General features: G+C 38.9%; 1 long non-coding RNA gene across 1 annotated transcript; it reads right to left on the bottom strand.

The window, feature by feature from the left end:
• Positions 1-33092: 33092 nt before the first annotated feature.
• Positions 33093-120276, bottom strand: LOC134470794 (uncharacterized). The gene is made up of 3 exons (XR_010039964.1): positions 120203-120276; positions 119636-119697; positions 33093-33470 (listed from the first exon to the last, which is right to left on the bottom strand). It is a non-coding gene; the product is annotated as an uncharacterized LOC134470794 (long non-coding RNA).
• Between the last annotated feature and the right edge of the window lie 23903 nt (positions 120277-144179).

Here is a 144179-nt window from a genome sequence, read left to right as displayed (position 1 = left end):
ATGGAAAATTATTGTCTTTGGGGATTTGAGAAAGAAAAATAATTGCAGTGGCGATTACTTGTCTGACTGGATATAATAATCAACATGTGCATTGTGTTTAACAACTGAAAATGTGTTCGCACAAATATAATTTCATAAAAATTTTACTACAACCCAAGAGTCAGTGAAATACATTTGATAAGGAAATGGAAGCTCTGAACTGTTAAATTAGCTCCCTAATGCCACCCAGAAATGGTACAGATGACTGACATAAGTCAGTTGGAACTAAAAAATAAACAGACAAAACAGACATTCCTTAGAAACTGTCAGATTATAGAACAACCCCATCCACTCCAGTATTTTCCTGTTGGGTAGAAATGACCTACGAGTGGCCTGTGGGCTGTGCCAAGTCCGAGGTGACAGAGGACACCCTCAGAACAAGACACTCCAAGATAACAACTGCTGACACATCCTCCTCGTAGCCAACCTGTCTTGAATTTGTCTGCAAGCAGTTCTTAAACATATATCATACTTCCCTCCTCAGGTTCCCAGAGCTTTGGAGATACACTTTCAACCAAAAGCCCTTGCACACAAATTAGCCATTTGTTGAATTCTGTATCTCTCCCTCTTCTCACCTCTCTTTACTTCCAGGAGTGTGAGTCTAGACACAGAAGCAAAATTAATCTTGAAAAATACCCAGACAAAATTTTACATTAAAAAATACAATTTTCAATTTGAAGAGAATGATCCAATACACCAGTAATGCTCACAATGCCAAGCTGTTCAAACATCAAATAGCTAGTTTCCTATACAGACTTCAAAGACTTAGAATCACAGATGCTCAAGTTGGGAGGGAATTTAGACTTCCGAGTCCACACTTCTCATTTTCCTAAGGAGGGAGACCCAGTGACAAGAAGTAGCTTTTCATAGATCATGCAAAAAAGTTAATGTTCAAGTCAATTTAAAAACAAAAGTTTTCAAATCCCCACATAAAATTCTCTGCTATGATTTCATACTAAGTACATGACAAGTCACCTCAAGATACATGTGTATCTTCTTTTTCATGTGGACAAAAGTTTTCTCCTTTCTTACCTCTAACATTTCTCCAGCGAAAATAAACTTGTCATAGTAAAACTTTGGAAGGAGTTATACACATATTTCACCAGCTCTCTCCCCAGGATTGTTGGATTATAATATCTGAAGGCCAAGATGCTTTAAAAATGACCCCAACCCTGGAATATTCAAGCTCTAGAGACATAAGGACAGGACCATAGGATACTGGAGGCTGTTTTAGTTACTTTTCTCTCATTGCTGAGATAAAATAGCCAAAACTCAAAATTAAAGAAGCAAAGGTCTGTTTAGCTCGTAGTTTGTGGAGGTTTCAGTTTGTAATCAGTTTGTTCCAAGACAGGGTGGCGTGGCCGAGGGGCAACACTTCAAGGCACCAGAAGAGAGCAAAAGCAGCAAGAACAAAATGGGAAAGCAAGTCTCTTTGCCTTCCTGTACTGTAAGCAGGCTGCCCGCCTAGGGTATGTGTAGCACTCACACCATCTCTGTGCTGTCCTCTTGAACAGGCTCAGGATATTTACGAAGTGAGGACCCTAGTCCCCTGGTGAGTCATTTAGTTAACTTCTAACTTCTGAAATTGACACAATGAACAATGTCCTAGAGGGGTAAGGGGATGTCCTCTACAGTCCCGGATGCAGAACTGCTGTATTACAAACCTTCTGGACTTCTCATGTCGATACAACAATTACAAAAGCACAATAAAAATGGTGAATATTCAAGACATTGATCTGAGCAAAGAGGTGAAGTTTGGAGTATTCTCATTTTACAAGTCTGCCTGAAGTACAGAACTTTACAAGACGCCATTTATTCTTGACGCTATCTCATTTCTCCTAGTATTTGAAAAGCTTCAGAAAGCACAGCATTTATGTATTTCTCTTATAACTCATGAGCACAGGACACAGAGTAGGTGCTCAATGAATTCTTCCTGTGCAAAAACACAAAACAGTATATAGACAGTAACTGTCTTCAGACAGGCAAAACATCTCAGAAAATATGAAGTACCCAAAGTTACTGAAAAACTAAACAAAAGTCTTCCTAGGCTAACAACCAGAATCAGTCTCCCAGAGTACGGAATTAAATCTTCTTGCATTCCGTACAAGGAAATGGAAGTTCACTGAGGTCAGCCTATCCCCTCCCTTTCTTCACTCACCAGAGACAGAGCCAGAATTAAGTCACAGTTCACAGGAGTCACTAACACATCAACAAACCTCAGGGAGTTCCAGTCCTGGGGCACTGTACCAAAGAGCACATACGGGATCATGGTAACCGGTCCAGTTGTCCAGTCACACAGCAGAGACCATCGAGTCCATAGATGACGCACCACGCTACTACCTTCCTGCCTATCTTTAAAAATCTAAGTCCCCAGACTCCATCTTCACCTCATTTTATATAGTTAGTCTGCCCACACCGTTTTTTTCCCTCCTTTTCAAACCTTCTATTGTCTCCAGAACTTCTGTTTGGCCAACTGTAAACTCCACTCCATCCTCAACCCTTTTACAGAACGCTCTCCTCACTATTTGTCTTAACTAAAGCCTAATTGTCCTTTGATTGCTGCTTTGAAGCTGCTCACAGACAGGAGGATTTAGTTCCACGTTTGTCAAGCCATCCTGATTCTCGTCACCACTTACAGTCCAGCACTGCCCCCTACCTCCTGTCAAAGCCACTGTATCCTCAGGTTCACATCATACAGAGGTACTACTCTTGTCCTCTGGTCACTACTGTTATCTATAAACCTCCTGCCCAGTCCCCTCATTCACGGAAGTCTTTAGAGAACCATTTCCAATTTCCTGTTTCCTTCAACTACTGTTGTTATTCTTGTGGATTGTGAATATGGAAGAATCTGTCCCCTTAGATCCTGGCTTTCCTAACCAGAAATAGATACTAAGTCATTAAAAAAAATACAAACTTTAATTTTAGCCCAGGAAAAATGTGAACTCTACTATCTTGCTAGTTGCAAGGTGGTGAGAGCTATGGTAGAGGTAGTAGGAAGTAATAAAATTGAGGGGGTTCATTAATTTTTTGCTGAGAGTTGAGAAAACACACATGCACGTCTGTGGTAACCCTTGGAAGATAAGGACCAGTCACAAGAAGGGCTGGGGGAGAGGACAGAGAGAATGCTATAGCAAACGCAGAAAATGATGCTAACGTAGGAAAGGGAAAACAACCTGATAGGGCTAAGAAATGGAGAGTGCTAGAAAACAGAAAGAAAAGCAGAAGCACAGGGATGGGGCAGTGAGGAAGTGTCCCAAACCAAGAAATAGTAAGGCTTTGAAGAAGAATAAATGTAGAGTGCAATCAACACTCCACACCTTATAGAGACAAAGTGCTCATGAATTTTAAGTGTTGTGGACGGAATGTTTGTGTCCTTCCAGAATTTTCATTAATATCTTAACCTCTGAGATGGTGTTATGAAGTGGAGCTTGAGGAAGCTAATTGGAAAATGAGAGGGGAGCCCTTCTGATGAGGTCAGTGCCCTGTCTTTTGAGACAAGAGATACAAGGTCTTTCCTGCTCCTCGGTGTGAGGACCTGATAAGAACACCCACCAGAATCCCACTGTGCAACCACCCTGATCTCAGACCTACAAACTCCAAACTTTGAGAAATCTTTGGAGCTTTTTGCTTGTTAGTTTTCTTTTGTTTTGTTTGAAATCTTTGTTTTTTAAGCACTTCAAACTGAGTAAGATCGTGATCAAAGAAGAGGTTAATTCCAGCTCAGTTTCTAATTCATGCCACAAGCTGAAATCCAAACTAAAATTGAAAAAAACAGTTCCTACTGCTAATATTAACATTCTAACTTGGGCCACTTCCAAGGCTAAAACTAGAGAACAGCTCCCTGAGGCTCAGATTGATGTCAACAAGCACTGGGCCTTTCTGAAGGCACTCCCCAGTGTCCTTTTGGTTCAGGTTCCCATGAGCCTTTCCCAGGTCGCAGAAGTTCCTTGGGTCTTCGGAAGTCTCCGATCTAGAATAAACTGCAATTCCCTAAGTGTAACAGAAAAACTCTTAAGTGTCTCAAGAAAACCCAAACCTGAATCAACTGGTTTATTTGTGAGAATCTGCTATAGTGACAGATCTATCTGCTCCTCCTCTTAAGATCCATGAGACACTCAGTGACAATGTCATGTCCAAAATTTAGGAATTGAGTGGTTTAAGAAGACTGAGTTTTTCTGCCCTGAAATCACTGGCCTGTGCTAAAAGGGGGATTTGTACGATTCACTGAAATCAAAATCAAAAACTGAACTTGACATAATTTTGCGCTCATCTTTTGTAGCCCACTCCTAAGCTCAAAACACAATGGTTAGGGTTTGTATATAAGAATACAAGCCTATGTGATTGATAATTCTGACTGAATTGAAATTCAGTTCTAACATTTAACACAGTCCTTTTTTTTATTTCACTGAAGCGATCAATTTGACAAATAAAGTAAACATTTTGAACAATATGTGCTATTGGCTGTACTGTTTTACATAGGCAATCTAGTTATCTCATGTAAATATTCTTCAGTGATTGGAGAAAAGAATGGATTATAATTTTATTGAAACTCTTTTTCTAATGTTAGGATTGAAATTTCCTGTGGGTTTTTTTTTCCTTGAAAATATAAGCATCCTAGTCTCATGGCTGCCGATATTGACACTTATTTTCCTACAAAGCAATGTATTACGATGCTTTGCCCTACCCCAGGGTTCTCCCACCTTAACCTAAGATGATCTCATACCTTATTGGGAACAACCTGCAATTACATAGTATGAATACATCTAGTAAAGACTTACCAATGTTTATTTTGCTTCATAAGGCTAAATAATGACCAAATTTTACATAAAAATTACAAACTTCCTACTCAAATGATGTTTCCATTTTCAGTTAATTACATTACTGTGGTCAATATTAGTTTAGAATTTGCTATTACGTGTATTTCTACCAAAGTCAGTAGTACATATTGCTTAGGATGTGGCAATCACAACAGGGTATATATTTGTGGATTTATTTAAGTTAACTTTGTTTCAATAAAATCTATAAAAGAATGTGTACATTTTCTCATTTTTGAACTGCTCAAAATATAACCTCTCTAAAAGAGTTGAAATTATGTGTATCTTGAATTACATCTAATTGCATGTTGGCATTAGATAATAGGAAAGATACAGCACAGATGAATTGAAGCTTCCATGAGGACTTCCATGTCTGCTTATAGACTTCAAGTCTGTTAGACTGATACTTTAGGCAACTTTGATTTGGGGGCCTTTTGGACATTTTATGATGCTTATCTGTGGGTAAATTAAACAGGTTATCACACATAGCGATCTGTGAGAAACTCAGAAGTATCTATCCCATCAGGCCATGGGGCAGTTCTCTGGCTGTCACAATGGGACATGGCTAGCCATGTTCGTCTGCCTGAGGTGCCAACTCATGTCTCCTTCATCTCCAATCCAGATCAGTATAAATGGATGTTTGCAGGGCTTTGAGACAATCCAAATCACTTCAGGCAAAATAATAATTGCTCTATAGCAGCAGCCAGGCTATTTCATGGACATAGTGTGTCAGTAGAAAAGTAAATCAGTTTTTAAAAGAATGTGTAGCATTATAGGAAGCTCAAGTCCCCAGGTCTTATCTGTGCTTTAGTTTGTTTTTCAAAAGCTAGGGGTTCTGATGCTCTATTTTCAGCAGACTGCAAGTTTAATGTGAAGGTGTTGACAAGCAGCTGAAGGTCATCAGTGGACAGTGCTGTGTATCTAAGTGCAAGAAAGTTTGCATTGCACAAGTTCATTGGTGTAAATAATGTTATTGTTTCAGAGGTTTCAGAACAGAAGGCCAACTCTGCTTCCCCATAGTAATTAGGATGCTAATAGTTACCTAAATCTCTTTTTTCCCCTTTGAGTATAAATATAGCATTCACCATTGGAATAAAGTACAAAAGTGAGAACACAGCACAAACAGAGGAAGAGGAGAGATGCAGTTCTCTGAGGCAATATTACGGTAGTGGTCAGCAGCTGTGAGAGTTGAAACTTATAAATAAAATATTATGTTGATGATCTATTTTGTTTCTGAATATATTCCTGAGCTTCAGGTGAACCAAATAGGCCTCGCAGATAGAAGGATATTAAAAAGTCCAAGGAGAGTCTCGTCAACGATTATCAATGGAAGTAGCATAAAAACTCCCTTTCTAAGAAAAGAAACTGAACCAGGGAGAATAGAAATAGAAGAAAGGGTGAAAGGTGAAATTTAATCTCTTAATTGTCCACTCGGTTTCTATTGTCTCTCTGCTCCAATTCCTCCTTACTATTCCCAAAGTCAGTTTCTCAAAACACAAAACTACAGGTATCACCGATGTGTTTTGAAATTTTCAGCAACTCCAGGCTCTCTGTAGAATTCTTTAATCTGAGATTCGAAACCCTCCATGTTGGGCTTCGATCTAATGTGCCAGTCTTATCTTCCGCTCTGCTCCCAGCAGGGTCTTTCCAAACTTCTCCTTCTGCAGCCTGTCAGTTCCTATTCCAATTCTTCCTCCTTCCACTTTGGCTCCACATGGTGAGATTCAAGAAAGCAGAAAATGAATGTGTCTTCCTTACAGCCAATATCTGTCAGCTTTACTGGATGCAAAATGCCTTATTAAAAGATATATCCCATTATCTTATTTAATATTAGCATTAGTTCTATGAGGTGATCCAATTTACATGGGAAAACTTCAGTGCATAGCTAGAGAATGATGGAGATGATGACAGAATATCTTAGCTAGACTATGTTCTGAATCTTCTCAAGAAACTGTACTACATTTATTTTTGTAATCAGCACAATTATTAGTCATAAGAGATCATATATTGGTCAATAAAATGGTATTAAGCCAAAGCTTACCTACATAATGTAATAAAAAGAAAAGAAATGATAGCTGGAGGCTGGGAGAGAAATTTGCCCCAGGGATGGAAATAGAAAGCTGGTCAATGGGTACAAACTTCCAATGAGAAACAATCAGTGCTAGTGTTCTACAGAACGGAGAGTAGGGTGATTGTAGTTCACAGTAACGCTGTTATGCATTTCAAATAGCTAGGAGACTGTTTTTTTCTTAATTTTCCCACCTGAAAAAAATGATAAACTTCTAAAGTGAGAGATATGCTAATTTCTCTGACTTGACCATTATGCTGTGTACACTGGTATCAAAATATCATATCGGTTTCCATAAAAATATACAAGTATCAATTGAATAATTTAAAAATAATAAAACTGCTTAAAGAGAGATGAAAGTTATTACAAGAAATGGAAGGAAATAATGATTTCAAAAAGAAGAACAGGAGAAAAAGATCTCTTCATTGAATCAAGGGTACGGTATGATAAATACTGTACTAGAGGCTAGAAACAACCGTAGAAGGAAAGATAATTTTCTACAACTCAACTAAAGATCTGCTAACCTACATAGCACAAATGGGGCTGATGGGCCAATCCCCTCCACTCATCTGAACCTGGGCAGCTTTTCAGGGATAACTCCCGACCTTTGTTCAAAGGCCTACTACGAGGAGATGGAGATAAGACACTTGCATCCCAGGTCCTCTGGCATCATCTGTAGTAATCTTTCTTCACTCAAAACTTATTGAAATTTCATTCATATGAACTGTATCACATTCATGCAATTATAACAGAGTGAATTATGGGAAAGCACAGGCACAGTAAGTACTGCTGACATGACTCAGCACCCAGTCAATCATGTGGTCAAGCATGCTCTGGAAACCTGATGAGCAGTATTCTAGCTCTGGCACAATATTATAAATTCTTCAAGTGTTGCGCCATTTTCCTCTCTGGCAATGCAAGACCCCGCAGTGTGAGCACACTTGTGCCTATCTGAGCTTTATTCATCTGTGCTGCTTTTTCCTGTTACACATCACATCCAGTTTTTAATTCATCATGCACAAGAACCTAGAAACTCTTCTGGGATCCCATCACCAACAGCAACATCTTGACAAGCCCTCTGTTTGGCAAGATTTTATATTTCACTTCTCTTTTCCATTTTTTGTACCATTGTTCACTCATTACCCTCATGGGTCAGATCATCAGTGCAATTAGGGAGTAAGAAAACTCCCACACTTCACTCAAGTTCATGTTTGTGTGACTTCTCTTTTGCTGCAAAGCCCTGAAGTTTGGTAGGTGCAGCCTCATAAGGCCCTAGAGCAGTACGTGTGTGACAGAGAAGTGGAGGCTAGTGGCGCCTAGTGCGTCCCACCGTGTGTTAGTAAAGGGAGAGGCATGCGGCCTCTGCGCTTTCCCAGCCAGTGAGAGAGGCCACAGGCCTGCGACAAAAGCACCCTTTGCACCCTTCTCAGCTATGTGCCACAATCCTCCTGGGTCCTAGGGCCACTTGCCAACCTGCCCCCCAAGAGATACCTTTTCCTGGGGCTCATTGGAGTGGCTTCTTTAGAGCTCGCTCTTTTCCTCCCTCTACCTTACTTGGTTCCAGTATTATGATAGTTTTGGCCTCAAACTGATCTCTGCATCTAAAATAACGAATGACCTATAGTTGTAGACTTTTCAATGTGAAGCTTGTATCTGCCAGGAAACTCACATCCTTTTTCATGACATGGTTATGAGAATGCAGGGGTGTTGAGAACGGAGAAAGGGGCTATGGAGAGCTGAAAGGACTGTGAAATAGCTCGGATTTTTAAAGCTGGGTTTTGCTTGATGGCAGCAGAGTCCAAATGTCCTATGCTAACAGCAGCTCAGATGTCCTCCCTGGTTTTGTTTTGTTTTTAAATCTCTTTCCTTAGGGACAAATCCTATCACCAGTTCTTAGACTGCCACCTACCAGTTTCCTCACCAATTAGACTTCCCTCAGCAATTATAAGCAAGCAAGCTCCACTTGCAATGGTCAGTGGAAACTTATCGAGACTCACAGATCTGGTGTCCACAGATCGTGTGTCATGACTGAAGGCCATTTGTCAAGTTACTCTCCTCGGTCAGCCAGGGTCCCCAGGAAGCACCTATGCAGGAAAAGTCACTAGGTTTTATTGAGGAAAGCACTCACTACCCTTAATCAGGCAGGCATGTTGTGATGTCAGGTGATTTATAATTGGCTGCAGACATTCAGCCAGTAGGGCACAACAGCTCCAGACCCCTGTTTAGGAGATGTGTTGTGGCCAAAGGGAGAGATGCAAAAATCCAAGAGCAGTGACACCAGTGCTCACACAAGGCCAGAGACAACTGACATCTAAATTCCAAGACTTCAGCTTTACTGGGCGATCCCCTGGAGCTGAACTGGTCAGGGAACCAGGGAACACCTGTGAAGTCCCCATGATCTAAATCCAAGGAGTTTAGCTTTACCAGGGGATCCAGCAGGGCCAAGCATCCAGCAGATGCTCTTATGTGGTTCCAACAACCTAATTCTTAGTCCTTCTACCCTGAGGCCCATCAGGGAGTACACCTAACCCATCCCACCTGACTCTGTTTATGAGACAGGCAAAATCGTCAGAGCCCTAGTCCAAGCCTGCATGGCCCTCTACCAAAAGCCTCACCTTTGCCATGGCACTAATCCCTCTTCAGGAACTGATGCCACTGAGAACTTCCCATCCCATAGGCTTCAGATTTATGTAAAAAGGAAGTCGTAGCCCAGTTTTGGCCTTCAGATATTGACTGAGCTTACATTCTTATGAAGTTTGGAGGTCAGTCTTGTGTGTCTTATAATGGTTGATGAGTAGTTAAGCTGAGGACGGACTGTGTAAATAAAAGCAAAGAAATGAAGTTCAGTACGGCAAGAAATCCAGCAAAATAGTGATGACAGAGGAGGCAAGTGATGGCACAAGGAAAGCATCATGAGCAGCTGAACAAAATCCTGGCCAGGGAGGTCAAGACTGGTTTTGAGGAAAGAACTGGAGTGAGCTGAAAAGAGCAAAGAGGGTTTGAGTAAGAACAGTGACATGAGCGCGATTTCTCTAGGAAACGTTCAATCGTATAAGCCTGGTTTTCTTGGAGACGCGTCTGTCACAGGATCGCCCAGTGAGTATTCTAGAAAGCATGAATCCAAAGAGGTGGTCTTTGGAAAAGGAATTAGCAGTTCAATAAGCCTCAGAAACATTAAACCAGAGCTAGGGATTTAGCTCAGTGGCATAAGTGTCTGTCTGGCAAGCATGAGGTCATGAGTTTGATCCCCGATACTGCAAAAAAGAAACACTAAACCATACAGATGTTTTTGCAACAAATTCATTAGCATATCAAAGGCTCAGAGAAGCCCTATTGGAACAGGAGTAATAACATTAGCCTACATTTACTGAGTACTTACTGTATGCCAGCCATTGTGGTGATATTTTACATGGACTGCCTATATCCCACAGACCCTGCATGATGTGTGTATGACTAGCCCTATTTGACAGCAAAAGAAAGCAAAGTTTGGACAGCAAATAAATCATCCAATGGCATGCCACTAGAAAATGGGAGGAATTAAATTTTAAATCAAGTACTCTTACCCCAGCATAGATGCTCACCTTTTGACCCATAAGATATCCACTTTGTGTCTCACTGTTTTCTGTAACTCTCTTTGACCTAATAAACCTTTTACATAAATTGACTGTATCCATGAGGATCCATGATCTAGCTACTTGTGTTTGGCTATGACTCAGTCCTGGATGAAGAGGCTGTTGTCCTGATTTATTAAATATCCCACAAAATTTGGAAATATTGTTATTTGAGAAAGATCTGATATTTCACTCACAGAGTAACTCATCAGAATCAAACTTATATCTCATTCTCTGCTCTCCAGTTCCTGTCACAAAGTTCCTCTTCCACTGACAAAAACAAAATGCAAAATAATTCTTGGTTGTTGTATTTATTATGATTCTATTTAATCTTTCTGCCAAAAATCTTCTTACATTACCTAAGAAAAACCTATATTATTGTCTTGTCCATTTGTATATATGTATGTTATATTTTGCAATTAAGCCAAATTTATAAAATGCATCTGTAATGCAAAATACCCTTTCTGGCTCAGCAAGAAGCTATTTTTTCGAGATATCATCCATTAAAAGTGCTGACTTCTAGGAAAACTAATAGCAGAGATACATTTGATTTTTCCCTTGCACATTTGAAATCAACAGATACAGAAAGTTTTTCTAGGAGAGGACGGAAGGGTAAAGGCAGGGCAAAAGCAAGGACTGATTTCTTTTAAAACAGCTGTGCCTGTGACCTTGCTTTGCAAGGACTTAGGTTAAAAACTCAGAGGCAGCCACCACAATATGAAGGTATTCAGAGAAGCAAGTAAAGGCCCTGGCTGCCCTGTGGCCCAAGGAGAAATGAGAACTGAAGCAGAACTGAGTTTTCCCCGCCCATCCTGCCTGCTCAGAGCTCCTCTCCCTTTGCCCCTATCCTCTGTGCTCCTGTAGCAAAAACCTTAATTAATGAGGCTTCTGCTATTCCATACATCTCGATCTGTTGGGGTAATTTAAAAAATAAACACCCCAATCAACTACATAATTGATTCCCAACTGATAACAAGTTGCTGAATTTCTGCATTTGCTTAACATCTCATGAAAAAAAAATCTAGTAGTAAATTTCTCTGGAGTTGCCAAAAGACTGATGGAGTTGGGTGAGCCCTCTAAGTTTATTTGCTGGTAACAGCTGTTAGTACCTGCTGAGGTGGGTTGGATTTTTAGAGCCCACGTCTCTAAAAACACACAAAACAACCCCGCACTTTGCTTATTTGTAAACCACCACCATGTAGTTAAGTAGGTGCTCCCCGACTAAATAAAGGTAGGCATCTCGGCTCAGCTCAGAAAGCATGAAATACAGCTTGCTAAGTCACATCCTATTTTTCCTGGGCAAGACACATGGTAATTTTTTGCTTTTGATTACATGATGTCAGTGCATACTCCATCGCTTCCTGTATAAACTGACACTTGACAGGCTTATTTCAATGTATTCCAATCCTTCCTGGCACAGCTATTGTTTCCCAGCATCTAAGCACAATCACAGGAATGGGAGAGAGTTCACTTTGATTGCCAGGCTGGGCAGCTTGGAAGGACCCACTGCTGCTCCCTGTAGCTTTAACCCAACAGCCTCCACTCTGTTGCCTTTTAAAACATCCTCTTCCCTGAGAGCAAGTAACTATGGTGGGACTTCTTAATGGCTTTAAATGGAAATATGTATTCCGCCACCATGGATCCAGAGCGTAATTGATACCTGCTGTCTCAATCAGAACGGATCACATTTCTAAATTTGAGATTTATAAGGAATAAGCTGTAATTAAAAGACTTCACTTCTGCCCAAGGGTGGGCAGGCTATTAAGATATAAGCATCCAAAAGCTATTGGACCATTTACAAATCTCTGCAAGGGTGCATGTGTGTATAGGTACGTGAATAAAGGCATGAAAGGGTAGCACAGAAGCTAAAGCAAAGTGTCTAATAGAACAAGAAAGTTTATTTATTTTTTAGAGAATCCTAAAATGGGTCAGACTCTTCAGTGCCTGTTCCCCAGCAATACTTCTCTTTCTTCCTACCCAATGGCTAGGTCTGGTGTGGCCTAAAATTGCTGGTGGTTTCTCTGGGAATTATGATTGTTTAGGAATCTATGAAGTGGACTTTATGCAGACATCAACAGAATGAAGGTGTGTTCTAGAATACACTACTATGAGAAAGTTATTGTCACTATTCCTTAGTTGTTACCACTCTAAAAGTTGCAGACTTGTTTGTTGTTAATGTCTTTTCAAGTCAAGACTTCCCCAAACCCATTCAAGAGTAAGAGTGTTCATTCCAGTGACCAACTGTCACACCAGAGGGGACGACACAGTCCTCCACATGACATCTGTGCCTAGGTCCTGTCCCAAGAGGAGATATTAATTTGATTGAGTGAATCGCTTCCTGGGGACAGCACGCAGAGAGCTCGAGCCACCTGCAGAAACTCTGCAGGCTCCCTAAGCAAGGAGGAGATGAGTCAAAGCTTAGTTTCTTGGGCTAGACAGATGCAAGCCCTACTCTACAGGCTAGCCTAACCCTGAGCAGCAGCTCTAGTCACTTAATCTCTTAGTAACTTGGTTTCCACATCTATAAATTAGATTGGAAACACAAGAGCACTGTGAGAACTGAATGATGTCATTTAAAATTGTCTGCAGCATGAGACCAAAATACATACTCACCCCTAAGTACTAGGAATCTTGCACCTAGAAACAATTACCTTTGTGAAACAGAGGATGCTTAGCCAGTGTAGGCTCACCTGGGGCAGCGCCTTACCGTGCCTGTTAACGGCTTTCTCCAGGCAGCAGACTATCACCTTCTACCTCTAACCTCCATGTTTCAATTCCACTTCTAGGCATATTCCCAGAAGAACTGAAAGCATCATACCACAGTGATATATGTGCACCTATGTTTATAGCAGCACAATTTGTAATCGCCAGATCTTGGAAACAACCCAAGTGCCCATCAACTGAGGAATGGATAAAAAAGTTGTGGTATTTCTATACAATGGAGTATTATTCAGCTATAAAGAAGGATCACATTGAGATATTTATCAATAAATGGGCACAGCTTGAGACCATACTCATAAGTGAAATAAATCAATCTCGCATGTGTGAATACCGAATAGTTTCCCTAACGTAAGTAATGATTCAAATATATAAAAATATGTGGTAATCATGATTCCCCATTAGGTGGCCTTGAAGCCTTATAAAGTTTTCACTCATTAATTAGAAAGGCTTTATTCTGGGCTTCTTGATATGAAAATATTTGAAGCTAGAGTATATGAAGTTTTACCCAAATATTTCAAGGAAGTGTTCTTTGATACTGTGATTTGAGGAACTATTTTCAAGAAAATAGTGTGTAATCTACTAGCAGGTAATTTCTTACTGTTATGGTTTTTTGTTTTGTTTTATTTTGTTTTGTTTTGTAGTTCTGTATTGCGTGTACCCTTACGCCGCTTTGGTTTGTTTTGTGTTTTTCTCTTTTTCCTCTTAAATAAAAAAAAAAAAAAAAAAAAAAAGAAGAGGCTGCATCACCCTCTGAAATCACAGGTCTTTCATGGCTTGTTGGATTATCTTCCCTTAGCGCTAGTCGTATTAACCTCCTGGAGGCAGATTTACCTTTCATAAAGCTTCATCTTTGGGCCCCTTTCTAGCACCTTATACCCAACTTAAAATTCATTATTTTTTACTCTTTTTCTTAAAGACAGCCTCCCAAATTGAATGACAATCTGTCAAACTGTAAGGATCTGCCACTGGACTCATGATATTAAAAATCTTAATTGTTTTCCAGCTTTAAAAATTGGAAGATTTGAGATGCCCAGAAGTAGGTTCAGAACTTCTTTGCTCTGCATAAAATGATAGCTTCTACTTAGGCCACTTGCCATCGGCAAGCACCATCTACCTCCTATGCTGCATGGCTCTGCTCTGCCCATCCCCCAGACTGTAACAGCTAATTAGGCAAAAGCAAGCAGAGATTCCATAACCCCACATCTTACCAAGAACCATAACTAAGAAGCTCATATTTTTGTCAGAATAAGTGGTAGATAATTTAAGTATAAATATCAGATTTTGTCCCAGACTAAAGCAAACCCTGATAATTATACAGTTGCAAATTATTGTGTTAACAAAAAAGGTCTAAATTATCTTCTTCCAGCATTTAATGAACTCAGCTATCTAATGAATTCCCGAAATGCACTGCTTTTCCTCATTCCACAGTTCCTTACCACAGCAGATTTGTATGGTTGTTGGAAAGAAGAGAGATTCCCATGTCCTCCTTCCAGAAAACAATTTATTTACCAGAAAGAAAAATAGAAGAAAATGAGACTAAGTTGGTTTTGATCATTGGGAATTAGTTGCAAATGCATAATAAAAACAAAAGCAGGATTTGACTTTTAGTATATTTAGGACTTGGATGATGCAATCATCCAAATTTAGAATTTACAAAGTTGCTTTGTTCAGCTCCTTCATCTCAGTTCCCATGTAATGTTTGCTCTTGGGGCAAAAACATGAAGCATCTGGATGGAATCTATTCTGGCTTCAGGAAGACAAAATGCCTATCCTATAGGAAAACTGTCCATCTTTAAATTGAATGCAAATCCAAGCAGCTTGTACCCTAACCAAAGCCTGTTTCTCTATATCCTTATAAACTATATGATTTAAATCATCTGTATGGTGATTCTCCCTCCCCCTCCATTCTTCGTGATCTTTCGGAATAAATGTGGTGCTTGTTAACATGAGGAATTGATAGTTTGTTGCCATATTCTATGGTCTTGACATTTGGAAACATTTGTAATCAATAAAGGCAGACACAGGAAACAAATTTGATAACTATTTTTGAGGAATAAAGATGGAATATTAAAACAAGATTCAAAAGAAGTTCCTCTTCTCCAAATCTAATAAAGCTGTGGTTTGAGATTTGTGATTAACTATCTGGCGTGCCAGCCGACCTCTGCCTGTGATTTTTGGGAGTTTCTCCTTGTCCATGTTTGCTCACATGACACACAATGCTACACCAGGCACCAGAGACAAATTCATTCACTAAAGTCCCCAAATGCCATTCAGCACTTGGAAATCACAGCCAGCAAGCTCTGCACATAACCGTGGCATGCCATCTTCTTTTGCTTTATGGTAGTTAACTTGTATTTGTTTGGGAGTAGAACTGCTCCAATCTTCTTCTGCCATTTATTCATATATCATGATGCATCCTAGCTACAGAGTATGCAGCACTGGACATGTCTGTGTTTAAACTGCTTCTCCATGCCTCTCCCCGCACTGGCATCTCCCTGTCTGATGTCTGACTTCACATCATCTGCAATAAGACTCTCATCTACACTCAGCTCTGCAGATAGAATTTGTTTATTTCAGATGTATGCATGTGGAAAAGTTCTCACTCATCATGAATTACAGAGTCAGTTGGAATATGGTAATCCCCTCAGATAAACTTGGTTTTATTTTTGTTTTTCCAGTAGGTATCTGTAACAGTAATAGTGCCTTATTTGAAGCAGCAATTCCAATAGGGAAAAAAACATAGTAAAGGAAGGAAGACGGTTAGCAGGGTCACTGAGGCTCCAGGAAATCCTTGGCACTTCTGAAGTCACACTTCCCAGGAGGCTCCTTCTGTCTAAACATTTCACAGAATAAAGCTATTAGAACCACAAACATATGATATTATTGCTTAGTTAAAGTAGATTTTTCAGGTTTTTGGAACACACAGGGTACCGTAGTGCAAAAATATTTGAGAAGCAACTTGCAAAACCTATTTGGAAAGAGGAAGAAGATGGGGTTTGCTGTGGGTATGTGGCAATAGGGGCTCTGAGAATCTGATCCAAGAAAAATTACTCTAGAGCAGTCATGGGGAACCTTTTAGAGCTTTTGATGATACCAACAGTCTGTGGTGCTACCTATACCATAAGTGTGCCACTATAACCCTAGAAGACCCAGTTTTATAATATCTATAAATTGAGATTAGGGATTGTCTTGTTTACTTTTCTCTCATGGCTGAGACAAAATACCCAGTGTCAAAATGAATGAAGGAAAGGTATATTTAGCTTACAGTTTGTGGAGGTTTCAGTTCATACTCATCTGGTTCCAAAGCAGGGTTATATGGCTAAGAGGCAGCCATTCGTGCTGGCCACAAGAAAAAGAGTGAAAAGAACAAAAGGGGAGGAGCATAAGGAGAGGAGCAAACCTCTCTCCATCACTTTTGTTGTAGGCAGGCTATCTACCTGGCAGGTGCAGCACTCACACTGCCAATCCCAGTGCCAGACAATGAACCAATCACAAATGCTAGACCCAGTCATCTTTGAAAGACTCACCCTCTGTGACTGTATGAGGCTTTGGGGAAGCATTTAAACACAAATATTCCATCCCTGGTCCTCAAAAGACTTATGAACATTCTTTATGCAAAAGACATTTAGTCCATCTCCAAGAGTTGCCAAAGTCCTAACAGTTTCAACATTGTTGGAAAGACCAAATCCCAAGTCTCCTCAGATATCTGAGGCAGACTCTTAGCTGTAATCCCCCATACAAATGAAAGCAAAGTTAAACACTTTCAACATTCAATGGCACAAGATAAACATTACCATTCTAAAGGGTGCAAACAGGGGAATACAAAGGAACGGGACCAAAGGAAGTCCAAAATTCAGCAGAGAAATCATTAAATCCTATAGTTCCATGTGAAACATTCGAAGCAATCTGTGTAAAATTGTGAGCTCCAAAAGGCTTGAGTGACTCCATCCCCATGGCACTTCTAGTGGTTGAATCTCCCATAGCTTCTCTCTTGGCTGGCTTTGCCCCCTTCTTACAGCTTTCCTTAGATGATTCACGTGCCTGACTTTTCGAGACTTCTGGGTTCTCTGTTGCACCTTTGACTTCACACTCACAGCTTCACACACTGTCCTCTCAGGAGCACACTGCTGAGCTCCCAGGCCTTCTGAATTGGGATGAAAGCCTTTCAACCTCTGAACTCTTGCATTCTGGATGTGCCTAAAACCAATGCCACATGGATAATGCCAATGTCTACTGCTACCTGGAGCAGTAGGCAGGCTTTCCTCTCTTTCTTGGTTTTTGGGGTTCAGTGTCCAGATTTCTGAGCACTCTGAACATCATTGTGAGGAACAGATTCTCTATGCCACTGTCATTCTGAAATCTGGTGTGGCCACCACCATTTTGGAACCTCCTGTGGCCTCCACTGTCATTCAGGAACATGGAACTCTGTGGCTTTCTCCTCAGAGCAGTTTTACATTTTTGCACTTTTGAAAAGTGAAGACCTGCAGCTTCCTGGGATGCTCCCAGGCCACCTTTTCTATTTTCCTGTTCCTTCTCAGCAATCAAAACCTCAGCTCTATCTTTGCAGTCCACAGCTTTACTAGAGCTTCCTTTTTGGCCAAACTCACAATGTTTTATTTTAAATCATTCTGTAGGACTCTTTACCCTTGATTTGCAACCTAAATCTGGCTAAAAGCTCCCAAAAATAGCCATGCCACCACCTCAATATTAGATTGCAAGATCAATTAGTTTGCTGCCCTTAATCTCAGTCTCAGGCAAAGTCTCTGGACATGAGCAAAATGCAGACAAATTTTCTGTCATGCCATAACACACATCATGTGGAGTCCAACAACCAATGCAATCTTTCTTCCTAGCAGAACCCTCCGGAGCCTTGTCTTTACTGGTTTTCTGGTATTCTGAGCTCTGACCAGAATCTCCTATACAGAATAGCCTAAGCTGTTCCAGCTCTGTATTTTCAGGTGACACCTATGAGCTTTTCCAAATTCTTCTCACAAGCCATTTCCAAAGGCTCTTGAACCACATGGTCAGGTACAGTCACAGAAACCCCACTCCTCTGGTACCAAATTCTGTCTTGGTTACTTTTCTGTCATTGTGGGGACAAAATGCCTAATGCCAAAAAGAAGGAAGGAAAGGTTTATTTTTAAATTTTTTTAGAAAAGATTAATTTAGCTTATAGTTTCAGTCTGTACTCAGTTGGTTCCAAAGCAGAGTGGCCTGGCTAAGGGCTAAGCGGCAACCCTTTACTGTACTCCAAGGAATGAGCGAAAAGGGCAAAAGAAGAGGAGCACAAGGGGAGGAGCAAGCCTCTTTCCCTCCCTTTCACTGAAGCCCAGTCCCCCTCCTCTGTGCAGGTGCAGCACTCACACCACCAATCCCAGCACTAGACAATGAACCAGTCACAAACACTAGACTCAGCTGCCTTCAAAAGAGCCACACATGACTGCATGAGGCTTTAGGGGAACATTTAAACACAAACCATAATAGGTATTATGGCACTTCATCTGTAAAGTTTATCAACACAGCACCTAAAGTACTCTGCTTAGCAGGACTAATAAAATTCATGAAGAATAAAAGGAAATTCTAATATATTCTCTCTCTCTCTCTCTCTGTCTCCCCCCCCCATCCCTCAGTCCCTTTGGTTATAATTATCCTACACTTGTTCCACTCTGCCTAGTTCCATATATATATATATATATATATATATATATATATATATATATTTTATATTTATCAGAGCATCTAATTTCAAAATTAAATTATGACAGGCATATGACCCCAATCATCACATGGTATAGGCTAGCCCAAGGATTCAGAAATATCTTTTTGCTGTCAATTTTAAAAAGTAATCCTAGAGGGGATCCTGTAAGATTATCTATGAGTTCAGTGTTCCCCTTGATATCCAGAAAGGCAAAGCACCATATGCCCTAGAATTCTTATGCTTTATGAGAATTACCTAGATCACGGTTTACTATATTTATTTCCTCAGCCTATTTATTTAGGTGATATATAGAAACCAAAGAAAAAAGAAAATCTTCTACATAATTTTATATAGAGTTTTTGAGCCCAGATGTCATCACTAAATTTATAAACAAGTAGGCTTTCCACAACCTTTTTTAATTGTATATCTATTATCTCAGTTGTGGAACTTGAATCAAGCAAGTGGAGTGGATCAAGACAGAACTACGCAAACTACTTGTGAGTAGAAAGCTTTTCTTTCACTTGGTGTGGGTGAAACACTCTGAAACATGTGGCATATCATACCTATTCCCCATCCTTGCCAGTTTCTTTAGGATATAGACCCTTGCAGCGGCCCCCGGTGTAAAGGAAATGCGCATTATTTCCTAGTACCAGAATACAGATGAAGAAAACTACAGAAAACATTGTGAAGGAACTGGAGCATCTCCAAAAAAGAAAATAAAATACAGTGAATTGTCATTTAGCCAGCTTGCAAACAGAAACAGAAACCAAAGCATTTTGCACCATTTGCACTCTTTTATGAGAAAGAGACAAATGATAACTAAACAAGCTGTCATCAGAGAGGTATTCAAAGTCCAGAAAATGCCCAAGTCTCCATAGCAGTTGGGCCCAATCTTCTGAAACAGCTTTTGAGAATTTGCAATGAGTCTGTGTCCTCAGGTCCCTCTAGACCTTAGATCCACTTTAGTGCCTATTTGTTTGTCTTTCAAATCTGGAAGTCCACATACGTAAACATAGCTAGCTATTGCCTTTTAAAATGTTTATGCTGTTCTCTACCTTGGATTATGGTACTAACTAAATATGTAAGTATTGTGTTTTCTCCTCTCCTGTCTATTTTAGGACTGGCTCTAACAGGGAGGAAGGAAAGTGATCAGATCACTCTTTGTGATAATCCACTGTGTTAGGGAGTGGCAGGTTGGCTAACAATGAATAGTTATGAGCTCTATGAGTTGTAAGTAAGAAACAAATGTATTGAAAGCCTATTGAAGTCTAGAAGAAATGATGAAAACCTGAACATAGAAAATTAGCACCAAATAAGATAGACCAAGCAGCAATTGCTTGGAGACAGTCACCACTAGGAAGTGCCCTGCCTTGGTTGGCATCTTCAAGGATGGAGGAGAGCTGATCTCCACTGCCACCTGGCATATACTTCACCTTCAAAGCCCCAGAAGCCAGTGGGCTTGGTCACGTCGAGATGTGCACCCACCTGTCCCCAACAAGTGGACGACAGAAGAGAAAGCCAGTACTTCATGCAGGGAACAGTGCTGGGAGGCAAATCTGGGAATCCTTCTCAATCCTAGAACAAGTGTTCAGTGGAAAAATCACCCCAGGGAAATGGGGGTGTTCTAGAGAAAGGCACAGTCACTAATGAAGCTCTGAATACCCTGGGACTATTAAAAAAAAAAAAACTACTCCCTCCCCTGGGAATTCTCTTCTCTGTATGCAATCCTGGGCTCATCAACTGTCCTTGGGGCCAAAGTAAGACTTGTGGGTGACCCAGCCAGACTCATTTTGCGCTCTTTCCATTCAGTATTTTAGTAGATAACTTATTTTTTAGGGAGCAAGTTGAATTTCCATTCTTATAAATTTTATTTATTTATTTACTTACTTACTTATTAATTTTTGAAACAGTCTTGCTAGGTACATTGGCCTGGAAGGCATGTCAATCCTTCTACCTCAGCCTCTCAAGAGATAGGATTACAGATGTGCACCACCATGCCCAGTAAAATTATATTCCTCACTTAAGATCAAACAAAGTCATTTTCCTGAACATAATATAATATTTTAACCTTATCTGTAACTGTATTTTATCTCATAGTTTTTCTGCTACCCATAACTGGGAACACCAGTCACTTATATTCACTTAAAGGTAGGGATAACCAATGCATGTAGACTTCCAAAGCCTTCTTCTAAATGTGTGCAAGTTTTGTTTCGGCTTTTGATTTTTTTATTATAACCTGGAGTGTCTAGGAAAGGGACTCCAAGATTTGCATAGGGAAGATTTATTGCGAATACTATAAAGAGTAACACCGAGGAGATAGAGGAGCAGACCAGATGGAAAGAAGGGTTAGTCTCAGATCTGGTCACAGGAGACTCCAGCCAATCCTATGAAGACCTCTGCAGCCAAAAGAGCTCTTTGGAATTATCCGCCTAATGCAAAGACCAAGCATTTGTACCCCCATGCTTCCGGTAGACAGATGTGGGCTGGCCGCATGGGAAAGCATCAGCTGGGACAAGCAGCTTTTCTCAAGCATGGCTACTCCTGCACAGGGACTTGGCTAGGGACCATCAGAAGCCACCATTCTTCCCAGCTAGAGAATGATCGATCCTCACTCCTGAAGAGGAACCGAGATAGCCCGGCACAGCATCTGCTGCCCTCTGTTCTTTTGCTCTTACCCCTTACAGTGAGCTCATTGCATCTGAAAATTGCTGTTACCAAACCTGGGTTCATCTATTTTCCTAAAGATACTTGTAAGAAGAAGCTTAATGGAGCAAATTATAGCCTGTAGGTCTGCAGTTGGTTTTAAACTGTAACTAGCACTGCTCTCTCATTCCCTACCCATTCTAATTGTCTCTCATTCTTGATTAGTTCATTTTTCCTTCTCAATAACTTACCAACTGAGGTAACCAAGACTTTGTCCTGGGAAGTTCAGCAGCCCTGGGTAACGTGCACTCCCACCAGGGCTTTTGTTCCAGTTTTGTTCCAGTACCACCAAAATGGAAAACAGTGGGCCAAGACTTGCTCTGGTAAATCTCCTGGAAGCAAAGAAATCTTCCAGGTCTTCACTGTGTATCAGAAGTCTTGCCTTTTGTGGATAATCAGTACCAGCAGCCTCTGCTATGATGGCGATTCTGCCCATTGCCTGCTCGTGTTTTGACACATGGATCTCAGAATGATCATCTGGAAGCCAATGTTCCCACTAAAGTTTGATGGAATATTTATGCTGTCCCCTAGTGGAATTTAAAACTCTATGGAGCCTAGATCTGTAAGAGCAACAAATTCTCTAAGTCATCAATAGATGGGATGGTACCAAGATCACTCCTATTGATAGCATCAGTCCCTACACCAAGTATTCCTCCCCTACAGGATGCAGCACCTTGTAAGAATCATTGACTTAAATCATTGATTTTAATTTCCCATCCATAAGAAAGCTCCTTTTGCCTGCAGTATGCCATTTTTAATCTGGTACCAATCTTGGCCTTCAGAGAAGCATTGTATCGCTCTACTAGCTCATCAGTTTTGATGGTTTATATCCATAACCATGTAGCCACTGCCACTCTACTGAAAGGTGAATCCATTGGTTTCATTCAGTTTTTTTTAATTAAAATGTCTAACCTCTGAACACCACTGTCTGGAACATTAGGAGTTTTTTAAAAAGGCACTCTTGTGTCCAAAGTATCAATCTATTCCTATCTATCTATCTATCTATGGCATTATGAAGATTGCCCAATCTAAAAATTCCTACCAAATGGCTATGTGTGATTAGTCATTTTTAACCTTTTACTGAATGCATGAAGCTCCTGTCCATAACAGTCATACTATACGATAGTCCCTGTAACTACAATTCCCCCTAAATAACCAAGACACAGTTGCTCCTGTTTTTGAATGACCAAGTTCCAAATCCCATTTTTACATCTTCCTAGGACAACTACTTTCCTCTGCCATAGATGAAGTTCAGCCAAAACAATGATTGTGAGGTCCTGGGGTTTACATGAAAAAGTTGATGGACTATTGTCCCTAGGAACAATACTTGTGAGAAACAAGGAAAGACTAATGGGTAAAGGCAGAAGCTAATCTGCAGTCAATTGCAAGAGCGGCCCCTCAAACTAAGAAGTTGCTCTAATTGAGACTAAGGAACCAGATTTCAGCACTACTGTACTGACTTAACGTTGAGCAAAGAGATGTATAAACTTGGAAAAGGCTGATTCCCTCAGTCAAGGGAAGTCAATCAAATGGAATCACTCAACAGCCTTGGTCCGGAGGTGGCTGAGGGCGATGATGGTGGCTTCATGGTGTATCACCGTACCTGTTCATCAATCTCATGGACCGTCACTTTTCTTACCCTGCTTTCAGAGAAATGCATTCACTGCCTGCTCTTTCCCAGAATAAAGTCACAGGCTCTATAGCAAAGTGTGATGATGCTGGGCATTAAAATTAAAACAACCTATGCATTCTACCTGCAACAAGAAAGGATGTACCTTCTATTACTAGTATGGGATCACATGACCAAATCCGGCCCAGAAAGATGGTCAACAGTGTCTTGCCACTGAAGGAAGAAATAAATGCAATGGAAAGAAAGACAAAGAGAAGAAAGAAAAGAAATTCTTCTCTTTCCTGCCATTGCTTATTCTTTTCCATTTCTTCAGACTTCAAGAAGATAGTGAGTAGAAGTGATCAATAGCGTTTTTTTTTTTTTTTTTTTTTTCACCTCAAGGAATTTAGAAATATTACAGATCTTTGGAACATCCAACATCTTCTTTTGTTTCTCCAGCTTTGGTTCCACAAGAGTCAACACAGCTCCCTCATCCTCCTTAAAATTAGCATACCTCCCCGATCTGTCCTCCAAAATTGTTTCACTGTAAAGCCACTCATGCTTTCCAAGGCTTGGCAATATCTAGTTCTTCATGCCCATGTCTTCAATGAACATAAAGAAGTATATAAATACCACAATATGGGAGATCCAGAGTCCTCTATTTGTTGGCCCAGTGCTATTATTTTCAACTCATTCAGTTTCCCTATGGTAAGCACAAATGTTGCCTGCCTCAAAAATTTCAATTACTCTAAAGATTTAGAATCTATTTTATTAAGGCAGAAAATTCTGAAATAAATTGTTAGGCCCAAATGGAAGGGTCAGATTTGGTAATTTATGCAGTAATAATAAGGAGACATGACTTTGTCTTATGTGCAGAAAGATAATTATTCTAATACTATAAAAATTACAATATTATAGTTTTGTGCTTCTAATAGCATGAACATAATAGAAAAATGTTTCCTTCCAATTCTTTTGGAGGCTTGAGCAGAGCACAAAATGTTTCTCACAAGTATCTGTGAAATAATTAGGTCTATAAATTGTCAACCCAAACCACTTCTATTAGTATCAGAAGCAAAGCATTAAAAAGAAAAATCTTTATCAGAATATGTTCCTAACAAGATGCAGCAGCTCATGTTAGTGTAACTCCAACACTCTGGGAGGCTAAGGCAGGAAGGTCACAAGCTCAAGCCTAACTTGGGTAATTTAGCAAATTTCTCTCAAATAAAAGTGGTCTAGGAATGTGGTTCAGTGTGAAGGCCCTGTTTTCAATATCCAGTACCAAGAGAAGAAAAACTTACTCTTAAAAATCAGTACCAGTATAAAACTGAGATGAAATGTCAATAAGTACAGCAGAATGTAGTGAATTTTGTTCCTTTCCTACAGATTTAATAAACAACAACTTGTGCCAGGTATTGGATGCTTCAAAAAAAAAAATGATGAGTGTGACTCATTTGCTCACTTACAAAGGCATATTTGATTATATTGCAAGGCCTTTCTGGTAGACTTCACCATTGCATTAGTTAAAACTTTAAAAAAAGTGAATAATGCTATTGTATATTAGAAAGCTTCCATCCAACTCTTCCTATAATCCCATAAAATAATCATCACTATTTTTCATTAAACTTCACCAAGATCATGGCTGCTGAGTGGTTTACATTCCATTCTTTCCAAGATGTCTTATTTTTGTACAATGCCAGATATTGGAAAGCCAAAATCTATATCTTGTCTGCTGCCCATTTTTGTAAATAAAGTTTTCCTGGAATGCGGTTATGCTTATCTGTTTATATAGTACCTGTGACAGCTTTCAGGCTACAGTAGCGCAGTTGAGTAGTCTTTACCAAAACAGTATTACCTACAAAGCTGAAAATATTTGCCATGTGGCCCTTTACAGGAAAAGATTTTCTGCTTCCTGTACTATAGCATCCCATAGTGAGTCCCAAGGAAACATTTGGCAATGTCTCAAGATATTTTATGTGCCTCAGTTTGGGTGTGCTACTGGTATGCTTGTGGGTGGAGACCAGGATCCTGCTAAGTACCCAACAAAGAACAAAACAGACACTCTGAAACAACAACTAAAATCATCCTACGGAGATCTTTTTTTCCCCACAAGAACAGAAATGACAGCAGAAAAGATCATGATAAATATTGAGAAGCAAATGCACCACTGATAAGTCATAGCAAATTAAGAAATTGAATTCTAAAGCAGCAGTGGGAGAAGGTAACATATACTCAGGTTTTCACCTAAGAATTCCTCAAAGCTCAGGCGATGGAAAAACAAGTTCTTTTGGAAGGAGGGTGAAACTTAATGGCAAAAGTGCAGAGGATTAGTAGACAGTCTGGTAAAATGGTAGAAGGGTCACAATTCCTCCATTACTCCAAGCAAATGGGTAGCTGTCTTTCTATCATCCCACAAAGTCAAATATGTTTCTCTGGAGTAAGACAAAACAGCCCACGCTCAGGATGGAAACCGGGTACTCAAAACAGAGAAGTTAGCGGAACAAATTCGTACTGAAAACTCACCCACAACATACATCATTACTCTGCCCCCAGACATGCTGGCAGGGATGAGAAAAAATATTCCAAACAACAAGGAAGATACATTTTTAATGTGAAAAAGAAAGAAAAAACCATTCTGAGAAACGTGAAATTTCACAGGAGAAATAAAAAATTCAACAGATTGCTTGAAAGGTAAAGTTGGAGAAAACTTCCAGGGCATATAGCAAAGGAAAACAGCATACAAACAATAAACAATGGTACACAATTGAAAGATTCAATTCTGGCGTGGAAAAAAATGGTTTTTAGAGAAAAAATACAGAGGAAGCAATGAAGATACATAAGGAATAAAATAATCCAAGAAAATTGAATGTATAGCAAAATGAAAGATAGACCCACTCAAATATAGACTCACACATTTCAGATAAAGAAGAAAAGATGACCCAAAACAGCTCCAGAAAATGTGACCAGAAAAAACAAGTTACGAATGGGGACCAGAGACAGCTTTCAGAATTTTTTTGACAGCTGGAAGCTAGAAAGTAATGGAACAATGCCTTCAGTATTCTAAGGAAATTTGTTTCCAACCTTGAATTCCGTTGAGAGTCAAACATATCAGTTGTTGAGGTAAAAGTTAATATTTTCACATAGTAAGGTCACAGAAATTTTACTTTCCAATCTCACATTCCCATCTTAGAAAGCATCCTTCCTACAATGCTAGAAGGTAGAAAACCAAGAAACTAGAAGGCAAGGGATCTTAAATCATGGTTTCCCGTGGTTTATGGAGCTTGAGACCAGCAACGCAGTAAGACATGTGATTCAGAAAGTGAGCGTGGTCAGAGGAACAAGTCATGGGCAGAAGTAGAGACCGTTTCCAGGACACGTACCCATGGGAAGAAACAACCAAGTATTTGTTTAGTGCTTGTCTGATGCTGGTCAAATTTTCTGGCTAAGGGGCCAACTTCTCTCCCTTTCCAGAGAAAACATGTGCATGCACCAAAAAGTTCCAGCAACAATCACCTTTGATACACCAGAGGCATCAAAGCAGAAGCAAAGAGGCCCACAGCATAGCCCAGACCTAGGTGCTCCTGCCCATCCTACCCCCACCCCAGCAAGATGGTCAGAGTTTTCACACAATCAGTCATCAGTAAATCAAGAAGAAAGCCATCATGGTGGTGTTCACTTGTAACCCCAGCACTGGGGAGGATGAGGTAGGAGATGAGTTCAAGGGCACTCTGGGCTATGTAGTAAATTCAGTGCTACTCTAAATTTCAGAGTGAGACCCCTTTCTCAAAAAAATATAAGATTAAGAAAGAAGAGAGACTAAAAGAACCTGAAGTGATACAAAAAAGTGACAGTCACAGTAGCTTGTTGTTTGTATTTCCTGTTCTCCTCTTTCCAAGAGTACATTGCTCGGTATTTTTGCCAATAGATATGATCATATGATTTGGCTTGGCCAATAATTTGGTTTGGTTACCTCTAGCATGTAGCAGTTAAACATGAGTATAACTATGATCTATGATCTCATGCTCTGTCTCTGAAATTATAAAAATATATGACAATTTGGTGGCGTCACACCATGACAGTCATCTGGGACTCTAGTTCCAACAAAGCTCTCCTGAGTCATCCAGACCTTCAGGGAATGTTGTGCTAGACAGGCACAACCCTTGTTATGTGAAGCTACTCACATTTAGGTGCCAAACTGCCATGGGAGAGATGCACCATAGTAAAGACATGACCTAAATTCTCAGGAACTTGCTAGTGGGAATTCTGGGATGCCAGTTAGAGCCAGCATAAAGAGCAGCCTTCTTACACAAAAGTGGCCCAGGATGTTAAAGGACATAAATCTTCTGGAAAAAGAAATTGAGAGAATATCTAGTAAGTCTGAATTCTGAACAAGTGTTAAAAGATTAGCAAGCCATTTGAAGTTAAATTCTTTGCTAATATGTGAAAAATTAAACTCATAAAATCAACATGACTCTTAACTATAAGAAAAGGCTTTACAGTAAAATTACAATTTGCACTGCTACAAATGCCACTTGCTTAATCATAAATATGTAAACCCTGCATATTAATTTAAGAAGAGCATGGAAGAAGACTCTCAATAATGCTAGCACCACTTTTGGACTGCCTGACCTCCAGGACCACAAGCTTAATAAATTTCTCTTCTTTATCTTAGAAGGAAGAACGGAAATGAAATGCACAACTCTATTAGAGACATGATAGACTGAGAAGCACATGCGTGGGTGGCTGACATAGGAAAGGATTTTAAAAATTAATTTTCTGAAGTGAAAAGTAAATATAAAATGATTAAAACTGAAAGCTAAAACTATCAATTGAAAGATGTTATTTACAGATGTTAGACTAAATACTATATCAAAATAATCAGCCAGAGGAGTTAAAAGTAGTTGTCTCTGAGGTGGAATAAAGGAAGAATTAAGTAGTTGTGTGTTGTTTTCCATAGCAAATGTTAAAGAACTATTTGACTATGATTTACTTGCAAGTATCATTTGTTTTAAAAATGCATAAAAATCAGCACACTTCCTATTTCTTGTTGTCCTTCCCCGTTTTACTGCTGTTTAGAGACTGATTATGAACATTTCGTGTAATTTTTAGCAATCTACATTAGCATATCATAGTCTCAAACAACTCTCGCTAACTCTCCTAACAATGAGTAATACGGTAGCTATTATTATTTTGGGGTCCCAGAGTTAACAGATGTCCAGCTTAAATTGTAAACCCCACACTCTCCTCTACGACACTTTAGCTGTAATATGTCATGGTTTTCTGGAAAGTGAAAATGGCAGAGTGCCCAGAAATGAAGATTTGAGTCAAAATCTCAGCACCAGGCAAACTTAGCTGGTTTGACTAAGCTTGAATATTATTTCTTCATGATTAATTAAAGATGCTTAAAGAAAAATTAAAGGGCTATTAATTTACAATCAGAGTAGTGGACAAGTGCTTAGCAAATATGGGTGGATAGAGAAGGCAAAGTAAAAGGGATTTCTTCCTGTTACATCACAGCCAGTCTGGATCTATCACAGAAGGACCTTTTAGGGACGTACTGCTCATCAGGCTGCATATAGGGTATTAAGAGTCAAAAATAAACACTCTTAATTACTGGTTCTCTCCTTGCTTCTTTGTGTGTTTGCATTTATTGATACAGCTTTTTTTTTTTTTACTTTAAGGAAGGATATCTGCTTTTACTGTTTTCTCTTTTTACCTAATAAAGTACTTAATAGTGATCAATACATGTTTATAGGATGAATATACAGGCAAATGAATAAATAAACAAAAGTTCAATTTTCAACAGTGCCAGATGAATGAAAAGGACGGTTGGGATCTGCCGATCAGAGGTCCTGCCAACTTCCCACCTCCGGCTCGTTCCCGTGATGTCCCCTACGTTATTTCTTTTCCTTGTGGTTAAATGATTACCTCTGGGAGTGGTGACCCTTGTCAACCTTCTGAATCTTTCATAAGAGTAGACAGAGACAAGATACAGAACTCAACATAAGTCCGTTTAATAAATGCAGTCAATACAGTGGCCCATGCTGACAAATTCTCATAAACAGGCATGGAGGTTAATCAAAACTGTGTGGGGACTCTTCTTTATCCCCTTCTTATCTAGCCTGTCTCACCTCACAAAGAACCTTAAAAGGATAGAGGATCTAAGATTAATTTTGCCACATTGTTTAGACAGGATACAGGGTATGACGCACTCTTCTAAATATGCAACTCCATTTTTGTCTTTTTACTGACTCAATAAATATCTGCTGAGTCAATAAACATCCCTATTACTGTATCTGAATCAATAAATAATTGTTTAGTCAATAAATACTTGCATAGATTTGTTGCCTGAGCAAGTACTTATTGAGTCTTTGATACCCATATGAAATAAATACTATACTATGAGATCGGCAGGACGAGAGCCATGTATATCTTTACTTTACTCTAAAACATATGGTTAATGTTGCACTTTGAATAACGTTTATTAACAATGAAAGGATTCATCAAGAATCTTCTTCTCAACTTACATTTTTTCCTAAGAAAATTTACTTTCTCGTACATAGAAATATGGCACCAAGAAATACAAAGATCCCTAGAGAAAGGTCATCATTTGCAGTTTCTTCTTTTGCCTTTTAAGATTATCCAACATTAAACAACTGGTATGCCTTACATGTAACTTGGCATCCTTGTGCAACCTGACTAACATCTGTTGAACAACTGGCAGAAAGAGAAAAATAACCCGTCCTCTTTTTCTTCAATTACATAAAACCAGTAATCATAGAAAAATATTTTTTCTACTGTAATTAGCATTCATGAAAGCTTCTTGAGTCAGTACCATAACCAGATGCTGCTCTTGCAGATAGGTAGGGATTACAGGAGAGAGTTCGTACGCAGGTATGAATTAAACATTGGGCTAGATGCTGGAAGAGCAAAACTAAAGCAGAAAAGCATTCCCTCCTTTCAGGATCTTCCACTTTAAGGGGAAGTCATGGGAGCTATAACAAATGTAGCGTTAAGCCCAGTATGAAAATAGTGGAGTTTCCAAGAGAAACAAAAGATTGGATGGAGAGGGGATTTCCAATAGCAAAACCAGAAGCCTAGAGTTTAACTGAGAGCTCTTAGTACAACTAGACTGCTCACCTTTCCATTACTTGGACAAAATATTTGACAAATAACATACAGAAGGAAAAGTTTATTTTTGTTTAGAGTTTCAGAGGTTTCACTGCATGGTCTTCTGGCTCCAAGACAGAAATATCACAGGGAATGGGCATGGCAGAGAAATGTTGCTCACCTCCTGGCATCCAGGAAGCAGATGCACAGGACAAAAGCCAGAGAAAGGGAGATGTACCCTCCAAAGGTGCCCACCAATGATTCACTTCCTCCAACGAGGTCTCACCTCCTGATACACTCATCCAATAAGGGACTAATCCTTTAGGTCAGAGCCCTCATAATCCAATTACCTTTGCAGATCCCGTCTCTGAACATTGCCACAGTGGAGACCAAGCCCTCAGTGAGATTTAGGACACATTTTATACATAAACCATAATGAATATCAAATAAATGTGTATTGCGAGAATGGGAATGGAGTGGCCAAAGCTGGGAGGAAAACTATGGCCAAATCTGTAAGAGCTGTTTAGCCATAAAAATAATATGAATAGACACTTCTCAGAAGAAGAAGCACTAGTGGCAATTAGTTAAAAGCAATTAGTTAAAAGCAAGTAAACTTAAAGATAAATTCCCTAGAAGTAGTTTTTTCATGCCAATGTTATGATATATTTATACCTGTTTTAAAGAAGAAAATATTCTATAATGGGTTACTTAGTTGATCTCCAAGAACTATGCTTAAAACCAAAGTGTTTCAAATTTAAAGAGCAAATTAAATTATATGTGGCTTTAATTCATCTGATGATATTGCAGCAGACTTATTAAGAAAAAAATCCTTGAGAGGCAAAATGATCTGTCACTTAGGTATTTAATGTCATGCTGTCCAGGGTAAATTTTAGCAAAACCCTCTGCTCTACTATGTGCTGAAAATTATTATGCAGGTTCCAACAGAAACAAGCATGAGTATCATATCTGCCTTAGCTCTTTCTGATTGCTGTTTCAAAATATGACTCCAGCAACCTAAAAAGAAAGGTTTACTTTTGCTCACAGTTTCAGTAGGTTCACCCCTTGGTTGGTTGGCATCGCAAAAATGGCACAGAGGAGGAAACCTGATCCCCATATGGCACTTGGCAAGCAGAGACATAGAAGAAAGAACCTGAGGACAACACACACACTTCCAAGTCACAGCCCCAGGCGTCTGCCCCCTCCTATCAGACCCTCCCTCTGAAAGTGAGACTTTTAGGTAACATTTTAGATTTAACTATCACATTCTGTCCTGACCCCAAAGACTCACATATAATTTACATAAATGCATTTCGTCCACCTCTAAGAGTCACCTAAGTCTTAATAGTAAAATCACTACTAAAAAAATCCATGCTCAATGTCTTTTCCGAGATTCAAGCAAACCCTTAGCTGTGAGCCTCTGTAAAAATCAAAAGGAAAGTTAAACATTTCCAACACTTAAGGTGATAGATAAACAACCCCATTCCATAAGGGAGAAGTAAGAGAAAAGAAAGAAGTCATGCCAGCACATGACCAAACCACAGCACAGTAATCATGAAATCCTACGGTTGCATGCCCAGCATCCAGACAAAGCTATGGTGAGATGTGAACTCCAAAGGGCTGGGGCAACCCTGCTCCTGTGGCCTGCTGTTTGCAGCCCACATATCATTTCTCTTGGGCTGATTCCATTCATCGCAACCAGTTACAAATGCTTCTGAAACACATGGTCCCAGCAATGGCATCCTCTCAGTACAAATTTTCAGCCTTAGTCATGTTACCATCACAGGGAAAAAATACCAGACTCCTGTAACTTAAAGAAGCAGAGATTTATTTTGGCTCATAATTTTGGTCAGTTCAGTTCATTGCAGAAAAATGCCCTGGCACAATGACATGGTGTCCATAAGCTGTTATCCACACGGTGGTCAGGAAGCAGAGAGAGAAGAACATGAGTCAAAAACTACCCTTCCAGGTCAAATCCCTTTTACCTATTCCTTACAACCAGGATCCCTGTCCAAACTTGAAAGTTTTGGGGGACATTTTAGAACGAAATCATAACATTTTTCCATTACTTTTGCCAAACTCTATTGGTTAAAAGAAGCCAGAAACCATTCATACACTTACGAAAAAGGATTGCTCAAGATTGGAAGCCATGAGGTAAGAACTCATTAGAAGTCATCTGAGAGTCTGCATAGTACATGGGCCAATGGGAAGACTTCGAGACCAACAATAAGGGAAGAAAAAGGCTCACAATGTGATACGCTTATATACCAATTCCTCATAGTGACCCTCCAGTAAAACCTTGGTTTTCAAGCATAATTTATTCCAGAAACATGCTTATAATCTACATCATTTGTGCAGTGGTACCTCAGTTCACAAACTTAATTTTTGTTCTGTGATTTTGGAAAAGATAATCACATTTGTGTCTGTATGGGAAAGAGGGCTGAAGTCATGTTTGCCACCCAATGAAGAATTTGAAAAAACAAACAAAATTTTGCCAAACACATATTTGTGAACCAAACTGTCCGCCGACAAAAGCACTGGTGAACTGAGGTACTACTGTATAGCAAAGTAAATTTCCCCATAAGAAATAATGGAAAATCAGATGATTTGTTCCACAACTCAAAGGTATTCGTGCAAAAATGGTTACACTATAATATAATACAAAATAATAAAGAAAATACAAAATATAAAGAAAAGTAAGCAAATTAATGTTCACTTACCTTTGAAAATCTTTGTGGCTCTTGTGAAAGAGACAGAGAAAAGGGCTATTTTCAGTCCCTTTCCATATCACTGATAGAATCACTGCTATCTCTTGGCTCAATGGAGTCTTTATTTCATGCAGCTTTAACAAGGAACATACCCATTGCCATGTATTTTTTGCATCATTTGAAGGATTTCATGGAAATGTGACACCTCACTGTTGTTAAACAGATTTGTAGCTCACACTGCTACAGGGGTGGTGCTTTTTTGCTAAATTTTCCAGTTTCCCACATCTCCCTAATCTCATTTGAAGTAAGGGGTTTCTCTCCCTTTTTCTCATCCTCTTCTACAGACAAGATCTCCTCCACAATATCTTGCTGTTGACAGATGATCACCCACAATCCTGCAGCGAGAGAGAGAAAAGAACAGTCGGTTCTGTTGTGACCATGTTATGTTCGGCATCACATACAACTCATATTACAAGACATCACCATTTATCAACTTAGCATTTATTGGAAATATTTGCTGGTCTTGTGGGTTTCTTGCAATCCAAGATTTTACTGTACTTATTATGAATAACAAACATAATAAAAAAGAGAACAAGTAAACAATAACAAGAATAGTAACAAAAAAGCAAACCCCAGTAAAGGAATAGCCTCAAAGCAGCAGCCAGTCTTCTATCTGAAGTTTGACTGATAAACACCGATTATCTTTCAGAGTATACTCTCAGGTTTTAGAGAAAATATACATTTGTTTGCATTTGAAAATATGCATTTGTTTGCATTTCTGAACTGAACCATGAGTTTCTTACCTTTATTCTTTTAATTAAAGAATAATAATGGCATCAAATCAGTATGTTTGTGTCACTTTTGTGTCAGATACATTTGTCCAAAAAACATTCAAGATACATAGCATTGTAGGGCCAGCAAGTGACAGAGCCAAGATTCAAGTCCCAAAGACTCACCTGGCCTCTTCATCATTTATGAATGAAGTAAAATAGTGAAGTGAAGCATGGAAGACACTATTTGAAAGGTCATAACATTTGAAAAGGAAGTTATTACGGTACCACATATAAGCTGACTCTCCCTGGCATACACTTTCCCATCTGGTTCACTCACAGATTTTAATGACTGTTAGTAGATCAAATTTTAGAGTGTTATAATCCATCTGTTAGAACTGGGGCTGTGGATATACGACTTACTTTAGAATTCTACTAGTCAATACAAAGACTTACTGTTCAATTCCTGTTTCTAACCTACATCTTACAATCATTGTCTCTGTTACAACATATTTCATTTTTAAAAAATAAAAATTGGCAACCTACAAATCTATATTTTTGACACAGATATGTATAAATGTGTGGTATACGGAAGGCGTTGTACTAAGGTTAGGCACAATGGGGGATAAAATGAACATGGATTATTTTACCTTCAGCGTCCATAATTCAGTTGAAGTAGGAGGCATATAGCATATAAAATAAAAGGCAAAATTAAATAAGTGTTACTAATAGAGGAATAAGCAATATGGTACGGGAGTGAAAAAGAACCCAGGGATGGGAATTTCTGGGTGAATCAGATGCCAAATTTTTTCCAATCCTCAGCTAACCGCGGGCTTCTCTGTGATCTGAAAATGTTGACTTCTAAAAGTTCTTTCAATTTAAAGAACAAAGGAGAAGGCTCTAGAGAGGCCATGAAACTAGAGAGACCTTAAAAACCATTGGCAGTCAATTGCCACACAAACCCTCTCCTTCTCTTGGATTCCCTTGTGATTCGCCTTCAGAAAAGGATCTTTGAGAAGCTGACATAAAAGACACTTCTTCCTGTAGAAAATCATGCAACAAGAAGGGACTGAAGTTTTTAGAAAAATCAATGAGCAAAGTGCTCGATTTGATGAAGTGAATATATCAGGTCCAGAACTGGGACAAATTTCTGTGTTCCAGTAGTAAGATTCCCATATTTTGTAAGCATCTGCAAGTGTTGTATAACATGAAGACCCTGGACCAATAGATCTGCAGCTGAAAGACTGACTTTCTAACAAGTTGCCAGCATGTTACTGAGGTAGCTAATTCATGGAGTGCATCATGAATAACAAAAGACTTTAAAAACAATTTTAAGCTTCTATTAAGTGTATGCCTCAGTCACTATAATAGTGTGGGTGTGGTCTAGTTTGCAGAATGAATAACTGTAGAGTGGATTAGGGAGAATTTTCAAAATGGGTCTCAACTTGTGATTTATCATGAAAGGGAATATATTTTGATCCATTGTTTGACATAAAATATTTTCACATGACAACTATTATGCTTCAAGAAACAGGTGCATATCTGTGTTCCATGATGTCATCACATTTCAGAGTTTCTTTTTTAATCATTTATTCTCATCTACACTCTCCATCACTGGCCATTTAATATTATCCTCCTACTTCTGATGTATGTAACAGGTAGACTATTCTGATTTTTAAATAGCTGTTTCTCTAGCATTAAGGTAGATTTAGGTTTTGAGGAATATGAATCATATAGAAAAGGAAACTGACCATGTTATTCTGTGACCAATGATAGAGAAGACATAGTAGCCCAGCCTCTCTCTCTTTTTACTTCTAGCATAATAACAATCTTTACTACTGTATTTTTCAATGTGGCTGCAATGGTATTTACAAAAAGAGGAGGACTGGAGCAGAAAGATTTTTCCTGTTCACAGAGGTCTTTAGAGTAAATTAAAGGAAAGTATAAAATTTACCTCATTTTATGAGAAAAATAGTCCCAGATCTAGATATTCCAAAAATGTCATTACTCAAAGCTGGAAGCCAGTTTGAGTTTGGACAGAGGTACTGCAACGTTAGCAGAACAGTTAGGGAGTGGAGACCAGGGAAGCAGATAATAATACTAAGCCCAGGAAGTGAGATGCCAAAGGAAAGAAGGGAACATAAAGGCAAGAAAAAGAAGCGACTGAAACTTTCAGGGCTGGAGATTGAGCTCAGTGGCATAAGTGCCTGCCTGGCAAGTGCAAAATGGTGAGTTGGATCCCTAGTACCAAAAAACGAAAAGAAAGAAATTTCCAGAATTCTGCATCTTCAGCCACTTCTGCTTTCCACGATATGTCCCTAGATCATTATGGACCAGAAGGGAAAAATGGTGGAGAAAGGGCAGGAAAGTGTGTAGGCAGCCCTCGAGGCTCCATGTGATAGAAAGTAGCCCATCACCCACCACTTCCATTTCATTTCTTGTGGGTCCTCTTCCCACTCAGTTTAATTAAGGAATTAAGGGAAAATAATTTCCAATTTTTATAGAGAGTTTATCCAAGAAACTTGATATATTTCCCACAACTATATTTATATAAATAAAGTTCACATCTATTGCAGCCTAATGATGTGGGTGACAAATGAGTCACATGGTCTGGGTTTCCTTTCTTCTGTCAAAATGTCTCCAACATAGCATACACAGCTATAAACAGACCCAACGGTTTTGGAGCTCCATGTAGGGATCATGTATCTTTTAATGACCCTGCTACTCCCCACACACACTTTTGACACAAACTTCGTATATATTGGAAGGTTAAGTTGGTCTCTACCAAAGCCATTCATCTGTGAACATCATCCAAGGCAATCTATACAACCTCAGGCCACATCAGCCTGAAACACACAAGTGAAGACAGCATTCAACTCAGCCTTGGCTTATTAAAACAGGGTCTCTGTACTTTTCATTCCTCTAACTTTTCCCAGAAGAGACCTTAAATACAGTGTGTTCTGCCAGAACCTGGGATCTACCTTTTTTTCTCTACCAGGTCCATCTCCCTGCACTAATGTTCACCAACACATCTTCAGGAACAAAGTACACAGTGGAATCTTGGGAGGAGTCACAGTGCTAGAGCCATGCCTTTGTGCCTTGGCACTTGATGCCATCTACACAAGAACACTAGGATTTAATTTCCTAGGATGGGGACATTGCTGAAAGGATGCCTGCTTGCTGCGCTTGCTCCTGGGGCCAGATCTGTGGTCCAGAATCTTTCTGGTACCACAGACACTCTTGTGTTCAAAAATCTAGATGTGCCTTTGTAGTCAGGGGTTGTAAGAACAATTAGCATCAGGACAAAAAAATTATAATATTATTTTATGATGGTCACTGTCTTAGTTACTTTTTACTCGTCGCTGAAACAAAATACCTGAAGCCCAAGGCTGGGAAGGCAAAGGTTTATTTCTTACAGTTTTTGGAGGTTTCAGTCCACACTCAGTTGGCTCCAAGACAGGAAGGCATGGCTGGGCTGCAGTTCATGGCGGCCGCCAACAGCAAACTTGAACCAGCAAAGAGCAAAACATACCTTCTTCCTGCCATTACATCACATCCTGGCTCCACCCCTATGTGGGTGGAGCACTGACACCATCAATCCAAGCACTATACAATGAACCATCACAAATGAACAATGCAAACTCATGAGGCCTGGGGGACACAAACATAAACCATGACATTCCACCCCTGACCCCCAGGACTCATGTACATCCTTTATACATATAAAGGGCATTTAAAAGACATTTAGTCCACCTCCAAGAGTTGCCAAAGTCCTAACAGCTTCAACATTGCTGAAAAGTTCAAGTCCCAAGTCTCCTCCAAGCTCTATGGCAAACTCTTAACTGTAAGCCCCTGTACAAAAGAAACAAGGTTAAACATTTCTGAAATGCAAAGGCACAAGATAAACATTATCATTCCAAAAGTTACAAACAGGAGAATAGAAAGCATTCGAAACAAAGAAATTCCAACATCCAGCAGGGCAAACATTAAATCCTAGAGTTCTACACTCAGCATCTGAAGCAATCCAGTTGCAAGTTCCAAAAGTCTTGGGTGATTCCACCCCCAGGGCACTTCCAGTGATTTCAACTCCCGCAGCTTTTCTCTTAAATCTTCTCTGCTCGCTTTTTGCAGCTTTCCTTGGATCATCCACATTCCTGGCTTTTCCAAACTTCTGGGGTCTTCACTGTACCTTCGGCTTCACCCTTATATCTTCACAAATTGCCCTCTCAGGGGCACACTGCATGGCCAGCCAGGCCCTTTGCAATCGAGGTGGAAGCCGTCTTACCCTCAGAATTTGTGCATTTTTCTTGCACCTAAAATCAGCACCTTGTGGATGCCGCCAAGGTTTGCTGCTAGCTGAAGCAGTAGCCAGGCTTTTCTCTCTCTTGGCTGTAGGGATCAGTTGCCTGGATTGCAGGGCTCTGTTTACCTGATTGTGAGAAAAAGCTTCTCTGTGTTGCCGCCATTCTGGAACCTCACGTGGCCTCTGTCGCCATTCTGGAGCATGGCACTCTGTACGTTTTTCCTCTGAGCAAAATTTTTCATCTTTGCTGTGAGGCTGCACAGGGTGGGGACCTGCTTCCTGGGATGCCCCAGGGCCATCTTTCTTATCTCTGTTTCTCCTCAGGAATCAAAATCTCAACTCTGTCTTTACAATCCACACCCTTCCTGGAATCTTCCTTCGGGCCAAACTCACAGCACTGTACATTATCCTGCTGGGCTCTTTGCTCCTGATTTGAAACATAAAGCTGGCTAAAAGCCCCCAACAATAGCCATGCCACAGCCTCAATGTTCGATTGCTTTTTAATTTCTTTTTCAAGATTAATCAGTCCATTGCCCTATGTCTCAGTCTCAGGCAAAGTCTCTGGGCAGGAGCAATATGCAGACAAACTTTATGCCAAGCCATAACACACATCATGTGGAGTCCAACGACCAATGAAGTCCTTCTTCCCAGCAGAAACCTCCCAAGCCTGGTCTTTACCAGGAAGCTTTCTATCAGCCTTCTGGTCTCTGGAGCTCTGACCAGAATCTCCTCTACAGAACAGCCTAAGCTTCTCCAGCTCTATGCATCCAGGCAACATGTCTAAACCTTTCCAAATTCCGCCCACAAGCCATTTCCAAAGCCTCTTGAAAAACATGGCCAGGTATAGTCACAGCAAACGACCCCACTCCTCGGTACCAAATTTCTGTTGTAGTCTGGGGTTGTACACAGAGAACAATTCAGATCAGGACATGGAGTTTATAATATTTTTATAATGGTCACCAGAAATTAACACAGGTGAATGCAGGAAATCTATCCACAACACCAACAACATAGATTATTTAGTCAAGAGTCTAAACCCCATGGCAATGTCCCAAATGAGTCCAGATAAAAACCCAGAGCTCAGAACAACGCCTCCATGAGTCCAACTGGAAGTCCAGAGCCCACAAGGACTCACGCCAGTCTCTTTTACAGATTCGTGCCGGGAAGACCCAAGTGTCAGTGGTGGGAGCCAGAAAGTCTATGCCAGCAGGATGAAGGAGCTGTGCTAGTGGGATGAGGGTTAGGGTTAGGGTTAGTTCTACACTGGAGCCAAGAAGTCACACTCACAACAAAGAGTGGGGCTGTCCTGAAAGGAACCACAGCTGTCCTCAGCGACACGGAGGCCCCGAGCTCCTCCGACGACAAGCACAGTCGGATACGTGCCAGGAAGCAGCGTGAGGAGTTCATCCTGGAGACCAGGCAGCACATGTCTTCCCCTCCGGAGCCAGGAAGCAATGCTCGATGTGAAGACCAAAGCTTCTCCAGGAGAACCAACAGCTCAGACAGTAATTCATAGGAGAACCAACAATGCCTCCATAACGCCTCAATCCCTCTCAACACCTCTCTTCTTCTCCACCTATTTATCCTGGCAACCCTCCTCAGGTGGAGCATCTTCTCTCAATGCATGCTGATGTAATCCAGCTGGCATTAAGTTGACCACTAGTTATCAAACCATAACAATCCACCCCTGGTCAACTTAATAACCACACACATTACCTTAAACTATAGTCCTTAGTGACAGATTTGTTACATTAATAAAACAATTGCATATATACACAATTCTTTTTACACTTAATTCCTGCATCAAAACAAAAACATTTAAAAGGTGACCAAGGTTCAACATTAAAACACAGTACATAACACATTAACCAAGTTACAAACATACAAAACATTAAAATCACATTAAAAGAACAATTACAATCACAGTCCTTGCTTCCCATTAACTTTAACATGGCTTGGCAAGACTAAAATATAAGAATCTCCTGCAATTCAAATGTACTCTTGATTTTCCATTATCCTATTCTTCTAAACAACCATGTTCTCTGTTTCATCTTTAGAACCCACAGTTCCAATGGAGCCTTCTTCTTGGCCAAGTGTTTTAAATTACTCTACTGGCCCTTTGCTCTAAATTTCAAAATACATCTGGTCAAAAGTTCTCTAAAGTAACCATGCTACCATCCCAAAAGTAGACTGCACTGAAATTCTTCTGCCACCCAGGTAATATCTCTAAATACAAATAAGAAGACCAACTTGGACTCCAGCAGACATTGCAGTCTTTCTCAACAGAAGCCTCCCAAGCTTCATCTTAATTGGCAGCATTTCCAATCAGTACTCCGATCTTCCAGGTTCTGACCAGAGTCTCCAAAATAATACAGCACACAGGGGCTGTCTCTTTGGCCAGTCTCTCAAATATTTTCAAATTAATTTCTAAGGCTCCAAAGTCACATGACCAGGCAACATAACAGCAATGACCCCACTCTCGGTACCAATTTCTGTCTTAGTTACTTTTTACTCATCGCTGAGACAAAATACCTGAAGACCAAGGCTGGGAAAGGAAAGGTTTATTTCTTACAGTTTTTGGAGGTTTTAGTCCATACTCAGTTGGCTCCAAGACAGGAAGGCATGGCTGGGCTGCAGTTCATGGTGGCCGCCAACAGCAAACTTGAACCAGCAAAGAGCAAAACACACCTTCTTCCTGCCATTACATCACATCCTGGCTCCACCCCTATGTGGGTGGAGCACTGACACCATCAATCCAAGCACTATACAATGGACCATCACAAATGAACAATGCAAACTCATGAGGCCTGGGGGACACAAACATAAACCATGACAGTCACCCAGAGTGTAACACAAGAAAGTGCAGGAAATCTATCCACAACACTAAAGGCCCAAAATATTCAGCCAAGGGCCTGAATTCCACAGCAACATCCCGCTTAAGTCTAGATGAAAACCTGGAGCCCATGACAATGCTTCCCACGAGTCCAACCGGAGGTCTAGAGCACACAAAAAGGGACTCATATCAATCTGTTTTACAGATCCTTGCTGGGAAGGCCCAAAGGTCAGTGGTGGAAGCTAGAAAGTCTATGCCAGTGAGGTGAAGGAGCTGTGCTGGTAGGTTGAGGGTTCTACACTGGAGCCAAGAAATCATACTCAAAAAAAGAACCAGGACTGTCCTGAAAAGTATCACAACCATCCTCAGCAACGCAGAGGCCCTGAGCTCCTCCAACCATAAAAACAGTTGAGTACATGCCAGAAAGCCAGCATGAAGAGTTACTCCTGGAGATTAAACAGCACATGTCTTCCCCTCTGAAATCGGGAAGCAATGCTCAGTGTAAGGACAGAGCTCCCCCAAAGTGAACCACAGCCACTCTCACCAACAAGGTCCCGAACTCCTCTGATGAAAATGGTCGACCTCACACTGGGGAAGCTAGTCATGACGCACCAGTTTTTAATCTGTAACAGCCCTCTAACCTCTCTCCCTATCTTGATAATAAAAACACATCACAAAAGTATCCAGGCAGACAACTCTGCCTTCAAGGTCACAAGTCCCGTCTACTTTTTCACATCTTTTTCTTTGCAAGATTTAAGCACACACTCATAGCAAGGTGGAATGCAAAAACAATTGGAATATGCTTTCATCATTTATTTGTTCATTTGACATTTAGTATTTCGTATGCTACATTTTTCTGGCCCAGTTCCAAAGACTGAAGTGACAGTGGTGAAAGAGTAAAAACAAGCTTCTGCTTCCAGATTCTGTGTTTGAGTACGAACTTAGGTATGCAATGAACACAGCACTCAGGGCATTCCACCCAGGAAGGAGCAGAGATGTACCAGGGCCCAGTGCAACAGCGAGGAGCAGGGCCCTGGGGTCAGACTGTCTGAGATTAAATTCTAGCCCCATCACTAGCTATGTGGCCTGGGTGATTTCCTGAGTCTTCCTGTTCCTTGTTCTTCTCATCTGAGAAATTTTGTTGACAGCAAAGCTGATGGGTAGAGGAGAAGATACACGCACAAGAATACTGTGTTACTTAACTTTATGAAGCGACTTTCAGTAACCTATGTTACTTAGCAATGTGTACAGTTTCATTTGCTATTATAAACATATTAAAAAGCAATTATCATTAACATGTAATTTACAAAATGTGTATAATTATTTTTAGTCTCTAAAAATAAAAAAATGATAAGATAAGCATATAAAACTCATGACCCCATTTGAGAGGTGATTATAAATTAGGAAAATGATCACCTAAAAAAGCAGATAAATTCCTCCCAGGAAACCTGAACACAAAGAGAACACAGGACCTCAGCCATTTGTTAGTTCTTTATGGTGACAAGGATTCAATAGGTTTAGATGGTGAGCGGAGAGTAATTCAATCTGATGTTTTTGTTCTCTGAATATCAGCAAAACTGTTTGATTATCTGCTTTCCTGGCTGTCCAGACAGCTGCAGTGCTCTTGGGTAGACCTAAGAGGTCCACGATGACAAAGTAATTACCACTCCTATGAGTATAGCAATACATATTTTATAGCAACTCATTTACTCCAGACCAGTGATTTATTGCATTTTTGTGTGTGCTCATACAATTTTGCCATGATAAGGTGAAGCTGAGTAATTAATTTGCCAACACAGGTTTCTGTAATATAATCCAGCCCTACTAAATGCATCTTATTTAATCAAACAAAGTGCTTAAACAGAAAAGCCATGTGGTAACGGCGAAACATCAGGAAGCCAAAGCAGAAATGTGATGCAGGAAGCCAAAATCAAAAACAGTGCTACAAATCCCAGAGGCAGCCTGCAAGAAGACTTCCCACCCCAAACTGTACCAATCCCACATTGCATAAAACTAAATGGTCTTTGGGGATCCCCAAAAGGAAAGGAACAAACACAACTTCTTTCACACAGTCTGGAAATTCATCCTTGTAACATTGGCAAAGATCACTTGGGTTGGGGCTGGGGATTTAGCTCAGCAGGCATAAGTATCTGCCTTGCAAGCAGGTGGTCATGAGTTCGATCCACGGTACCGATAATAAAAATAAATAAATAAATAAATAAGATCACTTGGGTTGGGGGCATGTGATGTTCTCCGAGTATTTCTATTTGGAACCTCGGTTCTGTGTGGTGACATCAGTACTGGTATGGGCTTACCTCTCCACGGCGAGCTGCAGTTAGCATTTCAGATCACTAATGACTTAGTTACTGTTTTCTCAATGCTGGGACAAAATATCCAAAACCCAAAATGAAGGAAGAAAAGGTTTGTTTCTTACAGGTTGGAGGTTTCAGTCCATATTCAGCTGGCTCCAAGGCAGAGCGGCAATGTGGAGCAGCCATTCATGGCTACTGCAAACAGCAAGGTAACAAACTAGCAAGAGAGAGACACACACACCTTCTTCCCGCCATTGCATCATATCCTGGCTCCTCTCCTGGGCGGATGAAACACTCACACCATCAATCCGATCACTAGACAATAAACCAATCACAAATGCTAGATTCAGTCACCTCCATGACTGAATGAGGCTTTGGGGGGGACATTTAAATAAACCACAACATTCCACTGCTGACCCCCTAAAGACTCAGGTACATTTCTTATACAAAAGACATTCAGTCCATCTCCAAGAGTGGCCACAGTCCTAACAGCGTCAGCCTTGCTGAAAAGTCCAAGTCCCAAGTCTCCTCCAAGATCTATGGCAAACTTTTAATGTAACCCCTGTACAAATGAAACAAGGTTAAAAGTTTCCAACACGCAGTGGCACAAGATAAACATTCCCATTCCGAAAGTTACAAACAGGGGAATACGAACCATTGGAATCAAAGCTAGTTTAACATGCAGCAGGGCACTCTAAGTACTAGAGTTCCATGCTCAGCATCTGAAGCAATCTGGTTGTAAGCTCCAAAAGGCTTGGGTGATTCCATCCCACTGCACTTCCAAGGATTTCAGCTCCACCAGCTTCTCTCTTAAGCCCCCTCTACTCGATTTTTGCAGTTTTCTCTGGTAGATCCATGTTCTCAGCTTTTTCAAACTTATGGGGTCTCCACTGCACCTTTGGCATCACCCTTACATCTTTACATATTGCCCTCTCAGGGGCCTCCCAAGCCTTTTGCTATAGGGTGGAAGCCGTCTTACCCTCAGAATTTGTGCATTTTCCTTGCACCTAAAACCAGCGCCATGTGGATGTCACCAAGGTTTGCTGCCAGTTGGAGCAGCAGCCAGGCTTTTCTATGCCACAGCCGTTCTAGAATCTGGTGTGGCGGTTGCCATTTTGGGACCTCCTGTGGCCTCCCTCACCACTCTGGAATGTGGCACTCTGCAGCTTTCTTCTTTGAGCAAATTCTTTCACTTTTGCTGGTTTGAGGTTGCTTCCCAGGATGGCCCCAGGCTGTCTTTCTTATTTCTTTGTTCCTTCTCAGCAATGGAGGCTTCCCCTCTATCTTTACAGTCCACAGCCTTACTGAAGTTTTTCTTCTGGCCACAAACTCACAGCATTTTAAATCATCCTGCTGGGTTCTTTGCTCTTGATTTGCAACATAAATCTGGCTAAAAGCCCCCAACAATAGCCTTGCCCCCACCTCAACATTCAGCTGCCTTGAAATTTCTTTTGCCAGATTAATCAGCCCATTGCCCTAAATTTCAGTCTTAGGCAAAGTCTCTGGACATAAGCAAAATACAGACAAACTTTCTGCCAAGCCATAACACACATTGCGTGGGGTCTAACAACCAGTGCAGTCCTTCTCCCCACCAGAAACCTCCTGCACCTGGTCTTTACTAGCAGGCTTTTTATCTGCCCTCTGGTCTTCTAAGCTCTGACCAGAATCTCCTCTACCGAACAGCCTAAACCATTGCAGCTCTGTGTATTTAGGCGACATCTCTGAACATTTCCAAATTCTACCAATAAGCCATTTCCAAAGGCTCTCAAACCACATGGTCAGTTATAGTTAGCCACTCACTCCTCTGGCACCAAACTCTGCCTTAGTTACTTTTTTCTTGTTGCTGGGACAAAATACCTGAAACCCAAAATGAAGGAAGAAAAGGTTTATTTTTCACATTTTGGAGGTTTCAGTCCATACTCAGCTGGCAGTGTGGCATGGCGGGGCAGCCATTCATGGGTGCGGTAAAGGGCACGGCACAAACCTGCAAGAGAGAGAGACACCTTCTTCCCACCTGCATCATACCCTGATTCCACGCATGGATGGGTGAAACATTCCACCACCAATCCAAGAACTAGACAATGAACCAATCACAAATGCTAGATTCAGTTGCTTCCATGAGGCCGAATGAGGCTTTAAGGGAACATTTAAATAAACCACAACAAGGAGTGAAATTGCCTTTAGTTTACTCCAAAAGCAAAATTGTTTCCTTTTGTTTATTTCTCAATATGCTATTAGTCATACGCTTTCTTGAGAGGAGCATCTCAAGGCAGATCGTCTTTCTCCTTTGAATTAATTGCTGAATTTCTTATAACTTAGGCAAGCCCTTTTTACTTATTTAATGACCTTAGAGATCAACAACAATGAAAGCACTGTCTGCACAAGGTGTGACCAGATGCAGTTCTCTTCGTCTTCAAAGTTCTGCCTGGGTATCTTGTCAGGCTTAAAGGACCAAAAAGTAAAATGTACAAACTGCTGTCTTTTTCCACACCGCTTCACCTGGACACCACACTCCCTCCACATCTCATCTTATTTCTAGTACACCTGTCCTTCAAGAAATAGCAATTGGTGTGGATGTTTCCTAAGAAGACAATAGCCTATGCAAATGAGCTACGGGGAAAAATCATGAGTGCCACCCCATTGTTAACTTCACTTGTATCTCCCTGAGATGGTTCTCCTGATTTATGTTTCTCGTCTCCCTTTTGTCCTCTGCACATTTGAATCTCATCATATGTTGATCTGAAATTTCATTTATAGTCTTCTAATCACAGCCCAGAGTTCTTGAAGACTGTAGGTCTAATAGTCCACCTTTAATGCCAAGTGTGACACATATGCTTTTTATTGTACCATATCACTGCCATTAGAATTTAAAACTTGGAATACGACATATGTTACTATATTGAATTTCTTCCAAAAGTAGTGTTTTTGTAACCAGAAAAATAACAAATAATCGGTAAACATGCTTGCCTCCAGAAATTTGAGAACTGAAAAGCTTAAGAGTATTATTGTGAAATATTGGTGTATTTACAGTTTTTTTCTAAAACAGATGCAGAGATACATCACTTTGTCATATTTTAGCAATGAAAACTATTCCTAAGCAATTAAAAGGAATTATAGCAGTTCGACAATTACATAACAAGCGCATGCTTAATAATTCAGTCTTTTTATCCAAAGATATATCTCTATTTATTTGTGCAATTTAAATTTTTTAATAAAATCCTAAAGTCCGCATAGCAAAATTAAGTCCCTGCTCTGAATTTTATAAATAGTTCTCTAAGCATTTTTGTGCATTTTCTAAACCATTTATAAATGATGTATTGGAAAGCTCAAATGTTTTAGATATTAATTTCTTGCTAAACTCTAATTAATCCTAGTAGCATGTCAATCAGTCCCACATTTTTTGCAAGAAAAAAACAAGTGAACAAAAAAAAAAAAAGCAGCAAGAGGAAACAGAAACAAGAAAAGGGTAATATTAGAGAGGGTTGCGGGTTCTTTGGCTCAGTGTGTATTTGTATAGATGAAAAAAGAAAACGTTGAATAATATTTTTGATCTGTTTTTACATGTTTTTTGGATCCTTTTTATATTATGAGTCCTTTTTATATTATGAGTCCAGACCATATAATAAGTTCTCAAATACTGTTTACTAAAAGAAACAAATTACCAGGTAAAATTGCATAAATAAGAAAAAATCCATACTGTATTCATGAAAACACTACTCCAGTATTTATAAAAAACAGTGATTGGGGAAATAAACCTCACAAAAGGTGAACCAGTACACCATGGTAAAACTGAGACATGAACCCATGGATTTCATTAATATTTTAACGAGTGTTGTGTACATTAGTTCAAGACAGAAAAGCAAGAAACTGACACACTTTGAATCAAGAAGTCCAAGTCAAATCTCCCAAAGACAGGGGAAATAGGCGAATCATTCTGATGTGCCTCTATTACCTGTGGGGCATATGTTAAGGACATTCATTCAGTTCAGAATTCCCTTCAGATGCATAAGCCATGTCCCACTAGTCTTTCTAAAACTGTTAAAGTGATCACTCCTTTCCATAAAATTATATTCCTCCAGGTGAGGGTAGTAGGATCTAATGGTGGTTGGATTATTTTCAGATGTTTTAAACACAATGTTAAGATGAAAAACATAATTATTATCATCAATGAGGAATTAATTAAGCCACTCAGATCTGCTCCCTTTACTGAAGTTGGCAGCATATTGTAGTAAAAAGAGTTGCTAATAAATGCTAGGCTGTTAATCCTTCTAAATACCTGGTATTAAAAAAAACCATGAGAAAATGAAAGCCTCTCAAAATCCAACTTAAGCATTTTGTTTCCTTGAGAAACCTTCTAATTCCTAGGTTCATTAAAATTTTTCAGTGTGGGTACTGTTTGTGTGTGTGTTTGTGTGTGTGTGCCCGTGTGCAAGCATGCATGTATATAAGTGTTTTATAAGCTCAAGGAAAAGTTCCCATCAACCTGTTTTTTACTTCATTTTTGCATTTATCTGTGTGAAGCATTCTTTATTTGATACAAGAAAGAGAAAGAGACATTACATCGAAATAAAGTTTTGACTAATTTCTAACTATGCCAAAGGAGTTTCCCCTATATCTGCTGATCAGCAAAGGATTTGTGACTCCTCACTGTGCCTGAGATTACACAAATTACTTAAGAGCCAGGGAGATTGTCTCTAATTGGCATAGAAAGGATATTGCATTAAAAACAAAATTCCCTGAAACTCTGACAGTGTGTAGTGCCCAAAGAGTAAGGCATTTCCCTGGGTGAAAGCATTTGGGAAATAAACACATTACTATGCCATATAAGGCTGCTTTTTGAGGTCTTACTTAAATTTTGGGGGCTTTATTTCTCTTGTGTTATGCTTCACAGAGCTGTGTCTAACTAACTTGCCGGATGAGGGCAAATGAAACTCACCTTGGCAACCTCTGCCCTTGATGTTTGCCTTTCTTATATCTAATGAGTATTGGTTTATAAACTGCAAATATCAATGCTCACTGAAACTCAATATGAGATATTTGCGATTTAGATTACTCAAATTGAGTAATCTGTTTCTACATGTTGGCAGTGAGGGGCCGAGGTAGGGTGGTGAGATTCATAGTATCAGGTAGTTATGAATGGGTAGCAGTGAATCTCTCCTAGTGTCTTGTCAAGGATTATAGTTGCAAATCACTGCATTAAGCGACTTAAATCTTTGCCATCCATGGATTTAAAATCCCATGGAAAAAATAAGATAGATACATCATAAAAGTAAAGAAGAATGATAGCACGCAGACAAAAATACAAAGACAAAGATCCACAAAGTTGGGGGAGCCCTAAAGAGATCACCCACTCCAAGCCCATCTTTTTATAGTTGAGGAGATGAGGCCCCCGGGGATTAAACAGCTTGCCTATGGTCATAAATGGTCAGTAGCTCTAGCTCAGGACTCAGATCTCTATGCTTTAACTATCAATGAGAGAGGAACAACTGGGCTAAAAAAAAATTGCACCAAATGTTCACGTTTGCAAAAAGGAAACGTGAGCAAATAATAACAAACAACCTTAAAGGAAGATGCCATGTACTGAATGTTAATGTTTCTCCTTTGGTAATTCTCATGTTGAAAACTTAGTCACTACTGTGATGGCATTAGGTGGTGCCTTTGGGGAGCAACTAACCCATATTCATGATGGGATTAGGTCCTGAGAGCTCTGATTCCTTTTCCACCATGTGAAGTGACAGCTAGAAAATGGCACTCAACAGATCCTGAATCTGTCAGGGCTTGGATCTTTGACTTCCCAGCCTCCAGAACCATGTGCAATAAATTTTTGATATATGGTAATTTTTATAGGATCCCTAAAACAGGCTAAGACAAAGGAATAAAGTTGTAAAGAGAAAAAGGGAAGAAAATGGACTGGAGGAAGCTCACCAGGCATTTAAACATGGACAGGAAGACAGAGCCACGTTCAGGAAGCACTCAAGACTTGAGACCCTGGCTGAGCTGAAAGGCCTCAATGTATGACCAGGAGAATGAAGCAAATAATTTCCCTCTCAATTCCTCCAGAATATAAATTTGGTTTTGAGATTCTCTCCATGAGTTAAGGTCACCATTGTCCAGTATGTCCAGGATCTCATTAGCGCTAGACACACATATTCTTTCCTAAAGCCTTGCAAATGCTCATGCAGACCCTCTCAGGACACATCCTGTGAGCTTGCAAGGCCAGATGGAGAACTTCCTTCCTCTAGTGTGGCTGTGATCTTTGGGCCCATCCATGTGAAGCTCTGTTCCCTGAGCTATGCTGTACCGGCTGAACTGCCCATGCAATGACATCATTTGTAAGCTTTGAAGAAATAGGTCTCACTTATGCTCACAGTGAGCATGATCTGAACACTAGGCCTCCTGTACATGCTTCATAATTGCTTCCTGCCTAAATAATGAAAAGAAGCCTGTCTTCCAATGGACCGTACCTCTGTCATTGGGGGTTAATCTCTTAGTCACAGGTCTTGAGACAATAATAATGACAACACTGTTGACAAGAGCAGTTAACCTGTTTTGATAACCCAACACTCTTCAAAGCACTAATGTATATCTCCCAGCTTAATCCTTGACACAATCTGAAAAATTATACATTGTTCTCACCACTTTTCAGAAGAAGGAAATTAGGCGCCATATGCTGACCATGATAAAACAAACGTTCTACTACCCAGAAAGTTTCCTTTCATGGCTATGACATACTAACTATTTTGAATTTTTCAATAAACTGGCCTTTCATGAGATAATCAAGTTTAAATAGTCCCTTCTCTTGAAATACTTGTTCAATATTTATATCATTTTCTTCCATGGAAAAGTAGCCATGATACATAAAAATTTTGACAGTAAAGCATGGATATCAGCCTCACTGATTCTGATTAGCTTAAAAACTGGATTTTTACATAATATAATGTAAAAAAAAGCAAAATTTCCTAACAATATAATAGGAAAATAGTAACAGTTAATACACTACACTGTGTATTGTTATCATCAGTTATTCAAAGTACAAGATGTAGGTATAAAACACTCTTCAGATGATATTAATCCAAACTTGTCTTTTTGGTTAACTAAGAGAAACTAGTAGTATAACTACACTGTACTTTTTCACTTTTTCCCTTCCTTCCTTCCTTCCCCTCTTTCTCACTAGTTCCTCTTTCCTGTAGAACTATTTCTTCCCATTTGACAATATCTATATTACATTTTATTCCATATTTTTTCTTTCAGTCTCTCACACCAAGGGAAAACATACAACATTACACTTATGAATCTGATTTATTTCACTTAAGAGTATGGTCTCAAATTACATTCATTTACCCATAAATATCTCAAGTTTATCCTTCTTTTTGGCTAAATAGTGCGCCATTATATAAAAATGCCATATCTCTTTTATTCATTTCTCAGTTGATGGGCATTTGGGTTGTTTCCAACATTTACCTATTACAAATTGTGCTGCTATAAACATTGGGTGCACATACATTACTGTGGCATGATGTTATTAATTTTTCTGGGAAGATACTCAGAAGGGGAATAGCTGGGTAGAAAGAGATTTCTAATTCCAGCATTTTGAGGAATCTCATACTGATTTCTGCCGTAGTTGCACCAGTCTACTCTCCCACCAACAGTGAAGGACTCCTTTTTCCCCACAACATTGCAAGCATTTGTTATTGGTAGATTTCTTGATGACAGCCATTCTTTCTGGAGTGAGATGGGTGATTAATTCTGCAGGGATATCATTGTCTTCTTTGCCTCACCCACCTACTCCTGCCTCCCATAGTAAGACTTAGGTATCTGAGAAGTAGGTTTAGAAGGATTTAAGCACATGACGTTTATGAACTGTGCTCGTTTTACTCTGCTCCTTCAAGACCTACATTGAAGAAAACAAACCTTGCTAATGAGCTGGCAGAGAATCTCCAGTTGCTGAGCCACTAAGACTGAGCAGGTAACTGTGTGATCCTGAGGTTCAGCTCTGAGAACACACTGTTACCGTGTATCCAAGCCAGGATGACGCTAGCTTCCCCAGAAATAAGACTGACATTTTGCTCACGAGGTGACTCCTTCCCTTGCTCTCAGTAGCTCTGAAATCAGACACAGATGGATGGTGCTACTTCTTGAACTTTCTAAATATGTACCATAAAACAAAGGGTTTTTTCCTGTGTTAAAAAAAGTGAAAGCTTTAGTATAAAGCTTATGTTTGGCATTTAAAATATTATTTTGTTGACCAATATTTCATTTAGGTGCTGTACGTCGGGAATGAGACTATCACAGAATCTACTGAATCAAATGTTTTTATAAAAGTTACATAGTTGGGAAATAATGTAGATCCTCTGGTAATGCCTTCAGTACCTGTTTGTACCACTTCTTTATTTTCCAGAATGATGCATATACTTTTAATTAGACTACACAAAGAAACATCTTGCAACATAAAAGGACAATACCTAGTACTAAAAATTGAAAGAAAAGAAGCAGGGGGAATGACTTTCTCTCTCTTAATGAGGAAATAATGCCATTCTTAAGTGTTTCCAAATTAAAAAGTCACATGTGAATCTATTTCAGTAGTATGTATTTCAATATGCTTTATCCACCACACCTAAATCTCCACATTTGTGGAGTAATTTTTTTCAGGATTTTCATTACTGTAAAAAATGACAACTCTTATTCCTTTCATTTAAGAAAGACATTAGCAAAACGTGACAATGTTATGTTTGGAGATTTTTTTAACATTTTAAGCACCAGACTGGCAAGAACAAAGAATCACTTTGCTAACTAATGTATTAAATATGTTGTCTATTTATATAGTAATTGTTTGATGGAAAATCCATCTCTTTTGTTCTTCCTTATCTTTTCTTCCCTCTTGTCCATGCAGTGTATCTATGAATTATGCATGTGAACATAATTAAAAGTAACAATTGGCGAATTGTACTCCATGGACATTGTTCCATGTTTCAAGTCTTATTTAGACTAAACCAAATTTATGCAAAGAGAAGAGCTTATAATTAAATTCATAACCATCCTTCCTGGAAAAGTTTCCTTTATGTAGAAATGTATTTGTTGCTAGAGGCTCTTTTTCTGACCAAAAGCTTTGCATACCAAAAAAAAAAAAAAAAAAAAAAAAAACAAAAACACAAAACAACAACAAAAATAAAGCCACACAATAAGTAGAAAGCTTAGCAGGAACCACTCTTCTCCTAAATGGTTTGTGAGAACTAATATCCATCACCGTTGATCTTTTGCGGACAGTTAGTCTGCAAGCTATGCAGATCTGTTAAGAATCAGCTTCTACAGTGGTTTGTTAGTGTAAATTAGGAAAAGAGACAATATGGCAAATGACGGGACGACATCAATTCTTAAAACTCTTTCCTTTGATTAATCTCAGGAGCTCCCACAGTAATTTTTCATCTTTTGTTTGTGTGTTTGCTTTTATGTCTTAACATACAAGAATTCTGAAAAAGGAAAAAGACAGCTGGAGCACTTGGGAAGAAAATTTATTCTGGAAAGGGAAAAAAAGATACTATAAATATTACCCCAGTTTCAAGCTTTCCTTCTTGCCATTCAGTTTTCAATGTATTTTTTAGGAAAATACATTTGTTTGTGGCCCTATTATTTAACACTATGATTCAACCCCTGGCTTATTATCATGAGCACATTTGCTAAGAATCATCTGTACTCTATCAGCTATGAGAGCTTGGAATATTCTGTTCAGAGTCCCCCTCCTATTTTCTGAGGACATACCTGGATAGTCTTTCTCTTTCCTGACCTCGGTCATCCTTAGCAACTTCAATCTGTGCACTTATTTCCCTGAAACAAAAAGCTGTTCTAAAAGATACTACATGATGCATTTGATGGAAGGAGCTGACTCTTTCCTTTTGCTGTCAACAAAGCATCATTTCTAAGTTCATTTCTCTGCAGCGTGACAATACCTTGAGGACGGATAGACCCAAGGCTACTTCAGATGGTTCTCAGACTCCGGGAAGAACCCGCTGTGCCTGCCTCCTTTACAATGCAGTTTGCTATTCTCCCCTTCCTCCCTCTGCTCTGCTCTTCACCCAAGCTTTGAAAAATGTCATCTTTAAAAGCTTTGGCTGGCCCGCAGTGCCACTGACTTGATCCATCGTCATCTTCTCAGCTCATCTTTCTCTCTATTAAAAATAAGATATTTATATTTCTAGATGAAATGGGAGAAACCTGGGCCTGATGAATGACTTCCTGCTGTCCTTATTGCCGGATGGTGTGTCACTGGAGGGAGTTCAGTCATGATCTAGTGTTATTGCCTTCTGTTATGCTGGCTGGAAATAATCACTCGTATCCACAGATTGTAAAGTTTATTTTTATGAATCAAACTGTTAATTAGAGAGAAGAATAATTAATACAGGAAACACACATAGACAGGTGATGACAGGTGTCAGAGGATGCAGGTGCCATTGCCTGTTGAGAAGTTGTTTTAAATTCGCCCCAATCTCTGAATGGCTGTGATGGAGTCAATTGTTACAGGTGTTGTGGGGGAAGGAACCGTTGTTTGAAATACCCACTGTCCCATTTGCTACGGAAACAACTTGGCATCAGACCCACCAGAGCCCCGATGAAGTGCAGCAGCCTTGTGGCCTTTTAAAATGCAGCAAGAGATTCAGGAGAGGGCCTTGGGAGATACTCACACACAGCACTAGACACCGTGAATCCCGTGGCGAGGAGAAAACATGATTCTGTTTTTCTACCCAAGTTGAACATTAGTGTCAGGTGGATCTGAGTGTTTCTTTCCCATCAATCATTCTGGCTAAGACTTCTGGTTTGAAAGAAAAACTTCCAACCTCCAGACAGAATCTGTATACAATTTAGAAATGTCAGTGTATACTTTATTTTCTTTCCTATTACCTTCTATTTTTTGTAAGTAAAACTAGTACTCTATGCTAGGTGTATAAAGTTTCTGCTAAAATAAATTAGTTTAAGATAAAAGACATGTAACTCATTTAAATACAATGGTATGTGAGTAATAGTACATGTAATACCCAGTTATACCAAAATATTTTTTAAAAAGCCATAAAATGAGTATATGGGGAAAAAATCGTTAAGATATTCCGACTGGAGATTGGATAACCTGGTTTAGAATAAACACTTATAAGGATTTCTGTCAAAAACCCCGCAGAGGTCTAAGGTAACTCCCTCAGGTAGTGATAAAGATATTAAGAAAAAATAGCGATACTAAAAATCAGTATTAAACCCACAGGGGGAAAAAATCACCTAACATTTGAAGTGGTATTCTTTGGGTGTCTTTTAACAACTATTATTATCCTAAAAACAGACAATGGTGCTTCACAAAAAATGCGTTAACAATATTTGATTCCCTGTCACTCCTATATCTAAAGCAGATTGTCCTGAAACTTACAAAAAGAAATGTATTTTGACTGAAAATGGAAAGTCAGGGGTGAGAGATTTATTTTAAGCTCACTGGACACTTGATAGAGAGATGGTAGAGGAATGTTTGATAAGGGAAAACTACAACCTGAAAGGTGTCTCTGCTTTTGCTTTGAAAGTCCTGATTTTGATAGGATTTCCTCTTTCCTTTAGGAGACATCTTCCTTGCTAGGCTGTGGTACGACTGCAGGGATCGTGTTTGCTGGCGTAGCTTCAGGGTCTAATCCAGGTCTTACCTGTAGCCAATACTATAAAATGTTCAACACAGGATAAATGAACAAGTGAATGAATGAATGAATGAATGAATGAATGAATGAATGATTGAATGAATGAATTTAAAGTCTTCATACAAGACCTAATCCTGTGAGAAGTGGTAAGGACAAAGCACCTCTCCTCCCAGAAAATATTAGCCAAACTACAGAAGTCAACAGTCTTTTCCCCCCTGCAGCTAACCTTTAAAATGAAGGTCATAATCAATGTGGTTCAGTCGTTCTCTGCTTTACACGAGGGGCACAAGTTTTGTTCATCTTTCTGTGAAGCTGAAAAGATTATAATGAAAATGCCTAAAGAAAGAAGGGAGGGACAATTGTAAATAGTTTTCCCTGACAAGTGGTATCAGCATTTTCGCATAGCCTCACATTTATGCAGACAAAAATGACAAATGTATTACAAAGAATAGATGAGATCTTTCTGTCTGGGTATGGCATAAAAATAAAACAATACTGCGCTGATTTTCCTCTCTGAGTACTGTTCTCCTTGCACAATTGCTGAACGTTGGCAGAGCTGTTAACACCATTGATAGGAAACAAAGCAAAACTTGGGAGAGATTCTACAGCCTGGGGCTTATGAATGTCTGGGATTTACAGCACAGCTTGATGCCCCTGTTAGAGTCTTCTGGTTTCAATATCCAGCCAGCTATCATGGGGGCTTTTTTTCTCTTTAGGAAAGTACACCTTTCCCTCAAGGTCATGCATCTAGAGTTTCTTAAAGAGAGTCCTACTGGTCATGGGATGCTTTTCAGTTTGAGGACCCTCCTGGGTGCTTTGAAGCCCAGTTTCTTGAAAGCTGCCCTGTAGTCCTCCTAGAATGGAGCTAGAATGCATGGAGAGGGACTCTTCAGAGCTGAAAGGACCCCCAGCACTCCACCATGGAGTTCCTATTCCCTGCCTCTCAGAATGAGACAGCCCAGGTCCCCTCTGCGTTGAAAAGTTTTCAGCAACCTTTAGGAGTACACCACCCCAGTGCATACTTGAGGACATACTCAGCAGCCACAAAAGCAATTAAACCAAGCCTGTCTCCCACAGCACTCTGGACAAATAACAAGCTCACAATATTCCTTGGCCTGTACCCTACACTGGAGTTTTTAATAAAAGCACAGTAACTTCTCTAGCTCTGGAAGTGATCTGCGAGCTTCCAAATCGTCCCCTACTGCTCTGCAAACTCCTGGCTAGAGAGAGTTTCATTTCCTGGTGAATCATCTAAACTGGCCCTGGAGGGCCTCCCAGGACAAGTTCTCTGGACACTGACTGCAGCCAGTTGCACAGCAGGTATGGAAGTCACGCTCTGCTGGAGTCCCAGCATGTACTTTGCTCGCCCTCCATCTCTTGTTTTGTCTCCTCTGCCCAGTAATACAAAGAGGATTGCAATCTTTTAGACTGTTACAGCTTTTCAAAGTACTCCTACCAGCATGGCTTGAAGGTGAACTGGTCAAAGCATCAGAGGGCAATTTTCAACTGTGCAAGGAGTCACCCTCTCTGATCCGTGTTCAGATGTCAGCTATAATTGGGGGGGGGGGTATTCTTTTTCTCAGGTGTCTTTTGGAGCTCTAGAATAACTACACCTTCCTCAAGATTTAGGAAATGCTGAGTCATTATCTTAAGATACAATTACTGCCCCTTCTTTCTCTTTTTATTCTTTTTATTATATTTTGTATATTTGAAAATTTAATAGTAGTTTTAAGCCACTGGACTTCTCCTAAGTTTTCCTCATTCTATTTCATTCTTTTTTTTCGCCCCTTACCTGGCTAATTTTAAGCAGCATACTTTAGAATTCCCTGATTCTTCTGCGTTATCAAGTCTGCTATTAAATCTGTATCATATTATAAATCTGCATATATCCTTTCTATTTTTCGTTCATTCATTTTAAGTATTTTGCTTGGTCTTTTGTATAATTTATAAATCTTTATTAAAGTTACTTTTATTTATGCATATTTTCTTCCTGGTTTTGTTCAGTTGTCTGTCTGGGGGCTTTTTCTCCTGCCCCACTGGAATTTACTGTGCTCAGTTCTGCCTTTAGAATGTTTAATTTAATTAATCCCACTAAATGCACGTTTCATGAAATCACACCCTTTGTTTCCCAAACTGCAGTGTCACCAGCTGTCAGAATGTTGCCTGACACCAGCACTATTTCTTCTTCTGGAATCAGCTCCTCACTTAACTCCCTCAGAATGCCTCGGGCTTATATTTGAGACTACTATTCTTTTCACACTTCTGCCTAGTGTCAAAAATCAGATTCGAGTTTCTTGATAGCAAAGACGTCTCATGTGTTCTGAAATGTCTCCTAGGTCACACACCAGTCATGGCAAGTACACAGGGTGTGATTCAACCGTACGGTAAATGTTCAAACGTTTATAAAAATTACAGTAAAAGTCACATTGCCACTAATCACTCCCCTTTATTTTAAACACACTTGTCCCATCATGCTTGCCACTTTCTACGGTGCAACTATACTGCCTTGATGTCCTAAAGTGATTCAAAACCTTTATCTTTTGTAGTCATTTTGACTTTAGGAGAGAACCAGAAGTTGCCTAGTGCTCGATCTGGTGACTCAATAGATGAGGACATGCTGGTGGTACTCAGTGGGAGCATTCACTTTTTTTGTTGTTTTTGTTATCCTGCTGCCTAAAGACACTCACAAAAAAGGATTTCCAGAGCGACTTTAGAAAATGGCAAGAATGATTGGATAAGTGGCTTTGAAATGACAGGGAGCATGTTATTAATAGCAATGTGTCTTTTACTGTAATAAATCCTTTAAAATTTAAACATTCACCATATAATTCGATCACATTTCTTATGATAATATTGACCAAGTGAATACCCTGTAAAACCTCATTCCAGTCATATTTCTCTTGATGTACTTGGGTTTTCTTCCCTGTCATTAATCATGATCTATCTGTCCACCTACTTACGGATACTATAGTCCTTTCATTTATTAGGCACTAAATTATGAAATTGCCAATTCAGCCAATCAACACTTGTTCATAAAATTAAGACCTCTTTAAGAAGCCAAACGATATACTACTATTTATCCTCTACTTAGTCTTTTAAAGTAACTAGGAGAATTTTTACTTTTCTTGCAAAGTGTATCAATCACTCAGCACTTCTGAGAAACAATGATGCTTCTATAAACTCGACTCCAATCTTTCTAGCTTCATCAGGAGGCCTCTTACTAATCAGAGTGGCTATTTAAAGTGCACATTCTCCCATAATTCATCTTTCAGCTAATGCTGCAGAGTAAAGCTGTGCTGATCCATCACTTAAGGATGAGTCTAGTGTTGCTCCTTGACTAAGAGGAAACAGCAGTGAGGATGCATCAAATATTGACTGTAGTGATAAGAACTGCATTCTGTAGAAAAAATATTTTTCAATGTTATGCTCCTGGCATATATAATTCATCGATTTTATCATTATTCAGCTGCACAAATCCCTCCCTAAAAGATGCCCAGAATACCAAGGAATCACTTTATATACTATCGTATATGTATATCTGGACAATCTGTGCTAGCCCGTTTTTTTCATGGCCTTTGACAGCCTCTCTGGTGGAGAAGCCAGTATCTCTAACATCCTTTCTTCTACAGAGATGAGTAAAAAGCACTAGAATCTCATCAGATCTTTTTGGCTTTTCTTCCTACCCTAACACTTTTGCACTATAATTCAAGTGGAGATTCTGATATTGTCGAAGAACATGAGGAAGACACAGAGGGAGCACGTTGTCTTGAGTAAAAAACTGAAACAAAGCAAAGGGTAACTAATCTTATGCACAGTTATGCTGGTTTTCACTCAACATAGAACATGTTCACCTCACAAATGAGACCAGTTCAGGATGGCAAGGAAGACGGTCCCACTAATGTACATCTTGGAAGTCAGTAACTGACAACTGACTAACTAGAAGAGTTAAGACTTTAGGCTTCTTAATGGTTATAGCCACCAGTCTGTAGAAAACATTGCTTCTAGAAAAAGATGGAATAACAAACATGAAATTTACATTCACACTCAAAACGACTCAAAAATGGCCAAATACAAGAAACAACGAGTTTAAGACATTGAGTGTTAGCAACACATGATAATGAGCCCTGGAAAACAGGGAGCAAGTGTGGAGATAGCCCAGGCTGCAGCCCTTCAGAGTTTCTAAACTGTGATGTAGAAAAAGAGACGCTGGTGCAGGCCTTTCCACTTTTCAGATGAAGAACCAGAGTTGAGAGTATGGGGAGAACGAGAAGGCCGGAGCACCCGCTCAGAATCTGGAAAGAGTGACACACAAGAGACCTGGAGGTGAGTGGAGAGGGCCCGTGAGCCTTAACTAGTGCTGATCTGCACACGTATGTGAGGAAAGTGCCTAAGGCTGTGAAAGGACCACTTGAAAAGATTAGTGGCTGCAGTATCCAGCTCTCACTCAGCCTTGCCCCACCAGCGGGACTGAAAAACTAATCACTCACAGAACATTGGGTATAATTCCCAGAAATGTCTTCCCACTATACTGAGAAGCAAGTATCCCTAGACAAAACAGTACACAGGCCTCACCTAACAAATTTAAAGAGCAAGATTTGAAAAAACCAAGCTGTTTCCAAGTAACATAACTGTTTCCCATAACAAAAGTCAAAAATAATTACAGGATCATAAAAATAGCCAGCACCCAATGAGCTAAAATTCGTAATATCTGTCATCAAATAAAAGAAGATTAGACATGCAAATAGCAGAAAAACAAGGCACATGATGAGCAGAAAAATCAATCAATCAAAACAAACCTAAGATATTAGAGTTAGCAGAAAAGGACCTTAAAATAGTTACTATGACAATATGTCACAAGTTTGAAAAAATAAGTAGGAAAAAGAAAATAGTTTTTGGTATACTAGATATGATAACTGGTAGACAATACATTGCACAAAAGATTAGTGAATTTGAAGAATTCAAAAAATATTTTTTCTACATAATAAAAGAATAAAAACCAAAATGAAATAAAAGGGGAAATTTTTAAAAAATGAATGGAGATTCAGTAAACTGGGTGACAATTTCAAGTCATTTAATGTAAGTTCAATTGAATCCACTAAAAGAACATAGATATTTGCCCAGAAACATTTTTTTGAAAATGTCTCTAAAATTTTTCCAAATAATGTGAACACTTTAAATCTAAGAACTAAAGAAACCTTACAAACTCCAGTACAAAAGAAAGAATGAGGAGAAAGGACAGAAAGCAACAAAAGCATATAATATTTAAAATTGCTCAGACTGGCAAGAAAGAAAAATCTTTGAAATGAGAAATAGACAAGTGCAATAGATTTCAGCTGCATTCCTCCAAAGAAAATTACATACAAACAGGGAAAATGGGAGCCTTGTCCAATGGGACAGCGCTATTGGCCAGCGTGACCTGGTTGCCATCTATGGAACACCCTACTCAAGGTGGGCAGCGTTCTCCAACAGCACATGGGATGCTTAACAGTGTGTGCCGTGTTCTAGGCCATAAAGCTAAGCTTACCAAGTTTAAAACCATTTAAAATAAGTAGCATGCTTCTAATAACCTGTGGGTCAAAGAAAATAAATTACCATGGAAGTTAAAAAGTATTTTGAACAGGACAAAGTGAAAACAACTTATCAAAAGGTGTGGTGTATACTAACATAGGACGTGGAAGGCAGCTTAGAACACCAAATACCTGTATTAGAAGAAAAGAGAAAGTTCTCACATCAGCCAAAGCTGCAGCTCCTTCCACTAGACACGAGGAAAACAGAAAATATAGGAGAAGGGAGACAAGAGAGAACCAAAGTGACAAAGGTCAGCGAGGCAATGCAAGAAGCAGAAAACAGAAAACTGGCAGAGAAAATCATTGAAACCTAAAGTTGGTTCTTTGAGAAAATGAGCAAAATTGATAAACCCTTAGCCAACTAATCCCAAGAAAAGTAAATTATAAAAATCAAGAATAAAAAAGTAGAATAAAAAGTAAAAATCAGAAATCAGTGAGATGACTATCATTAAACATTCCTGTAAATATTCAAAGGAAACAAGTGACTATTACTAGGACTTTCTGACAAAAATTTTATACTTAGAAAAAATAGTATAATTCACTCAAAGTCATAAGTGACTGACCCTCACATAAAAATAAACAGCATGAATAGTATTCTATTTTTAAATTGAACATTGGGTTAAAATTTTCCATGTAGAAAAACCTCAGGCCAGAGGCCCTCGTTGATCAATTCTGCTTAACATTCATTCAATTATGGAGAAAACAAAGCTTTCTAGCTTATTCTATGAACAACATTATTTCAATACCAAAGCTGAACTAAAATGTTAAAGAGGGACAGTAAAACATTATAGTCTGATGTCTCTAATATATGAATGCAAAAATTCAAAGAAAAATCATGACACGCATACCAATAACATATAAAACAAATAATGCATGATGGCCAAATGGAATTTATCTCAAAAATGGAAGCTTGGTATTCCATTTAAGAATAAATCTATGTAATTCACCATAAAGAAAAATAAATCAATTTATCATGTCTATGGATTCACAAAGAGCATTTAAAAATCCAATATTTCTTCCAATAAAAATTCTCCAAAATTTATAAGTATAAAATAACTTCTTCAACTACACTCCACCAAAAAAATCCTATAACAAATATCATACTTAATGGTGCAAGACTGAATATTTCTCCTCGCATTAGCAATGAGGCAAGGATATACACTCTCCTCGTTTCTATTAAATATTATTTAGAGGTTCTAGGTAAGAATAACAGGGTCCTCTTTCAGAAACTTGGGGGTAGGATTGTTTACTATCATCCAAAATACTCAGATATTCTTAAAAGTATCCTCCAGTCTCTTGACTGGAGATCTATTTGAAAAAGTCATATGTGATAAAGAACCACTATCCAAAATTTACAAGAACTCTTAAAACTCAACAAGAACACTAACAGCCCAGGTAAAAATGGGCAAAAGACATGAACAGACACCTTACCAAAGGAGGTGTATCAATGCCAAGTGAGCACATGAAAATATGTTCACATTATATGTCATCAAAGAAATACAAATTATAATAACAACAAGACACCACCATGCACCCATGAGAACAGCCAAAATCCACACTCACAGCGTCAGCTGTTGGGTAAAGGGAGGGCAGCAAGAACTCTCACTTCCTGCTGGTGGAAATTCAAACTAGTGATGAGCTTGGAAGGCGTTTGGTGGTTTCTCCCAAGACTGCAGCCTATGGGTGCTTAGGGAAGCCTAATTCACCACTGCCAAAACTTGGAAGCAGCCAGAATGTCCTTGAGCAGGCACGTGGGTAAATAAACTGGAAGAGTCAGACAATATTCTGTGCTAAAAAGAAACAAAATATCAAGCCACGAAAGGACACTGAGAGAATGGAGCATATTATAAAGTATAAGAAACCAATATGAAAACATTACATGTCCTATGCTTCCAACTTTATGGCATTCTGATAAACGTGAAATTATTAAGACAATAAAAATTCATTGGCTGCCACTGTAAAGGTGAAGAAAGGGAAGAACAAGTGGAGCGCACAGGATTTTTAGGAGAATGAACCTATTCTGCAATACAATGGAGACTCGTGCGATGATGCATTTATCAAAATCTGCAGAATACAAAACACCAACAGGGACTCTTAATGTAGACAGTGATCTTTGGGTGGTAATAATGCGTTGGTGTAGACTATAAATCACACCAAATGTATAATTACAATAAACGTGGTCTGATATTTATTAGGGCTGCCCATGTGCGGCGTTTCTGTGTCTGGTTTTCTTATCAGGATAGTGTTCACAGAATGAGCTAGGAAGCACTCAGGTGTGGTGGCGTGGGATGTTGACGCTGAGGAAGTGGCACATATATTTTTTAGCACATGGGAATTCTCTATGCTTTCCAGCCAATTATCCTGTGAAGCTAAAGCTGCTCTAAAAATCAATAAAGGATATATATATGCATATATATACACATATATAGTATTTCAAGAAGGACTCATATTTGCATTGAGAAAATAGGAGGTTTTCAGGAAGCCAACATGGGAACTCCTATCCTATATTAATTTCTTTTTCTAGAGTAAAAGCCCTAAAAGATTTATAAACATAGAAGGCAAGTTCAGAGAACTGTACAGTTTCTAGCCACAGAACTTTACCGGAGCTCTGAATCCAATCCTGTGAGTCTCAGAAGGAAAATCCTTCCAAGAATTGGAGCCAGAATAAGGACCCAAGAATGCACTGATAGCTGCACCCCATACTTACCACCTTGATGAAGAAAGTTCTTCATGTCACCAAACACCCCACAGCAACCCGCTTCTTCTCTGCCTTATTTTTATAGGTAATGTAGACATACAGCAACCATCAAATACAATATTCAGCAGAAACTTACTGATATTATTGGATTTACTGAAACATCAAAATGAAACAAGTCCATTACAAATACTTAATTATATACTCTGAGAATTATAAATGCAAATTTGAACAGAAGTATGGGCAGGAGAGAGCCAGGTGTTATTTGGGGTCCCTGTCTTCTGCTTATGTTTGAACTAATTGCTAAAATTTTCTCTCCACCATTGTTTTTTGTTTTGCTCCTTTGTTCTGTCTTTAAAATCTTAGATCTTAGAAGTACACCGAGCGTCTTTGTGACCGCTGTCTCCTCACTGATTGTCTTGGTTTTGTCTGCCAATCACTTACTCTGTATTCTGCACTACAGAAACCACACGAAAAGCTACCCATGTGTTTAAAGATGTTAAGGAAAGGCAATTATGGGGAAGAATGAAATATACAGAACGTTCTCAAATAATTACAACCACAGTGGTTTTATCTGCTCCTTGTTACAAATTATTTCTTAACCACATCTCTGATTCTCAGACCAAATGGATTAAGGCCAACCCTAGATTCTTACTGCGCAATCCTAAGTCTAAATCACCTGTCTGCCTCTGCCTGGACTTGTTTTTGACGTGCTCATTAGCCAGTTCTGACCAGCTCCCCTTGCCAAAGGAGGGCAGTGCCCCTAGTCAGGCATTCAGTGCTAACACAAAGGTCTGGATTCCTGGGTGCTTATCAAGCCAAATAATGACCTTCTACATGGGAAGCTTCATTGTCAACTTGCCAGCAGGAAACTGCTCCTCAGTAGTGTTCAGACTTTGGCAAACCCATTTGCCTTCCCACAGTTTCTAATTCTTTTACTGCTGAGCATGATTTTCTCATTTCTGTTGTCTGGTACTCACTTGTAGCTTAATAGATACTAATAACCTTGACTCTCTCCTACCAGCTCACCAAGCAAAAGGCATACTAATAGGGCCAGGGACTTTTTGTGCCTTTTTCATCTGCCAAAGGACAATAACACTATATAACTACTTTGGAAAGCTATTTGGCAATGTTGAGGAAAATTGTGTGCGTGTGCACATGTGTGTTAGAACTCACCCTTTCAACTCTTAAGTATATACCCATCAGAAATGCTCACACCTATCCAGCCAAAAAAATAAAGAATCTTCACAGTAACACTCCTGATAACATCTAAAGTAACTGGGAACAAACACTGGAACTGTCATACTGCAAAGAGAATGAGCAAACCATAGTTACTCTCAATGATGTTACTGATTCTCACAAGCAATTTTGGCCTGGTACAAAAATACGTATGGTTTGCTTCCATTACTATCAAATGTGAAAGCAGGCATTTCGAAGCTATAGTGTTAGAAGTCAGGGTAGTGGTCACCCTTGATGTGAAGTTTGGTTAATCACCAGAAAAGGCATAGGAGCATTTTCAGGATTACGATAAATTCTGTCCCTTGTCCTGGGTGCTGATTGCATGGATTTGTTTACTTGGGAGGATTCCTTGAGATGTGTTCTTGTATTTGTACAGTTTTCACCATGATCTCATATTTCAATGAATTCTCTGAAGAAATTTATAGAAATTAGAGGGAAGTACTTACAAAACATTTACTGATGACTGTGTACCAGATAAATTGATATCAAAATATATAATTTCCATCAAGAAAAGAGGACTGAGGATGTCAGGGGAAGAAGTATCTTTTCCAAATGCCATTTGTTAATCTGATTTTAATGATGGGGAACATGAATCTAGATTTTGGGGAGAACAAAGTGGCCTTCTTCAAGGTTAAAAATTATTTGATGAGACAGAAGAGAGATCAGATACCATGTTTCAGCCTAGAAGTCGTTAGTCACACAATTACTCTGAATAAGAACACATCTTGAAGTTCTTTCTTAGAGAGTTGAGGCTTATGATCTCAATAAAATTTTTGCATTATGGAAAAGCTTTCAGACAGTAGATGTTGTAGGTGCCCTGGCCCCCTAGAGAGGCAACTCATCAATCCTGGTTGAAAAACTCAAGGTTTCCACCCAGACACTACTGCGTCCACATATAGCATCTTCTCATTCTCCATTCACCTGTGTATCAATTACCTGCATGTATGCACACATCATGTTGGGTTTGTCCCAAACTGCTCAGACTCATTACATTTTCTGATAATCAAAAATTATTAATTTTTAAGACTGGAATTGCTGAAATGATTGGCTTTGTTTCATATCCCAAAAGTTCATTTATTCAGCAGGTATACCTATATCACTCTACAAACAGGTCAAAGGCCAAATATACTCTAGTTAGGTGGAGCAGATAAAGATGAGAAATCGTAAAATCTACCATTCAACACTTTATATGTCATAATCATCCCACTAAACTTTCTGTAAAGCCATATTTCTTATTTTGTAGCCGTAAGATCTTGAGCAAATTGCTTAAAGTCTCTAAGCCCCCATTTATTAAGTTATAAAGTAAAAATGATAAGATCAACCTCACTGAACTCTTGAGATAAATAAAGACCTATATATAACATAATTTACATAGTGCCTAAAAAATATTGATAATTCAGTCGGAGTGAGGCATCCTTGCCATGATCTTTCTTAACCCTTCTGTTAGAACTCTATGCCTCATCTCTAGGGCTGCTGACTCTCTTAGTAAAGTTTTCCCAGGAACAGACTCTGATCTCAAGATTCAAATGCAAGCAATTCATTCAGAGACTGTTTGTGTGAGACACTAGCACAGGAGTGGCAAGATAAGATGAAGAAGTCACCGAGAGGTGTGATTTCAGGTGAAGTCCAGCTTCGAACAGATTTCAGAGGAAACTGTGAGCTGTAAATGGTACTCTGTCTCATCTCAAGGCAAAGGAGTAGGGTTTTACTCTCCTCCACCTGTATTTGTGATTGATTCAGCCTGGAAGGGTGCATGTAACTGCCCCCAGCATGTGTAACCGCTGAGAGCTGGAGGCTCTCTGTTGTGCTAAGAGTGCTCTGTGAGCTGCAGGGCAATCCTGTGAAGATTTGGGAATAAAAGCACGGACCCATGAAAATGGTAAAGGCAATACAAGGAGGTCTGGCCAGGCGGCCACCGGGGCATGCTACATCTTCATGTGCCTCAGTTCATGCATTCTGTGCCCACTTTCAGTTCTCGGGATCTTCCTATTTAAGTCTCTCTGCCAATGCTTTCTGTAGCCCTAGCCATCCTGAGACCCAGCTGTGCCTTGCAGACCCAGATCCCCTCACGCCAGCCCCACTTAGCGTGGTCCCCAGCCTCCTTGCCAGGCTGACTCTGTGGCTCTACTCAAACTCGATGGTGTCCATGGCTTTGCCAGCCAGATTCTCTTACTTCACCCAACTGCCAGCAGAGAGCCTGGCATCACATTTCCCTTAATTTTGAAATGCAGAAATCTAGAATTCTGCTTTAAGTTGATTTATTCCACTTTATCCATCAGATGTTTTATTTATTTTCATACATATGACAATATTTTCTTTGTTAACTATACAAGTGACTTAGATGAAGCCCATAAGCAGTCATGGAAGTAAAAGAATTGAGACCTAAATACCAGTATTTGTAGAATCAGGAAAATGATTTGTAAACTAAATACACTAAGAGAAAATGTGTAATATCAAAGTTGGCATATACAAACAATGAAAGTCAAATCAAAACTATGTAAAAAAAATCCACTCTCCTCCCCATAATTTATGTCAGTATTTTACATATAATAAAATCCTCCCTAAGCAAATAACTGATAAAGCAATAAAGCTGTCAGATGCAATAAACGGACTGTTTGCCTGGACTCTCTGGAAACGTTCCCATTCAGAGGCAGATACCCTGTTATATTAAGCTAGAAGAAAACATTTGTCTATTGTGTGATAAGCCTGACAAGTGCCTAAATCAGCTGCCTAAGAAGACTCTCCAGAAAATGCACTACTATAAAGACTGATATTTAATTATATCACCCTGAGTGTGAGATATAATTGCACCTATTATGTGATAGGAGCTGAAAAGGGGGAGTAGAAATTAACTTCCATTGAACAACAAATAATTATCCATTATTGAAGATAAGGTAGGACATCTCCATTGTGTTCTGAGACTGGGTTCATTTATCCAAGTTTCTGCTGCTTTGCAATCTGCATGACCTACAAAGAAGGTCAACTTGGAGGCTAAAATGTCATACCCGGGGAAACGGTATCTCAAAACATCCACTAGCATGACCTTCAAATGTCTCCAACTCAAGATGTCATTCTTCTTCTTGTACTAGCTAATCTCGCTTTACCCGCCACCTTCTACCCCTGGGATTACCCAAACCAGAACATTCAGGAATACTCTTAGGATATCCTTAATCCATCTGAATATTATGATGTTCAGAATGCCTATAAATTATAAATCCTTCTCCCCTTCTCTGGTTTCACTGTCATACTTTAGATTCTGGACATTTCTTACCAAGCCTGTTGCATTTACCTCTTGTCAGGTCTGCCTCACGCACCCCCAACTCCCATGCTCCCGGGCCACTGGCAGAATTCAGATGGCAAGGTAGATGTCTAAAATCTGGTGTGTCACTCTTCTGCCCTAAAATAAATGGCCTGAGTTCAGAGGTTTCAGAAGAAGCAGCCAAATAAGAATGAGTATTCTTAAAGAGTCCATTTTCAGGCTGGGGATTTAGTGCCTGCCTTGTAAGCAGGCAGTCGTGAGTTCGATCCCTGGTACCGATAAAAACGAAAAAGACAAAAAAAAAAAAGATTCCATTTTCAGAAACTTGAAACATAGGCAGTGTGGCTATTAGGGTGAAATGTCAACTTGGTTGCCTTTGCAGTGTGCCAGAGGGGTTGGCAGAGCATGCTTCTGTCGAGGTGAATCATGGAAATGTGGCAGTGGGTACTGTGATTCCTTACCCCTTTCTCTCTGGCACTGTTCCCCATTTTGCTGCCCAACCACCATGAACTAATTATCTTTGCTCTGCCACACACTTCTGCCATCTTCCTGCTTTGGAGCCATGGACTGAATCCCCTAAGACCAGAAGCTAATTTAAACCTCTTTTTCTTTAAATTGTGGATGTCAAGTACTGGGTATCAGCAATAGACAAGCTGAGTAATATAGACAGGGTTTAAGGATGCACATTAGAGAGCTAACTAGGAAGCTACTGTTGTAACCACCATAAACATGTTGATTTAAAAATCAAATAAAAATGTTTGCGTAGTTCTGGAAGTTATAAACCTAAAATAGGTCTTATGGAAATAAAATTAAGACGTCAGAAGAACACTGTTTCTTTGGGAGACTCTAGAGGAGATCCCATTCTTTGCCTTTTCCAGTTTCATGAAGCTTCCTATATTTCTTTGCTTATGGCCTTTTTCGAGATATTAGATTATTCCAAATGCTGTCATGTGTCCTCATTTCCTTCTCTAATTGTCCGCCTTTTTCATTTGTAAGGACTCTTGTGATTATAGTGGGCTCACCTGGATATTACAGGATTGTCTCTCCATTGCAAGATTCGTATCTTACTCTTATCTGCAGGCTTTTTTTTCAACCACTGTCTATTTTCAGCTGCTGTACAGAATACCTGAGACTTGGAGATTTGTAAAGAAACAAGGCTTGAGTAGCTCATGATTTCAAAGCAGGGAAGTTCAAGATTGGTCAAGAGCCTTTGTATGGCAACATCATATTGCTGGAATGCGTGGAAAAGTAACCATCATGAAGAAGAGAAAAAAATATACGAGGTAAACTTGCTTTTTAACAGTGTACTCCTGTTGACTAATCCACTACCTCAAGAGCTAGAACTCATATCCTCAAGCTGACATTGATTTATTTATGAGGCTTCATTCCCATGATCCAAATACGTTTCAATAGCCCTATATTCCAGCACTGCTCTATTGAGAAATTAGGCCTGGACATGAGTTTTAGTGGGGACAGACCACATTCAAATCATAAAATCCATGTAAGATAACTTGACTACAGACTTTGGGGACTAAACCATGGACATTCAAATCAGAGAGATTACTATTCTGTAACATGAGGCAAAACTATCAAGACAAGCAAAGAAGTGATGACTTGAAGAAAAACAGCAGAGTTTACCTCCATGAGAGAGAAAGTGTTTGTAGTTAGAAGCTTGTGGAAGCAAGCTTCCAGGGGGTGGAAATTGTCTTTAATATTTGCTTTGAAAGAATGTTTTTATGCATGCATTTATCTTTGTGTTTTTAATATACAGTTGAGTATCCTTTATCTGAAAAGGTTGAATTGGAAATCTTTTGAATTTCAAACGTTTTTGGATTTTGGAATACTTACATACATATAAAGAGATACCTTAAAATGGGAACCATGTCTAAACATGAAATTTATTTATGTTTTATTTATACTTTATCTTGAACATATAGGAGATACTTTTACACAATTTCTTAAATAACTTTGTGCATGAAACAAGGTTTCATGTTGTAGAATATTCCACTTGTGCATTATGTCAACACTCAAAAACTTGAGAATTTGAAGCATTTCAAGTTTTAGATTTTCAGACTAGGAGTGCTCAGCCTGTATGTGTCTATTGTGTGTTTAGATAAAGATTTTTTAAACCTACTTGAAGTTTTCCATTTGTAATACTCTGCTCAGCTGGTTCTCATATTATGGGATCCTTTCTCCTTCCAGCTTTATCTTCCAGGACCTCCCCCTCTTCCTGGTCTTTTTTCCCACCTCCCCACCTCCCACTCTACCCTCCAGGCATTTTAACTGTCAAATGTTCTTTCACATCTCTGTATCTTAGGGCTGGATATAGCACAGTGGCCTAGGAACCTGCTTGGCAAGTACAGCGTCCTGCGTTCGATTCATGGTATCCCCCCAAAACAGTACATCCTTGTATTTTTGCACACAGAAGTCTCTCCAATTGGTTTGCTTTCTATCTCTTTGCAAGATGAATATGCTCACACCCACTAAATCCCAAATCAAATGCCACTTCCTATGTTAAGCCCCTTCCTAAGCCATTTAGCTGGCCATTCTGTCTGTCACTGCATTTTGTCCGCCACCCATGACAGCATTTGCCGAGTTCAACTGTGAATTGATATTTATGTCTCTCTCTTCTAAACAAACCTTTAAGTGCCTTTAGGTCTTCCATTCTTTAGCAAAGTGCTTGGCAAACATTCTATACTTAAGAGACATGCTTTTAATTTTAATAAAATATGATCCTTTCAACTGTGTGAAAAATGTTAGAGGACAGTGGTGGGACAGATGCAGGGTGAGCAAATGGAGAGAAGCCAATTCCATACAGTTAAATTCAAGGTGCATCAAGTTGGTTGTAGGAATTGCAGTTTTGAAGAAGGGCTTAAGTAGGAAGTATACAGATACTTCACATACAGTTGATTTTCATTACTCATGATTATGTGGAATAAAGTTGATGCAAATATTAAACAACTGTTCCTGGGGGAGAGGCATTGTTAGATACCTGTGAGCCTCTGATAACATCACTTTCATCACTTGGTCAATACTCGAGCTTCTTTCAGGTGTGCTTCTGTTTAACAGTACCTTACTCAATACAACGTTGATTCATTAGCCTTGAGCTCATGCCCCACAGTCTATAACTCAGGACTGAGCTTAGCTAACACACCTCTTTTCTTCACAGGGCAGCTCGTAGCCTTACTGTGCTTGGGAACATTCACACAGCACTTCAGCTCCTTGTTTGGGGTAACTGTAGGGGGGAGATTACCAACAAAAATCATAAAAATGAGAAAAACGTAGCACTAAATCTACCTCAGAAAGACCGAGTTTACAGCATGCGAGCTAAAAGAAGGCAGGACCCCGTGCATATGGTCATCACCTTGTTATCTCTGCTGGGAATATGGCATCCAGTGACTGAAATTTCTGTGGCTCTGTACATGCACATGTCCATAAGTGACCAACAGAACCCCACTGAGTATTAATCGGGGGGGGGGGGCCTAAATTTTAGCAACTGTGCAAATTTGCAAATATAAAATCCATGAATAATGAATATCACCTGTACTTCATTCTGATCATGTCTGTTTTCCAAGAGAGGAAACAAAGACCTAGAATACTGTTTGGTATTTGCTTACTGTGGTCACATGTGACACTATTTAAATCTACTAAGCTCTGTTGTGCTGTGCCATCTACAGGCTGGCCATATACCTGCAAACTGATTTTGGAAAGTGGGGGTTTCAGGGCCTTGTTACAAGTTTGGGTGCTGTTTTCCAACAGTTCCTTTTCTCAAAGTTGCTTTGTGACATTAGAGCACATTTTGCTTTTCTTACTTCTTAGAATGGAATGGAATATTATAGTTCCTGTGACTATGTTTTGCTGATTTTCAGTGTATTCTTTCCTACTCCTGACAGAATGCTCCCCCAAAAAGATAAATGTAAACATCTTCACAAACCTGCAAACTGAGGCTTTATTAATCATTCTTCCTTATTGATTAATAGAAAGTTTTTGAAGATGCACTGTCCTCTTTCTGTAAAGGTCATCAGCCTGATTGACCTTGGTCTCTAAAAATTCCAGGGGTAGATGCTTTCTTTGAGTTTAACTTCTAGGATATAGCAATACAGAGAGCTCATACACAAAATCTATTTTGTGTGGGCTGCCAGTCCCTGGGTGTGGGGAGGCTTTGTGTTTCTTCCGTGTACGCATTTCCAGCTCTGGCTCACTAGCAACTGTGAAGCAACTGACTTCATTATTAATTATTAACTTATGATGCAAACATATTTTCCATAATATATTCCAACCAAAGTATTTATCATAAGCACAATGTCCTTAGATATTCATTTTTTGAAATGTAACAAACTGAAGCCAAGATGAGCCAGGATCACAACTCCTGTTAAACTTCTCTTTGAGCAGTCAGGGATGAGAACCAGATGCCAGCCCCTTCTCGTGAGGCAGCGCTATGTGCAGGTTGGGGGGCGGATAACCAGACGCCAGCCCCTCCTGGGAAATAGGCTGGGAGACAAGAAGAGCCAAAGTCCCACCCCTCCCCCTGCAAGTAATCAGCTCATCCAGTGAAACCCAGACTGAGATGATAGTTACTGAAGTAAAATACAACTTAATGCTTGTAGTGTTTAGTGTTTCACTGATTTTGCAGGCCTAAAACTGGTGGTCTGATCATCTATTCAGAGGATAACAATACATAATATAGCATCCCTCAGGAAATCTCCTTCTGAGGGTTGTTAATTCCCTGTTAGCTGTTTTAAAGTACTGTATGATTTTCATTGTTTTGTTTGGTTGGGTTTTATTCTGTTTTGTCTTGTTTGATTTTGTTGTAGATACGTGTATGGTAACCATTTTGGATTTACTATTACCTTGTTCTGAAGTCCTGTATTGCATTTAGTATTTTGTTTTTACTGGTTCTGATCTGTCCTGCTCTGTTTGAGTTTACTATGTCTGATGGTATGGGCAGCTATTTTGAAGACAACAAGAGGCATTATGGTAGCTATTGCTGATTTCCTATCACCTTGTTTTGAAGTCCTGTATCATTTACACTGTTTTGTTTTGATTGGCTTGATTCTGTTTTATTTTGCTTGGTTTTATTCTCTTTAAAATAAAACAATTATGAAAAGCAAACTTATCTGTGAACAGAAGATGTCTGACCTTGGACTAAATTTCTAATAAATATTATACTACCAAACTCTCTCTCTTAATATTCAGTTTAATGTGGTTGTTATGACATTCGCATGACTAAATTCTAGACTTACATATAGTGACACACACCGTCTGTAAGGACTGCTGGGAATAAGGTTGATCAAATCAACCCACACTCAAACCTCTCCCACATAAAAGCTTAGTCACTTACTTCTTAAAGAATGGAAATGAAAAAGAAAGTAAATATTGAGAAATTAGAGAAGTGTTGTCCTGAAATCTTTTACAGGGTTTTGATTAAGTTTTTTTCCCCTGGTATTACCATTAAATTAGATGGTTCATTAGCCCCTCTTCACTTCTGATAGCTATCTAAATTCACCTAGACTGACAATAGGTCAACATGTTATCTCATTCTTGTTGGAATAAGAACAGAACCACTTCATTTTCTGTGCCTAACACTCAGCAGGTGAAATTCTCCCTGACCTCTGGTTGATTTGTGAATTCCACAGCAATCTTAACTTGTTCTGATGAGTCAGTACCTCAGTTTTCACAGTTGGAATTTTATTCTAAAAATGACAAACATCATTTTGCTCAGGATGCTATCATAAGTTAAGAAAATGTTTATGCAATCAGCAATACACAAAGAGAATCCACTAAGTCATTAATGACAAGTTATTTTATGTGGGGGATTGAAATAGAGTTAGATTCAGAACTCAAGCAAAAATATTTTCCTGTAACTTTTCTGTAAATGAGCACATTAAAGTCAGAGAAAGAACAATGCTTTCACCATAATTCATAGTTTTCTGAAAGCTAAATGACCTTTTAAAAAATTTCTTGGCCTCAAGATGTGATAAAAATGGAAAGGATGTGAATACTTACAATGCAGTAATGAATTGTAAATGGCTTAGTAATCCACATCCAGGGATTAAAGATCCTGTCCAAAAAAGTAACTATTCATACATCCAAACCATCCAACAATAGCTCCTTCTACTGGTGTTTGAATTCCATGTCAAATAAAAATTATCCAGCTTATTAAAAATGTCTTTCCTTTTAGAGAGATCTTGATATCTTGGTTGTTTACTGTAAATAATTTAAAATTCACTAGAACATATCAAACGGAATGCTATAGATTAAAATAAATACATTATAATAGGCTGTTCCAATAACTTTATATTTTAAGAAAAAATACTGAATGCCGCATTCCTCTCCCTCTGTCCCAGCAGGAGGGTTTGACGGGTATCAGGCTGCGCTCTGAATGGAGAATGCAGACGCATCCGGCTCCCCAGGCATGCTGTCTGTCACTCACACTTCTGAACCCCTGTCTCCTGCAGACACATCCGGAGTACAAGTGCACACTCGGTCTCAGAAGGGTCCTGTGCCTCTTCAAGTGTTCCAGTGCAAAAAAAAATGGGTGAATGGTGAGGCGACAGGAGGCCCCTAGGTAGGAGCCCTGGGGCTTTTAAAAAAGCCTCAGCGCTCCATTTCACCCCCTCTGGTTACTGAGATAGTTTAATGAAATCACCGTGAGATGTTTTTCAATATAGTCCAATTAGATCCAGATCTCTGGGGGCAAAGCCTGAGCCACAGCATTATATAAAGCTCCCTAGGTGATGGAGGGTTGAGAATTGTGGCGTTTAAGTGTCTCTCTGGAGGTTGTTCCTTCTCGCGTAATTTTCATCTGCAAATACACAGCCACAGCACAGTATGTGGTGAGGCTGGACGCTCTCCCCAACTTTTGGCCAGACATAGTAAATGTACTTCAGGAACCATCTAAGCCTTTGCAGAGAAACCTGCCGAACCATTAGGAGCAACATTGGAAGTGGGGTCAGGTATCCTGCAAATATCCCAACGCCCCAGACAAGATTCAGGCCAAGGGGGCGCAGCATTGTAAGTAATGCTCAAGAAAGAGTAATCTGCATACATACCACCACCCAGTTCCAGAGAGGCTGCAGGTAGCGACTAAAGCAAGGAAGGGACAGAGAGCAGGGCGCCCCTAGTGGGCTCCTCTGGTATTTCTCAATTTTGCAGGTAGTGGTGGCTCTGTCTTCCTTTGAACTGAGCTAGTAGTAAACCACCGTGGTGTTTGGTCAACTATGGGCAGGGACTGGGGCTAAGGAGACCTAAGAGACTTTAAAGAGATCCTGAGATAATTTTGGCATTTATTTACTTCATTACATAATACATTGTTTGATACAATCTTAAAATTATATGGTGTAGTGGTGCAGTATAACATGCAATCTGAAAGAAAAAGTTATGGACAAACTAAGCCCTAGACCCCTGAGGGAATCACCATGACATCTTCATGGTAGATCTTCTAGTTAGACAAACATGTTGGTGGGCTATTTGGAAAAGAAAGGCTCTGAGCACCAGGGGGATGAAAAATAAATGAGACTGAAGGACAGTGTCACTGCATTGTGCGCCAGTTTGTGACAGCGTCATGTCTTTTTTATTTGTCCCCAATAAGATATTTTTGCTATTTCTAATTTTTGGTTATTGAAAGTGTATGCACCCATATGTGCTAGTATTTCTACTGAAGTAAGATTTTCGTGTCTTTGGATTGTACTTCCTAACTTTAATAAGCATGTGAATGACAGGCATCTTGTTAACATGCAGATTCCGATTTAGCAGGTCCAGGATGTGGCCTGAAAGGCTCCATTTGTCCCAGACTCTCAGGCTGCCAGTGCCACTGGTTCATGGACCATGCTTTGAGTAGCAAACTGTAGCATACACACACTCACTTATTTTGATAATTACTAAAATGAGAGAGTGGTAAAAATTAAAAATGGAAAGTAAAAGAGCAAAGGACAATCCTTTTTAGTATCTTTATGCATTTATATGTCACTGGAATTTGTTTTAATGAGCACGCTACTGTAGTCATAAAAAAAAAGGAAGCCTGACACAGGAAATAAGATAATTTAAATAAGTGACAGTTGTAATAAATAACAAAAGTGTGAAAATACTATTATACTTCCTAATATTAACCAAGTGGATTTTCCCCATTTTCTCAGTGTATATGAGTTTCCCAGTATTACTATAAAATTCCCTGTAAAGATTCTTATTTTTCTGTTTTCTTGCCTCTGCTTTTAAATTAAGTCCTTTCAGATTGTCCCCTAGTCTCCTGAAGACTTGTTCTGCCCCCTCCTCTAGTGATCCAAACCTGCTTTGTGTGTAGCCAGTGCTTGTGAAAGCCTAAAATGCAATGGCCTCCAGAAGGTCATGGGTTCCTACCTGTCCGGTAGCAAATGAGGGGATTTCTGTGTGAGACTGTAGCTCCTTACCAGACATGCGAGAGTCTGGTACGGCATGAAGTCACTTAGGATGACGAGGACTAACCTCTGCTTCCCTGCAGAACCTTTCATGACCAGCCTGCACAAGGTTAAGTCCAAGTAAATCACAAATGATGTGCTTATTCTGGGTAACTGACTAGATTTTATCCCATTTCATACTTTGGCAAAAGTTTCCTGGAAATCTGTTTTCCTGATTTCTTTTCACTTTAGCTTTAAGAAATAAGACAAGTTTCTGGTGGTTGAGAATGTTTCATTGAATAGGCTGGTGAAAAAATAGCATCTAACTTTTAGAAATGAAACTCTTATAAGAAATACAAGAAGCTAAAAAAGGATTTGAAATCATTTTGATGTTATAGTAAATCCAAGTTCACTTTAGAATCCATTCTAACAGATATGTTAAGGTCAGTAACAACTTTGAAGATTTAATTAGCTCAATGGCTGATCTTAGACAACCTAAAGATATCACTCTACCTAGTTTCTTGGTTTAGTTTATTATATAGTTTCTGAAAAACTGGAGACCTGCTTCTCAAAGAGGTCTTGGCCAGTCATCCATGGTGAGTCCAGGTGGGTGATAAAATTACTCCTTCAGGCTCCAGCAAGCAAAGAAAGAGGTAGTGTTGCCAGTGACTAAACCCCAAGCAGTGTAAAAATCAGGGCTAGCTGCTTCATTTCGAGATTGGTGGATACTTTATTGGTTGGAACTTGGATGACCTTAGGCCAAGTCAACAGTTTATAGTTTACAAACTATTCTCTACAACATGGGAGTTTATTGGAACCATTTCTTGACATTTTGCAAAGACAACATTTTTTAAACTCAAATCAAGGTCATTCCCTTGGTTAAAAAGATTCATCCACTGAGACAAAAAGCAGGGTAAATTTCTCATTATAAACACAAAATGGCAAAACCAAACTACCAGTAGCTGTTTATACATGTATGCATGCATTTGTATGCATCATAAGCATTTTAAACATGCTTTACAGATATGTTTAAGGCTAAAGAACCAGGGGAAAGTATATCCATTGTTTCTCCTCCAGCTGTCCAAGCAGTGCTGCTTAAAATGATGGCAACAGAACACAGAAGGAGGCATCACATTGCTAGTCGGCAAGGCCCATTATGATGCATGTCACAAATAGATTGTAATGTCCTTCTGAATTGGTGGACTTGCTTAGACTCAGATTCTTGTACCATTTGCCTCCTTATTTTGCTCTTGCTTCTACCCTCTCATTACACACTGAGCTCACTCTGCAATATGATCACAGTTGCACAATTATTCCATAAAAGAATTATACACCGCAACCTTTTCAGATTCACTTGGAGAGGCTGAAATTTGAAATTGGGTTTCAACCAAAGATTCTGTATGCTGAAGTACCTGCAATAAACTGAAACCATTAGAGCTATTTGCAAACTAAGTGGATGTGTCTTTGTTAAAATTTGATGTTTATTTTTAATATGGTTCTTGCCCTTCTCTATTTGAACAGCTCATTACACCTTAAATACAAACCACATGCTCACTAGAGCATTTATGTAATTTTCTGGGGCAAAGAATTAGGGCTGTGATCCAACACGAAATATATTACTTTAATATTTATTTGCATCTGTTTAGTATTGTCATGATCCATACAGGACTGTATCCTTTTGCTTTCCTTTAAAAACATCAAAAAAAGAGAAGAAAACTGCTCACAGACTACTTGTAGTCAAATGGATTTGAAAAGTGTCATTTGAGATTCAGTTCTTCTTTGTAGATATTAGTATCACAAGCATTGATAAAGAATAATGTAATGAATGGTGAGTTTTGAACAATACTATGGCTGATTTAGTAAAGCTATGTTTTTGGCTTAAACAATAGGATATTTGATCAAATCAACCACAGAGAAGGAAATGGTATTACAAAAGACGAATTTCTAATTGAGACAGACAATGAACTGTGCATCCGAAACAGCTGCAGGGAAACGGGTCCCATTGCATATTTGCATGTTAATATGCTGAATTTCCACATTCGATGGTCACAATTTCAATTCCTCAGACACCCAGGTGCCTTTACATCTGTGTGATATACTTAGAAAGGGAGAGAAATCAGACAGAAAATATTTTATATTCATAATATGCCTTGTAAAGGATTTTCCTTATTAATTTCATCATCCTGGTAAGCTGTGAAAATAACGATGATTTGTTTAATAAAGAATTATTTAAAAGTTTAGATGATATGGCTTCTTCTTCTTTCCATGAAGAGATGTTCTGGTTGTATGATAATATCTGCCTTTAAATTTGGGCAATATGTTAAGAGAGGACAAGATACAAGCATTATTAAACAAAATAATGCTGGCATAACATAATAGATTTAAAACCTCAGTGACACCACACTATAAAGTTAATATGACGCTTGAGTTACATATCAACACAGATTGGCAGAGGCTTTTGTTCCATATTTATTGGCCACGAGTTGAGAACATTCTGTCATCTGTCCACACTTGACATCCAGTAACATTGAGACATTAAAAGAACAGAGCAGGGAGAACTTGCACCCAATCTTAGCTCTGCACGTAGAGGAGTAATCTAACATTTGTGAAAATTACTATGTCATAATGCTTCAGTTAATCTGTACCTTAGGGGGCTAAAATATTTTTGGTTCTTTCCTTCAGCAGAATACATATGATGGGAGCCAATGTCATCTTCTTTACACATTACCAAATATTGTGCATTTAATATATCCAGTTTTAATTTGCTATGAAACTATTATAATCCGTGAGGAACCATAATGTGAAGTTACATATCATTAGCAAAAAATAATTCTTTTTCTAACGGGTACTACCCTGGATTTTGTGGGGGCTTTTAAATTTCTAAATCCCTTTTAAATATATATCCAGTAAGCTTCTTTGTGCAAAAGCAAACAAACCATAAATTTAGTGATAGTATTGACAATTCCTTTAAACAGCCTCCAGAGCGACAGACTTATTATGAACCACCGTTATTATATAAAATAATACATGCATCAATATGCACTCTAGCTTTGGAAACAACTAATTGAAACTCAGTCTCTTTACATAGAGCTAAAGCAAGTTTTAATACAGCATTTATCCAGGGGCTTAGCGGGAATAAATCAACAAATCCCAAAGGAAAATGACATCCTTATTGATTTCAGGAATGACCTGGGCTCCAGGAGATTCTCAAGAAATTCTGAACTGAAATAAAATAAAGAAATATATGACTGAAATGTGTCTGGAAGGAATGTAGCAAACAGACCAGCACAACTGAAAGTACTATTTTGGGCTCAAAAATATTCCTCAAATAGAAACAAATAAAACCCAGGATTGATAAGTGAACTTTTATCAACCAAAAGAGTAAAGAGAGGGAAGGAGATGCCATCCTGGAGGACACAGATATGCATGTCACAGCTTAAATCCAAACGTCCACAGAGACGAGGAGTTCGGAATAAGGATCTTGTTTACATTTCCTGTCTTTAAACAAATGACTAGATTTTTTGGTTGGGGGAGGACTTCTTTCCCTTTAAAAATATTTTTATGCCATGGAGATCATATAACTATGTTTGAATTTTCATAACCTCTAAATTTTATGGCAGGGACTATTAACAGTTTTTGTTCCAACACCTGTTATCAAATCATAACATTTTAGTTAGACTGGTAAATCATTTTCTTTCATAATAAAAGTGTAAATGCACTCTGATTTAAAATGATCTTCACAAATTTTTTACTGTGGATATTAATAGCTACTTAGTATTCTGACATGACATAAACACTTTTATTATAATCTTTATGCAATACATTGAAGTAAGTTGTGTACATTTCCATCTATGCCACTGGAAAATAAACTTTTCATGGAGAAGATGTTTTCTGACTATCTCAACATAACTTGATTAAAATAGGTCCTCAGCAAATGCTTAGCAAATATACTATACAAAGAATTCAAAAGTAAGTAAGAATTTATTTGGTTGATGTACCCAGGCTGATTTTGGATTCAGAATCTCTTGGTGACAGAAGGTTCTCAAATATCTATTTTGGTAGGAAAAAGAAAGCTTCAAGCCTTAAGCAAATTTCTTATTTTTCTCAGAAACAGTTCCTTAAACATTCCTTGGCAAAATAAGGATAAACCACTACCTATCTAGATGAGGATAATCATTATTACTTCAAAAATTAATAGTTCGGTGCCTGGTCCTCTGTGTGTACCCCATGAAGGAAGATAATATCTAATAAAGGTCTATGGTATCCACACCGAAAACCATAATAGCACAAAGCCTGCTTTTATTTTGCTTTATTCGTACATGCTTGAGAATACAGAAGCTTGCATTTACCTTGGGGAACAAATACCTACACATAACATGACTTGTTTCTTTGACTCCCTCCCCTTCTCCTCCATCTCCTGCTCTCTGTCTCTGAAGCTCCTTCCCTATTTTCACTCTTGCTCTTATGCTCACGTTTATGATATAAAATGCCTACATTCATTGTATCCTGTGCCTGTGCACAGTGTGTTTTAGATCTTCTACTTCCTCTCCCTTTTCCCCTCACCCTCTGTCTCCTGGACTGCTTCCCGATTGCAAGAAGTCTATCTCTTGGTTTCTGTCTACCCATCCTTTATTTTGCTTTTTGTTTATACTTTGTCTTACTCAATGAAAGACACCATCCAGTATTTAACCTTGTATGTCTGATTTATTTCTCAACATTGATCACAAAAGACTCTTCAAAGGGAATAGATCTCCAAAACTGACTAAACAAACAAAACTGTTAGTGTTCAAGAATCTGCATGTCAACCATCTGATGAGAACCCAAATTTGGAAAAGACAGAAGCCAACAGTACAACATGTTTAGGAAGTTTATATGGAAACAGATCAACTCTGAGACTTCCCAGTGATCCACGTCCCAGGTGATGGTAGCCTGGGTCACAGTGACCACAATGATGACAGGAAGAAGTGGGTGGGCTTGAGACATGTTCGAAGATTTCTATGGTGTGAGTCTCCTCTGATGCCTATTACAATTTAATTGCCAACATAATAGTGATGAGAGGTGGGGCCTTCAGAGGTGACTAGGCCACATAGTCTCCACCCCATAGGTAAGTTAAGTATCTTATTAAAGGAAATTTAAGGGAGGTGTGCTGTCTTTGGACTCCTTTGCCCTCCACCATGCAGTGACACAGCAGTAAGGTCCTCAGCAGATTCCAGCACCTTGACAGCGGACTCCCAGTCTTTAAAGCTCTCAGTCAGGTCTGGAGGAGGAGGGGTCCCGGGTTCCTGGGGCACCTCGGCCCGTACCCAGCCGCGCCTGGCCTTCGGTGTGCGGAGGAGGAGCTGCGCGGATCCGGAGCCGCCTGCAGAGGCCCCTTCCTTTGTCTGGAGGAGGAGGGGTCCCGGGTTCCTGAGGAACCTCGGCCTGTGCCCAGCCGCGCCTGGCCATCGGTGTGCGGAGGAGGAGCTGCGCGGATCGGGAGCCGCCTGCAGAGGCCCCTTCCTTTGTCTGGAGGAGGAGGGGTCCCGGGTTCCTGAGGCACCTCGGCCTGAGCCCAGCCGCGCATAGCCATCTGTGTGCAGAGGAGGAGCTGGGTAGATCCGGAGTGCCCGCAGGACGCCCTTCCTTTGTCTGGAGGTTTGTGGATATCTCTGCAAGCAGGGAGGGATCACAGGCTCCTGAGGCACTGCGGTCTGTGGTGAGTACCCTAACCCAGCTGCAATCCAAGAGCTGTGGATCTACCAAGGGGCAGGTGGGCGCACAGTGTCCCTGAGGCCCAGCTTGTCTGGAACCGCGGAGTTCTGAACAAGCAGAGAAGGGCCATTGGTTCTGCAGGCCCAATGGCCTGGGGTAGAGTGGTGCCAGAGTCTCAGTAGCTGCAAACATAGAAGGGGATTTTCAACAGATCCTGAGGAGGCTTTCAAATAACACTTGAAACACAGAAATATAGGAAAATGACAAAACGAAAGACCAAATTACAACCTCAAACCTCCAGCCCATCTCAGGAAACCCTAGGAGAAGTGTATTTAGAAGAAAATATATCCCATCCTCCTCATATATTAGACACAATAGCTACTGAAGTTGACAAGCAACTCCAGGAAGCTTTAAAGAAATTCAAACTCGAAATAATTTCCCAGATAAAAGAAGAAATGATAAAAGAAATGAAAGAGATTCTAAATATATCTAAAGAAAACACAGATAAAAAATTGGAGGAATTAAACAAAAAGATAGAATCCCTAGACGAGCAATATAAGAAACAAACAGAATACATAATGCAGATGCACAGAGATATACAGGAAATAAAAAACTCCACTGAAAGTTGTAAAAACCGCCTTAATGAAAGTGAAGATAGAATTTCAGACCTTGAAGACAGGATTGCAGCAAGTGAACAGGAAAGGAAAGATCTTTTAAAAATAACAAGGAATCAGGAAACAACAATTCAACAACTGCAAGATGATGCAAAGAAGAATAACATAAGAATGATAGGGATTAATGAAAAAGAAGGAGACAACATAAAGGATATCAAGAGGATATTTAGAGAAGCAATAGCTGAAAACTTCCCAAGCATGAGATCAGAAACTGACATCAGGATCAGTGAAGCATATAGAACTCCAAACAGTCATAACCAAAATAAAACTACACCCAGACATATAATAATCACCATCCCAGAAATCCAACACAAGAATAGATTATTAAAAGCTGTCAGAGAGAAAAGACAGATCACTTATAAAGGAAAACCTATCAGAATCACAGCAGACTTCTCATCCCAAACAATAAAGTCAAGAAGAGCATGGAGTGAAGTATTCCAGATCCTAAAGCAAAATGATTTCCAACCTAGACTGATATATCCTGCAAAACTATCATTTAAAATAGATGGTGAAATACGATACTTCCATGACAAAGAACAGCTGAAGAACTTCATGAACACCAAACCAACCCTGCAAAAAATATTGAAAGACACTTTAGATACACAAAGGAAAAAACCACTAAGCAAAGCAAATAATTAAACAGAACAGAAAGATAAAGATGCAACAGCAGAGAGATAAGAATCCTACAATTAAACAACATTTAACAGTAATAACCATTAATGTAAATGGTCTCAATGCACCAATCAAAAGAAACAGACTAGCAGAATGGATCAAGAAACAAAATCCAACCATATGCTGTTTACAGGAAACCCATCTAACCCAGAAGGATACTCACAGACTGAAAGTCAAAGGATGGAAAACAATTCTTCATGCAGCAGGAATCCAAAAAAAGGCAGGAGTAGCCATTCTGTTTGCAGACAACGTGAACTTTAAACCAACAATGACCATAAAGGACAAAGAAGGTCACTACATACTCGTAAGGGGAAAACTCCAAGAGGAAGAGATAACTATCTTAAATATATACGCACCAAACTCCAGAGCGCCCAGTTATATAAAACAATTATTAACAGAAATGAAAACTCAAATTATCAGTAACACAATTGTAATGGGAGACCTTAATACGCCATTGACACCAAGGGACAGATCGACCAGACAGAAAATGAGTAAAGAAATAACAGAACTGAATCATACCTGTGAACAAATGGGTTTGATAGACATATACAGAATGTTCCACCCAACAATATCAGAATACACATTCTTCTCAGCAGTACATGGATCATTTTCTAAAATAGACCATATATTAGCTCATAGAACATATTTAAACAAGTGCAAAAGAGCTGAAATCATCCCTTGCATGTTATCGGATCACAGCGCTCTGAAATTAGAAATTAATGATAAAAGATACCGCAAAAATCCCACAAACACATGGAAACTGAATAACACACTCTTGAGTAATCAGTGGGTCACAGAAGAAATTAAAGAAGAAATCAAACAATACCTAAAAGAAAATGAAAATGCAGATACAACTTACCGGAATCTGTGGGATACAATGAAAGCCGTTCTGAGAGGAAAATTTATTGCACTGAGTTCCCACATCAGGAAAACAGAACGAATACAAATAAATAACTTGATGCTACACCTCAAACAGCTAGAAAAGGAAGAGCAAGTCAAGCCCAAAGCCAAAAGAAGAGAGGAAATTATAAAAATCAGAGCAGAAATCAATGCAATAGAGACTAAGAAAACAATCCAAAGGATCAACAAATCAAAGAGTTGGTTCTTTGAAAGAATAAATAAAATTGATAAGCCCCTAGCCAACCTTATTAAAAAAAGGGAAGAAAAAGCTCAAATTCATGCAATAAGAAATGAAAAAGGAGAAGTCACTACAGACCCAATAGAAATACAGAAGATCATCAACACCTATTTTGAAAACCTCTACTCTCAAAAGTTTGATAACACAGAAGAAATAGACAGTTTCTTAGAAGCATATGAAGTGCCAAAGCTAGATCAAGAGGATGTAAAACTGTTGAATAACCCAATCTCGGTTACTGAAATTGAAAATGTAATTAAGTCCTTACCCACCAAGAAGAGCCCAGGCCCAGATGGATTCACTGCAGAATTCTACAAGAAATACAAAGAAGACCTAATGCCGACACTCCTCAAACTATTCAATGAAATTGAAAGGGAAGCAATCCTTCCTAAGTCATTCCTGGAAGCAAATATCACTCTAGTACCAAAACCTGAGAAAGACCCAACTAAAAAAGAGAACTATAGACCGATCTCCCTAATGAACACAGATGCAAAAATCCTCAATAAAATATTGGCAAATAGGATCCAGCAAATCATCAAGAAGATTATACACCATGACCAAGTGGGATTCATCCCAGGAATGCAAGGATGGTTCAATATACGCAAATCAATAAATGTAATTCACCATATCAATAAAGCCAAAAATAAGAATCACATGATCATTTCTATAGATGCAGAAAAAGCCTTCGATAAGGTCCAACATTTATTCATGATAAAAACTCTACAGAAAATTGGAATAGATGGTCTTTACCTCAATATAATAAAGGCCATTTATGACAAACCAACAGCCAGCATCATACTAAATGGCCAAAAATTGAAAGCCTTTACTTTAAAATCAGGCACAAGACAAGGATGTCCTTTATCACCACTCCTATTTAATATAGTACTGGAAGTACTAGCCAGAGCAATTAGGCAAGAAAGAGAAATAAAAGGGGTAAAGATAGGAAAAGAAGAAGTTAAGTTGTCATTGTTTGCAGATGACATGATACTCTACATAGAAGACCCCCTAAGCTCCATTGAAAGACTCTTAGATACAATAAATAAATTCAGGAATGTGGCTGGATACAAAATCAATACTCAGAAATCAATAGCATTCCTATACACAAACAACAAAACCACAGAGAGGGAAATAAGGGAAACTGGACTATTCACATTAGCAAGCAAAAAAATGAAATATTTAGGAATTACTCTTACGAAAGAAGTGAAAGACTTATACAGTGAAAACTATATTACACTGAAAAAGGAAATTGAAGATGATCTCAGAAAATGGAAAGACATCCCTTGCTCATGGATAGGAAGAACAAACATTGTGAATATGGCCATTCTCCCAAAACTCTTATACAGATTCAATGCAATCCCAATAGAAATACCATCAACATACCTTATAGATCTAGAGAAATCACTCCTAAATTTCATCTGGAACCAGAAGAGACCTAGAATCGCAAAAGCAATTCTAAGCAGCAAAGACAAAGCAGGAGGCATCACAATGCCTGACTTGAAATTATACTACAAAGCAACAGTAGTAAAATCAACATGGTATTGGAATCAAAACAGAGCTGAAGATCAATGGAATAGATTAGAAGATACAACCACAACTACAAACACACTCAACCACCTTATCTTCGATAAAGGAGCCAAGCAGGTTCACTGGAAGAACGACAGTCTCTTTAATAAATGGTGCTGGAAAAACTGGCTCTCCATTTGCCAAAAACTAAAGCTAGACCCATGTCTATCACCATGTACTAAATTAAAATCTAAATGGGTCAAAGATCTGAATATTAAAACAGAAACGCTAAATCTATTGGAAGACAAATTGGGTAGAAACCTTGGAGACATAGGAGTAGGTAGAGAATTCATGAATAGGACTCAAACTGCACGGGAAATACTTCCCAGAATCAATAACTGGGACCACTTCTTATTAAAAAGTTTTTGCATGTCAAAAGAAATCTCCAGCATAGTGAAAAGAAAACCCACAAACTGGGAAAAGATTTTAGTGAACTCTCTCTCAGACAAGGGACTCTTGTCTAAAACATATAAAGAATTAAAAAAACTCAGACCTTCAAAATTCAAAGATCCAATCCAAAAATGGGCATCTGAGATGAATACGCAATTCTCAGATGAAGAAATGCAAATGGCAAATAAATACATGAAAAAATGCTCATCATCATTGGTCATTAGAGAAATGCAAATTAAAACCACACTGAGATACCATCTCACTCCTGAAAGAATGGCCAGGATCAAGAAAACCAACAACAACAAATGCTGGAGAGGCTGTGGGGAAAAAGGAACTCTCCTGCACTGTTGGTGGGAGTGTAGACTGGTACAGCCTTTGTGGAGATCTGTCTGGAGGTTTCTCAAAAAGTTGGGATTGGAAATCCCATTTATTCCAGCTATTCCACTTCTAGGCATATTCCCAGAAGAACTGAAAGCATCATACCACAGGGATATATGTGCACCTATGTTTATAGCAGCACAATTTGTAATCGCCAGATCTTGGAAACAACCCAAGTGTCCATCAACTGAGGAATGGATAAAAAAGTTGTGGTATTTCTATACAATGGAGTATTATTCAGCTATAAAGAAGGATCGCATTGAGATATTTATCAATAAATGGGCGCAGCTTGAGACCATACTCATAAGTGAAATAAATCAATCTCGCATGTATGAATACCGAATAGTTTCCCTAATGTAAGTAATGATTCAAATATATAAAAATATGTGATAATCATGATTCCCCATTATGTGGCCTTGAAACCTTATAAAATTTTCACTTATTAATTAGAAAGGCTTTACTCTGGGCTTTTTGATATGGAAATATTTGAAGCTATAGTATATGAAGTTTTATCCAAATATTTTAAGGAAAAAGACAGACACTATGGTAACTACTATTCTTTAAAAAAAATTATTTAGCTATTTCTTATGTTTATTTTAATTAAGGGAAAAACTTAAAAAATTAGGATATATAGTAGTAACTCTTTTTGATCTCCTATTAACTTGTTTTGAAGTCCTGTAATACTCCCAAGATCTTGTTTTGACTGATTAGACTCTGTTCCATTCTGTGCGATAGTAGCAAGTTTGAAGGTATAGGCAACTAATTTGAAGGCAATAAGATTCACAAAGACGCCCATTCTGGTTTGACTATTGTCTCCTTTGGAAGTCCTGTAATGTTCACAATGCCTAAGTTTTATTGGTCTTGTTCTCCACTGTTTTGTCCGGCTTTATAATATCTAATGAGATGGACAATTCCTTTTAAGGAAACAAGAGACAATGTTGATAACCATTGTTGATGACCTTGTACTCTGTTCTACATCATGTGCTATGTCTATCCTTGGTTTGGACTTACAGCTTTGTTTTGCCATATTTGACTTTATTCTCTCCCCCCCAAGAGAGTAATGAGAACTGAGGAGTAATAAAATCCAAAATGTGTAAATTTTGTTATAAAAAAGAGAGGGAGGGGAAAAAAAAGGAGCTCTAACGGATATAACAACAAGTGTGTTTAGGGATGTTAAATAGCTGACTATATTAATGTTTTTGGATCATTGAACACAGCTGTTTGCAGTCTCTCCATTTGAATGTCTACTTTGTATTCTTTGATACTGTGATTTGAGCAACTATTTCCAAGATGATATTATGTAATCTATTAACAGGTGATTTCTTACTGTTATGTTTTTTTTTTTTTTTTGTAGTTCTGTATTATGTGTAACCTTACACTGCTTTGTTTTGTTATGTGTTTTTCTCTTTTTCCTCTTAAATAAAAAAAAAAAAAGCTCTCAGTCAAGTTCTGTTCATTATGAATTACTCAGTATTAGGCTTTCTGATATAGTAGCACCAAATGGGTTAAAACAAAGGTGGATTCAATAGTATTTGCTTGTGAAATGAGTGTAGAATATAAGAGAAAGCAGGGATTTGAGGGTTTTGACTTCATGAAGTTCTGTCCACTCAGATGGGAAGACTATAAAGGAGTAGATCTGGGGAGCAAATCAGTGATTCAGGTGGAATATAGTAAATTTGAGAGTTAAGATACCTGTTTGACACCCAAGTAGAGCTGCTTACCAGGCGAGCAGATATACTTTGCAAATTATCATTCAAAGCATCGTAATCTTGATAAAGAATTATTCTGGAGAACAGAAGCTCAGAGGAACGAAACAACCTTTCCAAAGACCACATGGCCAGAAAACAGCATGTGTCATTCACACACATTTACCGTGAAGTATGTTTACATGGATATTGAACTGAGACTGCAATGCTTTTGGGCATTTATGCCTCACATATCTAAATGGACAGTAGAAGCCTCAAAGCAGGAACAACCACATCATACTTCACTACCTGTACATGCTACATAATGGTTGCATATACCTCATTAGCAACTAGATCATTGCACTGTGGGCCTCAGTTTTCCCATCTATGGTTCTATAAATTCTGCCCTTGGAGGCTCATTCTAGGGCTGCATTGCCCCAAAATAACTTTTGAATACTGAAAAGTCTTCTAAATTTTAAACAATGTAAGTTAACTGACTAACTGAGGTAAGTGGCTGCCATATCAGATGGCATAGATACAGAAGATTTTCATTACTAAACTTCCATTCCTTGGTAACCCTCTGAAGGCTATACATCCAGACTGTGGGTACCACCCCTGGGGCCCCCACCAGATGACTGCGTATTTTAGCCAATGGCATCTCCACTTTCTTTTATGCACTTCCCCAACCCATCACTTGAAAACTTTAGGAGAAAATTCCTTTTATTTTTTAATATTCATGTTTCTACCAGTCATCTTAAATAGTCATGGTATATTAATAGTGAAGTTATTAGTATATTATATTGTATAAGTGAGTCCTTACAAATCTTTTTCCACTATTTCCCTCTCCACTTCCCAAAGGGCAATCACCATCATGACTTGATATTTATCATTTCCAGTCATGCTTTTAACTTTTATAGCATGTGTATCTATAAACAAAAACACAATTTTTCAAATGAGCCTACAACCATAATGTACCCTTCTGATGATTGAGTTCTTAACTAGTAGAGAGTTTATGTCCTTATAAAATGTGGATGTTTCCCCAAACCAGATGATATCTGAGAAGTGTTTCCAAGTAGCCTCCCGAGCCAACGATCATAAGCTCTGTCTCTGGAGAAAACAGCAAACTTGTAATTATTTAAACTCACATATGAAAATCATTCCAAGGAAGGGCAGAGGAGTGGAAGGGCATAGTTTCAAGTAAGAAAAACCGCAATAGTCATCACAAGTAAAATAAATCCACAGAATTGAGGAAATTATCCCATAATTTAGATAAGGGTCATCCAGAGGCAAAGCTGTTAAGTGGCTCAGTCTTTTCCTGGGACCTCCATGTCGCTGATAAGGGCTTTCCCTTCCTTCCCCTCCCATTTCACAGTTTGAGCCATCTTAGGTCATCTCTGAGTAGCTTTGATATCTACCTATCAGAAGCACATTTGAGATGTAGACATGAGGGTCAAGGACTTCTTTAGGAGAGCTCCCAGGAGAAAACACAGATAGAGGAAGGGAAACAGGACAGAGAGAGGGAGAAACCTCATCCCGCAGAGGAACTGTGGAGAACAAGTTGCTTCTCAGGACTGCCACCATCTTATCTGAAGCTGGATGTTGACTTTTCAAAACCCCCTATAGCAGCCATTGGCCACTGACCACCTGGGCGGAGGGTAAGGATGGGGTTTAAACTCCTAGGCAGCTTCGCACTCCACACAAGCAAGGCGGAAGAGCAGATACATTTTATAAACTACGCTTTCAGCTTTCTGCCACCAGAGCTAAAAGTACACACAATCAGAGGACAGAAACACAGACATGGTAGACCTAGTATGAGGGGTTGAGGACTGGGTACCAGAAGTATCTGATACATCCACAGAAGTGATGGACTATTACACTGCAGCAGAGATCAAATTATTGAGCCAATGGGGCAATTTTGGAATTTCAGAAATCAACCTCTTGAATAGGAAGGTCTTTTAATATCTACACCTCACCCCACCCCATCCCTCACCAACCCCCTAAACGAGGCACCATGAAAATAGTTTTTAAACAGATAGTAAATAAACTCTGCCTTCACTCCAGACCACAGTGAGCTCGGCAAAAATTGTTTGGTATCATTTTCACATATAGCTGCTTATGATTTTATTGCATTTTTCAAGATAGTATTTGTCCAATTATATTCTGAAGTAACCATAGAGCTACACTTCATTTTGCACTTCAGGGCCACCTCCTGGTGACAAAAGGGCAAAAAATAAAATAGAATAAAATAAAATAATAAAATAAAATAAAAACCAGTCACATTCCCCTGCCTCTGTGGACACTCATATAACAAGAGGGCAGCCCACCTAAGGCAGCATTCTTTTTTTACATCTTTTTCTATTAGTGCATACTGAACACAGATTAATGGATTTTGTTTTGGCTGAATCACACACACACATAACCTAGCCTTTCCCTGGCATGAGAGACCCAGTGACTTAATGAAATACCGACTTGATCTTTGTAAAGAATAATCCCCAATATGCAATCCAGTGTGCTGGGGAAGGAACCTCAGATCAAGAAAATGAATCGGTACAACAAGGTCCTTGCCTGCTTCCACGGGATGTTGAGCTGGCAGCTTTGGGCAGTTGCAAAAGAGGGTGAGACCAAAAGAAGGAAACTGTCCTGGGAATTATCTGTTCAAACCCACAAGCCAAGTTGCCACAGAGCGAGCGTTTTCAACATCCATCAGCAAATCAGCATGCTAGACGGAGCCATCTTATGGACATGGGTAAACAGCCAACTTTATAAGAGATAGTTTGTCACCAGCCCAATAAAACACTCCATGGTGTCTCAGAGAGGAGAGAAAATGCTGCCAGAGGATTGAAGCAGGAGCACTTCTGAGTCATAATTCTGTCTGTGGGCAGTCCTAAACACGCTCAGCATGGTTAACGCCTCATGTCCTGGACGGAACTAGAGGTAAGTGCTTTTGCTTAGTATAAATCACACTGCAGCTGGGTGGAGAGACCAAGGAGAGGGGATAAAAGGCTGAAAAACAAGCTTGTCTTTAGCTCTTCTGCCCTACTCTTTATTCTATGCTCACCGCATTATTTTTAGTCTTTATATTCTTAAATTTTACTGATGAATCATTTAAAAACATTTCAAGTATAATGATAATTAAATAGTAGATATCTAGACACCATCATCATTAAACCCAAGGTGTTACCACTTGGTTATTGCATTATATGTTAGAAGCATTGGTGTAAATCTAAATGTCTATGGTTTATGCTTTTGAATCTTGTTTAATAAATCTTTCTTTGTTATAATATAAAAATCTTTCTTGTATTCCTTTTTAAGTACTTACCAGGTTTTCTTCTCACATTTTGGTGTTGAATCCATTTGGAGTTTATTTCTGTATCTTAATAAGAGATCTACCTTTGCTTGTTCTGTGTGGGCTGTAGATTTTCTGAGGGGCCTTTCCCCCTCAGTGATTGTAATATCACCTGTATCACCACTTTATTCCTCACCTGCACAAGTTTGTTACTGGGTTCTCCCTTCTGTTCCTCATCTATTTCTGTGTTGTTATTCTGATGTCTGTATTTCTAGACTTTAATGTAAGTTTTGACATCAGATAAGTCAATCTGTTCATTGTACTTAAGATTTTTAGGATTATTTTGACCGTTTATTTTTTTAAAATTCTATAAGTTTTGTAAAATTCTGTTGTGAATCTCATTGAGGTCTTATTGTGATTGTAGATGAAAAGGCAAGGAGTTGCTATCCTTATAAGATTAATTCTATCTCTAAAATACTAAGATTTTTTTCCCATTTATTCATGTCTTCTTGTATGTTTTTCAAGGATGGTAATGTGATTTATCTTTTGTTAAATTTGCTTATATGTCCATTAGTTTCACTTTTGTTAATGGAAACTGCTCTTTAATTTACATTCTACTTACTTGCTAGTCATACACAGAATAGCATTAATTTTTGTATACTATTCTTATATTTAGCAACCAAAATGAACTTATCAGTTTGTAAAATGTTCTTTTGATTTCTCATAAGAACAATATTAAAAGTAGAGTGAAAATTATTTGTACTCCCAATATCTACTACCTTATTTTCCTTTTCTTACTATATCTCCTTGCACCTATCAGTCATATAGATTAGAAATAGAATTTTTGAATATATTTGTCTTGACTTTAACAAGATACTGCTAAAATTCACCAATAACAATGGTATTTGCTATAATTTTTGACAAATTCCTCATAACCAGCATTTGCTGATAAGCAGGGTAGATTGATTAGATCCTTTTTCTTAAAGAAAGAAAGAAAAGAGAAAACAGAATTCAAAAAAATTAGCATCGTAAAATTACTAGTTGAGATAGTACATATTGTCATCTTAAAAATAATTATTAAAGTTACAAAATCAAAGCATAAAAAGTGGCTAGACACTCAGAGATTGATAGTGCAAACCATTCTGTTCAATGAGATAACAGAAATTTAATAATATTGTCATCTATCTTACACACTTATATATACAGTTATATCCTTTAGAGGACTTTCATTCCCTTTCACTTTTACAATATCTATGATACTTTTTGGATCTTATTATTTTGTCAGTTTTTATTATTTTTTACAGTAGAGAGACAATGTGATATTTACTAATGTGAGTCTCGTTTATTTTACTAATGAGGATATTCTCAAGTTGCCTCCATTAAGGATATAAAGGCCTCGAGATCATCCTTTTTATAGCTGAGTCATATTCCATTGTATAAAAATACCACATCTTTTTCATTCACTCTGTGGTTGAAGGGTTTTTTGGTTGTTTCCACAATTTAGCTATCACAACTTGTGCTGCTATGAACATGGATGCACATACATCACTGTGACATGACCTTTTCAATTTTTCTGGGAAAATACCCAGGAGGGGAATGGATTGAATGAAACTTCCAATCCTAGTTTTTTGAGGATCTCCATGTGATTTCCACAGTGGCATCACCAGTCTTCACTCTCACCAACAGTGGAGAAGTGTTCCTTTTTCCCCCGTATCCTCACCAACATTTGTTATAGGTTGATTTCTTGATGGCAGCCATTCTTTCCAGAGTGAGATGAAATCTCAATGCTGTTCTAATTTGCATTTCTTGAATGGCCAGCGATGGTGACCATTTCTTCATATATTTATTTGCCATTTGTATATCTTCACCTGTCCCACAATATGCTGTATACAAGAAACACATGTGACTCAAAAAAAAAAAAAAAAAAAAAAGCTCATAGATTAAAAAGCAATGGATGGAAAACAGGAACCCAGAAAAAAGCAGGGGTAGCTATTCTGTTTGCAGACAAAGTGAACTTCAAACCCAAAGTGATTAAAAGAGATAAAGAATACCACTACATACTTGTTAGTGGAAAACTACAAGAGGAAGAACTAACAATTATAAATATATATGCACCAAATACAGGAGAACCCAACCCAAGACAAACACTAATGGACATGAAAAACCAAATACATAAAAACACAATTGTAATAGGAGACCTTAACACCCCACTGTCACAAAGAGACAGATCAATTAGACAAAAAGTCAGCAAAGAAATAACAGAACTGAATTATACCTGTGAGCAAATGGACTTAGTTGTTTATAGAGTGTTCCACCCAACCACATCAGAATACACATTCTTCTCAGCTGTACATGAGACATTCTCCAAAATAGACAATATATTAACCCATAAAGCATTCTTAACTAAATGCAAAGGGAGCAAAATTATCCCCTGCATAATATCTGGACATAGCACACTAAAATTGGAACTCAGTGGCAAAAAACCTGCAAAATCTGCATAAATACATGGAAATTAAATAACAACCTTTTGAACCAGTGGGTTACAGATGAAACTGAAGAAGAAATAAAACAATACCTATAATACAATGAAAATGCAGATACAACATACTGTAATCTATGGGATACAATGATGCAGTCTTAAGAGGGAAATATATAGCAATAAATAGTCACATCAAGAAAATGTAATGAGAACAAATAAATAATCTAGTGCTACATCTCAAACTCTTAGAAAAGGAAGAGCAAGTCAAACCCAAAACTCATAGAAGAGAGGAAATTGTAAAGATTAGAGCAGAAATTAATGCAATTGAAACTAAAACAACAATACAAAGAATTAATGAATCAAAGAGCTGATTTGTTGAGGGAATAAACAAAATTGATAAACCTCTAGCCAATCTTATCAAGATAAAGAATGAAAAACTCAAATCCATGCAATAAGGACTCAAAAGAGGGAAATTACTACAGAGCCCATGGAAATTCAAACGATCATGAACACCTACTTTGAAAAGCTCTACTCACAGAGAGTGGAAAACACAGAGGAAATAGACAGATTTCTAGAAACATATGAACTGCCAAAGCTCAATTAAGAAGATATAACAATTTTGAATAACCCAACATCAGCTACTGAAATCGAAAACATGATTAAAAACTTACCAACAAAGCAAAGTGCAGGTCCTGATGGATTCATGGCTGAATTCTGTAAGAAATTTAGAGAAGATTTAACGCCAATATTCCTTAAACTCTTCAATGAAATTGAAAGAGAAGCAGTCTTCCCTAACTCATTCTTGGAGGCAAGTATTGTTTTGATACCAAAACCAGAGAAAAACCCAACCAAAAAAGGAGAACTATAGGCCAGTCTCACTAATGAACACTGATGCAAAGATTATCAATAAAATATTGGCAAATAGAATGTAGCAAATCATCAAGAAGATTATATAGCACAACCAAGTGGGATTTATTCCAGGAGTGAAGGGATGGTTCAACATATACAAATCAATAAATGTAATACACCACATCAACAGAGCCAAAAATAAAAATCAAATGATCATCTCAATAGATACAGAAAAAGCTTTGGAAAGTCCAACACCTATTCATGATCAGAACCTTACAGAAAATTGGAATAGATGGTCTTTATCTCAATATGATAAAAGCCATCTATAACAAACCAACAGCCAGCATCGTATTAAATGGCCTAAAACTGAGAGCTTTTACCCTGAAATCAGGCACAAGACAAAGAGGTCCACTATCACCACTTCTATTTAATATAGTTCTAGAAATATTAGCCAGAGCAATCAGATAAGAAGGAGAAATAAAAGGAATAAAGATAAGAAAGGAAGAAGTTAAATTCTCACTATTTGCAGATGACATGATACTCTACATAGAGGATCCCAAAAACTCCATTAAAAGAGTACCAGAGGTGATAAGCAAATTCAGCAGTGTAGCTGGATACAAAGTCAATGCTCAAAAATCTTAGCATACCTCTACACACATACACACACACACACACACACACACACACACACACACACACACACCTCCCTGAGAGAGCAATTACAGAAATAGTGCCTTTTACAATAGTATCTAAAAAAATAAAATGCTTAAGAATCATTTTAACCAAGAATGTAAAAAACCTATATGCTGAAAATTATACTCCTCTAAAAAAGGAGATTGAAGAGGATATTAGAAAATGGAAGGATATTCCTTGCTTTTGGCTAGAAAGAACCAACATTGTGAAAATGGCCATATTCCCATAACTATTATACAGATTTAATGCAATCCCAGTCAAAATACCATTAATATAGCTTACAGATCTAGAGAAAATATTCCTAAAATTCATTTGCAAACAGAAGAAACCTAGAACAGCAAAGGTGATTCTGGGCAACAAAGGCAAGTCAGGAGGCATCTCAATTCCTGACTTAAAACCACAAAGCCACAGTAATAAAAGCAGCATGGTCCTGGCAAAGAAATAGACCTGAGGATCAATGGAACAGATTAGAAGATGCAAACACTACTACAAAGACACTCAGCCACCTGATATTTGACAAAGGGGCTAAACACGTTCGCTGGGAAAGAGATGGCCTCTTCAGTAAATGGTGTTGGAAAAATTGGCTTTCCACATGCCAAAGATTGAAACTAGACCCCTGCCTATCACCATCCACTAAACTAAAGTCAAAATGGATCAAGGACCTAAATATTAAAACAGAAACACTAAATCTACTGGAGGACCAGGTAGGTAGGAATCATGGAGACATAGGGATAAACAGAGAATTCATGAATAACATGCAAACCACACAGGAAATACTCCAAAGAATCAACAACTGGATTCTTGTAATACTAAAAAGCTTTTGCACTTCAAAAGAAATCACCAACAAAATGAAAAGAAAACCCACAGAATGAGAAAGAATTTTAGCCAAAAATCCCTAAGACAAAGGACTTATATCCAGAACATACAAAGAATTGAACACAGTAAGCCCCCCAAATTCAAAGACCCTCTCCAAAAAGGGGCATAGGAGATCAACATACAGTTCTCAGATGATGATTAAATCCTTTTTGTTTATTGGAATTATCATGAGCTTTTTCTCCTTTAAAATGTTATGTTGTGTTGCAATAACAAATTTCACTGAAGTTAAAAACTTCTTGTATTAATTGGACAGAATTTTCATAATTGCATTAAATTTCAACATATACTACTCAGTTTAAGGTGTCAGATTCTGTGTTTTTAATTTTTACTTATACAGCAAATCCATCTATAATTCAAATTGCTCTTGACTAGTTTTCTATTAAAGTGTTAGATTCCTAAACTCATGAGGAATTTTCTTTATTAATTTGTAAAAGAGGCTGTTTATTATTTTTCTTGACATTTTGATAAAAAATCACTTGAATACCATCTGGCCTGATGAGTTTGAGATCTTGAAGTTTTACACCAGTTTATTATATTAAATAATTCGATGTTTGTTTAAATTTTCTTGTCTTCACTATCCAGTTATGGTAAGTTTTATCTTCCTAGGAAATTGCCCATTTGGCCTACATTTTTAAATTTAGAATCATAAAGTCATTTTATGGTATCATCTCATAATTTTTTGTCTCTAATTGTAATAATGGACACATTTTTATAATTACTGTTAGGTATTAATGTAAAATAATGTTTGTGCTATATTTCGTATTTGTTTTAAACATTCTTATCTATGTTACTCTTTCACAGTCAACTTTTGATTTCATTGATATTCTTTTGTATTTCTTTGTTCTAATTCATTATGAACCATGCTTGTATCTCCTCTCACTTACCTTCTTTGAGTTTATGCCTTTGTTTCCCCTTACCTCTTTTATTTCAAATCATGTCATTAGCTTTTAATCTTTCTTCTTCTCTAATGTAGGCTAATATGCTGCCCCTTTATCTGCACTTCACTAACTTTTATGTGTAGTATTTTCGCTGCTGCTCAGCTCCAAATGTTTTCACATTTTCTGATTTCTAATCTTATTTTTGTCTCACTCATTAATTATTTAGAAGTATGTGATTTTGCTTTAAAGCATTGGTTTCTCTGCCTCTACATTTACTTAACATGGTCTATGAATGATTTTTGCTTATACTTGCAGCCTAGTATGGGGCCATTTTTATGAAAATTTCATGCATGCTTCCAAAGAATGTATATCCTTCCATGCAAAATGCTAGGTTCCACATATATGGCCCATTACCACATGGTCATCAGGTGGGATAATTATATTGTTTAACAATTCTGTAATATTCCAAAATGGTACCTCTGCATAATCAGTTCCATATCTTTAATATTTTAAAATGCCTTGTGTTGAGAGAATTGTCACATTCTCCTTGTAATTCTGCTGACTTTGTCTATATGCCAATCCCAAGCAGCCAAATTGCCTTGTGTACTTACTACTTCTGGTAATTATATGAATATTGCACGTTCTTCTCTTGCAATACTTTTAAATATTTTATCTAAATTTCCTAAATAGTTTTACCAAAAGACTCTTTAAGTGCTTTTTTAATTTGCCTATCTTAAATTTACCATATTTCCAGAAGCAGATGTATAACAGGAAGGAAGGCACGGGAGGGGAAAGAAGAGAAGGGAAAAGGAGCTTGGGAGGGAAGACAAGTCACATTGACAGCTGACTCGATTTTTGTACGTTTCTCTGGCGCAGTCTCGGTGTAGGTGTTTTCAATGCTGCACCCCACCAGCCTGCGGGGAGGAGGGTGTGACAGGACTTGGAAAGCCCTCCCCTCCCTGTTCGCTATTTCCTCTTCTTCCCGGAAGAGAGCAGTCCCCACATCAACCTGATGAGGGAGCAATTTCTTTTTTCTTTCTGTTTTTATTATTAGTGTATATCTCTGTTACATCACAATTACATTCATCTTGGGAAATTGGTACATACATATATCACATCTTAATCATTTTTACTTCCCCTTCCGTACCTAACCCTCCCATCTCCCCCATCCCCAGATCCCTTTCCATCTGCAAGGTGGAGGAACCATTTAGATTGCCCAATAAACGCATCTAGAAAGCAGACAAAGTGTTTTGATATAACACACATTGGGGGCCGTCTCCTGTACCTTCTAACCTAATTAGTTCGTATTTGAGGCTTTCAATAAAAGGACACTCTTTGGAGGCTTCTGCTGGGTTTTTCTTTTCATGTGTGCTAATTATTATACCTACAATCACATAATCAACCTCTTGGGTTGCGAGGAAAAACAAGGGTATGAGTGGTTAATTGCAAATGCAAGTGGCTCATTGCTTGTGCAATCAGCAGACCTCCAGCATATTAACTTTAGTGCCCAGTTGTAGCATACCTATTAGAAGTGGCTGAGACCATCCTTTTAAAACTGACTTCAGAAATTCATTTGTAATTTTTTCAAACTCTTCAAGACTGCCACACTCCTTTATGTTTAGTTACTTTTTATTTATTGCATCGCTGGGGAAAATGCACAGGACTTTCTGCAAGCTAGGCAAGCACTCTACAATGGAGCTACCTTCGTAAGCCCTTGCAACTCTCCTTTAAAAGGGACAAGAAAAAAAGGTACCAAAAATCATGTCGCTGGCACGCATAATGAATACATCCCTTTAATTTTCCAAGCTGTGCTTACTGAACCCTCCGATCCAGAAGTTTTAAAATCAAAGTGAACTGGTAATAGATAAAGTCTGTATCCAATGGTAATATTTTAATGCTACAGTGCAATTCAATTACATCTTTTAAGTACAAGAGCTGTTTTCAGTGTTATTTGCTAAATTTATCTCCCCAAATCTAAAATGGAAAACAGTAGTTTGCCGTAAACACTGAGCTAACGGTACTCTTTTTACTCTAAGTCTAATGAGACTGAAACTCTCACAATGGGGAATAATTTAACAATATTTACTTAGGTGATGAGCCTGGTTCTCAGACCCACATGGTGACACACAGCAATGTTATAAAGCGGGTGACTTCCAGACAGTGGTTAGCGTCCCCAGTCCAGTCATTTCAGCAGAGGGGACAAAGTCCTTTCATTTCTTAAAACTATCTCAGCAGCACTTGCATTCGCTAAGTCAGTTTTAGCCTACTCTAAATGAATCTTCATTGCATAACTGTACAAAATAACATTCCAAAGTGTGACATACCATGACAATGGGATCTAAAGCTGACTATGATTCACCAGGCTCTTAATCAGAACATTGGCATGGAAGCCTAGACTCTCCTTGACAAAGGACCTTGACAAAGAAATAAATTTCATCAAGTCTCAGGTTTCCCATCTGAAAAGTAGAGTTCTAAGCCATCACCTTGTTTCACTAAACGGTGGTGGTGGTGGTGCGGGGTTCCCTCTAAAGTACAAGAAACAATAAGATGTTATTTTTGGTATTCATGGGGATGAGTTAACACTGAAACAAATCTTAGATTTTTATGACACTGTACCACACTTAGATCCTCTCCCACTTGTTTTGAATGAACTTGCTACCTATGATTTACCAAAACATCTCTGTGCTTAAGGATTCAGCAGCCTCATGTGTGCTTTCTTCTCATTTCTTAAAAATATTTCAACTGAGTGCCAAGGAAGGTCTCATGGAGCCAGAGATTTCTGCCTGGTCTAATCTCACTCTTTTCCTGCCCAACCTCAACTTCCAGGTCAAGTCTGGAGTTTTATTTGGAGTGACTGATTGTATGCATGGATCAAACAGTTTTAAATAGCCCAGGAAAGACTCCATTCACCGGTTCTGTTTCACCACAAAGGACAGATCATTTTGGGCAGCTGAAATTTTTGATTGCATATCATCTTCAGAATGTCCACAAGATCAACTTTATCAAACAGATTCCACACAATCAGCACTAAACATTGAGATGACTAGCAAGGTTCAGTCTTGCCTTTAGGAATCAATGTTGAAAACATTTTATATGAAGAAAACTTGCAATTTATTTGTTTTCAATTTCTGCCTCTCCAGGGGATTTCTTTCACCTTTACTATCACATACATAAAGCCTTCAGGACTTGGATCTGAAATGTCCCAAAGGTTATATGCAAAAAGCCTGTGGCACTTATAGGAAATTCTACAGTTTTACGAGGTGGAAACTAGTTGAAGGAAATAGGTCACTAGGGACATAAAATGTCCCCAACTTCTGTCTGTCCCCATCTCCTTCCCAGCCACCATGATGTTAGTAGTTTCGTTCTGCCACACACTCTCTGATATGATGTCCTGCCTTCAAACAGGCTCAATGAGCAAGGGCCAAACATCCATGGACAGAGACCTCTGAAGCTGTGAGCCAAAATAAACCTTCCTTCCTTGAACCTGGTATTTTATCACTCAGGTATTTTATCACAGTGATGCAGTGACTAACACAAAGCCTAGTATTAAAAAAATTCCTGTAACACACTAAGTAAGAAACTAGGAGCATAATGCCCTTTATTTATCTATGTTTTGTTGCTGTTGTTTGAAACAGGCTTTTGCTACGTAGTTCAGGCTAATTTTGAACTCACTAGAGAGCCCAGACTGGCCTCAAACTCACAGCAATCCTCCTCCTGTCAGCCTCCCAAGTGCTGAGATTACAAGCGTGTGCCACCACAACCAGCAAGATTTTTTGTTTATTTGTTTGGCTTTCTCTTTTTTGATTTGGATGCCCTTTAAACTATTCATGAAGTAGGCAATGCTTGATTCCAAAGGGAAAAGTCATTAGCACTTCAGGTGCATAAGAAATGGGAACTTAATATTGCCCTAGGAGTCATGCCACATAAGACAAGGAACCTCTATCTACCATCCTGCCAGGAGCCAGGCCCAAGGAAACTCCAACAGTACACCAGGCTTTCCTGCTCTAGCAAACACAGTGGGTATGCATAATATATGTCCAGACCGTCTGTGGGAAATCACAAGACATGGCACAGAAAGAATATGAATTTACTTTCATATTCTCCTCTCTATATCCTACTTTTAGTTTATAAATATCAGCACATAAATACCCTGGCATGATACAAATCTATTTTGTACTTTTATTAAGTAATCTACAAATCAGCACTCTTGTCCAGTTTCTTGCAAAAATTCATGCTCCGATAAATTCAGAAGAGTTTTTACAGTTGTTAATCCTACAACTTTGCTTGCCCTTTGATATTTCTGCAGTGATTCTACTTCAACTTGAGAGGAAATCACCCATTTTTTGTGTTTATGGCTATATGATCAGTTAACAGAATTTATTTTTAATCAGATACATAACATTTTAGTTATTTTTTCCAACTCTCACTTATTTTCAGCATAGTAGGATAGTGCTTAAAGAGAGAATAACTTTTGCTTTTTCTTTCCTTCCCATATACCATAGCAAAATAGAGTAAAACAAAGAGATGTTTATGTTTTGGATAAGTAAGATGTTGGCTAATGTTAACATTTTAATTCATTTTAAAGAAGATGAAAAACAGATATCACATACTATGTCTCCAGCTGCCCAACCTGGGACACGGTTAACAGATCAACTACATGGCATGTGAAAAATGCAGGGCAGGAGAAGTGGTCTCCTTCTCAGCAAGGGGTGGTACTGAGGCAGGTAGTTAAGATCTGCATTAGTGAGCAAGAGGTTTTTCCTAAAGTTATGTGGAAAGGACACGGTCTAAATTGTGGGTGGAGGCATCTACCATGGCCAGAGACAGGAGAAGCGGACAGGAAACAAACGCAGGAACCCTGAGCTCTCTAACCTAAGTTAGATCAAATGGCAGATAAACATCCAGTGACCAACAGCAAGTATCCATGCTGCATGGCAGAAATGTGAAGAATCAGTCTGGGGAATCAGCTAAATGGAAATTTGATTAAAGGATAGATTCTTTAGATAGATAGAAGAGAAAGTTGCCTTTAAGTTTCCTTTTAAAAAATCTTTGAATTATTTCATCCTTTCTCCCAAATCTCTCTTTTCAGCATGTCTCAATTTCCAACTCTGTCACTCTCTGTCTGTCTCTGTCTCTGTGTCTGTCTCTGTCTCTGTTTCTCTCTCTCTCTCTCTCTCTCTCTCTCTCTCTCTCTCTCTCTCTGTCTCCTTTAACCACACCTTTATTATCTCCTGTCTCTAACCACTTTCTCTGCTCTTGTTTTCCCCACAATCAAACCATCTTAGAGTATCCTGGTGCCTTGTCTTCCATTCTTTATCTAGAAAATTGAATCCATTTTAAATAAACCTTTGCTCACTCCATTTACTTTCTTGCATATCACACTACTAATAAAATAATTGCTTGCAGAATCTTGAACTATCCAGCAAAATGAAAGACTGACAAGGCAGTCAAAACCTACTGTCTCTCAGCTGTACTTCCAGGATACTCAACTTCTTCTACTGTGGTAGATTATTTTAACAATCTTTCTTTCATTTCTTCATTCACTCATTTGCTCTCTCAAAAATTTATTTGACAAGTACCAAGTTTTTACTTGTAGAATAATCTTGTTAGATGCTAAAAAAATGACATGGTCATGGTCTCTGTTTTCAAAAAGTCACAGACCTCTCAGGAAGATATACATCTAAATACCTTCCAGCTGAGTGTAACATACGGACAGATATATAGAGTTATGCAGAGGCGTAACAGAAAAGACAATGATTTGCCCAGACAGATAAGAGAGTTTTCAAAGCAAAAAATATATCTGAGGTGGTTATTGAGGGATGAATCAAGAAAACAAAGAAAGAACCAAATAATCCCAAGTAACAATTATCATGCTCATGCATGCCAGAGCCTGCTACACGCTTTACATTGATCATTTTAGTTAATCTTCACCACAGCCTCAATGAGAATGATGATTTTATTATCTTTATCTAACAGATGACAAAACAAGTTTAGAGAGGTGAATAACATGCCCAAGGGGCATTCCAGGCAAGAATTCATGCGTGCAAAGCAAGAAGAATAGGGAAATGATAGTACTTTAATATACTTAGGATGCAATACTAGCATAGAAATCCTATGAGGGAAATGCAAGATAGATAAGATCTCTATATGGAAAATCTATATCTAGAGTTGGAAATAAATCAATTGGGCAGCATGGAATACTCAGTTTCCCCCTCTCTTCCCAATATCATTAATGATCTGAAGAAGAGATGGATCCCGCCGCCCAGACCTATTTTTCCTTTTTGTTCTGCTAATTCGGCACCATGGTGGGATGGCACCGTGTGGGATGAGCTGTAGATGCCTTCCTCTCTCAGTTACATGCATGCCACTTACACTCCAGGAGCTGTACCATAGGTAACTCATTGTTTTCCATGGCTGCAACAGCACTAATCCTGATACGGTAAAGGGATTGCAGTGACAGGAATTCTTCAAGCAGTAAGGAAAGTTTCACTCTGTACATCCTCTTCAGAAAGAAATTCCTATTGAGTGGGTGTCTTGCTCCATTTTGTGTTGATACAATAAAACACCTGAGGCCAGGTACATGTAAAGGAAAGAGGGTTACGTTGACACAGTTTTTGGAGCTGAAAAGCTCCAGCAGTCACACCTGCCAAGGGCTTCAATCTGCCTTGGCATGGCGGGTTAGATTGTCATTGGTGGAAGCCCTTGCAAAAACAGCAAGTAGTTACTGTTGGAAGAAGCGAAGCACAGGGAGTGAGCCCACTTTATAACAACTTGCTCTTGGGATAACTAATAAAGTCTCGTTAAGCCTGACCAACTCCCCCAAGAAAGGTATCAATCCCTCCTGGCCTAAGTTCTTCCTATTACCCTTCCACATCTTTATATTAGGCTCCCAGCACATGAACATTTACAGCACACATCATAATGAAGCCATAATAGTGAAGATTATGAGGTGGTTATTATTCTAAGGCATCCCCTACCATAAGATCATTTGGGATATTTTTAAGAGAGAGCAAGCTATCTGTTATCCACAGCTGAGCTCAGGCCTTGCCTCAATGCATGGTAGGATCTCCAATGTAGTTGGCTAAATGTTGAGCAGAAGGGGCATGTGGTCTTCCTTGTATGACCCTGGCTTCAACATACAAAAGCCTTTTAGTTGGGTCTTGCCCAAAGTGATAAATTCAGATACTCAAATTCTCCAGTTTAGAGAGAAATTTAGTATACCAAGCAACTATCACGAACTCTTTGTTGTCTGTAATAATGAATACGAAGAACATAAACAGAAATGATTTTCAGTCAATAAATTCAGGCTCTGAAAATAGTAATGGAACCAATGTGAATGCCTGCTGTGATTTAGGTAGCATGAAAAAGAGGGGATGAGACCAAACCAAGGATAATAAGACACGAATGCAACAGCTGCACCTCTAGGTAGGAGGTACAGTGTGCCACAGGAGCTGCGGTGCGTGCTCAGTGAGAATTCAGACAAAGGACAGAGCATTTCTCTAAACCGACAGCATGTTTTCTAACCTTGGTAACACATAGGAAAAAGAAATGAATGCTATTTATATATTGCTTCTGCATTCCTCTACACAAATGGGAGGTATAAAAGATGAAGCAAAGTAAGTGAAAAATCAACAAATTGAAAAGTTTGGAAGTAACTGCATTCCTGTTTGCTGGCATATTTGGAAAAATCACTGTATTGTTAAACTCACACTGCAATAGCTCTATGCTTGTGAACAGTTTATATTTTCCTTGTTCTTGTCCCATCATCTCAAGCACAGTCCAGACCACAGTAAGGAATTCTGGTAAGTTTCTCAGAATCTCTACAGTTTGACAAACATGTTTGTAAGCAAATTCTTGTTGATCATCATGCATTGTCTGTGTGTTTTCTTCTCTATTCTTCTTCATCCTACTGAATCTTTGCTCAAAATCACAAGACTAGTAAGTAGTACAGACAAGGCAAGGCTCAAACCGAGTTTTCTCTGACTCTGGTTGTACTGCTCTTAGCCAGACTGGAGTCTCATTCATCCTAAAGACGACTGGATGTTGGCTACAGTAGGGTATTCCTTACATAGTGATCTGGAAGACACTATGTCCTTACAGGTTTTCCACCTTAGCGTGTATATTTTTCTGAACACCTAGAAAACAAAGTTCAAGACCCATGTATAGCTTAAATAGCATTTTATTCACTTGTGTATGTATTTCATTCATTCATTTCATTTATTGAATCAATTCCTTCCTATTATAGATTTATTCTTCATATATTTAGTGTATATCTATGAGTCAGACAAATACTAAAGGTGAGTCAGGGTTGCAAAGTGGACAACCCAGCTTAGAGTGGAATAAAAATCAAGGTCTCCCAAAAGCTTCCTTCCCTAATCCATCTGTGGATTACTACCTATCACCATACTATCTGTGATTTGGCAAAGACAGCACAACTTTCCTTTCTATCTTTCTAGGACGCTTGTTGTAGTCAGGGATTGTGCAGAGAACAATTAGAATCAGGACACAGAATTTATAATATTATTTCATGGTGGTCACCCAGAGTTAACACAAGAAAGTACAGGAAATCTATCCACAACACTAAAGACATAGAATATTCAGCCAAGGGCCTGCATCCCACAGCAATATCCTGAATGAGTCCAGATGAAGACCTAGAACCCATGACAATACCTCCCATGAGTCCAACTGGAGGTCTAGAGCCCATGAGGAGGACCTCTGCCAGTCTCTTTTATGGATCTGTGCTGGGAAGGCCCAAAGGTCAGCAGTGGAAGCTAGAAAGTCTATGCCAATGGGTGAAGGATCTGTGCTGGTAGGTTGAAAGTTCTGCACTGGAGCTGAGAAGTCATGTTCATAATAAAGACCAGAGCTGTCCTGAAAAGCACCACAGTCATCCTCAGTGACACAGAGGTCCCAAACTCCTCTGACGATGAGAACAGTTGAGTTCATGCCAGAAGCAGGCATGACAAGTTCATCCTGGAGACCAAGTGGCACATATCTTCCCCTCTGGAGGCAGGAAGCAATACTCAATGCAAGGACCAGAGCTCCCCCAAAGTGAACCACAGCCATTCTCACCAAGGTCCTGAGCTCCTCCAATGACAATGGCCAAACTCAAACTGGGGAATCTAGTCATGATGAGCTCCTCCAGAAGAACCAACAGCTCAAACAGCAATACTTAGAGAAACCCACAATGCCTTGCTTCTCCTTCTCCACATCTCTGTTTATGCTGGCCACTTTCCTCAGGTGGAACATCTACACTCAGCACCATGCTGATGTAATTCAGCTGATGTTAAGTTGACCACCAGTTTTTAATCCATAATAACCCTCATATGATCCTGGTCTAACTTGCTATCTGCAAGGCTCTGACTGAAATAATCATGCCACTTTAAACAGAATGCAGTAGAAGAACCACTGTCTAGGGAGAAAAGAGACCTAGATTTGAATCACATCTCTGCCATTATTATCCACAGCAACTTAAATAAGTTAACTGCTTTAGGCCTTTTAGCTCATATTTAAACCTTGGGAAAGTCACACATTTAGATTAAGCATGTTTAAGAATTAATACTTTGAACCCCGAATATGTGCTTAAATCCTAGGCATTTTTGTACACAGGTATATATTGTATCTAAACTTAATTCTCATACTGAGCAAATCAAAGATAAATGGTATTAGTTCCAGTAAAGTTACATAGTGATTAATTGGCATCAATTTGGTTTGAACACAAGTATTCTGCTTCTACTTCAAGATCTGACCAGCTCAAAAGTTCTATTCCTGTCACCTTCGAAGTTTTGTCTCTATTTTTCATCTTCTCAGAGCCAACTGTTTAGACAAAGATGATTCTTCATCGTATTCCTCAAATGTCCTTTCCTTTGTTTATGCCCCCTTCTGACGTCCTCCTTTTGAGACCTTATGTCATTGAGAAAATCATCTCCTTTTGCTGGAGAATATCTATATTGTTTTATTCTTGGGACCAAAAAAAAACTTCATATTCAAGTACAACCTAGCTTTGTGCTGTGGAAAGTCAACCATTACATACCTAGATGGCTGCCCCAAGTGTTTTATATATAATGCATTCAGAGTCTCATTACAGGCATACGTGACAATGTCCAAGGGCCACATTAAGTGTGAATGGCAACAAAGGAATTTCTCAAATAAACTTCATAAAAACAAAAATATTGTGGGGATAAAATGTTAGAGTTTTACCTCTGGCACTAGAAAGCAGTTCATTAAAGATATGAAAAATTTGTGGCACATCAAATGATTGAGCCATGGAGAAAGAAGATTCTCTTTTGGCTTCAGACCTATGCCGAGATCTGATCATGAATAGCTTGATTCTATTGGATCCCTCCCTATTTGTGTTTTACTGGAGCAAATGCATGGAAAGTTCCAAATTCCTAAATCTAAAGGGTAGGAGGTAAAGTAGGGCCAGAAGATGTACAAGACAAGAGCTCTACAATGTTGCCTTTCATGGTTGTTGTTTACCCTGAATGAATTATTTTTTAAAGCCCACCCGTCACAAACACATCATTAAATGGGATCCCTATAGGTTGAGAGGGCCATTAGGAATTAGAGACTATGTTGAGAGCTCCAAATCCCCTCCCTGTTCAGGAGATGTAGCCAAGTATCTTCTGGTGTAGGAAATCTAAAATTCCCTGGGTTTTGCAACTCCATTTTGAATGCTAACTGCTCCATTAAAGTGTGTTCTGATTACTCAAACTTAAATAGTCCAGATCATTCTTACTTTTGTCTAACCACAGCCCCTTCCCCTGATGTATTGTGCCTATTATGCCTTTACTTTTAAAGTATCTTATTGTAGATCAGTGCCCTTTGCCTCCTGACACTACTTCAGCTCTAACCCCTCACACAATGAAAAGACACCAAAATATCTGAAGACAAAAAGCAAGTCTATCATGTCTTACAAAAATGTGCTGCAAATATTCCCCTTTTACTATGAAATAAATTGAGATGACAGGTAGATGATAGATAGATAGATAGATAGATAGATAGACCAGAGCACCACCTACATATCTGATAAAAGTTAAAATGTAAACTGTAGTTTAGTACGAGAGAGCCACAAGTTTCCTCTATTATGATTATCCTAGTCACCACTTAGTTGAGCAGAAGAGAAATATGCAAGGCAAAACACTTCTGGAGAAGTAGAGCAAGGAGCCTACACCTGCAAACCATTCACTCCCAAAAGGAAAGAAGGTAGAGCTGAGTGTGACAAATTTCCAAGTAGAATATCCATTCTAACTCCCTAGAGACATTAGGAAATGGTTAAATAAACAAATAAATAAATTTTTTCCTACTTTGAAACATCGTCATTGAGGGAAGAGGCATTCTCCATTTGTACTCTGCAACATTTTCTTCTTAAATCAATGGAATTAAACATGAAGTTAGGGATTGCATAGCCCCACTAGAGAAGGGTATCTGTTGTCTGTGAGAGCAACCCATCCCTGGTTTCATGAGTCTGTCCTTCCGGTACCAACCAAGGTCCTATTTGCCATTTTCCTGGCAATATGGCCTGGCAGTTTAAGTTTTTCCTCAGATGGATTGGGGCTGCATCTGAAAAATATGTTAACTAATCAACTCCAAAGCCAGACTCTCCTCAAGGCTGAAAAATCCTCTACTCTATTTCCCACTCAATCATACTACTCAAGTATTATTCAATGTCCTTGTGTGTTAGTAACCTTTCTTTTGGTGGAACCAAATACCTGACTCTTGCAATGTGAAGGAGAGATTTGTTTACTTTATTGTTTTCCTTTTGTGGCTAGTGAGCTCCAAGGTATAAACATTGAGGTGGAAGGGTGTGATGGAGGAAATCTGCTCAGTTCACGGCAGCCAGGAAGTAGAGGGGAGGGCAGGAAACAGAGGCCACGAAGGTCCAGGAAACAGATGTACTCTCCAAGGTCATATTCTATGACCCGACCAGATGTGTGCTTTGCTAGTCTGCTAGGCATCTCTCAAGCAAATCAAACTGACAAGATTAACTATCTCATCCTTCAGTGAAATTCAGTGACCACAATAGGATGAGCCAAGAATGAAATGCATGGATGCAATCCAGACATAACACTCCAACTTTTTAATCATTGGCATCAAAACCATAATTGGGTTGCTCAAAATTTTATATAATTTTTTTCTGTCTTAAAATTTCCAGGAAAATATTAATATTTAAAGATTAAGTCTCCAAGTGAGTTAAAGTCTAAAGGCATTGCAGGTCAAAGGAATTAATATCCAAATTTAATCCTTTTACCTAGTTGAGATAAAGTTCAATCAAATTAAATACCCAAATCCATCCTCCTGTACTTACTAGGCTTCTTTATTTTTACCAGTGTGTTCCCACCAGTTCAGAGGGCACTGAGGTCTCCTTTAGTTCATTCAAAGCCTGGGAATGTATACAAATTCAATACCATCTTCTGATAAGCTCTAATAAGGACTTTATAGGACTTGCAAGAAAATTCACCCACTGAATTTAGAAGAGCCCAACTCCTAACTGCTGAAGGAGATTTTCAGCTCCAAGAAGAGTACTGCTGAAACAGAAACAGGGACTCAGTGATATGAGGAAAAAAGATATCTTGGTTTAAGGCATTGTTTAGCCTTTGGAATCACCTAAAATCCATGAGCTGGGAGGATAAATCAGTTAGCAGATATCTTACAGTGAGGGCAAAATACTGAGTTTCCTGTATCCCCTATTTCTTGGTTTTTCCTTTGCACTCTAGTATCTCAGTGTTACCCTGATGTCAATTTCTATCTAATTACAGCAACCATCCATTGTTGACCAGGGATGTTCCATCTGCACTGTGGGAGTGACTTCCATGCCTCTTTTGTAGATCTTGCTGAGTGGATTCCTGAACAGAAGCTCTTTGCATTCTGAGATCTTAGGGACCTGGTAAAGGCAGAACCTCTGCCCCATGAGCTTCTCAAAACACTGGTTATGTCTGACTTAAAATTCCTAAGTTCTCTGGCATGATCTTTCAGGATACCTACCGACATTAAAAAACAAGGCCTTTGAAATGCACCTACGAACTCTCCGAATACTTTCCACCCTCAAATCTGTGGGCCACTCACATGAATGCAGGATTCACCTCCCACGACTTCCTTCTTTGCTCTTGCATGCAAAATGGAGTTTAGAATGGATGACCTTGCACATCCTGGGTTAATGCCCGTGCCCCACATGAACAGTTAAAAACTAAAACCCCTCTGGTTCTTTAAAGAACTCAGCTTGTATTGTTCCACCCACTAATGCCTAAAGGACAGTGGAATGTTTCTTCACCCTATAATCAGATATTTGTCTCTGTTTCGTGTCTATCAACCAGATTCTGGCAAGAACTCAAACAGCGAGCTCGATGGCTCCCAAGCAAGACAGTTGAAGAACCCCAGCCATGTAGTTCTCCTCAAACCAGCTTCAAATTCTCTAAACTTCTGCCATTCACCAAGGCCAGTATATTGTGTGATTGTTTGAAAGACTTCATTAGGTCCTTGTGGATAAAATGCTAACTAAGTAACTATAAAAACTTTCCTGTGCCTTTGTTAAACTCCCACAAAACACCAGAGACAAAAGATGAAATTCCTGAAACAAGTTTAATTTGCTCTCCTAAATTTCACTCTTTTGTTTTCATAGCTCAGTGATATCAATCAATAAAAAATATTGGCAAACTTTGTAATTATTAAATGTAAACAATTGCTCCACTATTCCTGAGAAAAACTCAGCCCACACAGGATAATGGCACCCAATGCTCTCCATACAGAGTTGGATATCTGGAAGAAGGGCAGAAGCCAGCCAGCTGTTCTTCCTAAATTCCCGTCAGCAAGTCCCCCAACTTCAGCAGTAAGGGGTAGTGCCGAGTACAGACAACCCAGCAGATGTGCTTAAGGAAGATCACAACAGGCAAACAATTTCCTCATTCACAATGTCTTATTCATCTCCAGCAGCACCTAGCAAATTCTCATTTCATAGACATTCAGTGCGTGTGTACTAGCTGTGAGACCCAATTAGAGGGAAACCTGATTGCTTTTCCTTCTAGGTTTTACTGCTTCTGGAAAAGGAAACCTTTACAGTGTTGCAAGATGCAAACCCACTCAAAATGTGTATGTGTTTCTAGATTCCCCATCCCACACCCCAGCACACAGGCTCAGTCAAGAGATGAGCTATTTTTGTATCGAGTCTAAGAAATTTGGCTATAATGTCCTTTAAAATTAAGTTCAAAATCATTGTTTCTCACTCTGGTTCAGGGTACATTTCCGACCAGCTGTTATAACCTGTTTCCCCATGTGGGTAAGTAGGAAATACTAGAAGAGCCTTCTGCCTGGAAGCATCAGTGTGCTTGCTGGTTTTCCAGGTGGCTGTCCCAAGGCTTAGCCAAAGTCAGCTTCCCGCATGTCTGCGTAATTGAGGAAAGTTGAACCCAGAAGAACTGGAGAAGAACATCCAGGACAATGCCCTTTCACTCGTTAAAAAACTGAAGTCTAGGGAATGCCAAGTGCTATTTCCAGGCTCTTAGACAGCTGCAGTGATAATATCGGGGGTGGAACCCAGACCGTATAACCTAGGAATAGAAATTTCACTACTCTGATGCTTTTTTTATAGTCTTCAGACTAAGGAGCACCATTAAGATTACTCTAAGCTAGTGGCTGCAATGCCACACACTAGGAAAAGGGGAACATGAGCTAAAACAATTATGACTCCAGCAAAATTGCCTTGCATGTTTTTTGCAGAGCTGGGGATGGGGAGGTGCAAACATACTCTGGCTAAAGATGCTTGACCTCTATTTGATTGAAAGCAACATCTGGTCTCCAGGCTGCCAATGGTGTTTCCCCTATTGAGAGGTAGCCAATTGCAGACAGATGTGACATTTCCTCAATGCACTGTGTTGACATCACTGACATATACCTTACTTGAACAATGGGCAGACAAGCTTCTCAACACTTTACGTCTGAAGCAATTCCAGCCCAACAGAGCCCAGAGCGATTCTCCACGCGGGCTTCTCCAGCGATGTGCAGAAGGAGTCCAGGTGTCATGTTGGCCAGACCCCATCTTTTTTTCCTGCTCCATATCCTGTCACTTGAGCTCCCAAACATTCCCCTTCATACAATAAATACAAATCACAGAGCACATAGCCCAAGTCATGAACAGGTATATGGCCTATAAAAACAAGGTTGCACTTGAATTTCAGATACTCTAAAAGCCCCCAGATGAAATATTCCCCATATAGCTGTCATGTAGTGACTTAATCCTTACAGCAGGCCCCAGCCCCTCTCTAATCCCTTCTCTCCTACTTACCTTTCTATTCCCTTACTGACTTTTTGCCATTAGGTAGACAAAAAGGTACTGTTACATTGAATCTCCTAAAGAATATTCAGTCTACTTTGGAAATGTGGCAGCAATGCTAGAACTAGATCAGGGTCCACATTAATCCTAATTTCCATGTCAATTCCAATAGTTCAAAGAGAAAAGTTGTACAATCATTTACAAGTCTTTAACGTACTATTGTAATGTTCCTAATACTATATATAGTCGTATTAATTATAACAGCCAGAATTACCTCTTTTCAAGAAAGTGACTAGATTTCTGCTCACTTCGTGAATTGTGTGATATCAAAGGAATCATTGGGATCACACTGTAGGTCAGATCTGTGTCCTAACTTTTCTAATTTCCCACTTTTACCCATGAATGCTATTTATGGAGCATTTATTCTATGCCAGGCACTACTTAAAAATGCATTCTAGGGACTAAGTCAGTCGATCCTCATATGAAATGTGAATTAGCATCATCCTTATTGTGCATGTGAATAAAGTCAAACAGGACTTGAACCCAGGTAGGGGCAAGCCTATACTCTGAGTCACTGTGCTACCCCCTTCCAGACACACCCTAGTCTCTTTTTGTCCATATGGGCAAATTTGGGAGTTGTTCTCATTCAATGAAAAGTTGCTAAAGCAGGGAATCACACAAAAAGGTAACTGTCAAGTTTATTCTATACACTTATAAGCTAAAACATCTTTTTAAATCTTTTAAAATTACTTCATCTAGTTTTTTTAATACACGTCATGTTTGACAGGGCTCATATTTCAGTGGTTCACAAAATTATAGTCATAATGTTTAATGGGTTTAAGCAGGCTTAGGATGAACCATACTGAAATTTGGAAAATACATACTTGAACGATCAGCATTTGGCAAGCCTCAGGCCTCAAGGAGTATGGGTGAGAAAGAAAAGAGAGCGACAAATTAACGTGATGCATTAAATAAATGAAAGTTAGTGTACTTTCTCCAATACCATACAACACTTACATGTTAGTGCATTATTAGACATGCTTTATGTAGCATTTCTAAGTGGCATACAATACTGAAATTCTGTCTCTAAATGTAAAGGAAACAAGAACTATTGGTTTAGACAGAAAATATTCCAATGATTCCAATGATTCCAAATATGTAAAACAAAAGAAGTTCAAAAGAGTTTTAAGAATGACTAATTGCAGGTAAGAAAGAAGAGAGGCAAAGGCAGTACTGTATTTTTGTACGGAAGTAACTGGGAGAACAAACTACAGAACGAAGTAGAGAACATTTGCTGGACAGGGGACATACTTCCAGACAACGTGAGGACTGTCTGTCATTTCAGGTCAGCAGAACATCTCCAAGTAAGTATTTATCAGGGTATTAGAGTGGAGTGCTAATTCTTGAAACCAAAGTCAAGGTTGGAAGAATGTTTTTAACATCTTTTGTCAACTAGAGTTGTGGATTTGGATATTTCTTCTCTTTCTCCAAAGAAAAAAAAGGAGAAAAAAAATTTTAAACAAAAAGGTAATTGTCGGTATCGCTCCCGGCCGGCAGGAAAGACACACGACAAAGTCTGGCAGTGTGCAACCTTGTCTTTATTTGTCTCCGCGTGGGCCCCGCGAGGCCTCCGCTCTGCCACCAGCCCTTTCTCGCCGGTGGACTTTCTCTATCTCTCTCTGTGCTTCTCTCTCGTGGCGGGAGAGGCATTCACTTTTATAGGGTAACAGTGGCCAATCAGTTCAAAGCGCGCGATGCGGGCTGATTGGCTAACATCAGTTGTTGCTAGGCAGACTATTCTATTGCGCGGGCTGCTTACGTCGCCAGGGCAATCAGGGGGCAGGAAGCAGGCGCCAACTTGGCTCACTCGATGGGAGGGGTAATTTAGCTCAGGCTTTGCTCTTTTCTACAGGCCGCATAACCGCCAAGTAAGGCGACCGGGCTCGGCCGCGGCTCCCAACATCTCCCCCTATTTTATTTACTTTGAATGAATGTATGCATCGCAGCCCGCCCTGGATTGAGTGCAGAGGCTTATGCCCTGTGTTGAGGCCCACCGTAGGCCCTTGGCTTGGACCCTGGTCGGCCGCCCCCGGGTCCGCCAAGGCCTTGAGACCCTCGTCCTTTTTCCAGGGCCAGGAGTGAACTGGACGGAACCTGGATGCACATAGGCATGCACTCATGCCCCTCCGTGTGATCCCCTCGGAGAGGCATCTAGATCTGGGCAGATTCTAGTAATCCAGCGGCTTTCGTGCAGTATGGGGTAGGGCCTGGCTTAGGTCGAGTCGTGCTGGGGAGGCATGCTCTTACCCGTCATTGACTCACCCACCCTGCTGTGTGGTGTCAATAGGGAAGGAATGCGGAAGACCCGCCACATCTAGACCCGGTCGTAGGCCAGTCGAGCGAGCCATGCGTAGGCCTGGGGGTCATTGTGCCCATCACGGGCTGCTGCCAGGGCCGCATGGGCAACCAGGCGTACTTGACGCCGGGCCGCCACAAGGCGCCCATTAATAAATGATGTAACCCATCGGAGCAAGAATGGTCCTACAAGTAAGAACAGAAGCAAGGAGCACAGGGGACCTAACAATGGTAAAACATAGGGGAGCAAGCCATTCCAGGCTCCCCAAAAAGGGATTGTCCTGCAGTTCTTTTAGGGCTCATCTTGTTGTTGGGTCTGCGGTTGGCCTCTGGTGGAACAGGCCTGATCTTCAGTCGAGGGACTTGTCGCGTCAACCTCTCTGGGACCCACAGTGGTTCTCGTCCCGGTTCCTGCGGAAAAACACAAACCGCGCCTCGGTTCCAGCTAACCACCGGATCCGGGCCCATCCATTGTCATGCCATAGATAACCGCGCCTTTGGAGGCAGGCCTTGGCTTACTCCCCCTTTTTGTTTTTTATTTTTTTTATTTTTTTTATTTTTGGTCTTTTTTTTTTTTTTTTTTTTTTTTTTTTTTATCGGTACCAGGGATCGAACTCGCGATTGACTGCTTACAAGGCAGGCGCTTATGCCGCTGAGCTAAATCCCCAGCCCCCGTTTCCTCGACCGGCGTTTTTTTCAGCCTGCTCGGCAGAGTAGCCGCCCATGAAAATACCGTCCGCCCCGCGGTGCAACGTCATAGGACGGCGGTCGCGACAGAGTGGAACGGGGCGTCACTTCCTGTGCCGGCTGAGAGAAAGGAGGGTTCCCTGTAGCGGCCTCTCGGCGGGGAGCCGCTTCTGGAGAAGAGCTCCAGGGCGGAGCGGATGGCTCTCTATCTCCTCCCTGCCAGAGAGCGCTCGGGGGTCCTTTTTCCTCTCTCTGCTTTTTTCGAGCGGCGCACGCACACAATTCGCGGCGCAACTCGGCATAGGAGTCAAGGCACGCATGTATCATTTCCCACAGGGGGCGAATAGCCGGCGAAATATCGCCTCCCAATTCCGCCGAGGCGAGGTCCCCGCCTAACTTCTCCCATGACGGCAGGTTTAAATGCCCTGTGGGTAAAAACCAGGGAGCCACCCTATCTACCTCTGCTATGAATAGTTTCAGTGTTTTTTGACCTACCCTGAGGTCTCTAGCTTTTAAAAGCTTCCTAAGGGCCTTTACCAAGGGCCGCGCTTCCGTGCTCGGTAAATTACCCATCCTCAACCTCTAAGGGCTGTTACTCACCGCGTGTGACTTAGAGAACCCGTCACCTACGCGTGAGCCTGAGGGGAGTCTAAAAGCCCTGTAGGTGCGCGCCACCCAGAGCCCAGGCTTATCCCCAACTCACCTGTCCGGCAGCACCACGCTGGAGCGTTGCACACCACTGCCGTGTCTCGGGGTTGATCAGTCCCCGTACGGGCCACCAGATGTCGGTATCGCTCCCGGCCGGCAGGAAAGACACACGACAAAGTCTGGCGGTGTGCAGCCTTGTCTTTATTTGTCTCCGCGTGGGCCCCGCGAGGCCTCCGCTCTACCACCAGCCCTTTCTCGCCGGTGGACTTTCTCTATCTCTCTCTGTGCTTCTCTCTCGTGGCGGGAGAGGCATTCACTTTTATAGGGTAACAGTGGCCAATCAGTTCAAAGCGCGCGATGCGGGCTGATTGGCTAACATCAGTTGTTGCTAGGCAGACTATTCTATTGCGCGGGCTGCTTACGTTGCCAGGGCAATCATGGGGCAGGAAGCAGGCGCCAACTTGGCTCACTCGATGGGAGGGGTAATTTAGCTCAGGCTTTGCTCTTTTCTACAGGCCGCATAACCGCCAAGTAAGGCGACCGGGCTCGGCCGCGGCTCCCAACAGGTAATCTTATCAACATGTCAACATGCAAAATTTGGAGGCCCAAAGAGTGAGGTAGAGAAGTGATTCATGACCCCCCCCCCAATGGCATCTGGAACCCATTGAAAAGATGGCGGTGCAGCATGAAACCACTATCCTTTAAGAATCCTGTTTCCAGATATTTCTAGAAACATCCTTTTTTTCTTCTCTAAAGCCTTCCTTCCCTGACACCTCTAAGACTTTGAAGAGTACCTACTCAATCCAAGGGGTCAGTGGATTTTAGTGCTTTAAGAAGAGTGACTTGGAAAAACAAACCAATGAAAGTGCTGCAATCCAAAAAGTCCACTTATCATTTTGTTTGTTTGTTTGTCTTTGGTACAGAAATTGAACCCAGAACCTTGAGCTTGCCAGTCAGACACTGGCCGCTGAGCTATACCCCATCCCTTAGTCCATTATCTTTTACTTTTAGGGAACACAAAGAATTTGTCTGTAAACAGTAATCCAGTTCTCCTGATCATGAGGATAAAAGGCAAATTAAAGTTGCATCAACAAGATTAAAAAGAAATAATTGCCAGGTAGAAGTAGAAATGTGCTCTAATGTTGCCACATAACATGGGAGGTAAGGCAACCTACAGGTGAGGACTCAAGAGTGGGTTTACAATTTGTCAGTGAACACTATTCTTCAACCAATTTGGTCCAATTCCTCTCAAAAAGAAGATATACGTATTGTCCAAAGATCTCCGCCACAGCCCTGGAGTAGTTTTCTTTCCACATAGAGGCAGAAAAAGAATTCCCCCTCTTAGAGAATTGTGCATAACTCTGTTCTTCCCCTGGTCACACTATTTCAGATGTCACAGTCATAATTCACACCTGTGAGCCACGCCTACAAAGTCAATCAACCACAGACTGAAAATGTTTGAAAAACATTGCTTTTGTACTGAAAATGCATGGATGTTTTTATTGTCATCATTTTATAACCAATACTAATTATACAGCATTTGTATCATGTTAAGTGGTGTAAGTAATCTAAAGACGACTTAAATTATATAGAAAGATGTTCATGGAGTATATACAAGTACGATGACATTCTCTGCAAGGGCTTGGCAATTGTGGGAAAAAGAAGGGATCCTTCAACCAAGCTAGTGAAGATACTGAAGGATGATTCATTATATTTTAAACACAAGTCCACATATACACACTTACAGTTTGGGGTGAGTCTTCTAGCTGTACTATATTTCCCATGTAATTCTCTCAACCTTCTGCACCCAAGAAAGCAGAAAGCAGAGCAAGTTGCCTGTCTCTCGGTCCACATTAGCTATCTTTCCTGTCTCAGAATGAGTAGCTTTCTTTGGTGAAAACCCACTCTTAGTATTGGCTATGCTTCTTGCTAGAAAAAAGCAGATCCCCTGCCATACAAGAAGTATGTCAAATGCATTACGCTTTATACTGAAACATTCTTGTGGTTTAGTTGCATGAATCAGAGCTTTGGATAGATAAGAGAAAGCAATGAAACAGATTAATAGTTAATAGAAAAGCTGATTGCTCCATTTTATCACAGAGATGTTCCCACCTGGGTCCCACAATCCTTTGCTGCCCACTGTTTACTCCGGTCTTTTTCATTTATGGCACTCTTGTTTTCTATATCTCAGTTTTTTGTGCTTTTACAAAGTGTAAAGTTTAGCAGAATTTGAGCACTGGAAGAAAGAAATGACCATGTGCTTTGGAAGGACTTGGTGGCCTTCCAAAAGGTCAGGGACAGTGTCCCTAAGACCCTGTAGCATGTATAGTGCCACCACTTTATATGACATCATGTTCCCAGTTCTAAATTGGTGTGCCACTTCTCCTGAGGTGTGTTACTTTTTTGCTGGATATCAATTTTTTAAAAAATCAAAAGATACTGTGTTCAAATTTTAAAAATGTGTTACAGTAAAAGATACATTAATCCCTCTCAAAGTACTCCTCTCTTCCTCTACCTCTGACACATTTCTCCCATCCTTCTGCCACTTTCTGAAGCAATTCTGTTTCTTCTTGCATGAGTATCTTCATGAGGTGTAATAAAAAATATAGTGAACACTGCTGCTGAGTGCCTCACCCAGCAGAGGAGTAAGTTCATAAAACATCAGCGTGAGTCCTCATCTGTCTCATAGAACCTGGCACTGTGGGCCTCCAGATCTTCTGCAAAGTCAAAATGACCATAAAAGGAAAATGTTTTCAGTTGATTCAGGACATCTATGCGGTTGTGACAAAAGACACTCACCACAGAGGATTCCAGATTGACTTCAGAAGATGGCAAGGAAGATGAAATAAGTAGGTTTGAAGCAAAGGGCAGGATTTTGAGGGGACTACTGTCAATATATCTTTCTCTGCAATCCCATTTTTAAAGTTTCAACACTCACTGTATTTTTATCACACTTTAGCTTATTCTACTCATTTTGAAGACTTAGAAAGTGGTTAAAGTATATTAAAACCATCCAAAATGTCATTCTTCCTTGAAGTAGGTGCTATTAATGTTTGATTAGATTTATTTACTAATGTTTTCTCTTATTTTAATTATTTGGCCAGTTTTGCTCGGTATTGTGTTATTGGTTCCTCAGTTAATTTTTTTTTATGTTTATCTCATTAGAAGTGTTTTCCCACACCATTTAAACTTTACCAAAAGCCCTTTGGCACTTGCATATTACAGCATGACAACTTGTCATCACGTATCTTGCCCTTCCTTACTGTAAGGTACATGGTTTATTTCAGTGTCTTGTTCTCATGTGCATCACCACAGTTACCAACTTGAAGGAAATCTGCTCACTCACATGCATTGGCTTTTTGAGTGCAGGTTACTTGACCCTGATTCACAAGCCATCTCTTCTTTCACCTATAAATTGGGAATAATCACAATCGTTTACTTGCCCGGAGCAAGATTAAGGAATTCATATTTGCAAAGTTCATTGACTAGTTCCTACAGACTAAATACCAAAAAATTGCAATTAATAAGCAAATCTTCTTCCTATTCATATATGTTGCACACTACTCCAGTGAAAAATTTGGTCTCAACCCTTTGCTGAGTTAAAAAGAAAAGAGGACAGACTATAAGAAAATCATGTCATCTTTCCCACCTTTATAAGGCATTTGGTAATTATAAGACAGCACATATAACAGGTAATATTTCTCTGCTAAAACGTAAACCACACACATCAACTTATCTCTTCAGAAAGAAATGTTCTTTCTATAACTCAATAGCTAAATAAGTGAATGATTGGTATTTACAAGAACATTGTAGAAACTTGTCATTTGTATTTTGTGTTAGTTATGTTTCTCTCATTGCTGAGATAAAATACCTGACACCAAAAATTAAGGAAGGAAAAATTCATTTAGCTCACAGTTTGTGGAGGTTTCTGCTCATAATCAGTTTGCTCCAAGGGAGGGTGATATGATGAGGGACAACAGTTCAAGGCTGCAGAAGACAGAAACAACAAGAGAAAAAGGCAGCGAATGAGCCTGTTTTCTTCTTTATATTGTACTCAGGCTACTTGCTTTTAGGTGAGTGTAGCACTCACACCATCTCCCTGCCCCTCTCTTGTACAAGCTCAGGTTGGTTACAAAGGGAAGACCCTGGCATCCTGCTAAGTCACTTGGTTAAACTTCTAAATTTCTCAAATTGACACTATGAACAACATCCTAGAGTAGTAAGGGCAAGTTCTCTACACCCCAGGATGCAGAACTGCTGAGTTATGTAGTTAAGCATTTAGACTTCTCAAGTTGACACAACTTGACACAAACATTAACTTTTTTAATAAAGATTTTATAAACTTTTATTATTTTGTTACATAAATGTTAACATTTGTGCTACATACTTTGGTTGACAAAAAATATATATATTAAAATATGAAAAGGAAAGAGACACCTAAAATCCAAAAATATTTAAATATAAACATATTTTGTTCTCATTTTGGAGAGTACTTTTCTAGGCTTCTTTCCCATTCATGCCTAATGAGTACAGTTTCTATTCAATACTATACATAATATATATTGTTTTGTAACCAGTATATTACTTAATATTAGTATCATTCTACAGTGACAAATTACAATTATATTATTTCATAGAAACCCATTACATGAGTATATGATAACTGACTTTAAAACATCTATGCAATTGCACCATTATAAATTTGCTATTATAAGCAAGATTATAATATGTATCTTGAGATGAAAATCCATATGTATTTATCCAATTCTTCTCCTAAAGGTAAGGTCTTCCAGACAAAATTGTTGATCCAATAAAGTGCATATTTCAAGAATTTTGCCGATTGCTGTCCAGAGTATCAACTCTCACCAGCATGGTGTAAGAGTGTCTCATTTCTTACATCTTTGCTAACACTGAGTTTTATTTTGGAAATTTTCAGCAATGTGATCTCTAAAATGTAAAGGCTCATAAATATATTTAAATGTCTTTAATTACTAATAAAGTTTAAACTTCTAAAAGACGGTTTACTTTTTTGAAGGTATATTAGGACATTTAGGAATAACAAGCCAAAGGCTAGAAATATTCTTAATATAGCTGCTTTTAAGATTGTTTGGGCAGTGGATTTCTAAGGATGTAAAGAAAAGTATATGAAAAATTTTGAGTGAAGTTTTATAAATCTTCTATCTGTGAGCTTAATGATGCACAAGGGTATCAATCTAAACTAGGATTATATGGGAAACCAAAAATTTACTATGCTTCTACCCTACTTCACTTAAATAGATCTAATCAGTTCCTGTTTCCTAGAAGCAGTGCACAGAATTGAAACTGAGCTCACCAGCAATCTCTCAAGCTGTGCTCTATTTCAACAAAGGCTCAATATGAAAACGATAAGGAAACTGGAAAGCTCTAGCACTGGTTATGGATGATTTGGGTGAATGAGCCATTTTTCTTCAAGGCATTGGAAGCTGTGAGGTCTAAGAGGGAGCCCAGGATACTAGCAAAGAAGCACTAAGGTTGAGTCATTAATCCTTGAGTAAGTCACATTCAGCTCCCAGATCTCTTAGCTTTTACAGATTTTATAAAGCTTATGCAGGGAGAGGGTGAGTACAGGAGGGTTCCTTTGAGAAAAATCTGCTGTAGAATAGCCAATCTCAAAAATAAAATACATTAGGGGATAGTTATTAACTTTTCTTACAGATTTTTCATTTGACCATAGATTTTATTATGTCTCCTCTAAACAGTACCAAAGAGTATTTTTAAAATATTTCAATTTTCAAAAATGTGATTTACCACCCACTCATTGTGTAAAATGTCTTGTTCTCCTGAGACTAAAGATGCTCTATGACAATAAACTATTTTAATGCATCAGCTGTAGCTCCTTGGGAGACCACGATGCTTGATAAATAGCAGAAGTAATCCACTGTGTTATCACTGAGACTGTGCACAGAAGGATAATCAATAGATTGGTGTCAACCTAAGGCATACTAAAGGAACATCACTAGTGGATTTCTTCTTGACTTTGACTTAAGAATATTGGGATTCCACATTTCCACCAGCCATCTGCATGATGGAATAGTTAGCACAACATTAAGCTTTGCAGGTGACATAAATCTAAAGTGGCTGGTATTCCGCACTGGAAGATTAAATGCCCTTGTGTATTTGAAATCTTTCCAGAAGTAAAACCATTGAACATGAAAAGGATACATGAAGGAGAGCTTCGCCAGAGAAGCAATAGGAACAATCAACTGAAGAAACACCTATTTTTAGAACATAGTGACCAAAAAGTGCAAAAAATGTGAATTGATATAATAACATTGGACAATTATGCTTCAATTTCAAAAGAGATATTCGTTTATTAATTTAATATTTATCAAGCACCCACTCTGAGCCAGTCCAGGGGAAACCAAGATATGGAAATTTAAGCATGAATATTTATCTTTCTAACAGATTATTTGTGATAGTGGAACACGTTTTACTTAGAGCTAAAATGCATGGAGTTTCTTCTCATTTTTGCAAAAAGCATTAAGGCTTTGGCAGACTATCACATGGGAGGCACACCACAAACAGGGTTAGCCACTTTAGAATACCAGCCACTTTAGATTTATGTCACCTGCAAAGGTAAGCCTTGAAAAGAGTAAGTAACTAGGGATGTTTTAGCCTCAACAGCCATCTAATAGTGTCTAACAGAAATACCCAGTTCTTTTCCATTTATTCAGAGTGAATCTTCTTGTAAAAGGGCCTAAACTACTATGCAAGGGTGAACTGGCATAGCGAGACAATTCTGAAGATAGTCCAAGTTAAAATAAGATTTAGGTGGATAATGTGAGAATCTCCTTTGTAAAACTTTGAAAGTCCAGTAATCCCTTTTAGCTAAGGGTTCAAAAGAGCCCCATTACATGCAGGATAGGATTCCCAGGCCCCCAGTCCCCTCCAATTGACTACAAGAGCTCTAATTTGTGAATATTTTTCAGATTCTCAAACTGGACAAAATTTTTCCAGATTTGTTCTACTCTTCAGTGTTTGTCTCCCTATTGCATGGATAGTTTACCTCAACCACCTGTCGGTGGCCCTGGAATTTAAACTGATGTTTAGAGAAGGTGTTAAATTGAAGTATTATAACTATTACATTTTAGGCTTCATAAATAACTCCCATTACATTGGTAAATCTTATTCTGTAGATGTTCCTCCTAAAATTGCCCTTTTATTCATTTATAACAAATTTTCTAATTTAAAAAGCAATATATACTAAGACATTAGAAAACACTGCTAGAAAATGTAGAAAACTCAGGTATGCAAAAGAAACATTAAAATTTCCCAAAACTGCATGGCTCTAAGACAACGTCTATTCACATTTTTATTTCATCAAGTCCAAGATTTTAGTATTTATGTGTTTCCTCTATGACACGCTCTAACACATGTAGGATATTCCCAGGAGCTTATCTAGGTTTGGACAACTGGACTGCAGTATAACAAAAAAATTGCCCTTGGTTTATTCCCAATTTCCACAGTAACTGCATCTATTTCTCACATTGAGGCAGAATGACAATATAAAATACTGAATGGAAATGCAGCACAGTGATTGAGTCCAACATCACCCTTGCTAAGTTTAAACCCACTCCATTTTATTACTACAATCTTGAGCAAGATAGGTCAACTTCAAGTCTGTTTCTTCAGTATTAGTCTGCATATCTCATGAGCTGATTGTTTGAGAAGTAAGTATTCATAAAACATGCCTGATACACTGCACACAGGAATATCTGAGTAGGTCTTGGCACTTCTTCGTGTCATTATAAACAATACCCCAAGTGAGAGCCACTCCTCTCTGTATCTATAGGTATATAGCCTCCTTCTCTGGAAGTTAAATTACAGAGATCATCTGTTCATACTAATAATTATTCTAAAATATGAATTTTAACTGTTTGCATTAGGAATCCATCAGCTACACTTATTACACATTCTTTAACCAAATTCTTGTACAAGTTATTTAGGTTGTTTACAACTTTTCAGCTAGTATAAGTTGTGATATGGAATTAGTACTTCATGAACCTTGCAAAAAGGTCAGAGATCTTAACTCATGCTGCAGAAGTACTCTCCAGAAATGCCGGACCACCTCACAGTGCCACTGGCAGGGTGGGAAGTTGCTGGGTTTTAGGCTGCACCTTTGCCTTCCAAATCCCTGCCTACCTTAGTTTGGCCCATAAAGTGACAATTAAAAATGCAGTTGTTCCTTTCCCTCGTATGCATGTGGCTCATATTTCACATTCAGACGTTGCAAAGCTGAGTCGAACCCCTTTGTCTTCTTGTCTCTGTCAGTGTCAGCAACTCCTTAAAATTCAATTCACCTTGTGCTTCGCAGTTTCTATTATTTTACTTTCTGTATTAAGAAAATTGTGAAGTCCTGTGACTTTTATGGCTAAAATAACTTTGGGTCCTGCCACGTGGAGTAATGACCCAAGAGATTTTTCTATATTTTAGTTCTCCCTTTCTTGGCTGCCCTCTACCTCGCAGCCACATCAATTTCATCACACTGGTCTCTCTAAGAAATCCTCCAGGTCTATTCACACTGTTAAATGAAGCCCAATCCTGATAATCTGGTTTCCGACATCCTGTGTAGACTCTGCCCTTAGGTTCTGAATCTTCTGCTCCTTCAGTAACACAATCGCCCGCCCAGCTCTGTAGTAGTCACAGAGAGTGTTTGCTTAGATAGCTCCCTTGGGAATCCTTTTTCCTCTGTTTTCAAGATTCAGTTCAATGTTGCCATCTCTATCAACTTTTCTCTTACCCTTTCCCCAAAGCATTTATCTTTTCTCCAAATTTTTATAGTGTTTCCATTGTTTGAAGATATACAACCCACGTAAAACTATACCAACAACATTAGTGGTTGAGTTCCCAAAACTTGTGAATATGTTATGTTACCTGGCATAGTATCAGAGGAAGTGAAGGTTGCAAATGGATTAAAGTTTTCAATCAGTGGACTTGAAAATAAGGTGATTGTCCTAGATGGTCTCGAGGCTCCTTACAGTGTGGAAGAAGAAAAGAAAATGGTGCTGGGAAAATGTAAAGCACCAAGGACTGGATTAGCCATAAGCCAACGAAAGCAGGCAACCTCTTGAATCCGGAAAAGGCAAGAAAATTCAATTTTTCCCTAGGTTTCCAGAAAAGAAGACATCTCTTCTGACAGCTTTGTTTTAGCCCAGTGAATCTCAATTGGGACTTCAGATTCCCAGATATGTAAGACAATATGTGTAGTTGTTATAACAACATCAATAGAAATGAAAGTGGCAGGGCAGCATTTTGTAATGCAAAGGGTATCAGTGCGAGATTTCTACCTGGGTTTGCATGCCAGCTCTGCTGCTACCATCTAGCCGGGTAACACTGAACCTTTTACCCTAGTTGTTATCAAAAGTACGTTTTGTAAGATTTTTGAGTGCCACCAGCAGTGTGTCTGGTACAAACAGCAGACACCCCGTAAATCCCTAATAATTAGTCCCTCTGTTCCTTCATTATGGCTTTTAACTGGCTCAGTCTTCATTTCTTTGTGGGAACTTGGTTTATCTACACCAGCAAGTTGTAAATTGTTTACTTGGCTTTTTTCTACCTTTTTATATTAGGTTCTTACTATGATAAGCCAGAATAAAGCAAGAGGAGAGAAGAGGAAAAGGAGAAAGAAAAGGAGGAAAGAAAGAAGAAAGAAAGGGAAAAGGTAGTTTCAATAAGTTTATTAAATTTTGGGTAGCATTTTTTATTGTATCATTTTGAAAGATTTTGCTAATCTGGATATAAAAGGGGAAAATGTTTCATAAAACTTCCCAGAGGAAAAATAAAAGTAATTTTATTTTCTCATGTTGCATAATTAAATTTTAGCCTTTTATGAATATTCTTCATCAATCAATAATATAATTCAGATTGTAAATAGCTTATGATTATCAAAACAAACAGCAAAAATACAAATAATTTTCTCTCTAAGGTGTTGATTGAACAAAATGGAACCTCATCGAGATCCAATTAAGAAGAACTCACCAGGAAACCATAAATGACCCAATGCATCTTCTGGGTTTACAAAAATAGCTCATAAAGTGGAAGAAGCTGTCTGTATTGTTTTTGCTTTTTGTGTTTGCCCAAAACATTGACTTTAAAACAAAATCAGTTGCATCATACAGTTAAAGAAGAAAGGAAAGGAAGGTGAAATTAATGAAGCAGACTAAAACTTCATTTGCTCTGCTCTGTTCCAAAACATTTGGAGTGCCTTCCCATGCATCTCATTTAATTAAGAAAATCTAGAGCTTCAGTGCATGACTCCAAAGTAACCCACCACCAAGTTGTGAGTAGAAGGTCAGGAGAGCATGCTGACAAAAACTTGTTTTCACATGCTGGAATAAACTCCAGCACAGTTACATTTCCAGCCCAGTAAGTATATTTTTTAAAAAGAATTATTCTGGAAACATCAAACCCAATTTCTTGAAGTGTCATTGTTCAGTTTCATCTTCAGAGAAACAAGTTCAACAGCAGTGGCTCCTTCTTATGAAAATTAAGCAAAGCAGCCTGACCAGAATGACATATGAGGTTCTTTGAAAGTGACAGGTGGTGCTCCTTTCACACCCTTGATTTCCCACGTGCAAAGGGACAATTTGTTCCCCCTCATCACCAGGCATCCATTAGGCACCTAATGGAATGGAGAGTTATGCAAACAATTCCAAGGTGCAGCCCCTGTTCCCCTCATCTTAAATCATGCAAAATTAGCTCCCTTGACTGCAGACTTTCAGAGGATGATTCTGGTGTCCCTTGCAAGCAGCTTGTTACTCGGAAAAAAAAAAAAAAAAAAGGTGTACAGTCACAAATCATAAGGACAGACTGTCCTGGCCTACTTGTAATTCTGGCTTTATTATTATCATCATTATTGTTAAACATTGTGTCTAATGAAGATTTTTCTGAGATGTGAATATGACCATCAAAACCATCTTTTACCTTCATGTCATTTCATCCATATCTCATTGCAAAAAGTAGCAAATGTAATATAATGGCTGGATATGGACTTTTGAGATGAAAAGTTACAAATTATTTCTCCAAAACTTATAATAATGATAAAGTATACATTGCAATATTATTTAGTTAATCCTGGTTTCTCAGTACTCAGCATTGTGCCATGTAACATTTCACTTGGTCCCACAATAATAAACACCATTATATGTTTACTATTATTGCTCTTCTAGCAACTACTTTGAAGATAACAATATGCAATGTACTAACCATTGTAACTCTTCTATAATCCTATTTTGGAATTTTGGACCATTGTTTTTATTGTTTTTTTCTTTAAAATTAAATATATATATATATATATATATATATATATATATATATTAATTGCTTAGGAAAATAGCATTGAGTCTTAGGGAGGCTGAGAAACTCGACCAGAGTCAGATACATGAAGTCATGATTGGAACCCAGATCTTTTCAGTTAAGCCCTTTGCTGCTCACCCTTTGCTGAATGTTCCCTCAGATCCCACACACTCCTGTAATAAATGTGAAGCCACAATTGTCTCACTCCCATTTTAACTCTTCTGCTTGAAACATCAGTTTTCCCTACAGATAAACTTGGGTGTTCGAAATCCTACAAAGAGAACAAGATCAGGTTTTCCATCAAAACATTCATTAACCAGGTTGTAATGCTTAAGGCAGACACTAAAGATATTAACTTGTCACATCTCTATAAGGAAACAGGCACTAATGATTTTTCTCTTGTTCAAGTCATTCAAAAATTCCTTTTTATTCTTCAAGTCTCAGATAGAATGAGGAAGAAAACAAATCATAGAAAAATGCTATGTGTTCAACTCCTTCATTTTTTGCATTGGGTAGAGAAATTCTCAACTGACCTTGTTCTGGCACGTTAAGAACATCGCCCACCTTGGACAGTCTAACTCCAGCATTTAACACCTGTGAGATCTGGGCAAAACAAGTAACTTCACAAGACCTGAATTTTCTCATTTTGAAATATTAAAATAATAATAATAATAGTGAATATTGTGCAGTTAGAATGGTAACCACTAAAACCATCACTTTATAATACTGTTTTATGGTACTTTGTCTCCAGAATGTGAATAAAGGATCTTAAACTTGGGCTCTTATCAACTGAATGGCTCAATCAGTGGCAGCATTGTTACTTGATTCCCCCAAGCCATTTGCAGAGCTCTCTAACAAGTCGTTCATGGCAATGAAACACAGCCAATGAAAATTACGATTAATGTTAAACATTTGCTGTGTTTCCAAAAGGATACTGAGGCAAGGAATGAATAGATTGCAGAAGCTGCGTGTTATCCTAGGGCTCAACTTCAATCACGTTTCAGGGAAAGAAGGAAATGAAAAAGCTTTCTTTTTCCTCCCATGGAAAAATAAAAAGGAAGTTCCACAAGAATGAATCCTCTGGTGTTTCTATTATAATATGAGAAAATTACATCGGAGATCTTCATATTGCAAAATAGAGAATTTCTTGGTAAGTGGAAATGAAATGAAGGCTTCTTGGTTCTTACCATTCGGGCCCAATGGCATAATTCTAGCAACTGTGACACGTAATATCTCAGCTACCATTGTTTGGCACCACAAGAAATAAGAGAAATTCAAGTACTGCAACACCCACCTTTACCACAGATATTCTATACCTGTGAGCAGGCATCTAGAAATAATGAAAACTGCCAAAACTATACATGTAGGGCTTAAGAGACCATGATTTCCAGGTTCTCATTTAATAGTAATACTTTCCCACCCTAAAAATAACATTGTTTTACTGCTGTGGCATGAGAAAATCCAGTTTTAAGAGCTTTTTCACAACAGTATAGGCTGTATAAACCATGTACACAGGACTCAGATGGCTTCACCACAACCTTAAAGGAGAGGCACACCCACAGTCCAGGGATCTCAGCCCGAGCAGGCTTTTCCATATTCCCTGTGGGAACCCAGGGGAAGTCTCTGCATAAAACTCACATCATTATCTCTAAATCCAGAGAAACTTGACATGTCATATGATAAGGACTGAAGGTAAGCAATCCAAAACCACAGGTTCTATATTTTAATTCACTGGCACAGCGAATTTCCTGTTAATATCTAGAGGAACCACTGCATGGCATTTCTCTGCCTCTTCCAAGGCAGACAATCACCAGGCCACCAAAGAACGGGCACTTTGATCATGAACATAAAACTGCGTGTCTTGTGGGTCACCCTATTCTGAAGTACATTTTGGAGTCAGAATAATTCCTACCAAACAGACCAAGAAAGTAAGAAAGTAAATTTACCTTCATTTATAACCTATTACATCAACATATAGGGGATATCATTAACCAAAATTCCCCATGCTCTTTCTTTAAAGGCTTAAGTCAGGCTGCTTTTTTCACCCTGGGCTTTACTGAGTCATTTTCAAAGTGCTGTAGATGTTAAAGAATGTATTTTCAAATAACTGGTTTGGGAATGTAAAGCATTCGCTGAGATTTTATTGACCTAGACCAGGTAACATCTTCTTTTTGGCCCAGAAAAACTTATGCTTCTAGAAAATTAACAAAAAAAATTGAAAAATTTCATTATAAATTCCTCTCAATATTTTAATATCCTGGTTGTTAAGTATGTACCATTTCTGTACCATAAAAGTTACTGGCAGAGAGAGGAAGATCCAGAGAGGGATGGTGGGGAAGAGGAAGGGAGGAAAGGAAGAAGCAGAGGAGGGAAGAAAGAAAGAAGGGAGGGAAGAGAGATAAGGATCAAAATAGTAGTCAAACTATATTTAAAACTCAAGCAACAATATATGCCACAGTCACTTGATATGTGTTTAGTGTTTGAATGACTAAATGGGTAAAAATCTTCAGATCATCAACAGCAATATTAGTAATAATAATATTAATAATGAAAATAACCAGTACTTTTCAGTGCACTCATTAGACGGACACCATTCAAACCACTTTTCATGTGTTAATTCACTGAATCTCAGAAGACGCTTGGAAGATGAGCACTATTTTCATCTCTGTTTTCCAAGTGGGAAAATGGAGGAACAGTGACTTTTAAGGTAACTTACCAAATACCACATGTCTTTTTAAGAGGCACAGCAGGATTTGGACCTGGACATGCTCTAACTTCCATATTCTCTCTAAACCTTATTTCAACTGGCTGAAATATTTAAAGAACACATTGGAAGTCAAGACACAGGATAAAACCCAAGGATCATATAGCCAGTGATCAATATGTTTCCCCTAAAAGGATTCAAATCTTTTTCATCTCTCTGTTCCACTAGGGGCATTATTGGTCCCTCCTAAGGCAGAGCCTTCATGGACAGAGGTTGTCTTTGTTTTCATGTGGAAGAAGAAAAGAGAGATACAAGTTGGACCTCGACATTCTTTGATATATGAGTCTCTATTTCAATCTAACGTGGTCAACTCAGGGCACATATCACACACTACATCAAAATAGCTCCTTAGAAAGTGATGCAAAGTGATTGAGCCATGACTTATCTGTGATGAAATAATTTGGGAAGATTCAACCACATTGTCTTCTCTGATCCTTGCATTTACAAATGGTTAAAGGTGAAGTCTAGAGGGAGAACAGTATATTGTCTTTAAAATAATCATATCATGACTTCTTTATAAATTTTGTGAATTAAACTATCTCTAGGTTTTGCCTCTGATTCTGAATGTTTATGATTTTATATATTCGTTCAAATTTTATTATGATTTCACAGAGAAAAATATTCTCTGGGAACTATTTCCATGCATCTGAATTTTTAAAGTTAAAGCACAATTATTTTTGGCATTTTTTGCCGTGTTGGTGCTGTAGAAGAGAAAACATACGTCACAAAATTTTCTTTCATTACATTAGAAGTTATTATCCATCATGATCTACAATCTACCTTTGCTTGTGTGTGCGGTTAGTGCAAGAGCAGACCTTCAGCAGGCCCGATGTGTGGACTGGCTCAGAGACGCTGCCTTAGGTTTTCAATTCAGCTGGGCTTCCAGTGAGCTCTCAGGAAGGTGACCTGGTTGTTTTGCACTGAGAGCTTCAGACAGGCAGCCTGAGTCTCCCCATTATCAGTGAGGGATGTGAAAATAATGCACCCAATAAGACAAAGAGACAGCTTTCAGCAACACAAGAGCTCTTAACTCCATGCAAGTGGCACCAACAGCTGGTGTACGTTCCTGTGGAGACCTGGGGACTGGGAAGTCCTCATCTGGGAGTGCACCTGATTGTCTCCTGCTTTCTGTAGCTATCTTCTGTTTCCATGTCCTCTGCCATTAAAGAAACATTGTATAACTATAACTGCGTCCACTAGCCTCTTCCTATCAATCACATCACCGTCCCACGGAGACACTCATGCAGTTACACAGGAAATTGAACAAGAGCAGTTTGGGAGTCAATCATTTTCTGTGCAGGCTTTATGTATTGAACTTAGAGATGCCTTAAAGGCAATTTTTCTATAGTGTTCTACATGGTTCTTTAGGCTTCCAAGAACATCCTGAAATGATTAGAGGGATCCTCTTAATTTAAGGGTTTAATGAGTTGTTGAGAATACTTCTGTCTTGGCAGTTGAAATAACTCCCCACTGAGTCTAGTTCTTTCTACTGAGAGAGAAGCACACAGTCCAGTAACAGCTGCGGAAGTTCACCATCTGGAGTCCTCCTCCAGATCTACTGATTAAAACCTGCTTTTTAACAAGATCCCCAAGTGTTTCCTATACACATGAAACTTTGGGTGGTTATCACTTCTTTAATGAACTTTTTTCTTTGGCTAACAATTTACTTCCTCCCATCGCTTCATTAAGTAGAAAAGTCATGTTGGGCCATTCATATACCCACTAGCAAATATCCATCCTGGGAGCAATACCTTCAGAGTAATGTAGTGATTGAGGTAGAAATATGCAAATAATATTCCCCTGTAAGTGCACAATGTACCTCCAAGGCTTTAGATATTTACAAGTTAGGAACTGCTGAAAGTTAACTAAATGAATACTTAAACTAAAATATTTTGGTTTGAGTACTTTTTTTCCACTCTGAAAAAATTCTGATATTAATCCCCATAAAGTTCTGATATTAATCCCCATTAAGAGGGTGGAAAGCAAAACCAAGTACGGCGATTCAATGTGGGACTTTTGTGAGGTTATTGGGATTAGATAACATAGGGATGGAGCCCAAAATTAAATAGAGGTGGTTTTATAAGAGGGGGTGACACTAGTACACATACATACTTAGCTGTCCCCATCTCTTGCCATGTTATGCCCTGGCCTCCTGGGATTATACCAGCAATGAAACTATCAGCAGATGGGATCTTTCACCATAGGACAACAAATATGAGTCAAAATAAACCATCTTTTAAAAATGTTACCGGCTAAGCACCCACCTGTGAGCCAGCCAGCGCACAGCTTGAGGAGAGAAGAATAGTGCCCCCTTCTCTCCCCATCCATAAGCATTCAGCTGATTGGGAAAAACTATATTGTTTGATTGACTTTTTAAGCCTAACGCCAGTGATCTGAGCAACTATTTAGAGGAGAATAATATGCAATACAATAACTGTTGCAGATTTCCTCCTGTTTAGATTCATTTTATTGTTCTATTTTATTCCCTTTAAAATTAATTTTAAAAAATAAAAGATAATTTACCAAGTCTGTGGTGTTGCTAATAGCGATAGAAAGCAGACAAATATAATCAGTTTAACTAAATGAGACTGCATAGTGAAGAGGTTTGAGAAGATATTACTCTCATCTTCAAGCATGGAAGGGCTGTTTACATGAAAAGAATCTAATTCTCTACCAGACAAAGGTTAGTTGTATAACAAAAAACTGTGATAAGGAAGCATATGTCTAGCATATGTCTTGGTTGAGGAAGTCTTTGACAGAACTCTCCACTGTATTGACATCACTGCTCTAAAAACTATCCTAACTGTATAAGAAACAAAATCTATTCTTTTGAACATGTCCTACAGTACATCAGGTCTTTGCATCTCTGACAATGCTCCTCATTTACTTCATTTGTCTTCCATGGCACTGGCTGATTCCTCATCAACACAGAAGCTCTGAGCCAGCTGCCCCTGCAATGAGAACCATTGTCCCCTGCCACATCCCTAACTGGCATCTTGACCTCACACAGGTAGCTACCCAGGGTCCCATTATATAGCCTATGATGTTGTAGCTGATTCCTCTATCTAGAATAATTCCTCTCCCTCATCTCTCTGTCCTTATTAATTATCCTGAAGACACACACAATCTCAATTTCTCAATTCTTATTCCAAGTCAATATGAACCACTTGCTAGAAGTGGAATCAAGGCTCTTTGTTGACTGCAGGATAGATGGTGTTGAGATCCCAGGCCTTTTCCCTTCACAGCTGGGAAAAGCAAGAGTTGAAGTTAAACCATATAATCCTTGCCAATTTTATATTGATTCTGCCTCAGACTAAAGAAATCTGGTAAGAGTACTGGATAGTATTAAAGTCAGTGCCCTAGTTGGGATGGATGTTACACCATAGCTTACAGGTGTTATTGCTGTGGAAAGCTCGTGGGCTCTCTCTGCATTATTTCTGACAGATGCATATGAACATATACCTACCTTAAAATAAAAAGGTCAGTTTTTAAAACATATCCACCTTACTCAAATGAAGCATGTATCACATCAACCTGCATTTTATAGGCCATCAGAGCATATTGGCAGGGTAAAAAGTATGCTTGCCAGAAGGGAGTGTAACAAATCACATAACTATGGATAAGGGTATATATTTCATACAATATATGAATATATTATGGTTATGGGATCCTATCTAAGAAACAGAAATGGGATTCAGTTTTTCAACAGAAATAATTAAATACAATGAGTTGTTATATTAAAATCACTCTCGTGAGAGCTGGGGATTTAGCTCAGTGGTATAAGCACCTGCCTTGCAAGCAGGCGGTTGTGAGTTCGATCCCTGATACTGATAAAAATGAAAAAGACAAAAAAAAAAAAATCATTCTCGACAAATAAGGTGGAGAAGGAAAACACCGAAGGAACAAAATGGAGTTGCTGGTTCCTTTTTTAATTAACTATTCTTTATTCTTTTGTTTTTATTCTGCACTTGAGCTGGCTGGGAATTTTCATTTAATGAGGTGACCCAAACCTTCTTTTCTGAACAAGCCGATTCTCGGTGATCCAGTAAGTTTACTGGTTGCTGCAGTTTTTGTTATGGTTTATGTCTAAAATACCCCCCAAGACCTCATGTGTTCAGAAGCAGGGCTTTTGGAAAATGACTGGATCTTGTGTTTATCAGCGGATTCATCGCCTAATGAGTTCATAGCAGAATGTGCTATTAGGGAAGAAATTACCGCAGGAGAATCCATTGAGAAACTAGGCCAATTGTGAGACAGACTTGGGCCAAAATTGTATTTCTGGCCTGATCATTACAGCCCTAATTGACTAGCAGATCTCAGGACTTCTTTGGGTGCCCATGAATTCACATGATTTTGGACACTGGTCTGCCGTCTGAGTATTTCCCTTTCTCCAATATCTCGTGTTCCCTTTCCCTTTCCCACACTCACTCATAATCAGAACACTTAAATTAATGTACTTATAATACCTGAAAACAAACACACAAACTACCCAATTCTCTTGTTTTCTTTATTTCTAGCTATTTGGGTGTGTGTGTAGTGGTGGGACGGGGGTTTCCTAGGGATCAAAAACAAATCATCACACATACTAGGTAAGTGCTCTACTTCTGAGCTATAAGCTAAGTCCTTTTTATGTTTATTTGGAGTTAGGGGTTCACTAAGTTGTCCAAGTTAGCTTTGAACTTGTGATTCTCCTGCCTCAGAACCCCTAGGAAACTGAGAGCAGCACCTTTCACTTTTTATTTATTTTTGTTTTCTTTTCTTTTCAAGACAGAATATTGATAAGGCACTAAGTTACCCAATCTTTTATCCTTCTGAATAGAATAGAAGCTCCTGAGAACTGGATATCTTATTCATTACTGTTTCTCTTATGCTTAGACACAAAGCAATTAATAAGCATTTGCTGGACAAATGAAAATTTCTGGAAAGCATTTTGGTAATATGTGTTGAAAGCTTTCAAGTCTTACGTAAAGTCTATTGTCTAAAATGTTAACCTCTAGAAATTCATCTTTAAAATGCTTACATTTCAGGACAGCTAAATATTGAAAGAAGTGTTCATTCCAGCATAAAATTTGAAACATTGAAATAACCTAAACGTGCAATCAGGGATTATTCATCCATTATTTCAATAAATACTTGCTGAGTACGTACTAAATTCCAACCATGGAGCTAGAGATGGGGACGCAATTGTTAATAAAAAGGATGTGATTCCTCAAAAAGCCCAGAGAGATGGAGAGATTATTTTAATTTTGTAATGCAGCAAATAAGTGAGCATTAGCTTATAGACATGCCACTAATAATAGCAATAAAAATGAGAGTATTTTACATTTGCATAGCACTTGAAACTTTTCAAAGTAATTCTCCAGCCATTATATTCTTTAAAATTAGGTCATATTAAACCGCACTTGAACTTCATTAGGAAGCCCTTTCTGAGAAGAGAGTGGAGAGACTGTTGCTCCTTTTATATTAATTATGGACATATAAGATGAGTTAATCAAATTCTGCTGTATTTGTTATTAAGGTCAATTGAGCAAGAAAAAAAGTTACGCTGCAGGGTTTTGAGTAGGAGGCAACAGAGAGGGTTGCACAAAAAATTAAGTTCTTGAAATGATTGTGTTTTTTAAATAAGTGCTAAACCCATTGTCTGGACGAAGCATCACTAATAGTTACTTGATACGTTCTACAGACCCAAGTTAATTGGCAAAGGTGGATTACTGATGAAGCTGATGAAACTGCAGCCGCAGGCCCACATACGTGCAATGACCCCCACCAGGCTCTGAGAGAGGACTCGGGACAATCTTCAGTTGCTGTATATTTTTGCAAAATTGACAAGAAGCCTTTTTTTAACTCACCAGTTTTGCATGGTATCTCTTTCCGTCAAACTCACTTTCTTTTAGATTTTTTATTTTATAAAGTAACATTAGAGTAACCTCAGGAAAAGCTTCCCAGAGGATATGCAGGGGCCCAGGGAAATAGTTTTGTGAGACCCCCCCTAAAATAATTTTACTTAAAAACACATAATAAAATTCATGGTTCTTTGTGTTGTGGTTTACCAGTGAAGAGTTACAGTATGACAAGAACTTATGTGTACGTTCGTTGTCTAACAAAAGCACATAGTGACCCACAGCACACTGCCAATGAAGAAGAGGAACCATCCCTTCACAGTCTTTAGAATTATGAGTGGATCCGGGCTACTTCAAGACACCCATTATGAGAAAAAAAAACAACACTATTGTTATGCATAATGAGTTCTTTTTTAATTTTTTTTCAGTTTTTTTTTTTTTTTATCAGTACCAGGGATCAAACCGCGCGCTTGCAAGGCAGGCGCTTATGCTGCTGAGCTAAATCCCAAGCCCCCGTAACGACTTCATGAAGCCTGTTTTTATTGAAGTAATGCTGATCCACTTCCCTTATCAGAGTCCCTTAATACTGTTTACTTAGTGTTATCTATATTATTATTCATAATAATACAGGGACATCACCCAATCTCTCACAGAAGTTGTTACTGTGACTCAATGATGATGACCACAAATGCAAGTCACACTCAAAGTATGCAAAAAAAATGAATTTTTTTCTGTGATCATGTTAAATTTACTGTTTATTATTTTACACCTTCAATGCAAAACAACACATTTGCCACTTATTTTTTCTCCTAAACTCTTCAAAACATAGTCATTTCTAGAATGTGATCGTTTACAATTTTGCCTGTATCTATCTACGCCTTCTGCACACTGGGAAGCAGAAGAAAGGGATAGTGGGTCTAGGGTGAAAAGAATGATTCCTTTTTATAAGGAATGCCCATCCCTCACTCAGAGCCTAACCAGATGGCATAGGAGAGTATGGTATCACCATATGTCACCACATCACATTTATGAAAGAAAGAAGCAACCTCAGTCAGAAGGGTCCCATGATATCACCCCCCCAGTGGTCTTGAAAACCTTTATAGCAGAAAGGCACAGTCACCTTGGAGGATTCCTCAACAGTGTAGAACCTGACAAAGAGAAGAGTGGCAGCCGAGGATTAGGTGCTACATACTAGACAAACTCTAATTCATGGAAAGACTGATGAGAACCAATGCATGGACCCACACCCTCAGCTCAGCTCAGCGCTTAATAATGGATCCTCTGTAGTCCTGAGACATTAACTCATCCTGTGTCAGATGTGAGTGGTGGACACCACAAATCAACCTGTCAGCACTGGTCTAGTAGCCCAACTCACAGACAGCTATAAAAGAAAGAGCACCCTAGATACTGAGTAAAACTCACTTACTAACTCTAATCCTAAAAATGTTTGGGACATTAGTCCAACCCAAAAACAAGAGATATAAGGGCATAGAGTATTTGTAAATTTAAAATGAGGATTATGGCAGAGGATCCCTTTCAGACAGTGCTGTCAAACTCAGCCAATCTCAGGAAGCAGATGGAAACAGTTCTGAGGAAAGTGCTTCAAGGTGCTGGGGCTCCCAAGGGAATGTCCTGGATGAGGACCCCACTGGCTAAAGTCTAAGGGCCATTCTAGCAATAGGTAGGATGCTGATGCACGTGGGGCATATATATTTAGAAATCCAGGAATCGCAATGCAGAAATGTCTTCTAGGAATTACTGCCATCCACTTTACCAGTGCACCCAGAATTAAATACAAAGGTACAGGGCCAGGAGCCAAGTCAATGTACCACAAGAGTATTATTATCAGGTTGTTATGAGAGAAAAAGTTTACAGATGAGCTAAAAATCAGTCTATGGAAATGTTTTCAATTTTAACAGCTCATGTATGAAAGAAAAATAAAGGAAGTTTCCTCAAATTTAATCATAATCAATAATCTCCCAGAAATTGCCATGAACAAAGCATGAGACCATAGGAGCTTCAAGCATGTTAAAAGAGAAATTGAATTATGTTTTTTTATTTTTTGTACAAAATCATTGTCATATCATAAGATAGCCAAATAGTATACAACTGAACAAAGAAAAATGCAGTATAGAGGTGTATTAGTCCACTTATTAATGAAGCTATTATAATGCTTTTAAATTTGACAATATTTATTAATTTATTAATAAATTATTAATTATTAATAAATTATTGTTTTATTAATTTATTAATGACAGATGACTTAAATTATGTGAGTTTCTCTGATTTCATCATTCCAAATATTGATTTATAACTAATTTTGAATTTATTTTGTAAAAGAAAATCCTCAAAACCATGGACAGGCTGATGAAGTCAAGCTATCCCTCTATATAAGGCCATGTGCTTCAAAATAGCTGGCTTGTCAATTGAAATTTGTCATTAGCTATAAAAAATATGTAGATTTATGAATCCCTTCAGCCAGCAACTATAGTATTTAATACCCAAAAGGATTTATTCACACTTAAAGTAAAAAAAAGCATATATTCGTGCCATTACTTTCACCAGATGTAAACATGCACACAAATAATCCCTAACCTCTTTATTTTGACTGCCTGAAGACTGATAAATATCAGCCCTGGCAAGGTTCCTGTCCCTGAGAATTCATTTAATTCCTAAGCAAGGTTTACATTAATTTTATCTTTGTTTTCCTACCAGCCCCTACTTTCATGGAATTCTCCCAGGAGAAGTCCCTAAAGTATGGAGGACTGTTGCAGCCAGCTGTGCTGGGCTGGGCTATGGGCCAACATGTGTAAATGCAGGGGAGGCCACCGGGTTAACAGATTCCTGGCCAGGTTCTCCTGGGGCTGTGCTCTCTAAGGGGTGGTTCCACACTTCATCACCAGGAAGACCACCTCCCACCACCCCATATGCTAGAGATGACCGAAAGCGTGCCCTGGTGAAATCTGAGCATTCAGGTTTACGGTGGTCACTTTTAATGCAGCAAACAGAAGAGCAGAGCAGGATAGCAGCAGGAGAGATGGGCAATCTGGAACGCTTTAGCATTAATCTTGTATAATCTGATTTTAAAACAATTTCCATGAGACAAGGCAGGAGTGAGACAAGGTGCATCTTGTTGCAGTCAATATTAAAAGAGTGAGTTGCTACCAGCATCTTGATCTAGATTTGACTCCACGGTTAACCATGCTCTTAGACTCTGAATTTCTGTCAGTAGAAATGATTAACATGAACTGTGTTAATAAAGACATTACACACACACACACACACACACACACACACACACACACACACACACATCACTTCACCTACTAGCAAAGTTCATATGTAACCAAAACAAAGCCCAGAATACAATGTTTGTCAATTGTTCTCCAAAAAGTAGTCTAGGACCCAGAGTGCTCCAATCATGTGGTCCTGACAACTTTTTTTTATGGAAAAAATAAAACAAGGTTTCATAACAAAATAATAGGATCATAACATGGCTAATACATTACATATTGTTATCAAAGTAGTTACTCAGATTGCAAGACATGCACATGAAAATTTCTCCAAATGATATGAGCATAAGCCCTTCTTTCCAGTGAATTGAAACTGGCAGTATAACACTTTTTGCTTTTCCCTTTCTTCCTTTCCCCACCCCTCTCCCTAGTTGCTCTTTCCTTTACAACAATTTTTTTCCATTTCACAATATCTATTGTGCATTTTGGTACTTATTTCCTCTTTCAGTTTCTCATACCAGGGAGACAATGTGATCTTTACACACATGAGCTGCATCTGAGATGAATACACATTTCTCAGATGAAGAAATACAAGCAGCAAATAAATATATGACAAAAAATGTTTAGTACCATTGGTCATTTGAGAGATTCAAATTAACACAACAATGAGATTCCATCTCACCCCAGAAAAAGTGGCTATCATCAAGAAATCAACCAATAAAAAATGCTGGAGGGGCTGTGGAGAAAAGGGACCCCTTCTGCACTGTTAGTAGCAGTGTAGACTGGTGCAATCACTGTGGAAGTCAGTGCACAGATTCCTCAAAATCTAGGACTAGAATCCCATTCGACCCAGCTATTCCTCTTCTGGATATGTTCTCAGAAGAATTAAAAACACCATGCCCCTGTGATATATGTACACCCATGTTTAGAGCAGCACAATTTGTAAGAGCTAAATTTTGAAAACAACCCAAATGCTCATCAACCAAGGCACAGATAAAGAAAAATGTGGCCTTTTTATACAACAGAGTACTACTGAGCCATAGAGAAGGATAAATTTGATCCATTATATGTAAATGGATACAACTTGAGACCATATTTGTAAGTGAAATAAATCAAGTACTCCCATCCTGTTGCTCAGTCACATACAACTGGCAGGTGGGCAGACTGAGAAAAAAGCAAGTCATGTAAGACTTTGTACATGCCAGGACCAAGGGCAGAGTTTATCACTCTGTTTCACCAACTATGTGGCATTATTTAGCCAGAAGAGAGTCAGGGAAATATCACCGAAATGTCAGGAAATAGGTTTCATGCCAGCAGCGGTACCACTATGAGCCAGCTAGAGTCTTACTTTAAATATGAGTTCTCCAGACAAGACATACCTCTGCATGCTGAGGAAACTTTCACCCTCTCCTACTTATTACTGACAATCACTGGCCTGACTTTATGCTTTCAATTAACATAGCAAGCTTAGAATCTGATTTGTGTAATGCTGTGTTAATGTAAACTGACTTAACATCTCTCCAATAGCTTGGTCAATAATGACTTCGAATATTATTTTCCAGTTCCGGTTTGCGTTTTAACCAGCCTCTGTCAATGGTTTGATGCAGCATTTCCCCGAGGTTTCAGGAAGAATTTTCCTCCTAAAATGTGGACAGCGTTAAAAAAAATAAAATCCCCTTTTCAACTAAGCTCAAGCCTCTTTCCTTGGCTGCACAATGCAGCTGCTTCTCTTGCTGATTCAGAGGAGACCAGACAGTATCTCAGATCCTGGAGGTTCCTGCAGTAGGGACTCCAGGTTTCTTTGTTTACTCCAATTTGCTCAAACTTTTCAGCAGTAACAGTTATTTTAATTTTCTCCTATGTTTTTCACTTTTATCATTACTTTTCTTGGCTTTGTATCGCTCATGTACAAATCATGAAACATGTCTGATGTGAGGAATTTAAAGCCCAGGAGAGAGCCAGCGGGGAATGGCGAGGGCCGAGGCAGACTTCTCATGGTCTTGGGAAGGGTCTGCATTCCAACGCTATCCTTGGTTTCAACTTGGCATGCTTTCCTCACGCTCCAGTTCCACATGTGTTTGTTCAGCTCCTAATTCCGTCTTTTATCAATCAAAATCAATGCATCTCTGGTGATAGATAAATAAGAATCCAAATAATCAGTCCCCTTTGGGGAAATTCCGAACTCTCATTTAAATTAAAGAGAATTCAGCCAGCATCACTGTTTTCTTTAGTCTGTTCCACATCAAAACAAATCAAATAAAATTTAAAATTTTCCCACTTTGGGCTTTGCACTTGAAGAGGAGAAGAGAACTTTGTCCTCTCTTAGGGAAAGACTTTTAGAAAAAAAAATAAACCAAATAAATCCAATAAGCCCCCTACCGGTGATATCCCTCCTTCACTGACTTTTCCCTGCTGAGAAAAACAAAATAAACTTTTCATTTGATTCTCCGTTGATGACAGTCTCTTCTAACCACATCACAAATTGAACTTTAAAATAAACAAATGAATAGCACCAGCTGCTATGGGATGCAATATGTAGAATATGTGAGCAGCGCCTTATGAGAAGGGAACCTTGAACACAACTGGACCAAACACACCCAGTCGGTGATTTTCGCGTGGCCCCAGTGCAAATAGGGAAAGAAAAAAAAAAACTTAGCAGTAGTGGGTGATGTTCACGCAGAAAGGCTAATTTGGAGATTTGCACAGATGATTCATCAAAACTACATAGGGAAAAGAAATATTGGTTAATCTTGATCAAGTAGTCTTGATAGCATGGTTAATCTTGATCGTATTTCCATCTTCCAAGTGTTCGTAAGACAGATTGGCTTAATTGCTGGAATTACTGAAATGAGTGGAAAGGATCCCCTGTGTCTGAAGAATGTCCCCAGCTATGGGTCCTTCTCACTGACCAAAGATGACACCTCTAGCCATACTTGAGGACTGAGCAGAATGCTGTGTTCCCCTTGCCTCTCTGTTCACTCAAAAGATGAATACTCACTTCTCTAAATGGACCATAAATTGAAACAGGGAGCATTTTTCATGTTATTCCATATCCTCCAATAATGTTGGAGGCTTCTTTAGACTTTCGGGACACTCAGGGATGGTGAGGTACAGATTTAGGATCACAAACCATGACTCCCACCTCCTGATCTTTGTAATTATTAACCTGTTCCTGCATTCGTGTCATTAGTGTCATAAAAACCTTCAGTGCTTCCATCACCGAATTGTTCAAGGGATGGAGTACAGTGCCATGGTGGGGGGTTTGGACAGAGTACAGTAGTAATAATTACATGACTTCAGGGCTCATTCCAACAACAGCAGCTCTACCTTTGTCTATTTGGTGTCCTAGAATCTCATGTAAAGTTTTCCTTGAAGACAGAAATGTGATGCTTAAAAACATTTGGACAACATTATTGGGTGAGATTGCTTGCTAAACTGAGAGGCAAGGAGGCTTATTTTTATTGTATTGAAATCTAACTTACAAAAGGAAAATGTGCACATCTCAAGAACTCAGTGACTTATTTGTATCTGTCTCATAGGTTAATACATAGTCTTTATGCAACATGCAAATAAAGATGCTGAATGCTTTTTTTACCTAGCAAATTCCTCCATTTTGCTCTCCACTCAATAACCCTCCCTCTGCACACACCTACTAGCAGTGATCATAAAAGGAATACTAAAATTTTATAATAGTAAAAAGATTTGTTCTCATTAAATTCACTCAAAACAATCCCTCTTGCTTTGAACATAGTAACGCATCATTTTTGCCACTTTCTGAGGCAATTCTGGAAATCTGCTTTTGTGAATGTCTTTAATTGTGCTATTGTGCTCAGTGTCCTGTTTGGATTCAAGATATTTATCTCTCATGGTCATCTTGCCTAGGGAAGAGCCCAGAGTCACATAGATCCAGGAAATAAGATGGATCCAGTGTACGGTGAATAAGACGGATGAGACATGCCATGTTTGTATTTGACAGAAATTGCTATAAATGTTTGTTCAGCATCAGGTAATCAAACTATAGTAAATGCTTAAAATGAAACATTTTATTACAATTAAAGATACATTGCATAACACTCCCTCAAAATGTTGCCATTGATTTGAATATATTTATCCCCTCTTTCCTGGCAATGTATATTTTATCATTGTAAACTTTTTAAAAAAATTTTTAACATTCACTTTATTTTTTGATCACCCCTTATACACTCTCCCCCAGGCACCTATGGATCTGAACCCTAGCACTACAGATTATGTTCCTATTCTATCATCTCAGATGAAGTCATGCAGTGTGTCCTCTCATATCTGGCTCTGCTCTCTGACCTCATCTATGTTGTTACAAATAATTGAAATTAATACTTTTCTTCACTACATAATGTTCTTTCATGTGACTATACCACAATTTGCTTCTCTGTTATTGTTAGTTGCTGACATTCTGCTGAGCTGTATCCAATTTAGAGCTTACAACTTACAAATAAAGCTATCAACATTTTTGTCCAAGCCCTTTATTGACCATCTGTTTTCATTTTTCTTGTATATTTAGGAGCAGAATTGCCATATTCTAAGGTAAATATATGATTAATTTTAAAAAAACTTCCAATCAGTTTCACTAAGGGGTTATAACACTCTTTATTGCTATCGGCAAAATAAGAGTGTTCCACCTGTTCATATGCTTATCAGCACACAGGTGCATCAGTGATTTTGATAAAATCAAATATGCATTTT

This window comes from Cavia porcellus, unplaced genomic scaffold, assembly GCF_034190915.1.
Source record: "Cavia porcellus strain 051 isolate PalLab524CR breed Dunkin Hartley unplaced genomic scaffold, mCavPor4.1 scaffold_1, whole genome shotgun sequence".
Lineage (NCBI taxonomy): Eukaryota > Metazoa > Chordata > Mammalia > Rodentia > Caviidae > Cavia > Cavia porcellus.
The sequence above is the reverse complement of the archived record's forward strand: the minus strand, read 5'-3'. Positions and strand labels throughout refer to the sequence as shown.